At 45.1% G+C, this 144,179-nt stretch overlaps 5 protein-coding genes and 1 pseudogene across 6 annotated transcripts; 1 reads left to right on the forward strand and 5 right to left on the reverse strand.

Moving 5' to 3' along the window:
* Positions 1-2,843: 2,843 nt before the first annotated feature.
* LOC142771878 (ectopic P granules protein 5 homolog) lies at positions 2,844-10,537 on the reverse strand. Its single transcript, XM_075873826.1, has one exon. It carries the CDS (start codon positions 10,331-10,333, stop codon positions 3,044-3,046), a length of 7,290 nt encoding a protein of 2,429 aa, XP_075729941.1. The 5' UTR covers positions 10,334-10,537; the 3' UTR covers positions 2,844-3,043.
* A 5,216-nt stretch (positions 10,538-15,753) lies between these two features.
* Positions 15,754-44,120, reverse strand: Mtpbeta (mitochondrial trifunctional protein beta subunit). Its single transcript, XM_075873830.1, has 14 exons — positions 43,969-44,120; positions 37,322-37,378; positions 34,907-35,030; positions 33,747-33,778; positions 33,572-33,639; positions 33,036-33,123; positions 31,480-31,667; positions 30,703-30,883; positions 29,269-29,393; positions 28,023-28,150; positions 26,343-26,430; positions 21,764-21,838; positions 18,758-18,922; positions 15,754-15,903 (listed from the first exon to the last, which is right to left on the reverse strand). Exons 1-14 carry the CDS (start codon positions 44,078-44,080, stop codon positions 15,865-15,867), a joined length of 1,470 nt encoding a protein of 489 aa, XP_075729945.1. The 5' UTR covers positions 44,081-44,120; the 3' UTR covers positions 15,754-15,864.
* Positions 44,121-44,226: 106 nt separating this feature from the next.
* Positions 44,227-68,955, forward strand: Mtpalpha (monolysocardiolipin acyltransferase Mtpalpha). Its single transcript, XM_075873829.1, has 17 exons — positions 44,227-44,379; positions 44,775-44,816; positions 44,915-44,985; positions 45,053-45,186; positions 51,870-52,008; positions 54,007-54,126; positions 54,275-54,377; positions 54,846-54,968; positions 55,065-55,183; positions 58,254-58,420; positions 59,190-59,360; positions 60,351-60,573; positions 61,451-61,660; positions 63,796-63,991; positions 66,112-66,223; positions 66,314-66,404; positions 68,486-68,955. The coding sequence occupies exons 1-17, from the start codon at positions 44,322-44,324 to the stop codon at positions 68,699-68,701; spliced, it is 2,295 nt and encodes a 764-aa protein (XP_075729944.1). The 5' UTR covers positions 44,227-44,321; the 3' UTR covers positions 68,702-68,955.
* Positions 63,897-102,471, reverse strand: LOC119164775 (putative ATP-dependent RNA helicase DHX34). 2 transcript variants are annotated; one of them, XM_075873827.1, is made up of 18 exons: positions 102,004-102,471; positions 99,732-99,823; positions 97,795-98,564; positions 96,059-96,340; positions 92,609-92,813; positions 90,300-90,514; positions 86,628-86,822; positions 85,621-85,809; positions 84,089-84,316; positions 82,318-82,464; positions 81,354-81,499; positions 80,482-80,592; positions 78,465-78,586; positions 76,637-76,795; positions 74,879-74,987; positions 72,856-72,998; positions 70,099-70,260; positions 63,897-64,034 (listed from the first exon to the last, which is right to left on the reverse strand). In XM_075873827.1, the coding sequence occupies exons 1-18, from the start codon at positions 102,390-102,392 to the stop codon at positions 64,027-64,029; spliced, it is 3,672 nt and encodes a 1,223-aa protein (XP_075729942.1). In that variant the 5' UTR covers positions 102,393-102,471; the 3' UTR covers positions 63,897-64,026. The 2 variants fall into 2 exon arrangements, with proteins under 2 accessions (XP_075729942.1, XP_075729943.1); XM_075873828.1 differs by lacking the exon at positions 96,059-96,340.
* A 2,867-nt stretch (positions 102,472-105,338) lies between these two features.
* On the reverse strand, positions 105,339-105,508 carry LOC119165937 (U2 spliceosomal RNA; annotated as a pseudogene).
* A 30,644-nt stretch (positions 105,509-136,152) lies between these two features.
* Positions 136,153-140,255, reverse strand: LOC119164773 (sodium-dependent nutrient amino acid transporter 1-like). The gene is made up of 4 exons (XM_075874494.1): positions 140,249-140,255; positions 138,582-138,682; positions 137,408-137,566; positions 136,153-136,284 (listed from the first exon to the last, which is right to left on the reverse strand). The coding sequence occupies exons 1-4, from the start codon at positions 140,253-140,255 to the stop codon at positions 136,153-136,155; spliced, it is 399 nt and encodes a 132-aa protein (XP_075730609.1).
* Between the last annotated feature and the right edge of the window lie 3,924 nt (positions 140,256-144,179).

A 144,179-nucleotide genomic window follows, 5' to 3' on the forward strand; every position in this document is an offset into this window, starting at 1 on the left:
TTTAATTGATTGGGATTGGCGTAGATTCCAGCAGACACCATCACAATCTATAATGTCGTGGCGTATGGTGTGGAAGCTTGGTTTCCCACATTTCCTTGCTTACCGAGAGTCTCCTTGCGGCAAGCTTGGCTATTTGGGTATTGCGAAAGCGATGCAATTTACTAATAAGAAAGAAATCCGATTTCTTATTAATGTCTGTTCAAGACGAACTGCGGTGTGCAGTTCTTTTTGAAGGGACATTGAACGACAAGCACATACGGAGTGGGGCGGAGGTGCAGCAGTGCATAAGCAGCATTTACTTAAATTGTTACGCCACGTGTTACCGAGCACATAGCCAACGATGGCCCAGTTGGCCCGCATCTATCATTTCCGATATGCTATGCGAGGCATACTGCGGGCTTCGCACAATACGCATGACGGAATGTTGTGAACTCTGCACATTCTATCTTCAGGCACATATTTTGTCCATTTATTTTATACAATAGCATCCATGATTAACTTTACATCAACAGATGTCTTTTCCTTCATTTCGGCCCAGCAAATAAGTTTCAAAGACACTAACCAGAGAGTAGCCCACACAAGTTGTGCCTTACTCCACAAAAAAAAATCTTCAAATTTAATGACTTGCCATTTCTTGTGGTTCTTTCAGTGAGAAGCCTGCAAAACAAGCACGAGTTCAATAGGAGACAAAGTTTAAAAAAATTTTATTGTTCAAAAGCTACAGATCATTTGTAAGCGCACATAAGATTACAGACTATTTGATCAGCGAGCAATGTCTGGAGCAGCACAGAGATCACACATAAAATGCACACTGAATAATGCATATTGCATCCTTGAAATGTTTTTAATGCAACAAAGGAAAGCTCTTGGTTAAGGTGACCGGTTTGCAACAAATAACACCAACCTTAAGGCGTGCCTCGAAATTCTGGTGGCTTAATAAATCAACTGATCATAGATTAATGCTCTCTTTATGAGCAGGAGGAAGTGGTAAGTTCTAAAGTACGCTATAAGTTAATGTTCATTACAGCTCTGAATTTGACAAGACCTTTACTGGGAGAAGAAATGTACGTAGTGAAGATCTATAGCACGACAACACCTTAGAACGAGTCAGACCCACATCCAGGCACTATTCGCTTGAGAGATTCACGTAATAAAACAGACTAGATCTGTGTACACAAAGTGTACTAAGCTCTTTTGTTTGGACATCAAGCAGCCTTGTCTTGTACTTTTTTTTTTTTTGTGTGTGCATAGACATACTCTTCGATCACGTTTCCCTCCTGGATAGTTTTCAACAGTCCGGACGGAATCAGTGCTGACAATACAATACAATGGCAGAGTTGCACTAACTTTTGCGTGTCAAACACAAATGGTAAAATACCGTGGAAAACATAGTAATACATTTCTTTCTCGATTGCATATGGTATACTTGTACATATGCGGCACGAATGTAAAACTTGAGAATACTTAAAATGAAAGTATTGCAACATTGCTATAATTGAGGCAACAAGCACAAATGTGACTATAGCTAGAGTATCCTAGACAAAATGAACAAACACACACGTGTCTCGTGACACACAATGATAGATTTAAAAGGCTCACTCTTAGAAAAATAAAAGTGTGACATATGCTCAAACATACGTTGAGGTGGCATACTCAGCCGTAAAACAAAGTTGTAAATAAAACTTGTGGACAACCCAATCATTCAGTTTGAAATGAACAGAGACGGTGTAGCCAACATTAGCCACCACCAGTCGACGCAAGTCAGCTATGCTGAATCAGTGAAGTCAGTGATATTGGTTAGAAATCAGCACATTTAATCGTGCTATGTTGAATAAAAAGGATGGAATAGACCCATAAAGAGACTAAAAAAAAAGTTGTGGGGTGTGTCAGAACAGCTAACACTAGTAGTGTATAGCAAAAGAAGTGTATGCCAGAGGAACAATGTTGTGAACTTTGGTGCATATAGGAGTACGTTACCTCCCTTTAAAAAAACGTATATGAGCACCGAAAAAAAAAAAACCCATTCAAAGTTACAATATTTTACACACTACGGTATAAAAATATAATGAAAAAGATGTCTTTGCATGCGGCACAACAATGCACAATTACAAAAAAATTGGTTGATGCCAAAGATGCAATGCTTGAGGGTAAGTTATCCCTTCACAGCCAATTAGGCATTTATTATGATGGGTTTTCTTATGGTCCTTAGAAAAGGGCGACACTAGATTCAATCCTGTTTATGTGCTGTGCACTTTGCACAAAGTGGACTGTGCTACGGTCAACATAATATGCAATGCTTACCCTAATGCGAGACAGGCCTCCTAAGTATTATATAAGTAATTTATATTTGTTTGGGTTTTATATGCTACCCACATATTATATCGTACAGCCCTTATTACATCACTTTTAATTTTTTTGCATTGAATGCAAGCTGATAAGAACAGAGCACTCAATAACCTTTGGCACCATACCATTAAAAAAAAGTCAACAAATAAGAAAATACAAGTTCCTGTGCCAGCGCAGTTTCAGAAATCTAGACCTTTTCTTATAAACAAAGATGTATACAAAGAAAACCTTTAATAAGCTGATGAAATGAACAATTATAAACAGAAAAGGTTACATGAATGTAATTGTGTAGCATATGTCAATAAAAAGTTAATATGTGGGGCTTCAGTTCAGTCGCACGAACTCGTCTGTATGAGAAAAAAATTGGAAGGTGGTTATTCTAGTACACGTGTAACTCTTCTTCTCATTGCTCATTCTCCAAAATGTTATGCATTATCACGTCATTAAAAAAACAGATGGTGCACTACTTTGTTTCACCACATATACATTGCATCTGCATCGAACCACTGACAAGAGCACACTAAGAAACAAAACCAAGCGCTGTACCTGAGCCAGCGCAACAAACTTGACACACAGAATCACCTATCAAAAATGGGTAAAACACTGGCTGCCACTAGAAAGTGATCTGTACTAGAGATGCTGTACAGTGACACACTGCGTGGACTGCTGTACTAGCACCGCACAACACGTCAACTCGTCAAACGCCCCCGGACATCACTGCCCGCTGCCAGAAAACAAGGATACGCAACACCACCCTTTCACGGTACAACGAGTCGACAAGTTTGTTCATCAGATGCAGGCTGTCCCTAATGGTGCCCCGACTAGCATCTTGCACAATGTCCAGCGCTTCTTTTACTTCTCGCGAAAGCTGAGAATAAGCCTTCGAAGCCTGCAGGCTGCGAAGTCGAGAGAGCGTCTGATTGGCCAGGGCCGAACTATTGTCGAGCCGTGTAGCCACAAAGGCAGCCAGTGCCTTACAGCAGAGTCGAAATCCTGCGGATACCACAGATCGGCGCCCCACACCGAGCGCTCCCAAAAGGCCTCTTTTGTCACGGTCCTCGCCGAGGGTGCTGAGTGCGGAACAGAATTTCGTTAGCAGGCCGCGGACCGCTTCTGGACGACCACCAAATTCGAGCTGGCGCGTGGTCAAGACTAGCAGTTTGAACCAGAGCAACAGCAGCTTTGGTTCGGAAGCTTCACTCGTGCAAGTTGCACATCCTCGAGACACCCAATTGGCCAGCTGGTCCAACAGACTCCACTCGTCGTCATGAGAGCGGCATTGAGGCAAGCAGTGCAGCACATAGATAAGTTGAGTGAGATGTGCTGCTTGACAGGCACATTGCTCCAGAAAGTTGGCCAGGGTCAGTTCAGGAACTTGGAAAGCAGTAACAGCATGGGCCCAGCCACCATCATCCACAAGGGTCCCTTCAAGAAATGCAGTGAGGCAGGCCTCGGTAATGTGCACAAGTTGCTGCACCGAAGCAACATTAATGCACGCTGCAGTCAGCACAGAGAGCAAGATCGGCCGTCCTGCACGAGCCTCTAGCCAGGGTAGCAAGTCTTCGACCAACGCCTGTGCCTGCAGGCTGCCCTCCTGACAGCTGTCCAGGAGCGAGAGGGCACGCCCCAAGAGAGCCACAGAACCCTGCACATTCTCACAGCTGTTGAGCAGGTGCGGAAGCAGCGAAACAAGATTTTTGGTGTCGGCAACATCGAGAGCCGAGCTGTAGAGTCCAACAAGCATGCTCACGTATGTGTGCTGCTTGTGGGAGTCGTTCTCAGAGCCTGGGCGATGCATGCATGACAACACAGCCACGAACTCCAGCACCGTATTCTCGATTCCGGAGCTCACTTGCAGGAGTTGATGCACGTTGCAACTGGTGGCAAACACCTTCTGCAGGCGCCACACAACATCCACTGGCACTACTTCCCAATTGTGTTCACGAAGGGGACCGAGGGAAGTTGCTATGAATGTGGACATGCTTGGGTGCCACGCAAGGCCGAGGACCAGTTCGGCAAAGGAGGAATAATACTCCACATGCGATTCAGGGTCAAGGTGCCGCACTTCGCGAAGACATGCTTGCCATGGCACTTGCACAAACACTTTCACCAGGAAAGCTTGATGGGCAGTGTACTTTACATCCAACAACTTACAGGCAAGCCTTACATCCTCCACAGAAGGTAAGAACTGCGACCATGGCAGCTTCTGAAATGCAGCCTGCACAGCATCTGTAATGTACTGTGGCGGGTTAGTCCAGACGTACTTGACAAAATAGTGCTGCCACACTAAAGTCATGATCCTGATGCTAGCCACGTTGCGACACTGACTGTGAAAGAATGCTAGCCCATCAATAAGTGATTGTGCCATTTGACGTGCTTTGCTAGTGTCTTTTGGCAGCCATGGCACATGGGTATGTGAGTCTTCTGCAAGTTCCAGCCAGGGCCCATACAGCTGCAGCACACACTTTACAGCTTCCTGCTGGTTATCTTTTGTTGAGTTCACTGTTTTCCATATGTAGGCATGCACGATAATGCCAAAGAAATTGCTCAGCACAGAAAGATATGGCACCACAGTGCTATAGAGGCAATCTTTCACCAAAGATAGATCAGATGTTCGGAGCATGGAAAAGTGAGCTGTAGCAACAGATAGAGTCTCTGCTAATTCATCAAGCGACAAGCTGCATAGATGCTTCCCATATGCGTCTTTAGTCTTAGCTGCACTGCCAGAAGAACTGTAGCCAAGTGCCTCAATGAGAATGTTCCAAGTGACAACGGGGATTGAGCAGGACGATGTGCCCCCCAGAAGCATGGTAACCACAGGCGCATACTGCTGAGGAAAGCTGAACTGCAACAAGCTGCCCAAGTGGGAACAGAGGAGCTCGACCAATGGCAGCATAGCTGGTTCTGGATTACATCCACACTTTCTTAGCATCACTTCCAAGGAGACCAGCAACTGGCCTCGTACAGCCCGACTTGGCGCACGGCTTTTCAACCAATGGGAAAGGGCAAACTTGGATAGCAATGCAAAGACAGGGCTGTGGAGGCCTGGGACAAGGTAGGAACTTAACAAGTGGTACATGTGAACATACTGTTCATCATCAGCTGCTGCAGGAGTGAAGAATGGGGACACATGGCTTATGGAACCTGGTTCCCTGAGCATTGCTTGGAGTACTGGCAGGCACTGACTGGCTTTGTTGGACACAAATTCCTGGCCCAACATGTCCAGGCATAGAGTCACGAACTGTCGTGTAGGAGAGTAGCTGGTAATCTCTTTATGAGCTGCCTGAACAATGTCAAAAAATATGTTGCTCCCAAGCACTTCAAGCGCTGCCTTGTCAGTGGGCAAAGCTTGGCGGTGCCTTTGCACCAGCTGGGTGAGGCATGCTTCCAGCTGAACAATGGCGCAGCAGCTAGCATATGGTGGCACTGTCACGGTCGCAAGCCACTCAGTACGGTTTTGCTTTATTTTTAAAAGGATTGCAGGATCCTGACTGGCCTCATGAAACGCGAGGTTTAGGTATAACGCACCACTGCAGTCGGAACCGCATGAGCGTACCAGGGTTACATGTGCCATAACGTTCTTGTAAAGGTTGGGGAGCAATTCAGTTTGGTGTGCTTTGTCTAACTGCACCAACCTGTCCAGTTGACCATTCACACAGACTGCCTCGTCCCGAAGTGCCCTCAGTTGTGAAGCAACTAACTCACGCACTTCTGATGCGACAATCGGCACAGGCGGGATCACAGGTGTCAGTCTTGGCACACGAGGTGCTGGAATGGGATTCTCGTAGGTCCTCAATGGAAATATCTCTGCCTTTTTTGCAGCTGCCACACCATTTTGCCATTTTCCCAGGCTGGGCACCGCAGGTGAAAATGAGGCCAGCTCGAGGACTTGCAGCCGACTTTTCCATGCCTCCATGGACACAAGCTCATGCCAGAGCTGACTGTTGCCTTGGAGAGTGGCACACAATAATTCAGGACAGTACTGCGACGGTAATGAAGCAAGGCTGTCGTGAGCTCCCAAGACTTGCTTGTCCTCTAGCCACAAACCAAAAGCACCATACACTCTCATGAGTCTCTCACAGAGAATTTTTGGCAAAGTGCCCTTCTCTTCACCTGAAGAGCACTTAGAGAAATGATCCACTAAGTCCGTCACTCGTTGTTTCACCTTCTTCAGCAAAGATGAAAACTCGCCACACTTAAGCAAAGATAGACCTGCACTGCTGCCATCAGAGCATTTTTGCAGATAGAGAAAGAAAAACTGCTGCCATATCAGAGGAAGAGCTGGATGTTCTGCATCAGTGATGACAGCTTGATGAGCCCAACGGTAGAGTGAAAGAACTTCCAAGGGCGCCTGCATTGCCTTTTTGACTGTGCCAGTGCACTCGTGTGACGTTACAGTACGAAGCACAGCCTCCCACATGGCCATCACACTGGGCAGTGCGGCTTCTGCAAGCAAGCCGACAAGAGCGAACCATGAGAATGATGGCGCAGAGTCAAAAGGCACAACTGTGGGCCAGGTCTTCATGGAAAGCTGTGCAGTTGCCTGTTCAGCAACATTGTTCAGCAATGCCGCAAGCCGCTCCACGACACTTTCAAGACAGTCCGCCTCGAAATAAGCGAGCTGTGCCAGCACGTCAAGAAGATACATCACACCACTCTGGCCTTTGGATTTGGAGGACACCTTGTGCATAGGGATATTTGGTAAGTGCAAAAGCAATGATGCCCAAACCCTGACAGGTAATGAAGGGAAGCCCCAAACCTTTGCTTGCTTGACATGGTGGGCCATTGTGCCGGCAAGCAGCTCAAGCACACAACGCTCGTGTCCTGCCAGTCTCCAAGCTGCAGCCATGCTAGTACTGTCAACAAAAACAAGGGTTTGGAGATCTGCCAAAAACTGTTGGTTAGTCAGCAGCATCTCCTGCCGCATGTAGAATAGCGGAAGAACATGACTCAGGCACTTTATAGCAGCGGCATACTGCTTTTTAAGTACTAGTGTAGAGATGCACTTGAGACCAGTGGCGAACACTTGTTCCCTGCAGTGACCCACTCTTGAAATGGAAAGAGACAAAAAAATACCGCAAGGCAACAATTCGTCAGTGGCATGTGCAACTGGCTGGAGCCATTTATACTCTTGGAGATCTGGTGCCATGTTCATGGGCAGACTTTCATCCACAACAAGGCTGAGCTGAGCATGGTGGTTTCTGTCAAAAGCGTGAAGCTTCAGTTTAAACAGAATATTCCAGACCCAGTTGCCAAAGTCCGCAGGTGTTGAGGACTTGCAAGTACCAGAAGCAATGAAAGGCAGATAGCGTGCTTGTTTGTGAACACTGTCAGCGCAGAACTTCTTGTAAGACTCGAGCAGCAGCACTCCAACAAACTGGTGTAGGCTGCATTCTAGGTACAGCTGGGCCTTTTCATTTTTGCCGTAGTTCAGAGCATCAATCAACATCCTTGCAAGCAGACTCTGAGGTGAGTCTAGAGGATAGCAGAGGAGGAAATGGGCAATGATATCAAGATCTTCTTTGTCAGGATGCCACAGCTCCAGTGGCATTGCGTCCATCAGGTAGCACGACATTGCACCTAGTGTCAGCATGTGGTTTTCGATTGCATCCAACAGCACTGACACAACAAATGGCTGCTTCATTGCGAGGGAGGAAAGCAAGTCTCGGCCGTCCTTGGCAAGTAAGCTTCTTAGGTTCATATTAAGGTATGTGATGTCGAAGATTTCAATAGCAACAATGTAGGCAAGGGCAGGGCTGTCGGCCATGTCCACAAGTGCAGTCATCAAGAAGAATATTTCTGAATGCGGAACATGACTCAGCCTTTCACTGAAAGAAAGCCTTTGATTCCTGCGAAGTAGCTTATTGAAAATTTCAAGAGGAGACAGACAAATCTCGTCTGGATCCTTCTCACCGCTCTTATGCAGGAGCAACAGCACCTGCCAAGTCGCAGCTGCAGAAATTGATGCGTACGGGAGGCCCACAATGAACTGCCATGCCCCTGTTCCCGGAGAGTGAAAGATGCTATTGACAGCTCGTAGAAATAGCTGATCGTACTCAACTTGCAGATGTGCGAGGTTAGCGGGGTCAATCTTGTCGCGCATTGGCTGGAAACCTTTCCACAGGTCAGCCACACTGTGCATGGTAAGAGAAATCAGGTGAGCAATTTTCTTGGACAAATGCTTATATCGTGGACCAGTGTAGGTGTGCAGGCCAGTGTGGAGGATAGAGATCACCTGCGATGCCACTGCTATCGTCTCCAGAGCATGTTGCTCGGACGTCCAAGTTGCGGCATGCAAAAGATTTAGGATGTCGATAAACGGTACTTGGTTCAGCAAGGCAACAACATCACTTTCCCTGTAGCTAAAAGCCGAGGCCAGCTCATTGTTCGGCAGGGATTGAAAGTACTCTTTAAAATCTTTTACTGGGGACAGTATAGTGGCCAATACTGTCAGGGCGTAGTCAAGCATCTGGTTGCAGTCAGTGTTTTCAGGTGACAGCAGGGGATTGGGCACTTGGACCAGGTTTACGGCCCACTTATGAATTCCCGGTGGACAACAAAGCAGATGGTTTAACAAGAAGAAGTGGTCGGTGAGAGAGGCTGCACGCAGCAGTAAGTTGGACAACATTTGTAGCCAAGACTTCACTTCATCTACAAAGTCTTTGTCTTTCAAACCCTTTGTAAGAAACAGAAACAGAACACTGATGCATGACTTAAGCTCAGAGACATCACGGTTTGGTTCTGGGTGCATTTTGAAAGTGATTGGCGCACTGTTCTCCAGGTCTCCAAGCGAAGCACCATCAACCACCAGCTGAATGTGGTAATCTATTTGGACCCTGATGGTGCTGACATTGTGCAAGCAAACAACATGTTTCTCCCTGAGTAAAGAATGCATCTGCTGAGAACACGAGGCTAGACGCAATGCAACAGCACCGTTGTACTGAGCTTGATTGAAGTAGTGTGTTCCACTAACCTGTTGGTCGTCCCTGCAAGTCCCGCATCCTGTCACAGAGTCTGACACCATATCCCACACAGCTGATTCGCAATGGGCCATCTCTTCTCGAAATTCATCCAACAGACTTGTGGTCTCGCTCAAGAGCTCCCGTGATCGCAAGTAATTTGCCAGCAGTACATACAGGCTGTGATGATTTAGGTTCTTTTCTTGGTTCAGAGCGACGAAGTCGGCTACCATGCCTTTTCTCCCGTTCAACCAGACACCTCCATACTGCCGAAGTACCTGATCTTCCGAGCGCGGCCTAGCTGTCGTGCGGGGGTCAAAAATGCCCGAAATCTCGGGATAGTACCTACCGACATCGCGGCTCCAACCGAGCACATCGTAGCCACACGCCATCGGCGCCACTACAGCTACTTGGCAATTTGAAACTTCAGTTTGAGTTGTGGTGCGGTCGTAAGTCATAGGAAAGCCGCAATGATCATCGCAAGTGTCCACAGGAAATGTCGGTGGGGCAGAAGGTGTTTCATTGCAAGTGTCCCCAGGAAATGTCGGTGGGGCAGAAGGTGGTTCATCGCAAGTGTCCACAGGAAATGTCGGTGGGGCAGAAGGTGGTTCATCGCAAGTGTCCACAGGAAATGTCGGTGGGGCAGAAGGTGGTTCATCGCAAGTGTCCAGAGAAAATGTTAGTGCGTTAGAATGCGGATCATCGCGGGAGTCCTGAGGAAACGTTGGTGGAGCAGACGGCGCATAAACGGAAGCGGTCAGAGGAAACGTCGGAGCCGAAGGTGTTCCCGCTGTATCAATTGTTCCTGCTTTACTGCTGTAGCCGGACCCAACGCTTGACGTACCCAAGGGTGCGGACGGAATTTCCAGAGGAACGGCCCGGCCCATTTCTGTCAGCTCGCTGTCTTTCGTTTCGGTAGAAGTGTCACTGCAGCGAACTTCGGTGGTGGGAGCATCAACGGGTGTGCTCGGTTGCGGTGCGCGGACAACCGCAGAAGTTGCCCCTGTAGAGTGCTGCGCGACTTCCATCTCTTCCCGCCGGCTGTCATCAAACGTCCTCTCACCTCGATTAGTAGTCTGAGAACGCTTCGGCTGCAAAGCGGTGCGCTGTCGAATACGCAACTCAAGAAGCGAGGGAAGACGGCGACTAGTTATCGTAGTCACTACCTTCGTTTGTTGCTGGGTCTTGTTTCCGGTCACGAGATTTGGCCGCGGAAGTCTTTTTATGGGAACTCACCGCTACTACCGCCGCTTCCATGTTTGCATGTTAAAACGCCACAGAACACTTAACGCGCCAACGCCCTCCCTTGTATCGTCTAAAAAAGCGTTGCCTACCGGTAGTGCAATCAAAAGTTCGAACGTTTCCGGTTGGACACACAAAAGGGTTGCGATGTTGTGAAAGCCGGTTATCCAGCGCGCGTATCGCACAGAGAATGTTTACGGGCTCGCTTTCAGATCATCGTGCCTGCTGACCTTATTCATATCTCCCACAGATGCTCCACCAACGCTACTGAAGGTGCTCGAAGTTGCACGCCGGCAAAAACAGCTGACAGGTACAACGCCATGGCAACGGGTAGCTTTGTGACTTCGGCTTCACCTGATGATGATGATCTCTGTGGTCTTCTCCTTTATACCGGGGGGGGCACCTTTTAGTGTCCTGACCGGAACGAGAAAAAAAAAGGAAAAAAAAATCACACCAGGTCCATGAACATCACAATTGTTCACTGTCTCCTAGACCACCACTGTAGAAGCCTTGCTTTGGTTATTGCTGTCGCTGCCAGGGGATGCACGTTGGTATCGCGGCTGTCGCCTCCCGGTGCGCCGCAGTCTTTCACAAAACCGAGTGCCTCCGGTAGCCATCTGTCTGACGGGGACACAGGCATTCGCAGTGAAGCCTCTTTGCACGAACGCGCGCCAGTTCAAACATGCGCCTCAAATCAGTTGGCTGTTGAAAGTTGATCTGTGGGGCAGTCGTGTAGCTCGTCCGGTAGTTTTAGCCAACGCCTGTTTTAGCCCACAATATTGCGGGCAAGACCAGCGACAAACCGATGAATTATGCTTACACCGTTGTTGCGCCGTGAGGTTTTTCTTAATAAGGCTTTATTATTTTTGTCATCGCAATCTTATGATCCAGCCCTTTGAATTACGGTGCACGCACACGCAATACATACAATACATACGTCGCCCGATATTTCTTGCGTGAAATCGTTGAGGAAGGGAATGAAGTCGTAAAACAAAAAAAATGGGCCATTTGTTCTTGTTTTTAATTACTGCTCATTCTTCTGATACCACATTCCCATTTATCAAACCTAAACAACGGATCACATTCGGGCCCACTTTTTGATCACGATCGAGCCTCAATATGAATCGGTTTTCCCAACCGCGACTGTGCACATTTCCTAATCTTTCGTACACTAGCGCATCGCGGCCACGGTCGGTCACGAGCGTGATCGAAACGGCGCACAACATGCGTAAATTAACGCCGCTCGCCCTCACACACGAACGGACGGTGCAAGTGCGTCTGCGTGATTGCGATGTTCAGCATTCGATAGACATTATTCGGCGTAGGAAGAGTTAATTGCGCGGATCCTTTATCCCGAACGCAGCCCCCCCTTTTACCTCAGCTATTATCTTCCTTTTTATCAATCTCAATTCCTTTGTTCCGAAGGAGCACATGCCCGCACGAACTGCCCCTGTGATAGGCTGTTCCTCTGTGTTCTAATGTGTTTGTGTACGCATAACAAATAACAGTGACGCGATGTAGTCTTTAAAGTTGCTGCATGCAAGATTCAGTGGGTCCCATTAGGACGCCATCACGTTTAATGACATCACACCGAAAGTTGTTGAGCCAGCACATTTTTGCGTCTTTTAGCACAACTTACTAATGCAACTTAACCAGCCCGGTTATAGTGTCCCTTCGAAATTTGTGGATTGAGCGAAATTTTTAAAATATGAGCTCCAGTTTATAGTGTCCCTTGAAAATTTATGGATTAAGCAAAATTTTTAAATTATGAGCTCCAGTTTATCCAAGAGCCACGTTATAAAGCTTTCACAACGACACTTCCCTAAACTTTAAAGCTTTTGATCTTGTTCTGCTGTAGTTCTACAATTAGATTCCTAACCACTGTGCCGACCCCTGCGCCGACAGTAGTCCTGCATTTTTATTGCACTTACACCCTTTTGTCTTGGCACCAGTGCACACATCAAAGCCTTCAAGGCTATCAAGACATCAAAGCCTTCAAGGCATCAAAGACATCAAGGCTAGTTTCCGAGCTTTTTTACAGTGAAAGCTGTTGTGAGATCACAACAAGGGCTGTGTGCGCCGTAGTTGTCCACCGCTGCCACTGCTGCCGGTGTCTGTAACGACTATCACACAAAATAATAAAAAAACTTCGCGAATAAAAACATCACAGACACAACGGGATTCGAACCCAGGTCCCCTGCGTGCCAGCCAAGTACTTTCATCGCGGAGCCACGCCGGTGCTTGAAACTTCATTGCAAACTTGCCTTTGGCAGGCCTCATGTCATTAAAGCTTTCGCTGTAATCACATTAGAACAAGCAATAAGGCATTTCAATATAGCAAAGGAACAACCAGGCGTTACACAATGCAAATTGCATAATGAATGGGTCGTCCAATGCTCGAACCCATCACAAAATCTTGTTCTTGTTCACCTATTTAACTGTGGGGCATGCCAACTTCAGGCATATTCTTTGTCGTCGTCAGCCACTGCATAAAAAAAATATTGCACAAAGTTTTTTGCAAGTATGTAGCAGGTACCATATGCTTCTTTAAAGGATGGCATAGTGAATTCTTCCCTGCTACACAAAATTTACGATGATTTATGACGTAGTGAGTATACTGCAAGTGTGCCTGTAGCATAACCCAAAGAGTGTTCAGGGGGCAGACTGCTCTTTGGGACCAATGGGTGACTAAAAAAAATCATTCTTTAAAATTGACATATTTGGTATCTGCAAGTATTTTGCTATCTCTCTGCAAATTTTTACACACCAGGAAGTGCTAATTTTTTTGTAATGTCATTCTAACTGTGCAGATTCTTGGTGCTGTTAACATGCAGAGCCTGCAAAAAAAAAAAGGGGGAACCAACTTCGAGGCCTCTTTATAATTTGCCGGCACCTGCGTTAGAAGCTCTGCTACGAATTTATGAGCAATTTTGTGGGGATTGCAAAACATGCACACCATGACTGTTGCTTTTTGAAGAAGCTGTGTGTTTTCAGTTTTTTTCATTTTTCTCAAAAAAGTAAATTTACAACTGTTCAATTTTGAGGCCTCAATACCTCTGCAGCTAGGGCAGGTACAACAATAATTCTTTTTGTAGTGGAAACCTGTATGTGTGTAGGGTGCAAGTATGGGAGGAGAACAAGCCTTTTTAATTTATTACTCATCAAACTTCTAACACAATTCCAACTGCTTTTGAAAATGCATAGTTAATTTTGCTATAAAATAAGAAAGGCTTAAAAACAAAAAACTCTTGCATTATTTTAATCTATAGTCATTAGTCTATATTAGGATATTTTATATATCACTTTTAATTAAGCACTTAAACAATAGGGAATGAACTTATTTTATCTCAAATAATAAGATGAGTTACAGAAAAACTAGTTAAACATTTGAGATCAGCAGAAAAAACTGCATAATTCTGTGCAGTTTGATCAAGATCACTTAAGAAATAAACAAAAAATATCTAAGAGCAGTCTGCCTCCTTAACCAAGGCTCTGAAGGGTCGCTCTTCTAGCTTTTGCTGCGACTATGCTGCACATTCCGCGCAGGCCTGGCTTTTTTTTCCTCTCCTGTGAAGGTTTCATATCAAAAACCTATATAACTTAGCCGCTGTGTTTCAGACAGTCTTGAAATGTGGAGCTTGTAGATGAAGATCTGGGGTATCCGGAAGCTTTGAATCATGTGTTGTGTTCATAATCAATGTTAATGAGAACAAGACTCATCAGCTATGCCCCACTTGTAACAGCTGCTGCAAATGCCACGCAATAAAATTCTCCTAGAGCAATTGAGTAAGAAAACTACTTCCAGATGGGGTACGCGACTCCTTGAATGAAGTGACAAGTGTGAAATCAATATGTGTTAAACCGAGTCAATGGAGAGGGAAGCAAGTGACATGGGAGTTACGCGAGCACACCTGGTACATATTATTACTAGTACACTTGAGCAACCACGACTAATTTTTTCATTAATATGAAATAATCATAAATATACTTGTACCTCTCAAGGTGGCCACCTAAATATAATTGTTGTCGGGTTGTTCGTCGTCATTGGTATTTTCAAAATGTCCCACTCGTGGCACGTAAGCTGTCGTTTGTTTACCTTAACTTCTCTATAAGTAGAGCACTGTTGTTCATAATAACGACGTTTTAGACATTCTCAAAACCTGGATATTTCACTCCGACGTCAACTGTTACTTGTCCTCAGTGTCTGATTGATATGTGGGGTTTAACGTCCCAAAACCATTGCCCTCAGTGTCCCTTCAGGTATACCAACTTGATAGAAAGAACACTAAGGCAGACCTTCTACGCTTCAGCAGCTTATCCAAACTAAAGAAGGGCTAGAAAAGGAAACAGTGCAGAGGTTAGACAGAACACATCTAGGCACTGACTCGTATGAATGCTCATTTTCTCATTTTCTATAGTCTACACTCATTTCTATACTCACTTTCTATAGTCCACAACAATTTACAACCGCTTTTCCTCTAAACACATGTACATTAACGGTTAACATTGAAAGCTAATCAACAAGTGTATCAAATCATTCGTGAATAATTGTAGCGAGACAAAGACAAGAAAGGCAACGACCCAGGCTCTTGAGTCGTTGGTCTTCTTGTTCTTGTCAATGTCGCATTTCAATTATTCGAGAGTGAATCAGTACCAACCAGCTTGCTTTTCTGTGTTGCTTCAAGTCTCTAGAGAATGCAAGTGAGAGGAACACCCTTCAACATAACGTGAAGAAGCCGTGGCTGTCGAGCGTTGCTTCAAAAAAGCATTAGACAGCCGGGTGATCTTCAAGAACTTGTAATAAGCAAGCTTCAGCGGCATTTATGTATGCATGTATTCACCAGCAGCCAACGGTACTTAACAACACTTCCATCAGGCAACACTGACACGTAGTTGACGGTTGGAGGGAAACCCACCAGGCCGGGATAGGGCATGGAACAATTAAAACGAACACAAACAACAAACGTCCACAAGAAACCTTGACGTTTCAGCTCCTGCACAAAAGCCTCGTTCACGCTCCCATGCAGGGGTGGAACGTCGTGTTCAACGTAAACATTCGTGGTCAGTGTCCCTTTTGATTCGCCAGCAATGACATATTTGCGACGGTGTGTAGGAGTTTGACCAGATAAAGGTTTTTCAATCAAATGGCAAAATTATACATTTCCCTAATAAAGTACCACCGGAAACCCACAACTAACACAGAAAACACAGAATTATATACAAGTTTATTCACATTAAAAAAAAGAAAAATGTGCAGACTATTCAGCCACAGCTAGAAAAGTTTCTTAGGAACGTCTCTTTTCCCAGGGCTATTGTCTCATTTGTTCGGATACCTCTCAACAATCATGGCATGACCCTGCAGGAGGAAAGAAATGGACGACATATTAGCACAGCCAATGACAATGTGAGGTTGAAATTTGTAATTTTGACAACATTTTAGTTATGAGAGAGGATTCATGCACTGCACCCACGCATCTTATTAAACTCTCATTACAGCTGACTGATCGGAATATGATGTTGCATCAATTTAGTTTGGTTGCAGACATTCTAAACCTCCATGTGTAAGCTAGAACATTTTAAAGGGACACTAACGAGACAAAGTGACGTGGTTTAGATTGACAAACTACACTCTGACACCTCTAACAATATGTTTATCTATCATAAGTTCATTATTAGTGAAAAAAATCAAGGTTAAAGTTTAATTCCTAAATTTTGTGCCGACATCTCTGCACGTGACGTCAAAAATTTGAAAATCTTTTTTTTTTTCCATTTTTGCGACACTGGTTCGATAAAATTTTCTGAAACTTCGCATGCTAGGTCCATGGCACTCACAAATGACAATGTAAATTTTCATTGATTAGAAACTGCGTAGGACCTGGTAGACAACTTTAAAATCTACAACATCCCGGTGTTCGATGCAAGAATCTCAAGGTGGCGCCTCCTCCCGTACTTGCTTTTCACGCATTTTCTTTTTGCGTGTTTTTTCGCCTAGCAAGCGTCATGTTGCGGTATGAGTGGCGTTTTCGGGATGGTGGAATTGTACTTCACTAATATGTGATAAATCGTTTTGCTCTTTAGTGTCCCTTTAATGGGGACAGCACGATGGCAGCGGTGCCCAATTTATTAGCTGGGTCTAAGAAACATGATTATAGAACAATGGATATCGAAGGTAAGTATCACTCCAAACGGCATTTGCACAGACAATGTATTCATACAGGCAGACTAAGTCATAAGCACTAATTTTCTAATGTGCAGCAATATACGGCATTCAAATGCATGAATATGAAAACAAACATGCAGAGAACACAAAACGTTCGTTAGTCACAGTAAAAAAAAAACCTGGAAGATCACTTGCAATAAAAGTCAATTAAGTACCCAAAATTTTCACAATTGATCTTTTCAGTTAAAACTGCAGTAGCTGAATTGCAATTATGAATGATAACTGTCACAATGAGTTACTCAAACTACAAACACTTATGGTGAATACCTGTGTTGGGGTGAATGCATTTCTTTATATTCTACTGATGACTTCTTGATGTAGTGATGCTTCCAGAAAGAGAAAATTGACAACCGCCTGTTAGTAGCACAAGCAAATCCTTACGGGTTTCCCCCCCCCCCAAAAAAAGTTTCCTAGATGGAAAAAAAATTCACCCCTGTCCAGGGAACAAAACCGACATTAACCCGTTTCCCTGCCTCGACCTTTCTGCCACCTTGCAGGATTCTGTAGGACTGATTTGCAGTAGCGATGCTTTGTGAATTCCCTGATGGTTTTCTGTATTTTTTCTTTCTTTCCCTGCGTGGCTTTTCAGCCTCTCGATGTTAGCACTCTATGCAGCTTATACAATATTTGCCCAGTGATATTGAAGTCTGCAATCAAGTATAAATAAAATGCAAACATGCAATAATGAAACAGGACATATTGCGCAAGCAATGAATCCGGGACAATATCTCATATCGCTAATTATGTGTGGTTGCTATAGATAGTTTAGGCTTTACAAGAAGTGTGCAAGCTGAAATCGAGCCAAGGTTATGCACACCAGAAAAAATAAGTGAAAGAATTTGTTTTAGTTGACACCAACTTTGTAAATTTCAATTGCAAATGTCAGGTGTCGGCAAACCTTCTGAGGCAGGGGGTCAAGTTTGCATGAAGCCGACACAGCGGAGACCGCACGGCAAATCGAAAGTGGGGGGCAGGAGGAGGGGGGGGACTTTGCAGGCAAGTAGAAAAAATTTTGCAAATGAATATTGTGCAAAATTAAAATGCCACAAGGTTGCAATTGACACATGTAGGTTGCAAGCGAAAACCTTATTTGAGGTCAAAACTACCACATCTGCCTTCAGATAAGAAGCGACCTGGGGGGGGGGGGGGGGGGGGGCATTTTCATTTTGTGCCAGGGCGCACATAAAATTGCTCTGGTTGCCGACACCTGAAGTACGTCAATTGTAGTATGGAAACATTTACATGAAATGTTGACACTGTACCTGCCGTGTCCGTTGGCATGTATGCCCTATTGCAAGTCGCTCTTGATAGCATGGGCAGCTTAGACAAAAAAGGAAGCTGAAGAATCAAGAAATGAGGATTGCTATATCTAAGCACACCATCTGACTATGGGCTCATTGGAGTGTTTTCGGTGTTACCTCATGAAAACCATCCTAGCGAGTTCTCAGGTGCAATGCTGGCACACACAATATTGACCGTACATGCGTACTCTAGTTTACATAACACAGTTCTGGAAGTTGTCTTTGGCGTAGGGGACTTCCCGTCAAGCTTTGTAAAAAGCTGCTGCTAATTTAAGCCCACGTATCCGGAAACCCACAGCAGACAATTTTCATGTGCGCTTCACTGTCGCTTCCAGCGTATTGAACACTCGGCCACGAAGGTGAACCTTCTGGCTTGGCTATGAATACAACTACACCACACACGCTCTGCAAGCCAACCTGCGTTAGCAGTGGCTTGAAGACAGAGAATGCACTAGGCTTGGCTACTTCAACTACGTATACTGAGATTCAGAAAGACCGCAATTCAGACTGCAGGATCAACGTGGTGGTTAATCCACTAGGCACAGCCCAGAAAACTTGAAAAGCAGTTGTTTGATGCATTAGGTATGAATTTTCTGATGCGATTTGGTGAGAGTGGCACAGCCCTTCTGTCACTGCAACTTAATTCGCACCAATTTAAAAGCCCGACGGTTGCAAAAGAGCGAGCTTACGTGTCCTCCGGCTGCACAGGCTGCTGTCAGACCCCACTGCTTGTTCTCGTGGATCAGGCGGTTTGCCACAGTGGTGACCAGGCGGATCCCGGTGGCTCCAAATGGATGGCCCAATGACAGTGACCCTCCCCAGAGGTTCAGTTTCTCAATCGGTGGGCAGCCAACCTGTTTTCCAAATTTGTTTTGTCAATAAAATAAATCTTCATGATCAAGTCAAATGTGGACTAGCCACGAAGTGAAAATGCAAAAATTTAATGCAAGCAACTTCGTTCCCAGTGCCCACAGTTCCGATCACAGCACAATAATTTTGGTTAAAATTGGGACTGTTTTTTTAAAAAATATTCTTTCTCGAAAATGAGCTTTTTTTTTTTTGAAAAACTCGCTTATTTAAATGTTATTTTCTTCTATCACGCTGTGTCTAGAGGACCAATCTTTTGCAGGAATGTTGAAAAGATATTTCTCTACATTTGGCAAATTTTTAAAAGTTTTTACGAGAAATAAAAATTTGCCAAGGCGCATCAAATATATACCGAGCTTTTTTTATTTTGACAGAGTTTGGCTCAGTATTTTTTGGTTCTGCAGACAGGTCAAGGAAAGCATGAATATAATTCATTGTGACGCGTATTAAAGCAACAAGAAAAAAAAAAGTCAGCACAATGTTTACAGTGCGCAATTAAGCCGCCTGCGAAATCGGGAAATGTGGCAAGTAACAGTGAGGCGCGTGCACTGCTACCTTCAAAGATTTCATTGGCGTGCTGGGATCACTTTTTGGAAATAAAATTTTCGGTTTTGTGCACCTTAAATATACATTCCCACATAACATATAAAAGAACCAGACAAAACAAAAATATGGTCAGCACACACATGCTAGATTTCTTGAGGAATCGCCCAATATTAGAGGCAGGCCAGTGAAAATGATTGCATATTGCTGACAGCCACCTTGTGTGCAACAGACTTTTAGTTTGTAATTAACTTGCTAATTAGGATTATTTAACCAAGCTGCTGGATATTGACTTCAGGCAAGAAATGGTATTTTCAAAGTTTGAGAGTCTCTTCAGAAACCTGCAATGCATTATTTGCGATAAGGAATGTCTCACGAGCACGATTTTTTCCAGGATGCAAAAAAGACCAGAAAAAAAAAAAGTGACTAGTGCATTTCTGTGTCACGATTGTGCTGCTTTCAGCTGTGGTTTGAGTGAACGAAATCGGCTGCAGCCGCAACTCTCCGGCTCCGCTGCAGCGGTAAGCTGATAAGCCAGTGGTAGTTTCTGGGCCCGCGCTCGCTGCAGCTTGCAACATCATGCATGCCAACTGGCTCCTGCGGCATCTTGTGGAAGCCACTGTAACTTGTGGGGGCACTAACACCCCCTGTAAAGTCGTTTGCGCTTCGTGGTACACGTGCTCCGTACACAGGCCGACCTTAGGGTTCAAACTATCGAGCAGTAGATGGCGTTGTGCTCGCGAGCGTTTGATTTATTGATATGTGGGGTTTAATGTCCCAAAACCACCATATGATTATGAGAGACGCCGTACTGGAGGGCTCCGGAAATTTCGACCACTTGGGGTTCTTTAACGTGCACCGAAATCTGAACACACAGGCCTACAACATTCCCACCTCTATCGGAAATGCAGCTGCCGCAGCCAGGATTCAATCCCGCGGCTCGCGAGTGTTTATTACCACCATCAACATCATGGTTAGTGCGGTGGCGCTGGCAGTGACGCATGGCGGCACATGAGAGATGAGTGGTCCTCTTTTGCACGTGGCGGCTGGAGCGAGCGGTCGTTGGCGATGCCGCCTTGTGTGTGTTCTTATGTTATATTGTTGAGTGATGTGGAATATTGTGTAAGGTTGTTTTAGCATGTTGACCAAAATTGATGTGTATTAATTCAGCTGACGATATTTGATCTAAAAGCAGTTAAATGAATGTGTTGTTTTAGTTCGGTCTGGCTGTGTCATCTGCGTCCGTTTGTTCAGTCTAAGAGTGTGACGCTCTCCCCTTCGAGACCCCACAAACTGTTCTGCTCACGATGCTCAAATCAGCCAATGACCTTGGGCTCTTAATATACTAAGTTGGGTATATATGGCATCATTTGTAAAAAGATGAAGGGGCGATCAAGGTAACTTTCAAAATTAATCCCAAGCCGCGTGCTGCACTATAATGTGGGGCTCACATGTTACCAATTAGCATGACTGCCTCAGACGCACTGCAGCTCTGTGGGCAAGGCTGGCATTTTTGGTTAGGTTGTAATCGAGCGCAGTATAATCCCAGTATGGCACAATCGCTCAAGCTAACATGTTGGCAGGATTTTTGTCGCTACCAATTTGGCCCCCACATGAAGCGTCGACCCTGACAAAAGCCTTAGAGTGGAAATTAAGTCAATCTGACACTAACTGAAGACTGTGGAAACAACTGTACACGCGTCACTTAGCCCTAAATTGTCATCTTTCAATTCATGAGCACTGCACACCAATGCACCCACGGCACACGCATTGCCAGAGCCTTTTGCCTCTATCGGAATGAGGGAGTTAGTGACAACGAATAAAACCCAGAGCTACGTACAAACTTGAAGTATCATGACCACTCATGCGCGGTGCTCAGTCATTGGGGCGTGTTGAGTCAAATTGAGTTCGAGCTCTTTCTAGCTGGTAGATTTAAACTGCACCACTAAAAAGCAACTTCCCCTGCATAATTACCAAGCGCGCTCTACGCGCTCCAACCCTGAGATGGTGCACGAGATCTCACGCCTGCTATGGCTTCAGGAAGATTGACGGGTCCTCGACTATCTCCTCTAATGAAGTGCATTCTTCTTCCCCCCTCGTTCCTACCATGGAAGCAGCACAACAATTGGCTAGTTACGCTTTTGTGCCCCCAAAAGCATCCCACAGAAATCGTCGTTGCGCTAAGCTCCAAAGGCGTCACACGCGAGCTTATTCAAGCATGTTCCTTTGGAGTTCGGAGCACATCTACTTAGCGCACTCACGGTGTTGTGTTCGGATATACTCACCTTTCCAGCCCGTCCCATGTATGTCTTGCCAAAGTAGTCAGAGTCCATGGCCTTCATGTTTGCAAGGATTTGGCCCTGCAATGTATGGCGAAGTGTCAATTAATGTTCGGTCGCAAAACAAAAAGTTACATTAATGGGACCCTAAAGGCAAATAAGGTTTCATGTCAGTGTATAAGGTCAATGCTTGAGAACTAGGGTTGTGCGAATATTAGAACGAATAATGCAATATTCGAATTCACATTATTGAAAATTTCGAGTCATTCAAGACGAACGAATAGGTGCATATTATTTCGTGTGCAACACACTCTGAAACTGGTTTCAGTGCAGTGATGCAGTACTAAGCCGTGAAAGCTCTCATTAAGATATATATATTAGTTCACAAGTAACTCTGTAAAAGTGGTTTAACAGCAGTGAAGTGGTGCTGAGCCATGAAAACTCGTATTTTGAAGAAAAGAGAGGGACTCCGCACTGCCATGAAGCCCCACTTCACAGTTAAATCAAGTTAAATCCCCACAACCATTCACTTTTTTTCAGTTCAAAAGCTTGTTATACTGACTTATACGATCTAGGTATAGCAAATTTTACAACGTAACACATTTTACAAACTATCCCTTGCACTGCACCGAAAGTAAAGTCCTCCTACTATTCAAAGTTGTTTCCACTCCTGTTGATGTAAAAACAAAACAAAACAAAAAACATTTGCACAGGCCTTGTTTCAATTTTTAAAAAATAATGTGCATATATCCCCTTTTATTTAAAATATGCGATAAATATACTATTCAAATTCGATTTAATTGTCAAAAATATTTGCAAGCAAGTTGGATCCCGACGAATGCTTATTTTTCTTCATAGTGTGTGCGAGTGCAGGTGTATATATACACACATACTAATCAAACCATTAAATTGGAAAGTATTACACTAAATCAGTATTCAATTCAAATTTGCCTTGAACCTCAAATTTGCTTTTCACTCCTCCCTGCTAAAATTTTAATTATTTACAGAATGAACAAGAACTAACAGACAAGAAAGACAAAGAACGTATAGGGAATGCTGTTAGTAATAATTATGATGTGAATGTAAAGAAAGTGAGGTGGTTGAAAAGTTACATTGCCACTGGCAGAGACCGAACCTGTGACCTCTGAAAGTCGCAGGTTCGGTTCACGCCAGTGGCACGTCATCTTTTCGTCAACTTTATTATCTTCCCATGTACATCATAATCACTAGTAATAACATCTTCTATACATTCCCCGGTTTTCTTGTCTATTAGTTCTCGTTAATATGGTGTTTAAAAAGTGCTTTAGAATGAGACTTAAAAAGTGCTTTACCAATGTGGGACATGATTTGGGTCATCGAAGGCCCATTCCGACGATGTAGCAGACCCATAGTACTAAAAAACACAAGTACTCGAAACTGCCTGTCATAAAAAAGAACGTCTCAGTGCATTTCAAGACGGAATAAAATGCGACTTGCACAATTCGGTTTCATTCATATAAAAAAACACTTCTTAGTGTTACCCAGACTGCAGCCAGGCTGAACTGGCTATGCACCCAAACACCAGATTTTGGGTGAATGCTGCTAACAAGCTCGTTCTCTGAAATGGGTGGTTTGAAGTGTGCTAAAGGTGTGTGGACTACTAAAGCACAATTTCCTTTTAAACTAAGCATTTATTTGGCACGAAACAAGCACCACAAGGTACCTGGAATACCATTTCAACATTCTATGTTAACTTAAGATTTGCCTTTAGTAGGCTTGTGCAAATAGTGAATTTTAGGTTTGAAGCAAATTTGAAGTGCGTAGTGATTTTGGTAAAAGCATTTCGAATCAAATTGGAATAGTACACATATTGCTGCATTGTCCATAACAATATTGCATATTATGAAGAAAAATGAGCATATTCGCCATGACCTAACTGACGTGCACGATATTTTTTAGAAGTTGAAATGAGGCCTGTGCAAATGTCAATTTTTTTTTTTTTGCATCAAAGGAAGTGGAAACAACTTTGAATTGTAGCTGGATTTGACTTTCGGTAAAATGCAAGTAGTAGCCTGTAAATATTTTATGCTTCAAAATTTGCTATACTTAGAGCTTATAAGTTGGCATAACAATATTTAAGAAGAAAATCATTGTAAAGATACCTTCACTTAACCTTGAAGTGGGGTTTCGCGGCAGTGCAGGTTTCCTTTGAATGTGTTCTCACGGTTTAACACCAATTTACTGCAGCGAAACCTCTTTTACAGGAGGTTACATGCAAGCTAACACACACCTGGATAGATGCTTTCATGGCTTAGCATCCCTCTACTCCAGTGATGCCACATTAACGGGGCGTTACTTGCGGACATTATGCACTTGCAGTAAGAGCTTGTTAATTCAAATTTTGCTGGGATGCCCAATGAGTTCGAATTAAACCAAATTCGGACTAATGCAGTTAATTGAAGAAATACCAAGAATTGAGACCGGGTTGTTTGAAAATCAGGCAAAATATTTATTTGCAAAAATAATCTGAGATTACTGTTTGCTTCCTTTTTTTGAAAGTGATTGTCATAGCTTTGTTTTCTAATGCGTGAACGTGGCGGAAAGCATCCTTTTCATCTTCCTCGAACCTGAAGAAGAGGCGTGCGACGCATAGCCTCCATTACCACTGAAGCTGTTGGCCGCGTCGGCGCTTCGTCCTCATCGTCCTCACCCACGTCGATGACGAGCGCTTCTTTACCAGTCACCTGTGCGAAGATATCGTCGTCGGTGATAGTGCCGCAGACCACTGCACTGCGATCTGCATCGACGTTGTCGCGAAAGTTTATGTCTCCCAGAGCATTCCGCAGTCCGACAGAAATGTCGTTGGCCTCGTGCTCGTCGAGCTTGCCAGCTGTGCCCTCAATAGCCACACAAAAGCCACTGTGGCGGAAGCAACTGTTGCCGTGGCCCGATCCCAGGCCCGCACTAACATATGCAAGGCCGAAAGCAGCTTCACATCGTAGCCTTTTGCACCGGCGCTTTTACACCAAACGCTTTAACATGTGGCGCCTGTAAAAGCATTTCAAGTTCTCAATGACCCCTTGGTCCATTGGTAGCAAGGCTGCCGCTGTGTTTGGCGGCAGAAACGAGAGCTTGATCGCCTTCAAGTCCACATCAACCACGTGCGCTGAGCAGTTGTCGACTACCAAGAGCACGCTTCTGTAGCTAATTCAAATATGGTGTCGAGTTTTATCAGCCACTGTTTGAATTTGAATATTTCCTGCGTCATTCATGCCTTGCTGTTGGCTGTATACTCTGCCGGTAGTGTGCGGGTGTTCTTGAAGCAATGAGGCCTCAAGGTTTTTCTTATGATCAGCAGCGGTAGTTTTTCGATCCCAGTCATGTTTGCTGCAACCAAGGCAGTAACGCACTCTTTGCTTCTCTTCCCGCAAGCACAGGTGTCGCCTCTGTAGGTCGACGTTTTACTCGGCAGCAGCTTATAAAAAATTGCTGTTTCATCGGCCTTAAATATATCGTGCGGCGAATACTCTTGAAGGAGTTCTTGCAAAGCACTGCTTTGCCTTCGCCAGACACGGTGCAGAACACAATCCCGTGCCTCTGTCGGAAACAATGAGGTCAGCCCTTTGAAGCTTTAAAATCATCAATATTCAGGCAAAGCGCGAAGTTTGCTGCTTTCGCCATAACGATAGGACAGCTCACTGGGATGTTTCGGCTCCTAGTTTCCTTGATCCACGTGAGAACTGCACGCTCCAATGCCGGGTGCTTCGCCGAGTGAAGCCTCTTGCGACTGCCAGTGAACGCATCAATTGCCTGGGCCTCCTCAATCGCTCTCTTATTCTTTGTATATATTGAAAGAGTGCTGTTTGGGATTCCATGCTTCCTTGCGATTTCAAACTTGCTTGTTTTGCCACTGTTCACTTCACGAAGGATTTCTACCTCGTCCTTGAGCGTTTTGGTGCTCTGTCCTCTTCCGCGAGAAGTCATAGTAAGTGCGGTGTGCTAGGTCCAGCAGTCAAAGGCAACACCATCACAAAACCCACGGCACTGAAGAACTTCGTAGCTTTGACGCACAAGACGCCTAGCGACTGAATGTGCGGCACACAAAGGACATGGAGAGACGTCCAGCACGAACCACCCCACGATGTGAAGAGCGTGCGCAGTCTGTCGCAGTCGCGCAATAACGCCACGTGTCCAGGCGCTGGATTGGATTGGATTAAATTGCACCTGCGCTTGCGTCATCCATCGTAGAGCCATAAAAGCTTGCGGCAGAAGCATAAAATACCACCACGCAGTGGCGCGCAGTTTGAATTATCAATAAAGGAGCCGATGCGTGTGTGAACTAACGAGTTGGTTAACTCATAGACGCCTATACATTGTGGCCGGACCATGACCATCAGTTCGAATTAACCCGAAAGTTCGAATTAACAAGCTTTCACTGTATTCCCTTGTTTCGAATAATTCAAAATGTTCAATAATTTAAATCCAATTAAAAGCAATTAAGAATGTTGCCTAAGTCATTTGAACATTTGAAGAATTCAAATATTTGCACAAGTCTATTCTTTAGAGTCCTTTCAAGCAAGCACGTATAAATCTTGGCGCCACTCACAGCAAAGGCCTCGTGGTACTCGAAAACATCGATGTCCGACACTTGAAGCCCCTGCTTGGCTAGCACGGCTGGTGTTGCGTATGCTGGACTGAAACGAAAATAAAATAAAAAAGAGTCAATGAACAATCCTTGCGGCCACGTTTCATTCTGACATTTTATTCTTTTTCACTAATGCGGCTTCCTTTCCTTTAGTTGTATAGGAATGTCCATATTTCCTGACAAACTTGAGCTTCTTCTTCTTCTTGTACATTTTCGCATTTCCAAATATACGCTTGTCTGCAAGAGCTGCTTGATTAGTCAAGGCACTCTGACAAGCCTTGTTGATTAATTAATAGAAAGACCTACGGTATGTGGCAAGAGTTTACATTCACAACTTGGCCCGGTGCCTAGGACAACAGAAAATCTAACAGAGACCTTGTGCATCAAATATTACAGTTGTCATGATAACCATGTACAGTATTTACTCGCATAATTTGCGCACTTCTTTCGTGATCTTAGACCTCTAAAAAAAGAGGTGTGCAAATTATGCGGAGATTTTGTGAACCCATTCGAAACAATGTGCAATAGCCCTAACGCAAAGAGAAACGTTGCGTAATTGTTTAACAGAATGGCACGCACTACTTTAACCAGTCAGATCCGGTAATGTGCAGTTTAGCCAATCACTGATAGAGAGGTCCGATTGGGAATCATCGTCGCAGCCGCTGTCACACCTTGTTTAGTTTCATCAAGCACGTTTCCTTGAAGCTATTCTCAACGATTCTGGGAGACACCACGCGTTCATATGCAGGCAACAATGAAACATGGCAATGTGAAATGACAATGAAAGATTACATTTCTTCATCAGAAATGGCTGATTACCGACAAGCCCCGAGTAGAGACAACATCAATTATTGGAAAACAGTGCATACGAATACCCACGCGACAGGCGCACCTTTGGGGGGGGGGGCCCATTCTTGTACACTCGCAGGCGTTGGGGCCTTTCACAATTATCCTCAAAATTGGCGTTATAATGCTCAACTCGAAAAAACATTTACACATCTTCACGAAGTTAATCGTGACGAGTGGGTAAAGCACTGCGGATCATTCTTACCATAAAATAACCTGTGACATTGGCCACTCGAGCATGTAAATGAGTGACAATCCTTGTGTACAGTATACACGTGTTTTTGCGATTGAGCCGTCGCTTCCAGCGCCCTCAGCTCCAGGGTAGAAGCTTGTCAGCATTTCAGTTTTGTCACAGGCTTCCCCGAGCTCTAGCCTCTAGGATAGCTTGCTGTCTGCGTAAATGCCACCAAATGCTGCGCTCTTGCCTCCAGAGTAGCAGCTTGTAGTCGGCATTGCCACTTTGCCTTTTGCGGGAGAGAGCACTTTCACAATCGTTTTTATCTGCGGTGAAATCAGAATATGTGGTCTGGAACACGCTTATTCTTTCTCGTAATGAGCGTCATGGCGTATGGTGGGTGCCTTGCATGTGCTGTGCCAAACAACAGACAACGCACAACGGACACAACTAGACCCCAACGTGCTTCGCCTCTAAAAGCTTGCAAGTTGCACCCTTACAATGTTCTAGGCGCCTGCAGGCCGGGAAAGCTCATAGTTTCCGCGATGCAACACTGATAAGCGGCATTGTCACTTAGTGTGTCACGTTGCCTGCTCACGCAATCAGGAGGAGGTGCTCACCCGAGGAGCAATTGGTCTTTGGGATCTTGAGCTACGTAGACGAAACTGCGGAGGTAGGCCTTGGGCTTGAAACCCATGGCTAGTGCCTTCTCCTCGGACATGATCAATGCCGCGGAAGCACCATCCGTCTGCAAATGCACGAAACACAAGATGTACCTCAACTGCATGAACAAAGGCAGCACTGCACGCTTATAAGCTACAACAAAAAAATGCAGAATCTGCAGCTGGAGCTAAAGACTTCACTCCTGTAAGTTTCTTACATAGTGTGCATGTCCTGTACAAATAAGCATGAATTACAGGAAAGAGTAAACACAGGAAGAATAATCTATAGTGTTTTACATCCCAAAACCACACTTCATGAAAAACCCCGTAGTGGAGGACTACCAAAATTTTGCCCGTCCAGTGTTCATTAATATGTGCTGACATCGCACAGTACACGGACCTCCAGCATTTCGCCACCACTGAAATGCGATCCCCACAGCCGAGATTGAACCCGTGCCCTTCGAATCAGCAGCCGAGCACAGTAGCCACTGATCCACCGTGACGGACCTAGACACCGAAACGCACAGGTCAGAGTGGCTGCTGGGAATTACAACCAACACATAGAGGGTCAAGTCAGCTTCACTGGGAGAAGAAAAAAGAAACCCACACTCTCAAGAACGATTCGCGGAAAGTTTTTAAAAAATGGTCCCCCACCTATTGCCTGGAAGGTAGCTTTCTTCCATGCCTCTTTAGCACTGCCGTAGAGCCACCTTTGCAAACTGCAAATGGTGCTTCTTTGGCTTTAGCTCCAACTTATTTCATTTGTTGTGAGAGTTATACATAGGAAAAAAAAGTAAGCAAGCAAAACTATGCATATTCCTCAGAACTTTGAACTGCTAAAATTTCGCAAACAGAAAAAAAAAAAGGCCTATCAGTACTGCCGTGCATTCTCAGTGCATTATTTTTCTCATGTTCTTCATAGCGTCTATCCGACATCACGAGTTTACTTCTACATGACTTTTTATTACAAAATTAAATTATGTCCCGAATGTTAAGTCTCGAGTGCCCTGCCTATCATGACAAGCATGTAATTATCAAAAGAATCAGAAGCTCTATACCTTTTAAGCGATTTCTCAAAACCATTGTTACATCGTGAGCACTACTTGTAAAACATAGAATAAAGACGTTTGATTACAGAAATCAGTAGCCACGACACGAGACAAAAATATTCACGCTAGGAGGCTATAGGACTTCTCCTGCCCACCAGAAACGAGGAGTTTGCAGCCGTGACGGTCCCATGGGGCTTGATAAAGGCGGGCTTCAACTTGGCCATCTGGTCCAACGTTGACACCCTGATCCCGTTGTCTGCAGCTATGGGTGCGGGTTCCCCTGGAAAGAAAGCATGGCAGTGTTGGGAACTGTTGACGACAACATAACTTCACATATGCACTGTCACATGTGACTTGTGTTGGACCTGGCCAACGAAAAGTATGTGGCCTAGTGTTTAGATGTTGGGAAGGGCTCTTGCTCCTTTTGCTGCTTTGTAACAAGAGCACACCGACGTGCTTCAGGAAGCACTTCTCAGTTCTGAAATTCGGCTGACAGCTGTCATGTTGCGAAGTGTGAAATGGTGGGAGTTTCAGAAACTGATAAGAGCATGCACCTTTTAAAGCAAGACGATGTTGGCATGTTTGAAAGATCTTCACAGATTCACATCCGCATTGGATAGTGAGCAGGCCAGTTTATTTATTATGTTTTAAAAGTACCGTGAAGCCACAAGAAAAATTATGGCAACACATTGTGAAGAACTTGACAATTGCTGTACTTAAAGTGTCAAATAAAATAAATATTTTGACAGAACCAACTTGAGCTGTTGTCTAAATGTGTCATTTGAGTGAGATTGAATAGAGACTGCGCTCACACTGTATTAGTGGACAGCCTTCCTCATTCAACGCTTGCCACCATTTAGCCAACACAAGGCAACCCTAGTCAACAACTGCCTATGGTCGGCCAGTATAAATCACCACAACCGGTATTGCCCAGTGCCAGTCAACAATCATAGCATGGAAACAATTACTACCGTCAATCAGGACACGACAACTCAATGCTCACAAATCGAAGTTGGGATATGCTAAAACAGGCTTTTGCATATAAGAAAATTTACCGCTAATGCAAAAGGAACAATGAGGATGAAAACATGACACAGCTGGTAGTGCTTGTGTTACTGTCTGCGTTTTTTCCCACCTGCCCTGTCAGTCGTTATGGTAAACACAACCAAATGAATCCAGCAAAAATTAGGCCACAGAAAGCATAGGAGCATTATTTCTTTAACTGTAGTGATTATTTAATAATTAATATATAACTTAAATATAATTAAAGTGAACAAAGAAACACCCTTCCTTTAAGAGGGATTCGAACCCACAACCTTAAGATTACAAGTTCCGTGCTCTATCAGTTGAGCTTTGACGAAAAGCACATCCCCGTAAACTTTGTAGGGCATTGTTTCTATAGGCGTAGTCCCTGGAAGTGTTAGCCAGTGCCACTCTTAACCAAGGCGGTGGGATTAAAAACCTTTTTTTTTTTGCTAGAGGGCAGTCTGGCAGAAAAACGTGATAAAGACATACACATGCACAAACATTTCAGGACATGAAACAGCTACGAATAGCATCAAGGCTCCTTTAGATGTGAGCCAGTTTACCTGGCACCGACACGGGCATGATGTCGGACAGCAGTCCCTGCTTGGCGGCCTTGTCGGCAAAGGTGTGGGACCGCAGGGCATACTCGTCCTGCTCCCGGCGGCTCACGCCAAACGCGGCGGCCAGCCGGTCGCCCGAGTGACCCATCACCTCCTTGGTGGTGAATTCCGAAACTGAAGGGAGCTGCCCGTGGTGCAATACATAAAGCACAAACACTGCATTTACAAATTGTCCATGGTTGCTCTCCAAATAAACTTGTAGATGTTGCTCCCAGTAAACTGAGAACAGCGCTATAGCAGCATGCAGCGAGTATGCGAGGCTAGCACAAAGAAATTTTACTTCGTTTGTATTTATAATGAATGGAGAAAAATGCGTGCACTTATGCATTTAATCTTCATCAACATGTAGCTGTCGTGGTGGAGAATTGAACTGGCACCATCCTGCATATCAACATGCCTTATCTATAAGTTACTGTGTAGCCAACAATAGCCAAGCACACTGGTATCATGCGGGTGAATGCTGAGCCACACAGAAATGGTTTGTTTCCCACTGCACGCATTACACTTCCCCTTTCCTAAGGCGCTATCATGCAGTCGTGCCTTTTCCTATGCTGATTTATTTTATGCTCTTCATGCTTGCCGATTGGTAAGAATGATGGTCCGCCTATTATGCTGACACAATGGGCAAGTGCGGAGAGCACAAAATGCATCAGTCGTGGAGGAGGCATCACTGCACATCCTTATTGCTCATACGTATGTTAAAGGTTTCCCCAACCTCACCTCTGGCATCAGCATGCTAGGCCGGAACTTGGCCAGTAGTGCCAGCTTCTGCAGGGGAGTCTTAGCCTTGTTGGCCGACAGGAGAAGCTTGCGCAGCTTTCGACTCAGTCGGATGGGAACGTCTGAGAGAAACTCCACCCCTCCCGCCATGCCCACGTCGATGGCGCCAGATGAAATAAGCCCCATCACTGCACGGGACAAGTGAAACAGCAATGGCTGTTGTTAGCATGCGTCAATCACCACAGAGCACCTCTGTCGAGCTGCACATGAAAATACGACTTTACACATTGTTGGTTTTCCAACCAACGTTTTTTCCATGCTTGAGTGACAATACACTCAAACCTCGATAAAATGAATCCAGATATAACGAAATATTGGTTAAAACAAAGTAAATGAAAAATAGTCTTGCAAAAATATAGTATTGGCAATAAGCCTTTATAATGAATTTTCAGATATAAAGACCTTATTTTTGTGTAAGATGTAACTAATTAGGGCAATTGTGTAGTCAATGCAACTGTAAGACGCAACTGTATAGCCAACTGATTAGGGAAGTTTTCACAAGTGAAGTTTGATAAGAACAGTATGTTGAACTTGTTCAAAATACATTTCCCCGCGAATGTTGAGTACACTACATACGATGTATTCCACGACATCATATCCCCTTTTATTCACAACCATTTCGTGACGTTCACTGCAAGACCAAGAGGTAGCCAATGTTGAGTTAGCTGAAAAGCCTACAGCAGCTGTTTCAGTGCAATGGTTGCACACGAGAAAAGTCAAAGCGAAAAAATTCAAATTGACTTAGGTATGAAATTTTTCAAACAAATGCATGTTTGCACACATACAAGATGTAGGAGCAGGATACTACCACCAGAACCTGTCCTTATGGTTCTGCAGTCCTGGATAGCTCCGTCGATGCGTTGAAAGCATCGTTCACAACTTTGCTGTTGCACACGCAGCTTATGAGGGTGGCCGCAGCATCTGCAAATGGCACCCTAAACAAGGCTGCTTGTTCCCCGACTTCCCTAATAAAGGAAGCCGGTAAACCATGTGCGTACTTAGTCAATACACATGTGGTGAGGTTTCAAACTACATGCACATCGTTAACAATTTAAACGATTAATAACCATTTTCAAATATAAACAATAATAATTGTTCAAACTTTTACGTCTCCAAACCAAGATATCATGTCAAAAATAAGCTATAAGCAGTTTCAGAATAAGACCGATTCAGGGCTACTTTGAAATGGCCAAATACAGTAGACTCAATAAACGAAAGTTCGCTAAACGGAAGTGCTGTTTAAATGGAACAACTGCTTGATATTTTTGGTCTTGTATTTGTATTCGGCACCCCTTTTCACCTTTTGATAATTGAACTCCTGTTAAATTTAATATCTTTTTCTGGTCCCTTAAGGTTCTATTTCATGAGCCTGCTGACAGCATTTCCAGCAGATATTAACGGGAGTCCCATGACAAGGATGGTCACATCTTCGGAAACACACACAACACAGCCCGATCGCCAGAGCATACACATGTTGATTGATTGTTCTACCTCACCTGAAGTGATTGCCTGGTTCGAAGAGATGCACGCCATGGTGACCGTGTGGCACGGAGTGTGGTCCGAAAACCCGGCACACAGCGCAGCCTGGAAAAAGCGAATTTTTTCACGACTCACTCATTAAGTGCATTGAAATATTGAAGCCACCACTCTGATCCCACTTAACCAATTAAGAGCTAATTAATAACTGACATTTTCCAAACTAATTAAAATAATGTAAGCATCAAGTCCATTGAAATATTAAATGGTTCCACTGCCATGATCCCACCTATTTATTTAGAGCTTTAATAATAGCTGACATTTTCTAAACTAATTGAAATAATGTAAGCAACAACATGTGCAGATTAAGTTTGCATAACTATATGTGCAAGTGTCAAGAGTGGAAGTGAAATTGCACAGCAAATTGATATACACAGACTTGATGTACGCCCATTCAGTGCCCAATTTAAAGGAGTAATCAAAGCAATAAGTTGAAGTAACGAAAAACAATAAATAAGGGGTCTTAACCAACAAACAAGAAACAAAGAAAACTTGCCTCCCTGGCAACATTGCACGTTGTTGGCTCGGCGATAACGCTTCCAGAAACAATGTACTCAATCGATTCTGCACACAAAACAAAACCAAAATGCAAGGACTGAAAACAACTGCTTTTGACAGAGAACAAAAAAGTGACAAAAAAGTCCGCAAAAAAGGAGTTTCAGCTAGCCCACCTTTGGGAATGCCAGTCTTCCTTAGTAGATTCCTGCAACCAAATGACACAAAATCAACCAAACCCCGAGCGTATAACAAACAAAATGCAACCAACCAACAAAATGCCATATTGCGAAACCAGATTGTATTAAACATGAAAATAACTGCTGTTATGTTCGCTGTAGCATAAAAAGCAGGAAAATCTGCAGACTACACCTCCTCGAAATTCTAAGCAATAATGCATTGGCAGGACTCTAATAGGCTGTAGTGTAGAATCGCAGTTGTTTTGCCAAACTGCTCAACACTTCTGCAGCTCAAGTGTACAGAAGATCTGTACACTTGAGCTGCAGAATCTAGCAACCACTTGCAGACATTGTATACCTGAAGGTGAAACACTTTTAAATGAAATAATCTTCTCTTTACATACAGCATAAAAAATTGGCTTCATACATGCAGATGCAACAAATTTATGAAATTAATCACTTAAAACAAAAGCCTTAGTGCCTGTTTCAAGGTTTTCACAGAGTGCTTGTAAACATGGTGCTCTTAGTTTTAGTACTCTTGATTCTCGACGAGTTTCATCTTAAAATTTGTCAGCCTAACTAAATACATATCTGTGACAATCATGTTTTGACGTAGCTTTGCAATCAACATTGAAATTAGACCAGCGACTGTTTAAGTGAAGGAACTACACCGTGAAGCTCAATTTCTTCAATCTTCAGCTTCTGTTATCTTAACGGTGAATAGATTCAATATAACACACCGACACATGCAAGGAAACTAAGCTTTGGACCATCGGTTTGGCATTTGCAACGTGTTAGCCGTGGACACACATTTGATCTTTACACTTGCTAGTACTGGAATCGTGAAAATCACATATCCCAGAAGAGCCCATTTCTTGCTCTTCAGTCACTGCTGAAAGATTTCCTTCAAACTCAACCAAATGATGCTCAGTAATGACAAGGCTTTACTAATTTTCTACTTATCTTCTTCATGTTTCCCTGTACTGCTGTTTGCAGGAATGCATAGCGCAGTTAACAAGTGGTTGGTGAGAAGCAAACTCTCGCGCTACACAAAAGCCAATGAACATTCTCGCCACCACAAATGTTTTGAGCCTTGGCGCCTCCATTAAAATGACGAAACAAGTTAAACCATCTTTGTGAAGAGGAGAATCACTCACAGGAAAGCAGCTCTCTGAAGATCATGAGGCATCAGGTTATTGTACTTCGTTCCGGAGACAAGGAATGGTGTTCGCACGCCTTCCACGAGGACAATGTTTCTTTGGCCTGAGCTTGATTTTGTTGCTATAAATGTAGAAATGCATAAGAATAAAAAAACGCCAGGCCTGCACGGAAGGCGCAACACAGTCACAGCGAAAGCTAGAAAAGCGGCCTTTCAGATACTTTTAGAAACACTTATTGGGTAGCCACTGCAAGGACACTTGCTTGATACCCATTAGCGCATTAATAATAAATTTTTTTGGGTAGTAGGCCGGCATTCTCTATGCTATTTTTCGTCAAGCGTGGTATCCGCTAAACACTTGCAAGGAATTTCGTGCCAATTGTTCATGCAGTGGCTGACGACAATGACGAACTATGGCTGAAATGGGTATGCACCACAGTTAACAGGGGAACAAGAACAAGCTTATGTAATGGGTTGGAGCATTGGATGGCCCACTCGCTACACTATTCACATTGTTCGATGACTGGTCGTTCTTTCGCTGTTTTAAAATGCGTTATAAGTCATATTAATGCGTTTACTTTTCCAACATCAAGCCTGCCTAAGGTAAGTTTGCCAACAAGTCACAAGCACCGGCGTAGCTCAGAGGTAGAATACTGGGCTGGCATCCAGCGGACCCGGGTTCGAGCGCCACTGTGTCATTGGTGCCAGTTTTTTTTTTTTTTAATTTCGCGCGATATGGTTATGGACACTGGCAGTGGCGGTGGACAACTGCGCATGACCCAAGTTGTGATCTTATAACAGCTTTCGATGTAAAAAGAAAAAAGCCAGGCTACCAGAAAAATGAATAGGCCAAGCACAGCCTTGCCAAAAAAAAACTACGAGTAGGATTGCCGAATTCAAGAACTAAGCCACAGTTAAAAAAATAAATCGAGCACCCTTATACTTCATTAAATCAAGTTTCAACTGTATAACCAACAAGAAAAAAAAAAAGGAATGACATGAAAGTTACCTATGTTAAAGTAGCTAGACATTCCAGTTGCTTTTCCAAACTCATAAGTTTTCACAAAGAGAGGCAATACTTATTACTAGTGTGGAAAAAATAACGTAAAAAAACAAGAAAAGAGAGAAAAAAAAAGAAGCAAAAATATGAGACATGTTTCTTTTTTTTTAGCAAAGTAGGTTTGTGTTCATAAGACACAATGGAATAAACATTCATACTAAAATATGCAAATACGCTGCCCTGCTCACATTTATATTGATATGTATAGTACTCGTGGGTCAAAGTGCAACATCGAAACTGCTATGAGCACTTGCTTATGTTAACAGCCTCATGTCATGGCAAATCTGGTCTCTAAAGATACTGTTGGCTCTGATTTACGCGTTCCGTAAATTACGCTGAAATGACATGAACTGAAGATGCTGAAAATGAAAACATGTACAGTGCTCAGAGATTGAAACGGGACAACTTAGGGCTAAGTAATGCAAATGTTCAAGTTTTCATCACCTTCAGTTCAGGTCGTGTTGGCATAAGTCAGACTTTAACGCGTAAATCAGAGCTAAAACTATCTCTAGCTACTAGATTCACCGCAACATAACATGGTTATTTCAAGCGTCACACTAACTGAAAAATTTTACGTTCTTCTTGAATCCTCAGTTACTACTACACATTACTTTGTCTGAAATATTTTGGGTCTCAATCCGTGAGCACCGAACAGAGCAGATATCAGTCAGTATAATAAAATACAATAATACACATTAGAAAAAATTGGCCTTGTATCTGCATGTTACACTGCAAATGTCATCGAAAGACGATAGTCTTGCATCTGGAGAGAGTGAACAAAACGTTTATTTGATGTTCTGCGCAAGAAAATTGGTGAATGGTATTCCGGAGGCACAGCATATGAGTGTTTTGATGCGTTAAGCGGAGGCGAACGAGCGCTATTAAGCACGTCACACATGAGACGTACGCTATCTGGTAGTTATCTTAAGGTGTACAACGCAAGACGACGGGTAGGTGCCACCACTGTGTCATTTTAGCAAAGTGTTTGCACGGCCGTGGCGTTGGAGACAATTGCTTTTTTGGGCTAGCGTTGCATTGTCAGCGCAGTGTGATAAACGCTACGGTCCTTAGAATTAATTATGTATGCATTTTCTAGTATAAAGAGATACATACAGAATATTGCCGTGTTGTTATTGTGCTTCAGATATAAGCAATAATTGCTTTTTAATCGACAATCATACAAGTATGAACCCCGAAACTTGAGCAATATTGGCGGACGGGGTTGGATTTTGGCCGTTCTGGGTATCATTTCGGCGGACAAACAGACAAGTCCACCGACAGACAGACCAAAATTTTTGCGTCGAAGGTCCCCAAGAAAGACTATCGTCTTTAATAACACATTACATCACTTACTAGTGGCTGTTGCATAGTGGCTGTTCGAGATGGCTCCGGACAAGGCAGCTTGGCTACCTGAATAAATAAAAAAGTTCACGGCGAAGATGCTGAAATTTACAGCAATGCAGGTAAGGCCAGTAATCAACATTACTATTGCATTCTTTCATCAAATATTAACATGATTCTTCAACACACAGCACTCCTTTTTGTTATGTTCAAGCATGTCTCGATGGTAGTGCGATGGCACAGTGGTTACGATGCTTGCCTGCTGACCTGAAGGTTGACACTTCGATGGCAGCCACGGTGGTCTAGACACCCGAGTACTTGGATTGATAGAGGCCCATGTGCTCAGATTTAGGAACAGGTTAAAAAAAGAACACCACATGGTAGAAGTTTCCGGAGCCCTCCACTATGGCACGTCTCATAATCGAATCGCGTTTCGGACACATCATTGATGTGTCCTGCCCCATCTTTCCTACTTTCTCATTCAGTACTTGTCCCTATAGACACAGAATTCACGTCACTTCAGGTTGGCCAAAGTACAATCAGGCACTCTCATTTCGCACCAAGTTTTGCGCGCTTCTTACTAACAGCTTTGCAGTTTATATTTTTTGTACATTATTTACTTATTGACTTCTTTAAAAAAACAAATGGGCTCTGTGTAATAAGAGCGTTAAAAAAAATGGGGGGGGGGGGGGGGGTGAACCCACTTACACAAACTTTATCACAAGAAAGCATTGTTTATAAATATGCAATAGATGTACTGAAATTTTGACATGTGAGACAATGAGTATACTAGCAGGACTAAATGCAAGTTATGAGGCATCAAAGAGTCACACATATCATTCAAGACATGTTAGTTATACAATGCAGAACCAACTGTATGCAAGCATAACGATACTAGAAAAATCACTGTATTCAACGACAGCTACCAAAAGTAGATATATAGGCTTGAAGTAAAAATAAAAAAAAAAAGATTTTGCAAATATTGAAAAACAAAGCAAAAAAAAAAAGGGCCGTGGCTAGTGGTCTGTCTCATCCAAAGCTTTAAGGTAACGTTAAGTGAAAAATGAATTAGAAACAATATTTTTCTATTTGAAGAAATTTATACTGGTTATGTAAATAAGTACAAAAAAGCCACTTTTTATACTTTAAAAATGAACCCCCCTTTCCAGCCAGGTTAGAAGTGGTTCAAGCTACAGCGGCATTCCATGTACAGACACGTCACCTAGACAAAAAACGTGTCCTCAGTTGCAGCTGCCTTGTCCAGCGTGCGATACTACACACACAAGTTGACAGGCAAGCACGAGTATATCACAACTCCAAATCCAGACCAGGGTCAGATAGCTGTCAAAGGTGCAGCAGCTACTAGGCATTGTCGAGTCTACAGCTAGCACTGAAGAAAAAAGCCCATGCTGCCTGATCTCATGGTGCTCCTATAGCATCACATGACACTACATCAACCCCACGATTATGGGAATGTTAAACCCCAATTATTTATTATACTAGGATCAAAGAGACACTAAAGTGAAACAAAGACCCAGTTAAGATTAATAAATTGTACTTTTAGAACTCTAATGTTATTAGGTTAACTGTTGTACATTTAATAATAGAGGAGCAAAAAGTCAGAGTTCTATGTTTTAATTTTCGTACTGAAACTGCTCCACGTGATGTACCAGTTATTCGAAAGTCGCAGGTTTCAATCCTGCTCATGGCAAGTTATCTTTTTGTCCACTTTTCCTTTTTCACATTTACATTACAATTACTTCTAATGTGAAGAAGTTTATTGGTCATTGAGGATGTTATCATTGTCAGTGCTGAGGCTGTAACGTCCACTATACTTCTCTTGGCGTCATTTGCCCTTAGTTCTCAATAATGTTGTGTCTAACAAAGAAAAAAACCTTCATACTCTTTTTTCCTTCATTTATAGTGAGGGTCTTGTTCTGGCAAACTTGATGCCTTCACATTAGACTACATGTATGTGTGGGATTATTGGTCAGCTGCCAGCTCGAAACAAGATTACGAGCTACGTGACCCCAACAGACAAAAAGTGTTCCACACTCGCCGCAATGGCAAAAAGCGGCGCTGACTGACGCTCCCATGTTTAAATGTACATATATGCCCTACTAGGTAGAGGAGGGATGACAGTCACCATGATGCCGTACTAGCGCATCGAACGTGTTATGCGAACGTCGCAGGTTCACACAATTCCTGTACAACACAGCACAACTCCTGTATTTATGAATGCCCTTGTCATTCATAGTTCTGGGGCATCAGAAGATTTTTACTAAAAAAAGGCAATCCATAACCCAACCCTGTAGTATTACCAAGAGAGCTTCAATAGGTTAAAGGGACACAAAAGGCAAATGTTAAGTCGATGCTCATTGCTGAAATAGTGGTTCGGAAACCCGGTAGTGCTACTTTTGTGCCAAGGAAGTGCTTATTTTGAAATAAAATCACGTTTCAGTGGTCCCCATCGCGTTAGTGCCCTTGTTATGCCCGCCTGAAAATGGCCGTCTCACGGCCATTTTCCCGCCTGAAAAGTGTTATCCCCGCCTGAACATTGCCGTGCACAACGTTGCCCGGCTTTACTGCATGCGCGCCGACACTAGTAGCAGCAGAACGATAGTAGCAGGTGCCACATCAGCAACAACGGGCATTGAGCCGTTTCATGCCATAACCTGCGAGATGGCAGGAATGCTTGGTTCAACTGGGCCCCACTAAAAGTGGCACAATCTGTCCAGTTTAACCAGGCGAAAATAGAACTGTTGAACCAGTTGCGCCATTCCCCATAGTAATGTACAGCGGTTCTTTTTAGGGGCGAAGCTCCTTAGGGCGTGGGCTGTGCGTCCCCTGTAGCCTGTATGTAGCCACCTCTGGTTTAGTTCTTGCAGTGTTCACTAGATGGCGGTACCGTCCCCTGTATGTAACCACCTCTAGTTTAGTTCTTGCAGTGTTCACTAGATGGCGGTACCGTCTCCTGTATGTAGCCACCTCTCGTTTAGTTCTTGTAGTGTTTACTAGATGGTGGTACTTGTAGCTGATGATGAAAAGATGCAAGATGTTATAAACTAGAAAGCGGTACTTGTAGTTGATGAAAGACGCGAGATCTTATAAAATAGGAATGATGTCACATATGGCGCGTGTCATTGGTTGAAGGCAATCGTTCGATTTACTGCGGCGACGTACGCTAGGGGGAGCGATGTAATAAAATCGAGTGGGCAAAATGTACAGAGGATTCATGGTTTACCAGGTTTACCTCCGGAGCTTTGCCCACTCATCATAATTCACTTCGTGGATATGGCAGAATTTTTTTTTCAGGAACAACCAAGCAGCATTTTATTACGTCTCTTGATGCACAGAAGGTTCTTTATTTAGTGCAGCTAGTTCGATTACTAGTTATTCATTTTAGGTGGCAAGTCTGACGCCATTGGCATCATTTTGCAAATTTCCTACTCGTGGCGCATGTGTTCTTGTCTATTTACTTTAATTTATCGGTAAGTAGGGCACTGCTGTTGATAATATTGTCGTTTTAGACGTTGTCACTCTGACATAATTTGTTATTTGACTTTAGTGTCCCTTCATATTGCTTGTTTCTAATTAATTTAGACACAGCAACACACACTAGGTGTTTCAATGAAGAGTGTGTTGCAAACGTCGCAAAGTGATCAACAAGCACAATATCAGGGACAGCACAGTGTCAGGCTGTGTATCAGTTGCGACCACTTGAGATTCTCTAAGATGCACTTAAATTTATGTACATGATTGTTTTTTGATGTCAGACACCATAGCGATGCGGACGCGACTGTCGGGAACCAAACGTGTCAACTCATCATTACGACTACTAAAACACGGTAGCAAGAGGAAGTGGGGCCAGTTTAAGTGGATGTTGCGACACAGCATGCACAGGATAGGCCAACATCGAGGATGCACAGGTGTCTGAACAGTTGGCAAAACAAGGTCAGTTCATGAACCCGTTATGAAATAGAGGTACATTCAACAGTATGCCCTTCACTTTTCTTTCTTATTGAAACCCCACGTTATACTCTTCGATATTGAATGTAACAATCCACAACAGGCTGACAAGAGTACCTGTTCGACTTGAATGCTGCAGCAGAATTCTCTACCGAAATGAACGACACTAAAGTGAATTGACTGAATGCACTGAACACAATCATTTTAAAATTTTTATTTCAAAGCAAGGCATTTTGCAGGAACTAAACCTAAGTGTCTATGATTCAATTTCAGGTAAGCATTAAAAACAAATAGTTATGCAGAACAAGACATTAGGACCTATATCGTACCTCGGTTGTGTTCTATTGTACTGTATTTCTATATACTACAGTCCTGCATAGAAAACCTCCTCCCAGCTTTTGCTTTTACATGAAAATACCAACGTAAATGATTCACCACAAAAAAAAATCAAGAGCCATTCCACTCTGTGACAGTGGATGACGAGTGATGCTGTTTAGCGCATGACCCAAAGGTCACACAAATTTCAGCATAAGTATGAACTCGTTTATCGTCTGTATTGGCATTGGGCGGCAAGTTTAACACCGAATTCCTGAAAAGCCGCAAGTTTTTCATGGCGATTTTTCATGGTGGCTTTATATCTTGTCTAGCAGGGGGATGTTCTATACTACTGCCACCAAAGTTGGTGAAACTTTCCCAGAATTTAAGAGGGCTGGGCATGCTAACACGGACCCAGAAAAGACACAAGAAATCCAACCTGAACCAATGAGTACTTTACGAAAAAGAAGTCACGATGCCGACTAACTGAAGAGGCACAGTGTTTAAAAAGAAAGAAGGCAAAAAAAAAATTAAGTGCGCCTGCATATGTATTTGAAGAACATATATACAATGGCATGTACAGGTGTCTTTGTGAAAGATAAGTGTCAACTTCTTTATTATATTCGTGTTTGCATGAATGCGTATCAAATAGCTTAGTTCTCCGTTATTTTAACTTCTCAGAAAAGATTCTCTTGTTACATTCGTATCGCATTACGGAGACAATGCATTCCATGCTTCAGATACATTCTCTTCTTACCCACAAGTGTGAGCGGACACTTGCCTATGAATCATGTGGACCCTGGCTTGAATATAGTCCCGCGAAGAAATTTCGGTTTGTTAATTTGATTCGGAGATCTTTCTGTTGGCGGATGCCGAAAAATCGCCACCAAAGAGTCGCAGTAAAAAGTGTACAGAGAACGTTCGCTGGTGGCTTTCGACATGGACATCGCCAGTTCAGCAAACGATATCAGTATCTAGGGTTTTGTTTTATGTACCCAAGCCACGATATGATAATGGGGGACGCTGTACTGGAGCGCTCCGGGAGTTTCGACCACCTGGTGTCCTTTAATGTGTGCCCACATCGCACAGTGTACACGAGCCTCTACCATGCGACCGCCGTAGCCAGGATCGAAACCTCGACCTTCGGAGGATCGAAACCTCGACCTTCGGTTCAGTACCAAAAATCTCAATTTTAATGCAAACAAATGCAGACATCAAACACACACAGCACTGTTTGATGCCCGGGAGTACATGTCGTGTGTGCTGAAATTAAGTTTTTAGAAATGATCTACCAACTAGCCCAAAAACAAGTTCTTTTACAATACATTTCGGGTCAGCAGCTGAGCACATCTAGCACCGTGGGGGATTATCAAACGATGAAACAAAACGAGCTCCAGAACGTGTAACTTCAATGGCGGCTTTGGAAGGTTAAAGTGCGAGTGAACTGATAGGGGTTGTAGTATGTGCGCGTGCGGCCTATCTGAACCTGATGATGACACTCAATCGAACCAGTCAATACGCAAGCAATGATTAGCGCATATCCGCGTTCAGATAGAACAAACGGGAGATAAAGTTGTCCTTTAGCGCGGATCAGAAATGATGGCTCGCAAGTTTGTTTGGAGAGGATAAAGAAAACGAGTGCCCACGAATCGACTTTTAAGATACGAACAGTCACTGCGGGAGACAAATTTGCTTGGGACCTGCTGACCTTCGATAAGATTTTAAAATCTCGCAAAAACTTCCGTCTTGAAATCTCCTACTGAGTAGACACCAGTTAATGATTTCTAATGTGTGTTTCGTTAAGTGAAATTCGTTCGATGCAACGTAACACTACTTTGTGAAAAAGATAGAAACATAAAAAGAGAGTATTTTTATGCGAACGAAAGAGTACTGCACACTTAAGAAAACAGGGAGCCGTCAGATTTATTTTTTTCATTTAATTTCATAAGCGGGACATTGCTGTTTTTAAGTAAGGAGAGGACGTTTTAAGTGAAGCGAAACAAGATGAACTTCTAACACACAATCGCATCCTATGCGAGTGCGACCGCAATATATTTCACGGAGTTGTGTACAACCACGATCTACGAAAACGATACTCAAGGACGACAGGAAAAATTCAAGTCGCGGCAATAATGCGTCATCTAATTATCGGTAACCGGTTCAGGCAGGGGCGATATTGGGGGGAAAACGAGAAATACGAAAACCAGGAAAACGTCGTTTTTCCTTCGTTTCGAAGGCGAAGACGGGACACATGTGAAAAGAAATCTGAAACTGAATAAACAAGGCGTGACAGTGAAGGACAGCCCTAGGCTCGAAAAGTACGAATTATAGCCTGGCTGTAAATCAAAGGGTAACAGCCAAGTAGTTGTACTCACAGAATTTGGCTCGTTTGAGCGTCGAAGACACACCGATACGAGCCGACACAAACGCCATGTTTGCTGTGGACGAGACCCCAGAAAACGCGACATGGGCAACGCCCCAAAACATCTTTTTTCTATCTTATCCTTGTGGCAAGAACACCGTTATCATGCAATAATAACTTTCCGTCAACAATTGTAGGGTTAACACAGCATGTTTATTAAACGTTAACACAATAAAACAGTTACAGAGACTTTTTAAGTAAAGGCAACGCGTCATGTAAATAAGCAACGCATCTGGTTTTACCATCACCCAGCCGGCTGGCAATCGTTTAGCAGTCAACGAGGAGGCGAAGTACAGAAACATAAGTATGGCTTGTAGGGCGTTGGGACTTTTACGGAATTATCCTCATCTGGTTTCCTCGATTCGTAAGTGACTTATGAAACCTGACAACGCGTCGATTCGCTTTTCCGTAGCATTCAGAAGTGGAATTCGGTGCACCGTTGTTTGATATTATCGGGGTCACTCCAAATAACCCCTATCTTCATGGCTTGCCGGCGTGAACGGTCTTGGGATTGTCGCCCGTGCTTCCAGATCGCATCGCTGTATCATCGCCGATATCATTAGTACTATGAAACACGAGTAGCTGCGCGCAACCAAGCTAGCGGTAACGATTGCACATTACTTGGCTGAATGTCACATTACTTTCAAGTTGTTCCTTGTATCTATTCATTACCTTGGGACGGGCGCATGCCAGAGATCGCCCGGATGTGCAAAGACTCCGCGCATATGTTTCACTGAAACCAAACGTTTCCTATTTCAGGAGGAAGCTCAGTGCGGACCTTTTCGCTTTCAAGCATGCGTCGTAAGTTGAATCTTCAGTTTCCTGCCTACCTGTGCACTGCAGCCCCGCCTTTCTTCAAAAAATAACGCCCGAACTTTCCTGAATTCTTTTTCTTCCAGAATTGAAGCACCTAAAGTACGATGTCAAGGAAGGCGTCGCCGTTATTCGATTCGACTCGCCCAACTCGAGGGTTTGTCGATTTTTATCAGCTGTTGATGTTCGGTGCGTTGGTGACACCACTTTGTTTACTCGCGCAGGTGAATTCGCTGAACGCTGAAGTCATGGAAGATGTGAAGTTCATCCTAGACGACTTCACGAACAACGGTTCGGTATCTAGTGGTGTACTTATCTCCTCCAAGCCTGGCTGCTTCATCGCCGGCGCTGATATCTTGTAAGGCCGACGTCTTCTTTAATAAAAGCTTAAAATTTTTGATAACTGTAGTGAAGTGTCGGGGATGATCTATATAGGAACGTCAGTTAGATTTGTATGTGATGAACGATGGAGATTCTGTAGAGCAGTGCAAACGAATAGGATGCATTTGCCAAAGGTGCTGGGCAAAAGGCCTTCAAATTCAGTATACCTGTCAAAGTTATGTTAAATTGCATTTTACAAGCCAATATATCTAAAAGTGTTGTAGATGCTGCGGTAAATAACTGTCACACACTTCGGGTGAGGCCCCGCCGATCTAACATCGACGTGCGGCAGACTCGCAGGCTTCCACTTTACGCTTCGGCCTGCGACGCCTGAAAGGCCTCGAAGTGGCACATTTCAAATTTATTTGCGGGTTGGTCGACCCGTGCGGGGTTGCACGTGTGGTGATGTGTGGGCCTGACCGACGCACTCATAGAGCAGACACAGAGTTTGATTACACATAAACAAGCATTTAATTGGAACACTGGCAAAGGCAGGAGTTAAGAAAAATAACAGAGAGGAGTAACACTGATACGCAAAGGAAAGAACAGCTATATAACAAAATATGCTAAAAAAAACACTACAAAAGATACAGACTAAAGACAAATATGCGGAACATTAATAAAATAACAACAAGATGGAAATCAAAGGAGAGAGACACTAGAAATTAATTACAGAATTATCATGGTGGCGCTTTAGAATTTAAACGTGCGACGCAGCGCACACTACAAATATTTAAAAAAAAAGGCTGGTTAAAACAAGTTTACGGTTTAACAAAAAAGTCACAATAAAAAGTTCCATACGGACCAAACCAGCCCTTGGTGCACGTAGGGGAGTTGACGGGTGCCGCTGAAGGTCTCGCCGGCTTGGTAGACGACGAGGGTGCCCGGAATTGCAGCCGTCTCAATACGTTGCGCGGGTCACTCCGTGCTCGCCGCCTACGCGAGACTCGCGACACCGACGACCGCACTTGTTGCTGGCTGTACGTCAACTGCTCTTCCGATGCAGTTCAAACCGCCTCAGGGGCGTACACGTGCTCCCGTCTCATCTGGGAGTAATATTCTTTGTTTAGATCGCCGGTGCCCCTTCCGGTACCGGTGCAGGGAAGACGAGCCGGTGCCACGTTGGGTCGTTAGTCGCCGGATGTCGTCCCCCAACACAAAAGCGCCCTTCCTTGGTAGGTGGGGCCCGCGGATGCTCCGAAAATTGGAGTCGTTTGTGACATAGCCCCCCTCTTAAGAATATTACTGCGTAATATTCAGGAAAATCGCAAACGCACAATGTTCGGAAGCTTTCAGTGTTCCGGTCGTCCACCAACGCGTTTGTTTTTTTTCGCGCACCATTTCGCTGACGTGGACGACACCGCAGAGAACACCCGACACACCACACTTTCACGGTCACTATACGATGAAAGTCAGAACTCGCGCACAACGTCATGTCACCACACATGAAAAGACAATGACAAAAATACTGCACATTTCAGGAGTAAGACAGGTAAGCATTCCTTGATGCCACATATAAAAAAAAACTACACGCTTTAAGCGGCATTGAAAAGTCACTTATTGACACGCAGCTTTCAGAAAAGATGAATGAGTAATAAATCGCCATGATCATTTGTGCACAGTTCTTGGACATGCTCCACACTAAAGCGCTTCCTTTCAAAATAATAATAGAAAGAAAAGTCTTGAATAACATAGCGCCATGTTTGTGCACTCATGCGTACCGTGATTAACTTGAATTGTACGACCAAGCAGTACCGTAAAAAAAAAACCCAACTAATGAAATAACAATATCCCTAAAACAAGGCTTCCCTGACTGAACGGGTAATAGGTTGAAGCAACAGAACATCGTCTATAAACACACAGACGACAAAAGCAAACAAAAAGATTAACTAAGCTATTAGTCCCCCATTCATGGAATGCTCCAAAATCGAAAAACATAAATGAACATTGTTTCAACCAACAAGTCATTTGCCTTTGAGGTCACCTTTGAGTTCCTATGTACGTAACCTTTATCCGTGCTCGAGGTGGTCGCACTCTTGGGGGAGCCGTTCGAAACAACCCGGGCAGACAAAAGAGCGTATGGCCGCTACACGGACGCCTGTTTCCCGTTAGTCTGCACCCCGGAGGCATGCCTATATCGACGCCTCGTTCTACGAAAACGGGTCCCCGAGCCACGTCGTGTCGCTCGGCCGAAAGGCGCTGCTTCGCCATGCACCCCGCGCCTCGAGCAGGGCAGTGGAGCGAAGGAGGTCGGCTTTTCCGAGCTCCACGAACAAATGCCTGCCTCACCCCTCTATCTGTCGGACGGTTTGAAGCATAGTGACCCACTCGACTGGTGAATGCCACAAAACGCAAACGATGCTTTCGTTGCGTTGATTGCCGTTTGGCAATCCGCGATTTTCCCGGTTGCTTTGCAGCCTTCGTTTTCCTTCGGCTTGTGCGGAGTCTTTTTCTTTTTGCACGTTGCCCAGTGCTCACTTTCGAGAAGTCCGCTTGCAACATTTGCAGAGCGGAACTTGTCTCGCCTGTCTCATCGGCTGTAAAGTCTATACAGTCGGGATTTTCCGTTAATTTGTGGACACCCTGACTTGCGGGAAACTTGACCGACGGCTGAACAATGCAAGCGCCTTCCTCAGGGCTGCGCCGCTCGCACCTGGGAGAACTGCTTGCCCCAACATTGCCCAGCTCGCAGTGTGCGTCAGCACACGACTCTGTCCCGCTGTCTGTACAGGGGTCCTCACCTGCCGGACCGGAAGTACTGCGAACATCACAGTTAGCTGCTATGGCGACGCACATACAGGGTGGCTGTGCCAAGTCCATTACAGATGGCATTTCTGTAATACCAAGACTCTCCAGGCACAGCGCCTCGTCGCCATCACTGCGGCCTTCAGTGGCCTTTGTGGCCACAACAGGACTTTCAGCAGCTAACTCAGTAGGTTCACTCGCGAACCTGATGTCCGCCTCAACAGTACACAATTTCTGCCCGGCTCTCAGCGGTTTGGCACCTACGGGATCTTTGCCCTTTTCGTGCCTTGCATCCCAGGCCTCAAACATGCGCCGTCTACCTTCCATTTTCTCGCGCAGTAGCTGAACATGATCCTGGTAAGACTGCTTGTTCGGGACATGGTCGGTCACGCTACTGGGCGTTCTAGCGGCTAAGCTAAGACCCGACTGCGCCGCACACAGTCCCAAGCGCTCTTTTTCCTTTTGAATTCTAAGCCTTGAATTTTCTCGTTCCTGTTCCATCAAAAATTCCAGATGTTGCCTGTACCTAATGCGTTCGGCATCGCGCTCCTCTTTAAGTCTATTTCGTTCTTTTTCGACGAAATTATATAACTCCTTGCCTACAAAGCCAAAGGCTTTGCCCTGTTCAATTAGCTTCTCAAACTCCGTGTCGTCCATTGCTATACACAGTTGTCAACCAACAAAGCAATAACAGACCGGCTACACACTGAACGCTCAGAGTTACGTCAGTCTCCCAGACATCACCACGTGGTCGGCCAGTCCTGTCGCGCGGACGCCAGATAATGTCACACACTTCGGGTGAGGCCCCGCCGATCTAACATCGACGTGCGGCAGACTCGCAGGCTTCCACTTTACGCTTCGGCCTGCGACGCCTGAAAGGCCTCGAAGTGGCACATTTCAAATTTATTTGCGGGTTGGTCGACCCGTGCGGGGTTGCACGTGTGGTGATGTGTGGGCCTGACCGACGCACTCATAGAGCAGACACAGAGTTTGATTACACATAAACAAGCATTTAATTGGAACACTGGCAAAGGCAGGAGTTAAGAAAAATAACAGAGAGGAGTAACACTGATACGCAAAGGAAAGAACAGCTATATAACAAAATATGCTAAAAAAACACTACAAAAGATACAGACTAAAGACAAATATGCGGAACATTAATAAAATAACAACAAGATGGAAATCAAAGGAGAGAGACACTAGAAATTAATTACAGAATTATCATGGTGGCGCTTTAGAATTTAAACGTGCGACGCAGCGCACACTACAAATATTTAAAAAAAAAGGCTGGTTAAAACAAGTTTACGGTTTAACAAAAAAGTCACAATAAAAAGTTCCATACGGACCAAACCAGCCCTTGGTGCACGTAGGGGAGTTGACGGGTGCCGCTGAAGGTCTCGCCGGCTTGGTAGACGACGAGGGTGCCCGGAATTGCAGCCGTCTCAATACGTTGCGCGGGTCACTCCGTGCTCGCCGCCTACGCGAGACTCGCGACACCGACGACCGCACTTGTTGCTGGCTGTACGTCAACTGCTCTTCCGATGCAGTTCAAACCGCCTCAGGGGCGTACACGTGCTCCCGTCTCATCTGGGAGTAATATTCCTTGTTTAGATCGCCGGTGCCCCTTCCGGTACCGGTGCAGGGAAGACGAGCCGGCGCCACGTTGGGTCGTTAGTCGCCGGATGTCGTCCCCCAACACAAAAGCGCCCTTCCTTGGTAGGTGGGGCCCGCGGATGCTCCGAAAATTGGAGTCGTTTGTGACAATAACTAACTTGTTCGCAGATTTTCAAAAGTGGCATCTCGAGTGAAACTTATCTAGCACCCAATTCCCCTTGTGTGTATAAGGTTAACAATTTATTCAAGATAGCAAGTCATGCATATTTTCAAGCCCAATTTGCATATGTTCTAGAACACATGTGAACTGCACCACATTTAGCTTGCATGAAATGGCAGCTGGTCATGTGCATTATTGCAGCAAGATTTTTATGCTAAGCTGCATCACATTGCTAAGTGACTGTCAGCCATTTTTTCTGTTCCGAAAATACAAACATTACTTGTGTGCCGACGACAAGGTCTCCGTCAAGTACGTGTGGTGCCACCTGTTGCAGTGGCCGAGCAATACTACATGAGGGTGCCACGAGGAGTGGCACAGTGAAGCCCCTAAAACTTCACAAAGTAGCGACACTCTCCTCCTTTGCACTCTCTTTTCAAACGTGGCACCACTTGTTTTTGCTCCTGCATAGCAGACGCCCTTTCGTGACGAGAGCGCTTGCTCGGCAGGCAGCGCGCTAAAAGCATTCACTGTAGCTGTTTAACTCGACCTAAAATTTTCTTAACAAGTGTAACGTTGGCTTGGACAGCTCTGTTTAGTGCCATGTGCAACGCATACGTGTAATCACGCCTTGATTGAGTCACTCGGCGTCGCAGTGACCGGTTGTTAACTTTGTGCACACCACCTTTTAGTATGTATGTTTTTAAACCTAAAAAATGCGATTGTTAGTGAGAACGGCCGTTTTCCTAGGTCCATTGTTTACGCGTCTACGAATAAGTTTCACACTGTAAATAACATCACTGAAACGTTAGCGCCTAAAGGGACAGTGCGACTGCCTTTCCCTACACAGCGCATGGGTTTGAAATAACAAAAAATACTTTTGGTTATCATGAGTGCATCTAGTGAAACAAGTTATGCTATGGCGAATGATCAGATGTAGTTGATTGTAGCGGTGAGTTTTGCATTGTTTCAAAACACTGCATCGCAAAACGTCATCAACGGCAAAGCTATTTACATTTGAACCCTTACAAGTTCACACTAGTACATATGTGCAGTGGTGAGACGTTCTCGCAATGTATAGCAAACACTTTATTCAGTCCTGCCTGCAAAGATCACCCCAGCTTTGACATGCATGGCTGTATAGCGAAAGACTATGTATAAAGCCGAGAAAATAGATGTAAAATGAACTGGTGAGTTTTATCATTATTTTTTAATAGGATCCCATTTGCTATACCAGTGCTGCATTGCTTTCTTCTCATTTCTTTCGCTTCTTCCATCCAGGTGTGAACCAAATTTTAAATTGCAGTATTTTTTTTATTAAATCTTGCTTGTCAGTGCAGCTCATCCCATTGCATGCACAGCTGTTTCTCAGCACTCTTCTCGTTATAACTGTCAATTTGTGCTCGAGAGGCCAGAAATAGAGGAGGTTTCATTGCAGGTGCTAAAAAGCACAAGCTTACCTGTTGTGTGTGTCGCTCGCTAGAGTCGTGCGCGCCTGGAGTTTCAGTATGTCAGAAAAGGTTTTTGCATAACAGAAGCTAATGCAAGATACGACAGGACGCAAATACTTTGATGGGAGGCTAAAGAGAAAAACAATTTTTCTCGTATTAGTAAATTACTCCTTTTACAATACCAAAGACTTCTACTTTTCCGGTAAAAGATGCTTGGTAAGCGAGAACATGCACAAAATAAAAAGTGCAGGTGGCAGTTCCTGCAGCAGTTACTGTGATGTCATGATGTCAAAGTTCCTGCAGCAGTCGTTGAGACATCAAAGTTTGATCAGCAGTCGCTGTGATGTTATAGATTTTGGCAGCATTTACTAGGGCTTACGTAGTTCCAAATTGGTAAAAAGTTAGTACATAGTTTCGTTGAGTCAGTGTGACCAAAATACGAAAACACTTTCACATTCATAACATCACCATCGAAGATTTCGGCAATAAACTTAAATGTGAAACATTTGATGGTGACTTTCTCATTTGTCAATAAACTTATGGTGATGAAATTAATGGAACTAAGGTTCTAAGTGAGTAACCTATCCACCTAAGCTAATTTATTGTCTCACTTTACTGCTCCTTTAAGTAAGCATGCATTCGTTCATAAGCAAGGTGGACAGCTAAGTAAGTAGTGCTAATCCTGCCCAACAGGATGCTGGACAAATGCAAGACTGCAGCAGAAGGTGCTCGTCTCTCTCGTGAGGCCCAGGAATTGGTCCAGAGGCTAGAGGACAGCCCCAAGCCCATCGTGGCAGCTATCATGGGTTCATGCCTTGGAGGCGGCCTGGAGGTGAATCAGTTGGATCTTGTCTGTGATAGCCCAGTAATGAACAGCATAAAAGGGAACACTGAGGTTGCCTTCAAAAGGCTATTCTGCCTAAACTTGGTTGCGAAGCGCTCAAGTGTTCGTACAATAAATGTCCCAATGGAAATGTACACCTTGCAATTCAGTACGCCAGGTTCCCATTCGTGCTTCATGACTGATTGTTGCTGATGCAGGAGCTCTGGCCTTAAATTGGCCATTGTGGCTAAATGCAGTTTCCAAGCGCTGATTTATTTATTTATTACCTTCAGGGCTTACAAGAAGCGTTACAGAGGGGAGGGGCTACACCAATAGTGGATTATAAGGCACTTAAAAAACGGGGAACTCAAGGAAATAAACCAGCAGAAAAAAGGCATGAGCCAAGGCACGCATGTTACGGTACAATAATAAGTATAAGGTGAATGTGATCAAAAACTGAAAAACGCACTGCTAACAACAATACCAAGTATAAGGTGAAAACAACTGGAAACCACACTGCTAAGAAGCAATATGAATAAACAATAAAAATATAAAGTGAACATAGGCAAGAACTCAAAAGTAGATCGCAGTGGAAAAATTCAGAGTTGACTTTAGCACATGCACTTTCATATCACCAGCATAAAGGAAAAAAAAATAAGCAGGTAAGGTGTAGGGGTGTAGGTTCTAGGTAAGGTTTGTAAGTGCTCCAAGAAAAAGATGAGTGTCTGTGATAGTCACCATTGAGGCAGGCAGGTGATTCCAATCAGAGCACGTCTTCGGAAGAAATGAGTTACTGTATGTTGTGGTATGCTGAAATGGAATGCAAACTTTATGATGGTGGTCAACACGAGCAGAAGTATAGAAAGGGGATGCGATGAAACGGGATCGAAGCAGATGATTGTGATAATATATCTTATGAAAGAGGCATAGTCGAGAAAGCTTTCTGCGAGAGGCAAGAGAGGGAATGTTAAGTGTGGCCTTCATGTTAGTAATGCTTGCTGTGTGGCGGTAGTCGGAAAGAATGAAGCGAACTGAGCGGTTTTGAACTCTTTCTAAACTATATGACCGTAACCCTAAGTGTCCAGTCGAAAGGTACATTTTACAAATAAAAATGTCTGACTTTTATCTGCATATCACAAATGATCTTTACTGAAATACAAACTTGGTGTTCCCTTTCATATTGTTCATGAGTGTACCTGCTGTGATGGCTTAGCGGCTAAAGTGCTTTGCTGCTAAGCACTAAGGCCCGGGTTGAGTTCTCAGTCATGGTGGCCGCATTTTTCTTTCGGCAAAAAGCCAGAACAGCCATGTGTGTAGATTTGGGTGTATTTTTAAGAACCCCCAGATAGTGAGATCTAATATAAACTTCTCCCTCCTTACAGCATATGTCATGATCTGATACTTGTTGTAGCATGTAAAAGCCCAGAACTTGATTTTAGCTGCTACTATATCTGGTTGCACTAAGCATGAGAGTGTTCCTGCTAGATTGGACATTTCTTCGTAGTGAAGCCCATTGCAGCTCTTCATAGGAGCAATATATCTTGATTGTAGGTTAGTAAGAAAAACTGGCTGTAGGTTGTAGAGTAAAGAAAAAGTTTGTTGCAATTGGTTTGAACTTGTGGCTGTAGCCCAAGGCCCAGATGCATTGAAGCTATGACGGCACAGATTTATACATACATATCCCCCCCATCCCAAAATATTTTAAAATACCTGTTTCTATAAAAAAAACAAACAAGACTAGTATTATAGACAAGTTCACAACTTCTTTCAGTGGAATGTCTATTTTTGAGTTGGGACTGAAAGACTGTAAATATGTAGTTACGTGTGCGTCTGCCATGTTTGTGTCGGCTTTTGCTGTGAGGCTGCTGATGGATTCTGTATGTGAAATCTTATAGAGGCATTTTATGTAGTTTTTTTATAGATGCGCAGCATTTGTGCAGTATGACTGCATTGTTTTTTCTAGCGTGTCTTAAATAGTTCTCTCTCGACTTACACAAAACATTTCAGGTTGCGATGGCCTGCCAGTACCGGATAGCAGTCAAGGACCGCAAAACGGTCCTCGGTCTTCCCGAGGTCATGCTCGGAATTTTGCCCGGCGCTGGTGGCACTCAGCGTCTCCCAAAACTTGTAAGTCCACCAGATGTCGCTGTTAAAAGGGGTGAAGTTACACAGGACTTTATTCTGTGCAAAGTTGTTGTTGGCGCACCGTTAAGATTCCCTGGCGTCTTTTGTTGCAACCATTTTGAGATTACTTCATGCTCGACTGCTTTCATAGGTCCAGCTTCCAACGGCATTGGATATGATGCTTACTGGCCGAAACGTACGCGCAGATCGGGCCAAGAAGATTGGGCTCGTCGATCAAACAGTGGAGCCCTTGGGTAATGACATTTTCATACTGTTCGACTGGTGGTCGATTCTGAATGGCCCCTTCATCAATACGATAGATTCAATATAACTTCATTTATGCAATTGGGCTGCTGCTTGGTGCTCTTTTGTATTATTGCAAAGTCCTATTGAGTTAATGATGATGAGTCCCGAGGCCATAAGCACATAAATACCAGTGAGATCTGTTGTCAAAAGTAATAAATAAAGATAACTGATTTCAGATGTGAGACTTGGCTTCTAGCTTTTAAAATTATGCCATTTAGCGAAAATACTAGCTTTTTACGAGCTGGTGAAAATAAATCTTACCAAATTCAAGAGGTTGCCCAAGTGATTCTTGGAACCGCATGCCAGACATCACTCGATTTTTTCACTAACTGGAGACATCAAATGCTTTCCTGGCCATCAATTTTTCAGTGGCACACAAGTTTCTAAACATAAAAATTTTATCACATCTTTTTCAGGTCCTGGAATAAAACCGATAGAGGAACGAATGATCGAATACCTCGAAGAAGTTGCGATTCAAGCGGCCCGAGGCCTCGCTGATGGGTCACTGAAGCCAAACCGAACACGTCCCTTGACGGAACGTAAGTTTATTGATGCTATGTTGCACTTTTAATGTTTTTTTGTAAGAGTTCTGTCACATCTGACACTACCTCTTGTTTGTGATGCTAATTTAACAGGTTTAATGAACAAAGCCCTCCAGTATGAACTGGTACGGAACATGGTGTTTGACAAGGCAAAGAATCAAGTGATGAAGATGACACAGGGACTGTACCCAGCGCCCCTAAAAATTCTTGAGGTACTTTTCGTCTTATTATTTTCTACCCTGCAACTTGTACAGCTGTAGTGCGGACATTCAAGACCACACAAATTTTCATGCTTACATGGCTTGTGCGTATACGGTAAAACCTCATTAATACGTTTAAAACATTTCTTTGCACACTTCACGCTTTGAATCTCAACTCTGGTTTAGTTTTCTTAAAGTCGTGTGTGTTAACATCTTTAACCCCCAATGCAGAGATGTTACTTGACTCATTCTTGACTCAAGACAGTCTTGCCGGTCACCATAAATCGTTCTCAAACTTGCGGACGACTTGAAGGCGACTTGGCTCGGTCGAAGTCAGGACAAGTTTCAAGTCAGCTGCGGGGCTAGCTTGAAAGCGACTTCACACGTTATTCCAACATGGCCACCTCTCGAATGGACGTCGCGCGGAGGGTAGCCGCTTTTGAGTTTGCTTACCTCACCATAAGCGTAGCATTTTCTGAGGCGCACTGCCTGCCAAAGATTCCTGGACCAGCTTTACGTGACCGAGTAAATCCGATGGAGTTGTACGACGAGGAAGAATTCCATGCTCGATACAGATTCACGAAGAAGCCATGCGGCAGCTGCTGGGTATGTTGCCACTCCGTGAAAGTGGGGACAACCGAAGACACTCTGTGCCTCCAGTGTTACAGCTACTGATTGGATTGGATAAACTTTTATTTTTTTTATTGGATAAACATTTATTTTACAGCTACTGATGGCTCTCGGGTTTTACGGCGCTGGCACATTCCAAACAGTCACCGGAAATCTCGTCTGCATTCCGTAGTCGACAGTTTGCTGTGCAGTAGGAAAAGTTACGCTACTCGTCGCAAAGCACCTGTACGCAATGCTGGTGCGCTTTCCGCAGCCGGCAGCACTTTCTATAGTTATGTGGGACTTTTATGAAGTGGCTGAGTTCCCTGGTGTTACAGGTTGTGTAGACTACATACACGTGCGTATTAATTGCTTCGGTAGTGACGACGCTGAAGTGTTTCGTAACTGCGAAGGCTATTTCTGTTTTTTTTTTCTAAAACACGACGACATTTTCCGTCTCTTTCGGTACAAAATTGACTCGGCGCTGTGTCTGTGTGCCTCGTCTATCCTTTCGTCCCGTCTAGGGCGCTGTCTCTCGCTCAGAAAGGCATCGTTTGCAGCACAACGCTACGTAAAATTCCCCACACATAAAGAAGAGGTGCCCCTATCAGGGGTTTTTTGATCCCCTTCTCCATCATGCAACGAGACATTGCTGCACCCCGCGAGACAAAATTCTGCTGAGGGCAATGCCCTGACCCCCACTTTTTCTCTTGTTTACCAAGCTCAACAAAAGGATACGAATCACATTTGTTCTCAGAACTTGTTTTTTTTTTTTTTTCATATATAACTGCGTTCAGCTCACTACAAGCATGTCCACAGGCGAACAGAAAGGCAAATACCATGAAAATCGCGTTACCTTGTGAGCCAGGTCAGCACAAATACACGCCATAGCATTCGATTGGAAAAAAAAAAAAACAACAAAAGAACCCAACGCGATGCTTGTTTCGCCTCCAAACAAGCAACCGTGGAGAAACGCGCTGCGTTTGGATGGCCACTAAAACCAGCGGGCAATGGAAGCTTTACAGAAGCAACATTGCGCATCGCTGTGGCGGCAGGCACCACGTGCCGCTCGTTAGCCGTAAAATGGCAAAAATATGCTTGTGGCCCTTCGTTTTTGTAGTTATTTTAAAACGTATGGTCTTTTTTTGCTGTAACACATGCCCTACGCGAACAACTTCATTATTACCCTCGTTAGCAGGCGAGCAGCGTGTTTCTGCTTTGAAGCTCGTTCTTGACTTGACCAAGCAAGACAGCCTGAGCAGCTATGAAACGCGAAGGCTGACTTGGGTGTTTTGAAGTCCGCTGCTTGCTTCACGCCGACTTGCTCAAGTCAAGTCGAAGTCGCGAGCCAAGTAACATCTCTGCATTCGGGGGTAAGTCCTCTTCATGCCTTTAGGTCCCGGCTGTTTATGTTAGAATTTTGTGGCAGCGCCTAAGATGAGTGTGATGTTTTGCTGCATGACACCTACCATATTGTGCCATTCTTTACAGGAAACGAGCAAAGCTGTCTGTTACGACTCAATGGCACTTGCCAAGCTGACTAACCTGTGCTTGGCAACCTACATGTCTGCTATGTAATCTTTCTATAGGGAACAGACGCCAGCATACCATCCGCCTTTCACCTCTCCCAAACTGTTCTGTTGTCCACTTGGTGTTGCTGGCCCCCTCGGTGTTGCTGCCCCCCTTCACCTCTTTTTTTTTAACAGTTGTGTGCACTAAATTGCATGCGCTCTTTTCATGCAGTGCCTTATTAGGCCCCTACACCAGTTCTGTTTTGTTGGCTTGAAGAAAGAACATAGGTAGTCTTCTTCATTGAAAAAGAGAGACAGGAATAGTGATACAAGCAGTGACAAAATATTGGAACTGAACTTATGTCTGTTAAGTAGCATTACTGAGATGAAAGCCTGTTAGCCTTAAGCTGTCCGAATGTTAATTTGAAGGGCCTGCTATCGTCAAACTTGAACATAAGGAGTGAGTGCATGATACTTGCAGTTCTGGAGTTGTGAGGCTGCTGGGTCATGGTGAGCTCCACAGGTTGGCCCGCAGCAGCTGCTGACACTTTCTTTGCCGGCTTTTGTGGAGGGTTGCTGCAGACTGGCGTACTGTACAGTCCTGAATTGAGTAGTCGGTGCTTGGCAGTTACGGCCTTCGTGATGGCCTCAAACTTGTTAACCGAGTTTGCTGTGACTATAGTTGTGTGCTATATTCGGTAGTTCAGAATGGAGGAGAAGCTCGATCAGGACGAATGAAGCACGCCAGCTTTGCGAATTAGGAAATATTCCTGATCTTGTTTTCGGCTACATTGTCGTGCGAGCTAGTGTGGGCAAAATCGGCGGCCGTCTGGCACACAAAACCAGTCTCGAGTGCGTGCACGTAGATGCAGGCTTTTTAGTATCCCCATTTGAGATGGAAACGTTGCCGCCTACTAAAGTGGTATCCAACTGTAGATGGAATTGCATCTTCTGTTGCACAGGTTGTCAAGACTGGCGTCGTGAAGGGCCCCAAGTTTGGCTACGAAGCTGAGCATTCGGGCTTTGGCGAACTCTGTGTCACTCCGCAGAGCAAAGGGCTTATGGGGCTGTACTTCGGCCAGGTGACCTGCAAGAAAAACCGCTTTGGACAGCCACAGAACGAAGTGAAGTGAGTGCACTGTTGCTGCTCCACCACTCTTTGAGCTAACCCAGCTTCAAAGCTTCTGTTTGTCAAAAGATGTGTGCTTGTGAGCGTGGTGTACATCCACACTTAATTTTCATGTGTCAGCCCTCTTCTTTCTGTGCTGTATAAGTTGTTTAGGACTCTCCAAAGTCTTGTCTATGAATTTAACACTGTTCTGATCTTTTCAGCTTTTGTGTGGTGTTTCTCCATACACGAATTAGCATACCATAAAAATACAAGTGTACTAGTGCTGTATTAGATCTCTTAACAGACTGGGACTGGTTTTCCATGATGGTTAGACATTGAATAATCATTCTTTTAATTGCTGCATTAACTGTGACTGTGCAAAGCTGACACAGAAATGAATTGGTGCCTTCATGTGTTTGAGGCAAGGTGAATGTGACCTTTTTTCTACTTTTCCTTATTCCTTCATGTAGGAAAGTTTACGAGCCAAAATCGCAAGTATTGTTTACAATTTCCTATGTTCTCCGTTTGGGTAGTCTTTCATTCACAGTTGTTTGCCCCCTGAAGATACAGTAAACTCTTATATATCGAACCTACATATAACAAAGTATTGTCTGTATCAAAGAGTTGTCAAATCTCCTTGAATATACTTTGATACATAAAATATTTAATGAATCACATTACTTATAAGGTTTTGTGATCTTCAAGATTTGATATATCCGTGCTTGATTGTGGTCGACAAAAAGATGTCTCTTGAAGATGCTTGACTCTGCGTTGCCTCATTGTGCAGGAGGGTGGGCATCCTTGGAGCTGGCCTCATGGGTGCCGGAATCGCGCAAGTCTCGGTGGACAAAGGCTGGAGCGTGGTGCTCAAGGACACCGCCGAGAAGGGGCTGACCCGAGGCGAGCAGCAAGTTCGCAAGGGCCTGGACGAAGGCGTCAAGAAGAAGCGCTTTTCCGCGTAAGCCTTTGGCGTGTGGCCGGATCTTGACTCTGTGACCTAGATAAAGAGGAAAGACCTCACCAACATTAAGTTCATGTTGTTGCTGTCAAAGCCTAGCCAACTATGCACTGCGTCGCAAAACTTGATTTTGCCCACCAGTCAACACCGAGAACCAGTGGAAGCATGTATTTTTGTCATCTGCTAGAGATTTCCCCTGCATAACATCAAATCTACAGAAGCTTCAAGGAAATATCACCTGCGCTCAGTGGGAGAGTGATTTACACCCTTCTAACAGCGAGCTCTAGTTCTACTTATTTCATAATACTGACGACATATAAGAATGGGTGACAATTGAGCTAGTTGGCAATTCGTTGTACAGGAGGTAAGGTGCGCAGATACAGGCGCATGAAACGAGACAAGGGCAACACAAACTTTGGCATTGTCGGTTTCTTTTTTGCTGCGTCTGCATGTCTTACTATCTTCCACAATGAGCCGTAACCTTCGCTGCGATGCATGGTGCTCAAGTCTTCATTTAAGGTACCGAGTTGAAGTGACTGGACATTTTACACGTTTTGTGTAAACCATCAGCAGCGTTAGCATAGTTCATTTAGTAGAGTGCTATTTCCACAAAAAATAGGGAGTGCTGCACATTTGCAGAGCCCCGCCGTGGTGGTCTAGTGGCTAAGGTACTCGGCTGCTGACCCACAGGTCGCGGGTTTGAATCCCGGCTGCGGCTGCTGCATTTCCAATGGAGGCAGAAATGTTGTAGGCCCGTGTGCTCAGATTTGGGTGCACGTTAAAGAACCCCAGGTGGTAAAAATTTCCGGAGTCCTCCACTACGGCGTCTCTCATAATCTTATGGTGGTTTTGGGACGTTAAACCCCACATATCAATCAATCAAATCAATCATGCACATTTTCAGAATTCTTGCTGAGAATAGTATACTTGTGTACGTTTAGTCTGTCGCCTAGATATTAAGCCATTCTCCTTTTTCCCTGCGCTTTTTAGCTACGAGCGGGATCTGTACATGTCGGCGCTCGAGCCCACGCTCAAGTACGACCACTTCAAGTCGACAGACATTGTCATCGAAGCTGTGTTCGAAGATCTCAGCGTCAAGCATGCCGTGCTGAAGGAGGTGGAGCAAGTCATTCCAGCGCACTGCGTCTTTGCGTCCAACACCTCCGCACTGCCCATCTCCAAGATTGCACAGGCTAGCAAGAGGCCCGAAAAGGCAAGAAGTTCTGCTTGAGCCTTGATGGCATTGTCTGCCTGTGTACCATTACTTCTTGTGTCCCACCTTTTGTTGGGTGGACTAGTGAAAAGAAAGGCGTATCAACAAGACTCCTGTAAAGTGGAAATTGAAGGGACCACCAGGAAAATGTGTTCCGTTTAACAGGAGTTCAGTGTACTGAGAGCAGAATCAAAGTTGTGCAGAATCAAAGTACGAAACTGAGCATAATAGAGGCACTTGCTCCATTTATGCAGCAGTTTCGTGTGAGAGATTTACGTTTAGTGAAGAGTCTGCTTTCTGCAGGAGAGCTTGAGTTTGGCCTAGTTTTTGCTTACTGTTCGACATCTTGACTGCACAAAAATGACGTGGACAAAGGAAGGTACGACGACGCACTGCTTGTGCCGTTGTACCTCCTTCTGTCCTCGTCCTTTCTTGTGCGGTCAGGATGTCAAACTAATCTGCTTACTGCATTTACTCACTTAGAGCCTCCACAAGAAATGCAGAAAGTTTGGATCTCAAGTTGGAGTGTGGGCTATGTACCAATTTGGGTGTTCAAGATGGCTTCCCGGCAATGCACGGAAGGTGGCAGTCACAGCTCCCGCTAAGACTAACGGGAAGTTGAGCACTGGTGAGCGACACTGGTGGCTGAAACCGAGCCAAAATGAAGTTATTGCAAATGTTTGTGGGCTAATTTCTGTCTAGGTGCTAAATTATTGCGAGTTTTCAATGTGTGGAAGGTATATGGGAATTTCTCTTTCCTCAGAGGTTGTAGTTGGTGGTGCAAATTATATGAAGGGGTACATTACGTGCGATCAATCTTGTTGCTCCCATCTTGCTGCACTGTTCTGCTCACCAGTTCACTCTGGATAACGTGTAGGTGGTGGGCATGCACTACTTCTCGCCCGTTGACAAGATGCAGCTGCTGGAAGTCATCACTCACGAGAAGACGTCGCAAGACACTGCTGCCACTGCCGTCGCCGTGGGGCTAAAACAGGGCAAAGTGGTCATCACGGTGAAGGATGCGCCTGGCTTTTACACCACGCGCATCTTGGCGGCAATGTTGGCCGAAGCCATCAGGCTTCTGCAGGTGAGGACACTGCGCTAACTATTTGCCGCATTTACTGGTACAAGATCCGCGACAGTATCGGGAACAGAATGCAGACAAGTGCAGGGATTATTGAACTCGCTTTACAAAGCAAAGCACTTGTTACATCCCTTTGTAAATCTCGTGCAAAATTATAGTACTCTGCTATGCCAATATCCAACTAGCACTCACCACCATATTCAGCAAGCTCAACGCTGCACTGCACTAGACTTCCGAAGATGGACCTCTTTTAGTTTGTATGAGGTCGTTTGTGTTGCAGGAAATGTTGATGCCGAGAAAGTTGCTCCGTTTTTACCGAGTACTGTACCAAAAAAGCGCAAGCAATGAAGGAGTAGCGAGCAGAGTAGTTTTTTAAAAATAGAGATTGCTCATGTGGAAGGAATATGCATTCTATATTCACGGTCACATGGCTTCGCAATGCAATGAAAAGAACTAATAGGATGAACTAATTGCTATGCAGTGAAGCACAATACCTCAAGTATTTTGCTACGGGTAAACAGGATTGTCATGTGCATTCAAGAATGTGAAGGGCCTCCCTATTTATAACACAAGTATTCCACAAGAACGCATGCATGAAAAGTGAGCAAATCTTTTGTGCCCTTGACGTGACAGAGCAATAAGGCTATAAATTTTATCACCTTGGATAACTTCAACAGACTGTTCAAGGTGTGCAGAGCAGAAGTAAGCTTCAGATAGGCATATTTTCTTACCTTAAGCTAACCTACATATAAAATTATATTGCAGTACGCTTTTGGAGTTGGATATGTCCCAGTTCAACTGCGTTTGTTTCCTCAGCAGCCCGAGATATTCTGGTAGCAAAAATGTCTAATGAATTGAACTGCCTTGCTATTGACAGACTGCGCTTCCCCGCTAACAGCACTGCCCAACAATGTTGTGGCACACCTTAAAGCGCGGCAGGGAGGCGTCACTTGCTACAAAATCGTTGTGCCCCACGATGGATACAAAGTTCCTTGCTTTCTGCTGCAAAAGTGCCCCCCTCAATGAAGTGCCGCTTGCTCTCACTTCCGAAACCCACTAGAAGACCACTTTATCTACTGCTTCAAAGGCAGGGGCTCGCAGCTTCTTTCTGTCACATTTGATGCCAGCAGCGACAGCATCTTTATCGCTAAAAATCGCCGACAACATGCTTAAAGCATTGCTGACATCTTCGGCTACATTTTTTTTTTCTTGATGCCAAACTCGACAACTTTTAACACAGCGGACTTTTGTTTGATTGTCACCACTGTTGTAGTCCATCTCCTGTGTAACGGCAGGAACTGATAGAGGAGGTGTTATTCTTTGTACACACGCAGCGAACAACAAGCAACAAAGCCACAGTCTACGTCTCTGCGCGCAGCGAACGGGAAGAAGAGCAGAAGCCCGGGCGGGTCAACGAGTTCTACTGGAAAGGGGAAGCTGGGTGTGAATTGCCTCGTGGGTGGGTAGACTTGTTTCCGAGGAAAGGGGAGACGCGTACCTTGTGCGTGTTGACAGGCAGCTCCTGCGGAGCACTAGGCGCGAGTTTTTTACATTGCCACATCCGTGTACGACGCAAACCGCCGCGCGCTGTGAGATATTGAATTGACATATACAGTACCGAAATTATCATTAAACGCTTGTTGTGGGAAAAAAATAGTTCGTTATATTCATTGCAACAAAATTTTAGCTTTGATAAAACGATAGGCGGGCATCTATGGTAATTTCAAGCGAAACTATGATTACTTCGTTATATCTATTAGTTTGTTGCATTTTGATGCATTCTTACGAGGTTCTACTGTAACACATCAACTGTTCACGGATTGTGCAGGACTGACACGAGATCTTTTGAGCACCCATTCGAGCAGAGCACTTTGTATTTCTCCGAGGTTCGATTGAGTTTTCATTTTCTTTTTGGTATCAGCTTGTGGTATGAATACGATGAATGTTGGATATAAACTCAGTGTATTGTAATTTATAGTTCTGTGCGACGTAATTACATGAAGACTACACAGCTTTGCCACTGCTGCCATGATGACAAAGATGACATTGATGTGGTGTAAACGTGTTGGTAGTCTCCCAGGACGTCTTCGTTTGGACACTGATGGTTTTTCATTCTTTTTTGCATGGGACTTGCGCAGGAGGGAGTCACGGTCAAGGAGCTGGACTCTGTGACCAAGAAGTTTGGCTTCCCCGTGGGTGCGGCCACCTTAGTCGACGAAGTGGGCATCGATGTGGCCGAGCACATTGCCGAGTTTCTGGGCAAGGAGTTTGGCAGCCGTTTCCAGGGCGGCAACCCGCAAATTCTCAAGGACATGGTCGCGGCAGGATTTCTGGGTGAGTCATTCTTTGGTAGAGTGCACGGTGATTTTTCATCCGTCTGGGAACAAAAAAAAGACGAACGGATCGAGGGTGTAAACTGCTTGCGGGCAAGTATACATTCGGTTACAACATAAGAAAACTACCGTATTTACTCGCATAATCGGCGCACTCGCATAATCGGCGCACTCCTAGTTTGCTCGCGGAAAATTCGATTTTTTTTTTAATTCCGCGCATAATAGGCGCACCCCTAACTTGGTCGTGATCAGAAACGATTCAACCACCCAGCGGTACAGTTGGAACGCGGTCCCCGTACCCTTAAGAAAAAAAGAAGACAAATCGACGAGCAAATAAAAAAAATTCAAAGTGCAACGACCTAACCAACGTGTTTGTCGAAATAAAACTTGAAAAAAAAAAAGGCGTCCATGAGCGAAAAAAAAAAAAAACGGCTGTTCCATCAATTACTGATACCCCCCAAATCGCCGCGCTTTTTGGAGGTCACGTGTACAACGCCGGGGGCTCGATCGCCATCACCACCATCAGAGAAAAACAAAGAAACGCCATTTTGCAAGCGGTGTGCGTATGTTGTGGTCGTGTATTGAACTTTGGTTCCACCATGGCGAAGTACGCGAGCTACACGGCTGGGTTTAAACTGAAGGCAGTGCAGTACGCGCTGGAGCACGGCAACCGGGGAGGCGATCTCCGACGAAGTCGTCAGGAAAAGCTTCAAGAAGACGGGTATCCCGAACGCACTGGATGCGAGTGAGGATGACATGTTGTGGGGTGCAGATGATTCGGACACCGAAAACAAATCCCCGCTCGGCGAGGATGAATGTGTGATCTCCGACTCTGACTCCGAATAGGGAAAAGGAGGAACAGCTACGACTTTTGTGTAAATTTTACGTGTGTGTGTGCAGTTGACGGCTCTCGCTTGTTCATTAAAAGGTACGTAGGTATGTTTGTTTTATGCTGAATTAATTGGTAAACGATAAAGTCGCCTTTTACTTGACAAGTGTGCAGATTTAAAGCGCGAGAGCCGAGTTGAAAAAATTTTCGAAAATTTTACCCCGCGTAATTGGCGCACCCCTAACTTCGAGCCGGATTTTCTGAAAAAAAGTGCGCCTATTATGTGAGTAAATACGGTATGTCAGCTTTGCCTATAGTCATCGCTGTTCATCTCGCAGAGAACTTGAAACGAATGCTCCATTTAACAGAGCTTGCTCATTCTTGTGAAGTCGAGCACTTCGAGTGTTTTTACCATGCAGACCCATGTTTCTGTCGCTATTTCCAGACTAGAACACTCGAAACATCCTAGTAAATTTCATCTGATATTCTTGCATAACAATTAACTGATAATATATGCATAAAATTTACATCAGCCGAGAAAAAAGTACTTACGGTTTGAGTGGAAATTGGCTTGCACAACTGCCTTTTTAAGGGTGAAGGGGCAGGTGTTTCTTGGTTCTGCGGGCAGAGCTGCCATTTTTTCTTAGTTTGTAACCAAGTGTAGTAAATGCAAATGGGGCATTTTCAAAGAGCCATAGAAAATGAACATTTGTTGAAAGCTGTGCTGAAGGCAGGCATACTAAAACGTAGTTTTCTGCAAACACTGACTTATGCTCTTCCAGCTTGAGAATGCTAAGCAGCTTGACACGAATTTGCCCACACTTCATTTTTATGGCTTCAAGTGGCTTCGGGACATGAGTATTAGTAATTTTTCACAAAATATTGCATTATAAATAGGCCCATTTGCATCGGCTATGTTTGTGTACAAGTCTGTGTTTAGAAAACTTAGTGATTACGAATTTCCAAGCATATTTACATCACTAGGACATTTGAAGCTTCTAAATGAAATGCAAAAAAAAAATTATGTAGACAAATGCATGCATACTACCATTATAATCATGGCAGTGGAACAGTTGCTTCTCTCTCATCAAATTTCATGGGAAACGTTATTCACAGCCGATTCCGCCAACACTAACGCTGGTACCAGTGCAATGTGATTTATGGTGCTTCATGTGAAAAAGGGATCCATGTGATTTCCTGAGACCTCTGTGAAAATCTGAAAAAGTGAACTAAGGATTTTTCGCACTGTCATTTAGATTGTAGGGTACCAACCGGTTTCTGACATCTTGCAGGGCGCAAGTCTGGCAAGGGCTGCTACATCTACAAGCCTGGCGTCAAGGACCGACCCATCAACGCGGAGGCGGAAAGCATGCTCAAGAAGTACGCCCTGCCAAAGAAGCTTGAGTAAGAACCCACGTGCACACATTGTTTTTCCGTTTTGCAAGCTCCTTGAGCTACAATCGCTTCACGAATTGTTCTACCCTTTCGTTGCAGTAACACGGTAGAAGAGCTCCAGTTTCGGCTGGCAAGTCGATTTATCAACGAAGCCGTTCTCTGCCTACAGGAGGGTGTTCTAGCCAACCCAGTGAGTTATAGGTTTCTTCATCGGCCGTGGTAAAAGCGTAAAGTCGTGGTGCAGTTACTCCACCATTTGGTCGAGATTTCAAACAATGTGCACACCTGCCTTAAACCGGCGAGTCTAAAATACATTCCGGTACAGCATGGTGCTAGATTAGTTTGGTGATCACTATGGTTAAATGACACAGAAAAAGACAACAAAGTCGCATGTTCCAAATGCACTTGGCACGTCCGATTGTGATGATCATTGAGAACTTTCAGCGAAAAATTGAGTGCAACTCTCGTGGATGAGGTCAGCACGTCCACATATTTGTTATGCTGACTACAGAACTAATTTGTCTGCTGCAAGATGTGCAAATTTCAATTACCAAAAACAATGAGCAAGTCCATGCATCTAGCTCCTTTTCATGTACAAAGTATGTTACAAAACTATATTATACTTCAGTACAACAATAAAATGAAAAATGATACAAATCATACGGAAAAGGGAACTTTTTAGTTCTTCGTCCAGTACCGAGTCTTCACTGTAGTTTTATTGTGTATTTAACGTGCCAATTCCACTGCATGTTGGAATAGATACTTTAGGAATGTTTTTCAAATATAATTCTGGAGGGCTTCGCCATGCAAAGATCTGGTGTGCAACATGTAATGTGCTTGAGCTTCCAGCTTATGCTGTAGGCACCTTGGCTTTCGTTAGGTAAAGCCTTCGATATTTCTACAGTAGTCTTACGGTAGAAGGTAGCAGGTGCGATTGCCAGCCTTGACTGATGGCACAACTAATCTATATACACTCAAACCTCGATGTAATGGACCCGGGATGTTAAGAAATATTAGTTGTAACGTTGTAAATGAAGAAATGGTCTTGCGTGTTAGGGATACACCTCTACAAAGAATTTTCGGATATAAAATACTTATTTTCATGTAACATGCAACTTTTTTTACAAGGTTTGAGTGTAACTCATTCCTGAAGCTACCGTATTTACTCGATTCTACCGCGCCCTCGATTGTAACGCGCACCCGATTTCCACCGCGAAAAAAAAAAAATAAACGTAAGACATCGATTGCAACGCGCACCCATTTTTTTTTCGCAGGCCCGCTCGATCACACCACTCGAAAAAACGATTCCTTTCGGGATTGTCTTCCATCTAAATATGAGGTACGGGCGAAGCTTGTGCCCATCTGACGTGTAACAGAGCATTGCCGTCACTGTAGTTTTACCGTGGACCGATGTCAGCACGCGAACTTGCTTTGCCCCCTTCTTCTCGACAGCTGTGGTGCCAGGCATGTCGAAGTAAAGAGGCGTCTGATCGGGATTCCAGATTTGCCCAAGCAGGTAGCCGTTGTTGCGCCGCAAGTTTAGGACGAACCTCTGAAAACTGTAAAGCTTTTCATCGTACTTCTCCGCAAAAGTTTTCGCATATGCATGTTTCCCTTCGAAGGGAAGAGCCTTTCCTCTTCATATAGTTAATTAGCCAGCACCTGCTCGCTTTAAACTGGCTCCGCATTAGACTTTTTTCTAAGACTAATTGCATAGCCCGCACTTGGAGCAGTTCTGTCGTCACGGGCCACTGTGCCGCTCGCTCCTCAAGCACATACTCGCGGAGCAGCTCTTTAATTTGCGGAAACCGACCCTGCTGTGGCTCACTGAAGCCTTTGCGTGAAGCTTTGCTGTCGACAATCTTCTGCTTTTGTTTCCGCCGCTCCCGCACGCACGTTTCGGGAACGACCGCGATGCGGCCCGACTTCCGTCTGTTTCTGCACACGCGATGACTTTTCTTTTAAAAGCGGCATCGTGGTGCACTTGAGTTTTTGGAGTCGTCGATGCTAATGCACTACTAGATGACGAACTCCTCAGCACACGTACGAAGTGCCGCACATGGTAAACACATAGGCAGAAATAGCCGACGCACCATGCCGACGCACGTAGGGGGCGGCCATTTTGGATTTGCGATGGCAATAGATTGACCGTAATTTTTTGTTCGTACTCGATTCTAACGCGCATTCGATTTATTAACTCGCTTAACCGGAAAAAAGGTGCGCGTTAGATTCGAGTAATTACGGTAATTTGTACTCCTGTCTGCGACGCAGGTTGAGGGAGACATTGGCGCCGTGTTCGGTCTCGGCTTCCCGCCGTTCCTGGGTGGTCCATTCCACTTCATCGACACGTACGGCGCGGACAGGCTCTGCCAGTGGATGGACAAGTTCACGCAAACGTTCGGACCTGAGTTCCAGCCCTGCCAACTTCTAAGGGACCATGCAAATGACACTGCCAAGAAGTTCCACGCCAGGAACAAGCGAAAATAGATAAAATGCCTTCCTTAATCACCACCGTCAGACGGTCACCGCCGCTATGTTACTAGCTTTCGATTGTGTACTAAGTGATTTGCGTAGAGGACTGCCACGTGGGATGTAAATATCGATTCTAGGGAAAGGAGAAGCATGCCTTTCTTCTAGAGTGTATTTTTTCTTGGAATTGCTGTTTCTTCTGTCATGTTGTGTCCTTTTATACGGGGCGCCCAGCCAATAAAAACACACACACACATCAACTGTTAACCAAAGCTTTGATCCCTGTTGTTTTACCACTGGGCTTTTAGATGGCAAGTGATGCAGTGATTGCTTAACGCCAGAGCTTGGGGATGACGACAAGCAAGTGACAACGTACTTCACTTACCTACACTAATAACTGAGCAAATGGCTGGTGATGACAAGAAAGCACTGGCACGACTTTTACTTCATTGAAAAAGAAACATTTTTCGTTTATTTGGCGTGCAGTGTTAACACTTCACACGCACCAGAGCCAGGAAACGGGTAAGAAATATAGGAGTGATTTTAAAGCTTTCATCACCCAGCATCTGCGATCCAGCCCCACTTCAACGAACATTATCATGCCCCGCCACGGTGGTCAAGTGGCTAAGGTACTTGCCTGCTGACCCGCAGGTCGCGGGTTTGAATCCCGGCTGTGGCGGCTGCATTTCCGATGGAAGCGGAAATGTTGTAGGCCCGTGTGCTCAGATTTGGGTGCACGTTAAAGAACCCCAGGTGGTCGAAATTTCCGGAGCCCTTCACTACGGCGTCTCTCGTAATCATATGGTGGTTTTGGGACGTTAAACCCTTCATATCAATGAACATTATCATGACAAGTCAGCACAGCTTGTAAGTATGTGGCTGGAATTTTCGTTGAAGCCACTGGACGGAAATTCAGTCATTGTCCCTGTGAAACTTGCAGCAGACGACAGAGCTGGTGTCTTCATGCGACTTGAACCTATGTCAAACCGTGCAGACTGGTCATTACGAAACCACCCTATTGACAGTAAAATTGAAAGCAGTTATCAGAATAAAAAGAAGTTCGGCGCGTTCTGGGGCGCAATGAAGTTCTTGCCACTACTGTTTTCATTAAGAGCAACAGTACGAAAATTTGTGTCCGTAAACAGCATTTATTGCTTCTCAGAAAGTGCTACTCTACTTCAGCATGTCCTTATAAATCGCTGAACCAGACGAGTACGTACAAGTCGGAGAAAGAAGTATGGAAGTAGAATCGTCTCATTGCTCTGGCTTCTCGCTGCATCAAGCCACTCATGTACAAAAAAAAACAAACAAGCTTTTGCTCTTGATTGATTGATATGTGGGGTTTAACGTCCCAAAAAAGCTTTTGCTCTTTTAATGTTTTTTTTTAAGAGATGACTTCTTGAGTTGCACCATACCTTGTGACGTAGACTGGTGGGTCTTTTTGTGCTGGAATATCTCCGGGAGTGTCAGTCGTAGCTCCCTGTTGCATTCCTTGCAGAAGTAGGCCTTTTTCAAAGGGTTGTTCTTCTCTTCATCTGGTGCCACCTCGTCTTCTGTAGGGGGGCAGGTTCCAGCATCTGGGAAGGCATAGTATTGTTGCGTTTCGATGTCAATAACTGCTTTTAATCTCTTTAAAGAACACGCAAGATCTGGCAGGTGTATTCTAAAAAGGTAACCTTGAATTGCATGTGGCATATTTGGGTCGGATTAAAGCTTATGGTAAAGAGAAATGCCAAATTGGTCTATACTGATATGGTGTTATAACAAGCTTCAAGCATCTTTCTTAGCGTGAGTACGTATAATTTATCATGCTTGAGCTATTTTTACCACAGCTAACGATTTCACATATCAGCATTTTCTTCCTTGCTCATTTATGATAGCCAATACAATTATATAAGCGAAGCCACCCACACGCCTTGTTGCGATTTTGGATGGACTCCACGAAAAAGAGGCCACTTTGCTATGCCGGTTGTGGCTGAGAGTGGCTTTCACGAAGTCATTCTGTTTCTGCATAGCAATGGCTTTTCACGACGACAGTAGTAGCGGGGAGACACTGCAACTCGTGTTACATGGATGTCCTCGCTAAAATCTGTACAGACGATTGCCCGTAGCAAGCTTAGCCCACAGACTGATGTTCGTGCAACCAACCTGGAATGTTGTCCTAAAAGCTGAGCACGGATGCTTTTACAATGGTTGCCGGGCCACTGTGGCATCAGTGGTAACCACCTTGCCGACGACGCTGCCCGATGTGCCCACGATGGAGCATTGACACTGTTAATATCCTCGTCAAGAGTAGACGCAGCTAGAGAACTTCGTCACATCGCACATAATGCCACGCTTGCGCATTGGAATTCTCCACTTGACTCCAATCATCGCCCTAAGAACCTTAAGTCATTACTCCAGAAACAACTGCCATCCAAGATTTCTCGACGTGACGCTACAATGACGCTCGACGTGCCGGCTGTGGGCTGGGGTAGCGTTTACTAAGTCATTCAGCAATCGCATTGGCATGGCAGATTTATCCATGTGTGAAAGCTGCAACTGTATAGAGACTATTGAACATTTCTTGTGCCACTGTGCCCATTTTGATGAAGATCACCGGACTCTCCAGTGTGCCTTGAATAGACTCGATGACCGGCCATTTAATGAAGCAAAGATCTTAGGAGCCTCGTCGCGCAGCACAACAGCACAGAAAGCCACACGAGCACTCCTGAGAAACTCGCATTGTGTGTGTGATGTAACATGTGTCTATCCTTCTCTCTCTTTTTTTTACTCCCCCTCCCCATGTGTTGGGTAGCAAACTGGACGCAAAGTCTAGTTAACCTCCCTACCTTTCCTACATTTCTTCTCTCTCTCTCTCTGAGCACGGATGCAATTTGAAGACAAAAAACTTGCACAAGTGGCTACGCGCTGGCGATGTTACAAACCACACAAGACTTCCTGCGACATTGTGTGTGTGTGTGCTTCCCCCTCACTCTCTATTGCTCTCTTTACCACCTTTAACTATCAATCTCCCCCATGTAGAGTAGAATATGTGTTATAAACTAGTTAGAATACTTGCCAATGCCCTCTCTCCTGTTTCCTTCCCTCCTCGCATAGTGTGCGGCAAGAGTTAAAAGGTAGGCATATGCGAACAGTAGATTTGAGGTTCGAAGCAAATAGTGATTTGGTCAAATAAGTCCCATCCAATTTGAATAGCATATAAAACACATTGTAAGGAAAAAGGAGCATATTTGTCATGAGCCAATCAACTGGCACAGTATTTTTAAATTGAAAGAAAGCATGTGCAAACTAATTATTTTTGGTTCAAAAAGGAAATTATCAGAATTTGACTTTTGGTAGAATGCAAATTATAATGCATAAGATAGGTTACGTTTAAAAATTTACTATACTTGGAGCATATAAGCAGGTATAAGAAGCTTTTTAGACATAAAATTTGATAAATCGATGTGAGGGTAATATGTTCATTTGACACTGACGTGGGGCTTCGCGGCAGTGTAGATTTCCCCTGGTTATCTGCGTTCACGGCACAGCATTCTTCCACAGCAGCAAAGCCACCTTTACAAAGGGTTACATGTGGTTTATATATGTCTATTCATTGATTTTGAATGCTTCGAAATTTCGGGTAATTTAAATTCGTGTCAAAGCGAGTTCAAATATTCGTACATGCCAAATTAGAAGTGCTGTTTTTTACCATCAGCGGTAAGACACCACAAAAAGGCAAAGCTCTTTGAAAAAATGTGAATAGACAAGTTGCAAGGATACACAAGCGAAAAAAAAATTAAAGACAGAAAAAAGGCAGTGGCTTAAAGCACCACAAGCAGCATCAGGATATGTACAGGAAGTGGACAGAGCCAAACATGGAGTGCGCTGGGGACAAAGCTTTTTTTTAGAAACAGCTTCAAGGACAGGCTGTTTTGATGCAGAAGGGCCACTTCAGAAAACCAGTCAGTTTTGGTGTGCCACAACTACACCTAGCCACGCTTTTTCCCCCCTACTGCGCCCGAAACCCAGAGGTGCTCCGGTCATGCCAATGGGGGCGTACTGCTGTCATCATTGAAGCACTGCAGTCGCTTCCAGTAATGAAGGCAGAAGGTTTGTCCAAACTGTTTGGTAACCCGGATGATAATTATTAACTAGCCTTTGTATGACTGAGAGCGAGCTGGCCATACCTTTGGCAACTAGAATGTCCTTGTTGCAAGCGTCCAAGTGAATAACCGCGTCCATGACTGCAAGCGGGAGGTCCGTGTCGCAAAGAGGGCACTTGCACGTTTTGTCAACTAGCGTCTCCTCTGGCATGCTGATTTCTTCCAGGCTGTCACAAGTGATCAAACGGGAATCAAGTGCTGTGGCAATGTTGACCCTTTATAAAATTAAAAATGTGCGAATAACTTACGCACAACTATGTTATGGCTTATAAGTGTGAACTGCAAGGCTTGCCACGGTATCAATACCATAAAATATCTAAATTTAATTTCGGAGGCATTAAAGGTTACACACAGTTACACAGTGCAGAAAGGTGCCCCATACCGTATCCAGTTGAATGTAACACAAGTTTTTTTTTCAAGATTTTTGCTACTCGAAGTCGACCATCGTGTTACAATGAAATACCGAATATCAAGTTCTCTAAAAAGAGCAATTATGCACACAAATAATCTTTTTTGTATTATTTTTCCAGGCGATAATGAAAAGTCGCCCCTTATGTTACAATTGTGTCCACATCACAATAGAGTAAACATAGTGCACTGCTCAGGAACGTTTGACGGGGTAGGTTTGCAAGTGTGTTTTACATCTTTGTGGCATCATGTGTTATCCATCTTTCAGCTCTGTTTTGAACTCGTCTTTCATGTTCTGCTTCTACCCAAAGCAGCTCTTATTCTGCAAGGTAGCACTCCTGAAGTACACAATTGGCTCCACGTGTTTGGTTGTTGCGACGGCGACTGGTGTTACGTGTAATATCAGTGCAACACGCGCGTGCAAGTTATATTACGTTGGTGCAAGAAATACTTGCGGGATCATAATGCAAGTCACCACACGGTAAAAGTTTAATCTCGTGCTACATTTGTAGTGTCCCCAAATTTAACTTGAAATTCGTGTCTCTCATAATCATATGGTGGTTTTGGGACGTTAAACCCCACATATCAATCAATTAACTTGAAATTCTGTGTCATACTGGATAGCACCATGAAAGAAGGAAAAAAAACCTAATATACTGGGGTTTCAGTGCGACTCATTTGTACAGTGCCATGTACTGATTCGTTAAAGGGGCCCTGCAACACTTTCATCGCTGTCGGAAAATGGTGCCAATTGGTGTCATGGCTCCTGAGAACACACTCGCACAACATGCATCCCGCAACTTACAATTGATTTTCAGTCAGCTAGAAATTGTTCCCCCTACCTTATACAAATGATGCCATATACGTGAACTCTAGGTCATCGGTTAATTTGAGTATCGTGGGAGCAGAAAAGTTACCGAGGCCTCCTCGTGTGCTTATGATCGCACCGAAAGCAAGCCGCGCGTTTGAAGAAAAAAAGAAAAGGTGCTCGAGGTCGTGAGGCGAAACTTCTTTCTTCTGTGCCATCCGCTTAGTATTCATTGCACTCGTTGGGAGGACAGAAGAGAGGAAGCAATTACAGCGTGTGAAAAAACCTCCAAGTCCACACGTACTTAATGCAGACGTTTTTTACTTCCGAGGTGGTTGATTCACGAGGCAATCCTTTCATGAAGTCATTCAATGTTTACTCAAAAAAGTGTTGCAGGGCCCCTTCACAGTGAGTGAGTAAAAACTTTATTGAACATGTCCGGCGTCATTGAGCGAGGTGGGGCTACAAGCACCCCGGCCTAGGTGACAGCCTCGAGTCCTTGGACCCGGGCGGCATGAGAAAAAAAATCTGTAACCCAGTGTTACATTTGTAGCGCAGTTTCTAATAATGTAAAGTATTTTCTTTAGCCAGCAACCTAAAAAAATCACTGGTTAAAATTCTTGCTTATACACATCTAAAACACAGTTGCCAAAAAAACATTTAAAAGCAACTTCAGCAGTGTGCGGTAGTTCGACAGCGATCAATTAAATCAAGAAAACATGGTTTATTAAGTTCAACATTCCAAAGCGATTCATGCTATGTGGAACGCTGCAGTGGAGAGCTGTGTATAATTTTGACCATTCCTTCACCAAGAAAAAAAGTGAGTCGTACCATCCAAACGTGAAGTAACTGCTGATGAAGACTCCTCCTTTTCTTGGATTCACTTTGAACCGGTCTTCAGGCAGGCCATCTTGACTGTCCTGTGTAAGTGCACGAAATGCTGCAATAAAGAGGATATGTTTAAGCTACTGCAGTCGGTGATGACTGGCAGATACTAAGTATGCATAAGTAGCGGATAGCCGCCTAAATCTTTTTGCCTAGCGTGAACAGCAGTGACTTTTCCATGTGGAAGCATCGTACGATGGAACAAAGTTACAAAAAATTGTTTTGTGAGAATGTGCTTTGCATGTATGCTCTTGGGCCCACTCTTTTTGGAACTCAATTCAGTGACACAGCGAAGACATACGAAAAAAATTGTCTCTCGCACAAGCCAGTTAAAGGTTTATGCAATTGTATATGCTGCAAACATTAAAACGGCTTATCTAACAGCCGTTTTAAATGATAATAATGCCATTTTATATGATATTGCATTTAAGGCAATTGAAATAAAATTATAGCAATTGATGTCCAAGAAATGTGGTGTGCTAGGAAGAAAGAAGGCAGAATGTGCTGAAGCTAATTTTGGTTATTAATTGACATGCAAGATTCAATGGCACAAGGGCCGGGTCTGAGAAAAAAATGCCAAGAGTACATTAATTTTAGCCACCTGGAATTCTTTGACGTAGGCCCAAATCTAAGCACTACAGATACATTCTTATCATTCCACACCAATTATGATGCTGCATAGATGCTTCGCGAGTTGAACCTGCAGCCTCCCGCTCAGTAACAATGGCACGAAAACCAATATTTCATTTTTCGGTACCTCTAAAGAGTTCTTTATATAAATCAACAAAGCCAAGTGACCAGTTTCAAGAGGCAAGTTGGGACATTCTTAAAAGTGGAAAGTTGGGCCACTTGGCACTTTGAACACGAAATTTTCATGCACAAGTAGAGAAACTAGAAGACGGGCCAGTGAAGACAAGACTGGACTTTAGAAAACTTGGGAGTGCATATGAAGGTACACTGGGCGAAGGAAGACACACTCACCACATATGCTGACACACAACTGTTGTGTGCATTCCTTCTTTCATCCTGTCTATAATTATTTGCACTCAAAGTCTTCTAAATAAATGATGTACAAACAAGTGTGCCTAGCCACCCTGGTACAAGTGCAGACATCTTTCTGTAATTAAAAGATCTAGCATTATAGTTATGTAATCATAAGACCCGCTTGTCTCTGCAAGAGAGGTTAGAGCACGGTTGTAACAAAACATTGGTTATAACAAAGTAAATTAAATATATTATTGGAAAAATATAACTGCGCTAATGACGAGACACGAGAAACAAAGCGGACAGGACGATCGCAGACCACATCCCACATGGCGGTCACACACCTTTTCTTAGGCAAAATCCAAGAAGTCTTGCGTCACGCATCTTCGCGGTGATGAGGCTTACGCTGCGTTGATTTTCCAAGGGAAGGGAACACTTTGTGTCTCACGTCTCATCTTTAGGGCAGTTATATTTTTTCAAAAATGTCTCACCAACTCTACCAACATATGCTTCTCGAAATCAAACATGGTCTCTCAATAAGTAGAGTGCCAGAAATATATCTTTATAACAAATTTTTGGATATTACAAGCTTATTTTCATGTAAGGTACAGCTTTGTCATAACGAGGTTTTAGTGTAGTAATTTCGCAAGACAAAGCACTGCTCGTCGCAGTTTTTTCACAGTGTGTGCAGCTTGTCTGACGATCGCTTGGCTTGCCTACCTTTAGCGCCAGCGTAGAGGTGCTTCACGTCGGCAGGCAGCAGACGCTTCACCGTGTAGGCAATCTCCGTCTTCAACACGGTGTCGTATCTCTTCCTCAACTGTTTCTGCATGTGCCTCACCTGGGGGCTGGGCTCCTTTTTCTCTTCGGATGACGTTTCTGCGAATTAAACTCGACGATTGGCTACTATGTTTCTGAATGAGTGAGCTAAATCTTACGCAATGAACTCTGTGGATAAGCAGGAAAACTAAACAAGAAATTAGTTCTCAAATTAAAAGCGAAAGTGCATAGAGGTTTTGAAACATATACTACAGCTTGCATTTTTGTATTTAGATCTAGCCATCGCAATCCTTAACTGTACCCTCATGAGCAATGTGCAAAAAAATCGCACGCAAAAAAGGACTAAAATGATTCTTGATGCATAATAGCATGTCGTAGTCCATGAGCATCGGCAAGATTTAATCTTGGAGGGGGGGCGGTGCAAATTCGTATTTCATCGCAGTTGGACAATGGAGCGCTGGTGTAGCATAAGTGGGGGATAAGTACTAGTGTGGCTTGAGGGAAGCAAGTGCCCCTTTTGCACCCCCTGCCATGTCATAGTCAACATTCAATTCATATATCATGAGCAATTATTGTTAAAAATTACTTTGCCATCCTTTCTCGTTATTGCTGATAACTGTGCAAGTAATTCAATACAAGTTTCTAAAAAAATCGTGCACTAAATTCAAACAATTCTTATGACATTATTAAAAGAAATCAGATGCTAAATGGGAAGTATTTCACATGTCACACTATAGAATGTGTGATTCGAACTTAGAGATTGCACGTAATCATAGCTTGAATAAATTCCATGTCCCTGCTCATCTTGATTATGACTCAACAGCTGATATGGTACAAACTTTTGGAATATATAGGGAAGTGCGACTATCTGCGTGCTTTAAATATCTTAACAAATATTACAATACCCAAATACTCTTAGACACGAATTTAATACTTCCGAGATTTTGAAGTTTTCAAAACGAAAAAAAAAAAAAAAAAACGGGCATACTTCACCGCATGCAGCCCACCTGAAAAGCTGGTTTCACGGCAGTGCAGAACCACCTTGTTATGAAATTACCTAGTCAAAGGAAATCTACACTGCCGTGAAACCGCATCCGAAGGATAACTGTGCATGTTAACTGCACCGCAACAGTTACTTTCAATCATCGTCAGTGGCATCCACGGGCACCTCAGGGCCAAAACAAGCAATTTATGCACTATTAGGAAACCGTTCAGGGGCCTTCACATTTTGATATACACCTTATATTGTTCCTGTAAAAATTTTCTCCCGAATATGTGTTTCTGCTCAAGAGTGAAGTCGACCTTAAAAAGAAAGGCGCAAGCTCGGTTTTAGTAAACTGGCTTTCTCACGTTGTCTGTTGCTGGAAAGGCAACACATAATCTCAATTGCAGTGTCATTGTGTCACGGCAAACTTTGCAATGTGGTTTGAATGTTCAAAAGAATTACACAGTGCAAGAAAAACGCAGCACACAAGAAAGACACGCAAGGGACAAGTGCTTCTGCACCACAAAGAAAACACAAAAGAACAAAGACTTTTTTTGTTCTTTAAAAGCACGTTACAAGGGCTTAATCTGGCAAATTTTGGAACATAATGTCTTTCACCCCTCATACCTCGCACCGTGTTACTATTCAAACTGCAACTATCCAAACTTGTTTCAATATTATTCGATACCGATTACTATTAGCTTAGAATTTCTTCTGGCCAGGAAAGTGAGACGCGTGTAAGCCTTGCAATACTATGGTGCACCACATTGAAACAGAGCGTACCTTCGAGCATGTGAGCGACCAGTCTCTCGTAAAGGTTTCGTGCAACGAGAACACTCAGCAGGAGTTGCAGAGCCTCGTCTGGGTCGGGAAATGTCACTTCAACAAATTCGTCGAAGACCAATCTGGCAACATGAAGACAAGACATAAGAATAGCGCGCAAGTTGAGACAAATGAACAGCGTCGAAGTTACAACCCTATTGACATATGGATTTGGCAGAGAGGCGCACTTGGTGAAAAAAATGAGCCCACTGTTGATAATCTAAAAAAGGAACCTTCAGGGCGGCCATACTGTAACTCTCACTTATCAGGACAAATTTATGAGCAGTTCAGAAATTCTCAGTTCCTCGTGTTCTCACAGTAAGCAAAGCTCGGTCTTACGAGGACAGTAAGTTGTTTGTTTCACACAAATGCACACTGGCCTCATGTACAAGTTTTCCTTACAACTTTTCACTGATTTAGTCTTGCTAAACAGGTCATAAAGAATCAAGTTAAGCCCCCTTATAAGAGGCATGCTCCGGGCAGCAATTCTTGTCTATTATATGAGACGTCTCCTATAAGCAGGAGACCTCGTATGCATTTTCCTATCCTCGGAATTTTACTGTAGGCATATTGATGTCTCCAATACTCATTTGTCTCTTATATCAGAGTCTCTTATAAAGAAGTTCAACTGTACAATAAACTGCACACACTTATGAATAAAACAAGCGCTTTTAAAGAAAATTGTACTGATATTTTTGATTCGCAAATTTCTTTTGGGCCACAAACCATATTAACCTAATTGTAAGCCGACTCGAATGTAGGCCGACCTCCATAATATTGCAAAAAAAAAAAGACCAAGCACCCGCACATTTCATCAAAACAATTAATTTATTTATTTGATTGATTGATTACATATGCCCACTGAAAATCATCTACACAGTTCTTTTCGTGAACTCAGATTTGGATGCCCAGCCCCAGATGGGTTCGAAGTGTGTTCTCGGCATTCCCAATTCTGATGCGAAGGCGTGGGCTTCTCGTGCAACAATTCAGTCGTAGCCCCCAGAAAAACCAACTGGTGCAAAAAAAAGTGGCCTCTCAGCTGTGTTTTACGGTTAAGCAGAAAAGCTTGCTTTGCGACAATCTGCAGGGATTATTTTTAGAAAATTTTCTGTGACTCATTGCAGAGGGTGTGGCTTATATGCTAGAAAATATGGTATATAGTACAAGCAGAGCCAGAACACAAATGCAGTGTTATAACCATGCCCTAGTGTCCCCGATTTCTCGTTTGCAGTGTTAACTTGGAGTACTAGTTTTGGTATTGACTGAAGTGATGCAAATTGATTTTGAAGTATTGGTTTTGATTGCAAGTCGACAACCACAAATTTAGATGTGAAATTTAGACAAAAATGGGTCGACCTACAAATAATGTAAATACAATAATTTTTTACATGTTACTAATACACCAGACATATATACGTGAAGGCAGCCAAGAAAACGACTCCTGGTTATCTCTTAAATGAGGCACAAAAGTTACAAAAAAAAAGTAACTAGTTTGATAGTTCGATAGCACATGCATCAGTACTGCTTGAAAAGCACTTTCATTTCATGAAATATATCTAAACAGGCCATGATCGACACACCATTGTTGTGCGCTGTGACATTTTCACTATGTATAACATTCAGTAAAAATGTTTGCAATTATCCCTGGTTGTTGCGCGTGTCTCTGCCATATGTATAAATGTTCATCGTTACCTTCCATTAAACATAGTGTAGTAAGACAGTGCTCTGTGTGCATTGCCTTTCCTTGTCCCCATCTTCTTCAGCGCTGTGTTCCCTCCAACAACAACTAAATTGTCTGGACTGGTGCCATGAGTTGGCATGAAAGTAACCCACAATTATTTCTTAAATTAGGTACAAAAATTAGACAAAAACAATTGCATAGTCACATGGCTGGGAGCAAATGCCATTTGTTCAGCAGATTTCAATTATCCTTTCAATATGCCACCTGTGCATCTCCGTCAAGGTAGGCGAGACATACCTCGACATTGTCATACTGGAATCAATGGCAGAGGAGACCAGCAACAACATCTGGACACATTGCACCCTCAGGCAGTTCAGCAAGTAGGGCTTGGTCGTTTCCAGTAGGGACCTGCAAAATTTAAAGGACCGAAATATCAAATATTCAGCATTCAAATTTGCTTAGCAAGTGGAAAAAGAACATCGGAACAGACCAACTGCAATCGAGAGATGATGCCATTAACACTGTGCCCTCCAACTTTACCTCCCGTCATGTCTCACTGCCACTTCAACACCCGTAATCTAATAAATTATAAGTGCGGAGCACTTTAGGAACCTGGGTTGTCGTATGTTGTTGTCGCATGATGTAACGCAAACAAAGCCACACACAGTCAAACCTCATTATTACAAGTTGCATCTTACACGAAAATAAGTTGGCTATATCCGAAAATTCGTTATAAAGGTATATTTCTAACTTTATACCTAATGCAAGACTAATTTTGTTTATTTCGTTATAACCAATATTTCGTTATATCCGTGTTTTTGTATCGAGGTACAAAAAAAGATGATGATATACAAAAAAAGATGAAAAAAGAAAGCAAGCAAGAAATAGAAAAAATAATTTAAAATTGGAAAAAAATAGTAATAAATAGAAATAGAAAAGGAGAAAGAGAAAAAAAAAGAGCGATGGAAAGAGAAAGAAAACCAAAGAGAAGCAAAGAAAGCTGTCCAGCACTGCGCCTCCTTCAGGCTTGGAACTACTGGCGCGAAGCTGCCTTAAATGTTCGCTCTCTCTCTCAGCGATGAAACAAGAGGCGAGAAGCCGACAGGAGAATTGACCTTCACTTTGCTGACCCTCGGCAATGGCTTAGCTCGGGGCACTCGTCGACTCACATGAATGCCACCACCTGGTGCTTCGAGCTGACAGGCAGGCTACTCCTGAAGTTGGGCACCGTCAGGACGTCCATGTCGTCCAGGCGCAGCACTTCCGCGTGCAGTGCGAGGACGCTGTTGGGATGGAGAACCACGAACCCTTTTCCCTGCACACAAGGCGGTCGCCAAACTTGAGGAAACTTGACGATGGTTATTTCGCGTGGTCTAACATCGTAAAAAAGAAGAAGAAAAAACACAAATAAAACAACACAAAAATGAAAGCAGTTGTGGGGTCTCAAATTGGCAAGCGCCACCACTACGCTCTTGGAGTGAACGGACACAGCAGAGGCGTTAGGAACAAACCAAATACACATTTATTTAACTACTTTTCGATCGACGATATCGTCAGCTGAATTATTATAACATCAATCGTGATCACCACGCTAGGACATACTTACACAATAATAAACAACACTCAACAAAATGACAAACAAGGCAATGTCACTAACGCCTGACTCACCACGTGGGCCCACTGCAGACTGCCCACGGTGCTGTCCACGGCAGACCCACTGCTGGAGGCAACCGTCTGCGCTACCGCCCCATGCCGAAAGAGACTCGCTCAACTCTCTCGCCTGCCACGAAGGCTTGCCTTCCGCCAGGGGTCACCGCCGGTGCTACCGTTCTACCAACCATGATGATGATAGTGGTGATCACCGCTCTTGAACACAACGCCACCTATCGCTAGTTGTCACCCCCAAAATACGGCTTCTGTGCGAAACACATGGGCCACGCGGCACAAACAACTTTACAAAAGGTGTCAGCACCCCCACAACGTTTGTGTAAGCAAATACGGCCGCTCCAGGTGGAAGTGCTAATTTCACACAGTCTCTTCGCCTCCACACAGTACAGTAGAAGGCTCTACAACCTACTCGTGCCTGCCACACATTAAGCTGGTTAAAATTAAAGAAAAGAAAGTTCCGCTAACCTTGGTGTGAAAAAGCTGGTCCGAGTCTCGTTTGTACGAATTGTGGTCGTCCGAGATGGCGATCTGAGGGTATACACCAGAGCAGAGGATTAGCTTCATCAGGCTCAGGTCATGGAAGCCAAAACTGCGGCTGCGACGGAGGAACTCCTGAGAGAGCAGAAACGATCGCATTAGCACACTGTCTACAATGAATATTCTCAAGCAAATGCATTCGTCACAGCAAGGAGGTTGTGCAGGCAAAATGTCAGCGTAGGTGAACGCAAGAGAATATGTTTACAAATGAACCGCTTTATAACAGACTCTGATGTAAGAAAGAAGTGGTTATAGGACACACCATTGTGCTCAACATGGAGATAGAGGTTGATCAGAAAATGAGTATGTAGTGACACTTCCATAACACCTCATGGAAAGTGCAAGAGCTGCTCCCTAGTGCATGTCACTTATAAAGAGGCTCAGCTGTAATGAAAAAAAAAAAATCTGCCACCGATTTGACAATACCTAGCTAATAACAATCAAAAGAAAGAGGTTGTGGTGTTTTAAATGCCAAAACCACAATTTCACCACGAGTAGGGTCGAAAATGGAATAAAGTGCCCCATGTAGCAGTGTCAACAAACAATACTGACTTTATAAGCGTGCTAACGTGGTGCTTGTGATGGTGCACTGTACTTGTCTGACATGCAGAACTAACGGTTTTTGGTGTGTTCACTCTGGAGCCATTATTCCTATTTTTTATCCTCCATTGCAACATCCCCACTACAACACTACTATTTTCCCGCTATTGTGTTTAATTGTGTTTATTATTTGCGTGTTTACTTTGTAAACATTACTCACACTTTTTCTCCCTCTGTTACATACCCCAACTACGAAGCCTTAGAGTGATTAATAATAATAATAATAATAATAATAATAATAATAATAATAATAATAATAATAATAATAATAATAATAATAAACAGACTGAATATGACCAGCTGGGGTTCATTAAAAACTGAGTCAAAAATTGGGATTGTAGGTAAAGCATATTGAAGGAAGCTACACGTTCATAGCAAACGAGAAAATAGCCGGTAGGCACAGCCCTGACACTTCATTCGTACATCACATAAAGTACACAGAAATCAAAGTGCACAAGGGTTTCTGCATTTGGCTTCATGCCAATGAGACTGCTTGCATTGAGCTTGAACCAACTAGTGGCACCATGGGAGCTAGTGCAGCAAATAGTGCAGCTATTTGGCACTGTCCTACCAGCATTATACACTATAGCGGGCAAAGGATCGTGAGCCTGTGTAACGAGCTTCGATAACATTAGCTCCTCTGTCCCAGTTTGGACAAATGGGCAGTGCAAGCAAAGGGAAAGTGTACAGTTTTACGTACAACGCATCTCACAGACTTCCTGAAAACTACTAAAATTGGCAAACCTGTCTTGTGCATATTGAGAGCTTAATACATAAAGGAACAAGTCATTTCAACTGAAAGTGTGCTAGTATTAGAAGGGTAAAGATGGAGAGTTAAAACATTCACAAGAGAATGAATACTTGAACTAGGTTTTTGCAAGTGCAAACTGAGATAATTCTCTTTCAAAAAACAAAAACAAAACATACATGACACAGACAAAAACATAAAGCATCAGACATGTAATGACTATACTCACTTCACTTTTCATAAACAGAGTTGTAGCCACATGGCACAATCAATTACAACAAAAAAAAACATGATTGCAAGATTGGCCCAGCGAACCGTAGTTTTCGCAAAAGAAAACATTGCTGCACGCACTTGCACTAAGGTTGGATCCTGCTGTAGCCTGAACTCGACGTCCTTGATGTCCACCTGCTCTTCTTCTTCGTCCTCGTCACCCCAGTGCCCTAGGCGGAGCACCCTTTTTTTCCGCGGTGCCTTTTGCAGCTGTCTCCGCAGATCTCTCAGCTGCTTCATCTCCCCGTGCCGCTGGATCCGGGCAACACTATCCGTGACCTCGACTTCGTTCTCCATCAGGCCCACCTCCTGGGGGTTACGACGGCAATCGCAAAAAAAGCAACCAAAATCAAATTGCAGGGTTTGAAATGTTTACAAAATACATGCGCTTTGAGGAATAATGTGATGGAAAGCTTTGGATTAAGTTTGACCGCCAGGAGTTTAACATGCACCTAAGTACACTCAACCTTCGATACAACGAACCCAGATATAACGAAATATCAGTAGTAACGAAGTAGATGAAAAAAATGTCTTGTAATAGATGCAGTGTTAGGAATAAAGTTTTATAACAAGTTTTTGGATATAAGGAACTTATTTTCATTTAAGATGCAACTTTGTTATAATGTGGTTTGAGTGTATATGTACAACAACATTTCAAACTACGTAGCAGTACATAGCCGCCATGTCCAATTGCACTTGTGGCTTTGCGCTTCACAGCAGAGTGCTGTGAGTGCGGAGCTACCACGGTGCGTTTGAATAGCGGCGAGTAATAAAATCTAATGTTTTGAAAAACGAGCAGAAGCATCACAGTAAGCTCAGAAGAGTAGTAGCTTAATTTAAAAAAAAAAAAGAATTTCACAGTTATTACTAGCCAAAAGTGATGCGAGACTATGGTACAATGAAAAATTTATGATTCTTGGCATGGCTTCAGAGATAACGGGGCACTGAAATGTCTTGGAGGCTGTGTGCCTCAATCTATGTTGTAGCAACACTCAACAGGTGTACATGTCCTCTGCGCAGGTGTTGTTCCTAATAAGAAATCCATACCATTACCAGCTATACAACCTTGCCAAGATTCTTCAGCAGTATACATTACTGTCATTAAAGCAAAAAGTATGCAACCACTGCATATTGCCAGTTCCAGTGTATGAGGATGAAACACAGAGGATAAAAGCTCTGAAAAAAAAAAAAAGCTGCAGACCATGCAATGTGCAATGAAACAGTTAATGATTGGTGTGACAGGAAGAGATCGGAGAAGGGCAGGGTGGGCCTGGGAACAAACAGAGTTTGCACATATCCTAGTTGACATCAAGCAAAATAAATGGATCTTGGAAGGCCATGTAATGCATAGGACTGACAACCAATGGACGGTAAGAGAAAGAAAACGGTTACCATAAGATGAGAACACAGCCGAGGTACGCGGAGCATTAGGTGGAGAGACGAACCTGAGAGATTAACATGGATAAAATGAAATCGGCGTGCACAGGAGAGAGCAAACTGGAGATCAGTGGAACAGCCCTTCAACCTGCAGTGTACCTAACTAGGCTAAAAATGACGATGATGACTACTCACTTCTGAGCGAAACTTCATCACAGTCAGCCTCTGACCCTTACCTGTAGCAGCTGCTTGAACTGGCTTCGCAGCTTCGTCATCTCGTAGAATCGCTGCTCTTCAAGCCCTAGGCGGCGACACCACTTTCGAGTGTCCTCGTTGTAGCTGGACTTGGCAGCGAGCCACTCGTGGTAGGCGTTCAGCAGCGTGAACGGATCGCCATGGTCAGAGTCCACGCTCTTGCGCGCTGCCTATGCACGATAGGAAAATGGCAAACTGTGATCTCACGTAGGCAGGCAGTGTTGGATATTAGTGCAAACCAGTCAAGGCGTGTGCGTACACCACACAAGAAATGGCACCAACTTGAACTATTCTACTCCACCGAAAATAAAGTGGTAAGGTTCTTAAGTGTAGTGGCAAATCTTTCAAGTGAGAAACCCGACTGTGGGGTTAACCAAACACAGCCACACAAGGCTCATTCAGATGCCGACTGTCACATGAACACCATACTGTCATACATCATTCAAATAAAGTCACGCTTGAAGCATTCGTTACAAGCAATGTTTGTTACACAGTTGAACCCCTTTATAAAAGACATGCTCTAGGCAGCAATTCTTGTTTTTCATATGAGATGTCCTTTACAAGCAGGACATTAGGTATGCATTTTCCTATGAATCTATAGTTTACTGTAGGCACATTGGTGTCTATTATACCCATTTTTCTCTTAAATCAGTGTCTCTTACAAAGGGGTTCAACTAATATTTGTTACAAATGCCACTATGGGCACTACGTATGCAGTACATAACTTGCTAACAATACTGCAGTAATCGAGAGTATTGTGCTTCATTACTAACCTCACTGCAACTTTAGAGACTGACATAAGTGCGAGTGTGTTGCCCTCTAAGCATTTTGATAAAAAGAGCACTTGGTGAATACAGAAGGATGTGTACGTAAATGTACAAGCTTCACAAGTTGTCGCTGGCATTATTCGGTAACGCTGTATTACACAAAAGCCACTATGCATACTGGAATATCGAACACAGTACGATGCTCTAGAGACGACACTTACTGAAGCGTCGAGGTCTCGAAACGACCTCTGCGTGAATGGTGACTGGATGCTGAGGGCAGCGGCAAGCGACAATATCGGGTCCACCAGCCGAAAGACGCAGCCCAAAATGAGTACTTTCCCAATCGTGACGTCCACTGGAAGTTGTGACAGAATCCGGCCAGTAGGCGTCAGGTCTTCATCTGTGGTCAGGGCACCCTTTAAAAACCACCAGCCACAGTTACTCACTCAGTTCATAACCCAAACTCAGCTCATAAGCTGAAAGCTGAACAAGGCCAAAGTGTGAAGCAATTTCTGGTGTAGTAGTGTGTTGCCGTTAAATTATGCCATTTTAAACTTTGTTCAAGAGCTACAAACTGCACAGAACTAATAAACAACAGCCGATTCAAGTGCATTTCAATATGCAAGCAACAGCATGAACATACAGTGCTCACAGAATAAAAATTGACAATTTAAGGAGAAGTAACCCTCTCAGAGTCCCTAGGTTGTGTCACAATGGCAAAATAGTAGCTAATACACTCACATCAAGTACAGGAATTCAGAGTGTCGCTGCAGAACAGGTACTCGGCTCTTAGTGAGGAAACCAACCTTAGCTTAGATACAATGAATGATAATCTGACGAGTATCATTACGGAGTGTGCAGTGGAAGTTGGAGGCAGGGTAGTTAGACAGGACACTGGCAAGCTTTCCCAGGAAACGAAGAACCTAATTAAGAAGCGTCAAATCATGAAAGTTTCAAGTACAACAGATAAAATAGAACTGGCAGAGCTTTCGAAGTTGATTAATAAACGTAAGGTATGTGATGTAAGAAGGTATAACGTGGAGAGAATTGAACACGCTCTGAAAAACGGAGGAAGCATCAAAGCAGTGAAGAGGAAACTTGGGATAGGCAAACATCGGATGTATGCACTAAGGGACAAAGAAGGCAAAAGAACTACCAATATGGATAGGATAGTTAAATTAGCGGAGGAGTTTTACAGAGATCTGTACAGTCGCCGAGACAACCACGACCTTAATACTATAAGAACTAGCAGTAACCCAGATGACACCTCACCAGTAATGATAGAAGAAGTCAGAAAAGCTTTGGAGAGCATGCAAAGAGACAAAGCTGCTGGTGAGGATCAGGTAAAATCAGATCTGCTGAAAGATGGAGGACAGATTGTGTTAGAAAAACTAGCCGCCCTGTTTACGAGGTGTCTCTTGACGGGAAGGGTACCAGAGTCTTGGAAAAACGCTAACATCATCTTAATACATAAGAAAGGAGATGACAAGGACTTGAAGAATTACAGGCCGATCAGCTTGCTCTCTGTAGTATACAAGCTATTTACAAAGGTAATTGCTAACAGAGTAAAGAAAACATTAGAATTCAATCAACCAAAGGAACAAGCAGGATTTCGAACAGGCTACTCAACAATTGACCACATTCATACTATCAATCAGGTAACAGAGAAATGCTCAGAGTATAACCAACCACTATACATAGCCTTCATAGATTACGAGAAGGCATTTGATTCAGTAGAAATATCAGCCGTCATGCAGACACTGCGGAATCAGGGCGTAGATAAAGTATATATAAACATTCTAGAAGAAATATACAGGGGATCAACTGCTACCATAGTGCTTCATAAAGATAGCAACAAAATACCAATCAAGAAGGGTGTAAAGCAGGGGGACACAATCTCCCCAATGCTATTTACCGCGTGCTTACAGGAGGTTTTCAGAAGCCTAGAATGGGAACAGTTAGGGATAAGAGTTAATGGAGAATACCTTAGTAACCTGCGCTTCGCCGATGACTTTGCATAGCTGAGTAACTCAGGGGACGAATCGCAACTCATGATTACGGAGTTAGACAAGGAGAGCAGAAAGATGGGTCTCAAAAATAATCTGCAGAAAATGAAAGTAATGTACAACAACCTCGGAAAGGAGCAGCGCTTCGAGATAGGTAATAGTGCACTTGAAGTTGTGAAAGACTATGTCTACTTAGGGCAGGTAATAACCGCAGAGCCGAACCACGAGATTGAAATAACTAGAAGAATAAGAATGGGGTGGAGCACATTCCGCAAGCACTCTCAAATTATGACAGGTAGATTGCCACTATCCCTCAAGAGGAAGGTATATAACAGCTGTATCTTGCCAGTACTTAGCTACGGAGCAGAAAGCTGGAGACTTACAAAGAAGGTTCAGCTTAAATTGAGGACGACGCAGCGAGCAATGGAAAGAAAAACGGTAGGCGTAACCTTGAGAGACAAGAAGAGAGCAGAGTGGATTAGGGGACAAACGGGGGTTAAGGATATCATAGTTGAAATAAAGAAGAGGAAATGGACATGGGCCGGGCATGTAGCGCATAGACAGGATAACCGCTGGTCATTAAGGGTAACTAACTGGATTCCCAGAGAAGGGAAGCGGGTTAGGGGGAGACAGAAGGTTAGGTGGGCAGATGAGATTAAGAAGTTTGCGGGTATAAATTGGCAGCAGCAAGCACAGGACCGGGTTAACTGGCGGAACATGGGAGAGGCCTTTGTCCTGCAGTGGACGTAGTCAGACTGATGATGATGATGATGATGACACTCACATCAAAACCAACATCACCTTTAGAGGCCATATATGTAGTAACATGACATAGTTATCATGAGTGCTTGCACATACCAATAGCTTATTTTAAGTTTTGAAGTCGCGTTTCATTCTGTGACCATGGTAGGTTTCCTTCATTACTTGCAAAAGATAAGCTCTTAAAACGACAAGATAGCGACCACCGCAGTACACCGGAAGAGTTCCCTACGAAAATCGCCACACAAAGCTTCAACAATGTGGTCTTTCAGCTGCTGAGGAAATTCGACTAGTGCATCGGTGTGTCCAGATTTCGCATTTGTCTTCAGACATTGCCGGGTAGTTACTGCACAATGCTTCATCCTTCTCAATTATCAAACAAATCATATTTTTCCCAATGCACGACAGTAATAGGCCTCAGTACAAATGCATTACCATTATGAACTGCTGCACTCAAAACATAATGTTTTGACGAAAATGATCAAATTGTAGTAAAAAACCACTTGAAGCCAGTCACCAACATCCTGCCTCCTAATATACTTGTTCAATAAATATGGGCAGTACAAAAAGGCATTTAACGCATAATAGGTGGACAAAGTGCCACAGGATGTTGTTACTGGTATTGTTGTTGTCAACCAAACCACTTTGCTTGTAATACACTGTTCTGTGAGAGTTAGTATATTTGTGGACAAGTTAAAGCTCTTTGGATTTTACGTGCGTGCTCTTACAAGGGCTCTCTTTGGGTAAACGAAACCACTGTGGAAGGCAATTGCTTTTAAGACTGGAACCATCTCACCAACGGTACAATCTGGACATAATTTATTTATTTATTTATTTATTTACTTAAAGTACTCTCAAGGTACAAAAATAGTATAGAGGAATGTGGTTACAAGAAATTGGAACAGCTGAAAAATTAAAACAAAATATTGATACACATCAATGGAAATTGCTCTAAAAATATCAAAACACAGGTGTACATGCGACCTATTTTACACAAATGTTTTCCCATATTACGATCTCAGCTACACTCGGTTGTGATCAACAGAGGCAGCAAGTAAGTTCCTATCGATTTTATCGCATTCGAGCTTCTTTTTCTCGATGTCCTGGTTATGCCTGTTCTCCACTCGCCTGTTCCTTGAGCGTCTGCACTGCTTCCTCTATGCTCTCTGAGGACGGCGGTTCCAGGAAGGGAAACTTCCGCACGTCCGGCAGCCCGAGCGCCACGAGCTGCAGCAGCAGCGAGTTGAGGGGCACGCGCTGGATCTCTGGCATCGAGTACGCGGCCAGCGACTCGTACTCTGCCTCGGAGTAAAGCCGGAAACACACGCCAGGACCCGTTCTGCCTGCGGTGGCAAGTCGACAAGGATGCAGCACCCATAGTTGAAGGATCGCTAAAGAGATACATTTAGGCGTGCACGAACATTCAAGCACTTCGAGTATGCGTACAAATATTAAAGCATTCGAATATGCTTCAATACGAATTTAGATTTTCTTGAAATTTCAAGGTATTCGAAATGAATTAATAGGCATCTGTAGACCGCATGTAACCTTCGTAAAGGTTGTTTCACTGCACCATGAAAGTGGTACGCCACGAAAACGCTTATAAAAAAAAAAAAATCTGCAGTACTGTGAAGCTTCACTTCAAGGTAAATGAACATATTCCCCTCACGTAGATTAATCATTTGATAAGTTTAAAAACTTGTTATACGGGCTTATATGCTTTGAGTATAGTAGATGTTAGAACTTGACATAATTTACTGGCTATCAATTGTATCCTGCTGAAATTCAAATCCTGCTAATGTTCAAAGTTGCTTCCACTCCATTTTGAACCAAAAAGAAAAACACTGGCAGATGCCTCGTAGCGATTGTAAATAATATTATGCGGGTGAATCGGGTCACGGCAACTATGATCATTTTTAGGGCTCCATACAAACTTTGTGAACCATTTCATTCAAAACCATTTGATCATATACCCATTTGCTTTGACCTATAATTTACTACTTACAAATCCCTAAAAATAATAAATCATGAATTATTCTTTCAGAACCTTAATGTTATTAATATCATTATCAATGGTTATTTATCAGAAGTGCAAATGAAGGTCAAAGTTTTCAGTTTGAATTTCACGCCGAGCTTCGACACGCAAACACGAGTGTGACGTCACCAACTGCAGTCTTTTGCATATTTTGGCCACATTGGGTTGACGAAATTTCCTGAAACTAGCTAAAATATGACTTTGAGTCCCTTAGAATCCGTAAATAATTTTTAGCGACAAATTATTACGTAGGCCCCCACAGATGCCATCAAAACCTATGATGTCATGGCGAGCTGGTACGGGAGCGTCCAAGGCGGCATCACTACCCGTACTTTCTTTTTGAACATTTTCTTGGTTACCAAGTTTATTCTTGTGGTGAGAATTGTGCTTTGGGTATTGCGAAATTGTAATTCAATAATATGGAAAAAAAAAAAAGATTCACTAGTCAGTGTTTCCTTATAGATGTTAGTGTAAGGCTAAGATCGATAAAGGAACACTGAAGGAGCACTTGTTATCAGCAAGTCTGGAACATTCAGGTGTCAAAGGCCTCAGGATCTGGTGTGTCTTGAAAATCCGCATTCACTAACATAACCAGACCTAAAATAGGCTGAGGACTCTCAGCACATCCGTATAAGCAGTGTTTATATACGATAGAATAAAGCAATTTCAAATAAAAGTTGAGGCAGCAGGAAAAGATGAAGACAGAAACAAATAAAGCAAATGCTTGCCTTGTTGTGGTTCTTCTATTGTTGAAGTTTACACCTTAAACTGCCTCAATTCGCATTCAAGTTGCTGCAACTGAAGGCAAGTTTTTGGGAAGAAGGAGATTCTTTTGCTGTATCTACATCATGTTACGAACTAAGACATGCCCCACAACCTTCTGTACAGTGCCGCCGATGTCCCGAATGTTGCAGGAAGTCAGTAAATTTTTGTAGCCTCTGGAATAGCATTGAGTCGAGCCCGTGAGACCTGCTCATGTAGATTGGTGGCACGCTCTTTCCCCGAAATTCCCACCTTTCTGCATTGTCACACATACCTTGACATTGTTTGTAACCTTGTGCTGCCCATAAGAAATCGTTTTGTGAAAATCTCATCTAGCTATACGATTTATATTTATATTATGTGAGCAAGTGACACTGATGCGACGTTCACGTCTCTCTCTTTGAAAAATAGGATTATCAGCATTCATAATGTGCACATACCTTCTAGTTATTCTAATCAAGTGGAGTGCCTCTGACACTTCCACTTCACTGATTCTTGCAAAACATAGCTGATATATTGGCAGTACCAATTGCTGACGCAATGTTGTGAACGCTGCCTCAGCGTTTTAAACACTCCTTACCGTTATGGCAGCAATGCACACTACTATGAGTCACACGGAACCGGCAGAATCCTCCCTCACCTGCACGGCCTTTGCGTTGTTCCGCACTGGCACGGCTGATCCAGAACTCCTTGAGCTTTTGCATGTGACTGGCCGAATCGTAGCTCATCTCCTTCACCTTGCCCGAGTCGACGACAAACCGGACGCCGTCAATGGTCACGGATGTCTCGGCAATGTTGGTGGACAGAATGCACTTCCGCGTCTTTTCCGGTGCGTAGTCAAACACCTGAAGCAGTAGCAAAGTGTTAGCACTTGTTTTTGCAATGAATGAAGGCACTTGTATACATACAAGCATCGCACATGCAAAAATGCATTGTTGCTTAACATTTTTTCTGTTTATGAGCATGAGAGGCATGAACACTGCCTCAGTTTAACAATAGTGGTAAGCATAATAAGAGAAACATAATTTAAGACGTCAACAATTGCAATAGCTCACAACAATGTCATTATAACTAAGATGCATCTGATATAAAAACTGCTTAGTTATATGTGAAATTTGTTATAAACAAATAGCTGTTACCTTGCTACAACACCAAGAAAGATTCAAGACAATTGCAGTTTTATCGAGAATAGTGAATCAAATGCGAAAAGAATGCAACCTGACTATTATCTGTTCTGCCTTTAAAGTATCTATGCTTTACATATGTATGATTGTAAATGCCCATCTAAAGATTCATGTTCGTTTCATTAACCTTCTTTGTTACACTTTGTGGGGGTGCTGACACCCCCCCTGTAAAGTTGTCTGCGCCGCGTGGCGCACGTGTCTCGCCCCAAGGCTTCGTTTCGGTGGTGACCACCGCCGGGCGATAGATGGCGTTGTGTTCGCTTTTTGAGTACCACTGTTGGTAGAGCGGTAGCGCCGGCAGTGGCCCCTGGCGGAAGGCGGGCCTTGGTGGTGGGCGAGCGTTGAGCGTGTCTCTTCTGCGCGTGGCGGCTGCCGCGAACGGTTGTCTGTAGCGCGGGTCCCCGGTGCTCGGCACCGCGGGCTTCGCGCCGGGGTCCCGCGTGTAAGGTCAGGCGTTGGCGACGCCGCCTTGGGTATGTGCTAGTGTGTTGGGTGTGTTAGTGTGTGTTTATCATGTTATTGTGTGTTTAGTGTGTCCCTGCGTTATGTTGTTTGTATGGTTTAGTGTTAATTGAAATTGTTGTATCATTCGGCGGACGATATCGTCGTCTAAATTAGTTAATAAATGTATGTATGTGGTGTGCTTGGTACCGATCGTGTCAACTGTGTCCGTTCACTCCGAGAGCGTGGCGTGGCGGTGCGCGCGTTCGCCTCGCCGAGACCCCACACTGGCTGCCCAACGTGGGGCTCTTGGAGTGTCGGACGACAGTTCTTGCGGTTCGGTACAGGGATTTTGTTAGAGCCGGAGTAGAGTAGGCCTAGGGGGACTTCTTTGCTAGCGTCGGTCGTGCGCTTTGTTGAGAAGCGAGGGGATTGGTTTTGTAACGTGTTTCAATTTGTCGGCAAGTTGACTTTCTATTCATTTTTTTTTTTTGCTCGCAAGTGTTGTTATTTTTTGTTGTTAGTTTTCAAAAACGTTGTTGAATTAGGACGAAAGCCATGCGGTCCGCATCCTGGGGTGAGCAAGGCCTAGAGCACGTGGTTTGTAGGCCAGGCCCGAAGCGAGTGAGTACGGAAGCCTCGTGGGTGGTCCGATTTTCTGTAAATAGCTTCTTCTATCTCTTTGGGCTCAGGGAGCCGGGCGTCGTTGCTGACTTGTATTGCGGCTCGACGCCGGGGCGTCGTGACACCGCCCGGGGCGGTGGACGCCGATCGCTCAATAAGCTGCTGTGTGCGGCGAGCGATAGGGCCACCTTACAGAGTGGACGTCTCCTCGCGGCTGCCTCTTCTGCGCCTAGGCTGGGTGCTGGGTGGATGCCGGTTGTTGCCGAGCGACTCATTAGGCCTAAGGCTCTGCGCAGCCGCCTGTCGCATGTGGCACAACTAGGTGGATCGTAGCGTTGAGGGGTTGCGCTCTGCTTCCCTCACTTTTTTTTTATCTTGCGATGCAAGGGTTAGGAAAAGTGATTTTTGTTTTATTTTGATGGCCGTCTCGGTCGCCACCGATGTATTAGCTAGCAGTACTGATTACCGTACCACGTGGCCGAAAAGCCTGAAGCTCCCTCCCCTGGGCCGCGCTCCTTTGTTTCTTTCGAGTTTTGTTTTTTGTCGATGTATTCAGCGGGAGGGATGTCATCCACGGCCGGCTGTCCTGCACATCGTCAGCGTCGTTGGCCAGGAATGCGGTCGTGAGGTCGGGCGATGGAGATGCCTGGGACCTGCGCAACTGCCTGCAGTTCGGCGCCCTCGCGAGTGCTGGTCGCAACTGGAAGACGTGTCGGCGCTAGCGACAGATCGTCGCGCCGATGGCAACGTTGCTGTTGCGGGGCCGGTACTGAGGTGAAGTCTAGCCGGACAGTGCAGCAGTGTCGACCGGCGGCGGTGTCGTGGTGCAAGGACATTGTGGTCGTGCGATATTATTTTTTTGTTAAAGCTTGTGTAGCTATTTTTTGATTTCGGGGTATGGTTTGATTTAAGGTTGGGGGAATATGGGGGTGCTGACACCCCCCCTGTAAAGTTGTCTGCGCCGCGTGGCGCACGTGTCTCGCCCCAAGGCTTCGTTTCGGTGGTGACCACCGCCGGGCGATAGATGGCGTTGTGTTCGCTTTTTGAGTACCACTGTTGGTAGAGCGGTAGCGCCGGCAGTGGCCCCTGGCGGAAGGCGGGCCTTGGTGGTGGGCGAGCGTTGAGCGTGTCTCTTCTGCGCGTGGCGGCTGCCGCGAACGGTTGTCTGTAGCGCGGGTCCCCGGTGCTCGGCACCGCGGGCTTCGCGCCGGGGTCCCGCGTGTAAGGTCAGGCGTTGGCGACGCCGCCTTGGGTATGTGCTAGTGTGTTGGGTGTGTTAGTGTGTGTTTATCATGTTATTGTGTGTTTAGTGTGTCCCTGCGTTATGTTGTTTGTATGGTTTAGTGTTAATTGAAATTGTATCATTCGGCGGACGATATCGTCGTCTAAATTAGTTAATAAATGTATGTATGTGGTGTGCTTGGTACCGATCGTGTCAACTGTGTCCGTTCACTCCGAGAGCGTGGCGTGGCGGTGCGGCGTTCGCCTCGCCGAGACCCCACAACTTGTAAGAAATGTTCTCCTTGTATTACTGCATATTGTTATTGACCATAACTACTTGTGTTCACTATATCCGAATCTGTTACAGTGATTTTGTTCATCTGCAGTAATAATTGCATCTTTAACTGCATGGTGATCCTCACAACCCAGTTGAATATCAGCTTCAATTCAACTTCCTTATAGCATCTGCATGTGTTCCTTATATTCAGATCTGATTGTATAAGACTTCCAGCTGTGTCCTATTTTAAAATGCAAACGTTACTCACAGTGAATTAAACAAAGGCTGCTGTTCGAGTGTTGAAAAAATGCAGCAACAACGGCATTGATCAACAAAGGCAGACCTTGTCCTGTTCAGCCAGTGAGAGTGTACTGTGCAAGGGGAGGACGATCCAGTGGCCGTTCTGGTTGGCGTATTCTTCGGCCGCCTCCTGCACGGCCGAAATCTCGCTCATGCCGCTCAGGAACACCAGCAAGTCACCACGCTCGTTGCTGGAATACTTGTTGTCGATGAGGCTCAACAGCTTGACGTAAGGCGCCGGATTGAGGCGCCCTGTACGAGAACGCTTCTCCTCCACAGTGACGGGGTGGTATTGCACTTGAATAGGGAACAGGCGGCCAGGAACCTGGATCAAACAAAACTCGCTGTGTCGCTTATGCATTCGCCAAAGCCAACTCCCAGGCGAAAGCCACCTTTTTCTTCTCAATAAATATACTGGTCCTCTTCCCTCCTCCTCAGAAGCTTTCTGCATCTAATGTGGTTTTGCACAGCTTCTAAGATCAATGGCATCACAAGCTTCCAGCACCCCATCTGCTTTGGATGGCCTCCGTGATTGGGCCCATCTTTGACCAAGCGATTATGTCCTGTGATGATATCATGCAATCTCACGTCATGTGACGTCATGATGACATCACAAATTTGGGCAACACGGTGACATCGTTGCATGATGACAATTTATTTGCGCCACTCTTTCCGATTCCAAAAGTACCATCAGTCAATTTTTGCATTTTATGAGACATCTACGAGTTGCCTAACTTGAGTGAGGCCCGAAATTACAGTATCACTGATATAAGTGGACACTTTAGGCCAAAGTGTCCATTTGTCTCTTTAGGCCAAAGTGCCATCGAGCGCTAAATACAGCCGTGGTACTGTACACGAATTCAGAAAAATGCGCACGGGAGCCTGGAATTACATGATGATGCTTTCCCTAACTTGATGCACCGAATTATGGCGTCACTGATGTATACGAATACATTGAAATAAAGTACCTTCAAATAAAAGCAGCAGGAGGCTACAGGTTTGAGCTATGTGTTTGGAGTGACATAAACAGTATGAAAATAAAACTTGTAAAAATAGAAAGAGACAGGATGGAATACCACTTTTTCTTCTATGTTAAAACTCTTCTTCAGTGCTTTTGGGTAAATTAGTAGAAATAGTAGTTCTTTATTATATTACTTGAAACGCAGTTCATACATCAAGTCTGCCAGAGGTGGAATGGAGGTGATAGGAAAAACATAACAGGTACCATACAAACATATTATAAAGTATAGAAGAATACTGAAATACTGCTTCAGATGTCATATAAGTATACTACTTTTCGTACATACAATGCAATATTGTGAAAATTATGCGAGTAGTTCAGTCGCAAGATGTGTAAGTCTGTATGTCTCTTGAATTCTGTCATTGTAAACATAGCCTGTGCAAGAGGCTACAACTGCACATTACAGGAACTGGAGGTTACAGCATGCTAACAGAGACACTAACAAATCCAGAACAACCCATTGACAACTGTACAAACAACACAGTTCATTCAATTTAAAGCACATCTTAGAACTGAAAGAATACAGCCCTTCAACCTTCCTATTATCGATAATTACCAAAAGCGCGCTCTGCAGAGAATCATTCTTTCAAGAGGCTTCATGAAACATTAACATGTTTTTGCCATAATACCACATGCCATATGTGTACTCAGCCATCTCCTGCTTAAGAATAGGAAGCTTACCTATGGTAGCTTGTGAAATTACCTTGATGATGTTAACACTGATGCGCCGACAGAGGCAACAAGAGAGTTCCACTTACCTGTACTACGGGACAGTTGTAGAAATACTGGGAGAAAAGCTGAATGTTGATGGTTGCAGACATCAGGATGATCTTCAAGTCCCTCCTGTGCTGCATGAGGCACTTCACCACTCCCAAGAGGAAGTCACACGTGAGGTGACGTTCATGGATCTCGTCGAGTATGATGACATTGTAATCCTTCAGCATGGGGTCACTGGCAATCTGCCGCAACAACAGTCCCTCCGTCAGGAACAACATCTTTGTGTGTTTGCTGCGATGCTTCTCAAACCGAATTTGGTAACCAATGTGAGTCCTGTACTCATTCAACGTCTCGTAGGCGACACGCTTGCAGAGGGAGATAGCAGCAATCCTGCGTGGTTGTGTGCACGCGATGCCCTCCAGTCCTGCGCCAAGCAGGTACTGGGGTATCTGGGTAGATTTGCCGCAGCCGGTGTCGCCGGCGATCAGCACGACGCTGTTCTCCGACACCACTTTCAGGATGGTGTCCTTGTACTGAGCTATTGGGAGGTTCTTTTGGAACTCGCGCAGCTTCTTGAGCTTCTGGAACTTTTGCCTCTGCAGAAAGTCGAGGTAGAGGTGCAAGACAGTTCGGACTTCAGCCACGTCTTCTTCAGTGAGGGAGTGTGACGCGTCACGGCTGTCGATATGAACGCCGGCGTCAAGCATGAGGACTTTGGGCTCTTCTGCGAATATGCAAAAGTTCACTTTGTGGACGGGGTCGTAAGTTGCAGGCAGGCCCAGTGACGGCTCAGCACACTCTTGTGGGTCAGCTGGAAGAAAATATCCCATTTCAATTGCAAACAATATATGAGGTGTCTGCTGAAATGAAATGAAGCTACACGAAGCACAATCAATGTGGAGTACCAGCTAGAAGATGCTGCGGCTGGGCAGCTTTTAGTTTTTAAAAATGCTGCAGGTTGAAGAGAGCCCTGTAAAGGACTCTCAAAAACCATGTATGTGACGAAAGGCTTACCACTTGTCCTACAAACAGCCGCAGACCTATGTGCAATGGGCTTTGTTTCTCTTATCAAAGGGTGTGCAATGCAAAAGCTTTGATCCCATAGCATGATCACAAGAGATACAGGCGAGTGGCTGAACACTGAAGTAAGACATTCACAAGTATATCAACAAGGTTAAACTACGATTATACTGTGACTTAAAAGCCTTGCGGCAACCAACATATTTACACAGCGCAAGACTATGAGTAGTTACGGCGTGACTACTCGTAGTCTCGCGCTGTGCAAATATGTTGATTCCCAATCACCAACTAGCCCAAGCATCTGTCTTATCAACTTACAGCAACATGATCAATACCTTTGAAACTGTGGTCCTTGGATACCCATCTTCATTTATTAAACTGCAGGCTACCGAGGTGTCTTAAGAATTGTAAAACTGTGGAAGAATTCATGAAGGCCACAATAATGATGCATCATTGGTAGGCATCCACCCTCAGCATTATCTGGTTTTCCGTACCTGTGGAGCAACTATACCACACTGAAAGACATATATTATTCTTTTTAAATATGACATATTCAGTATGACGCATGCTTTACCGTTACAATTAAATGATAACATGTTCTAGGAAGCCTTTCATTAATCCTTAAGAGTGTAAAGGAGTTCAGGCCAGCTGAATACGTGAACTAATTTTCTGGATGAAAACCGTGGCCAATAAAGAACAGAAAAGCCAATTATACATAACCACCATTACTTGTATAACATGCCGTTGTGTTGATGGCTGCAGTAAAAAAAAATTAAATTAGAGTAATATTAACACACAAAAGCACACCGACTTCTTTGTAGGCACAGTGTTTAATCAAGCAGTGAATCTACAAATTACTGCTGTATGAAGCATTACTTAGCTAAGAAATAATCGAGAATTGTAGACATGAAAACTACACAATTTTTCTCCACATAATGTAAAAGTAAGAAGCCCATACCTTTTGAAGTGCCAGCCTCAAGTGCAGTTTTCTGTTTTCGCTCTTCATACTTCTTGAGGAACGTCCAGAAGTTGTCGTATTGCTTAGAATTCCTGCGAGAAACAAACATTGACCGTTACTGCAAAGCAAGAGGGCATGCAATCTGTGTCAAAGGCAATTCATAAGAGGGAACTTTGGCGCTGCAATCGTTCCAACACCTCGGGAACGATTGGCAGCACACAAATTCGCCTAGTCTTCGTGCTTGCGGCTTCGAATGCATTTGTGGCGTTGTTTACTGCGGTGTTCTGGTTTCGTTTCGAATAAAACAATGAACCGTTATGAACTTCACAAACTGGTTCGAATTAGTGGGCCTAAAAGGTTCAGGCGGTGAAGTGCAACTGCTGAACATTTGCCGATCGTAGTTTCATGACAAAGCAGCTTCAAGCCATGTGAAGCCAAGTGGAGCTGAAAGAACAAAGATCAGACAAATTTGTTGACTACTCATCGTTCTCATGCTGGCTGAAATATGTGCATTGCAGCTCCCATAGACACCAGTGCCCCCCACCTAGTAACATAATAAGAGGAGGGGTTAAAAGTCAGCCTGATACACTGACATGATAGGAAGGGGGGGGCACAGCGACCCACTTTGGTGCTTCTGAAGAGGAACCCTGCGATTGTCTATGCTTGTACATATAGTATTGTCTACTATTGAAAGTCGTAGAACATGGATTGTGAACACAGTGTTAGTACAAAGGCACAGGCTAATAAAAAGTTTTTCTAGTAGTCATAGATGTGTGTTGTCTAATGCATCTACTAAGCTATAACAGAGTGGGTGTACTGTTTGGTCATGGGCCTGACATTTTCTCTAAATGCAAATTAGTGAGAAGCCAACGAAGAGAGCACTTACATTTGTTGTATAAATTGGTACTGCCACGAGAAGGGGTTTGGTAATAAAACGTGCAAAAATAAATGAAATCTGCTTGTATTGAGGCTTAGATATATTGGCTTCATGGCCAGATGCATTTGCCAATTCCTGCAAATCCATCGGACAACCTGCCAGCAAAGCTAGGTTGTCTGCAAGCACCACTCGAGGGGCTCCATTCTGATAAGATCACTTTGAATGAAGATGTTGTTTGCATGATGTAGACTCTCAGAAGTCCAATGACTGAAATTGACTACTTGTCCAGCTTTCTCAACTGGCCAGTCAGCACACACTAAAAGCGACATTGTAGTGGCATCTATTACACACAACATGGCTTGGGTCTCTGTTGTAAACTACGTGGGTTTCTGTTGCAAACTACACCTTTTACAGATCTATGAAGCGCGAAACGTTTTCCCAAGTTGCTTCCTTAGCATGAGCAACAATTAACAGACAGAATATATCCTTGCATTAGCACTTGACCAATTTTTCACAGTTCCTTAGCTTTGGCAACCTTCCCACATGATTTGCACTAAACTGCCCCTATATATTTCTCTTATCTGCTCCACAAAACTCTTCAAGCTTTGTTTTTTGAGAATATCTACTAGTTATTCACAGTCAAAGTTGTCACTTCCTTAAATATCTAAAAATGCTAACCTAAGGCCTTAATTTGGGCTGTAGAAATATAAATGTGCGCTGGTTCGTACTATATATCATAATCCAAGCATCTGCCTGACCTTAACCCAATAGTAACCTCAATATACAATCTTTCTTGAAGCACATCAACAATTTTCGAAATATTACTGACGTTACCGCATACAGTTCATACGAGCTTGTGTTGTCTTTATCACTTTTGTATTTTATAGGCAATATTTATGCAGATTTCGCGATAATGTAATTGGAGCTTTCGCCGTTTCTATTGCTTTAGCAATGACGCGTTAGATGTGACTTGCTGGACCTTCCCAAGCAGTGACAGTATTATGGGCGCGCTTTTTGAGGCGTATCGGTGAACACAGACTGTTTCGCACATTTGGGGAAAACTAGGGACACGATGCAATACGCGCTCCGCGTACTCCCGCAAATGTGAAAACAGCCTGTATACAATTGTCAGGCTGAGAGCGCGCGTTGACAAAATTGTTACGATTATAAGAGACGCCCTAGTGAAGGGCTCCGGAAACTTGGACAACCTGTTGTGCTGTGGCTATCTTCATTAAGTACACGGACCTCCAACATTCTGCCTCCGTTCAAATGAGGCCGCAGCAGCTGGGTTCCGGTGCCGCGACCTTTGGGTCAGCGCAGTCGATCCCCGTACCAACTACACCACCGTGGCGGTCGGTGCGTTGATACATAACACGTAAAAGAACATCGGCCTACCTGTTGATGGGACTGTTGTCGCCAAAAAATATTCGAGAAAGTTCATGTCGAAACAGGGACAGATTCTCCCGTTCCCCAGTTTGACTCTTTTTCCGTGCTGTCGGTTGGACGCGGACAGAGTCATTTGGTGAGCGTTCTCGTTGAGCACGATTTCTAATCGCACTGCGGCGGTCATCTGGGTAGTCGCCACTGTCGCGTCTGGTTGAACTGTGCCGTCGGCCGAGCTCTTTGTGGCCACCGTCGCGATCTCTGTGACCGTCACTGCCAAACCTCGACGACGAGCTGCATCGTCGTCCGTGTTTGCTGCGATCGCTGTCGCCCCGGTCTTCGCTGTGCTTTCGTTTGCGACTGGACTTGTGATAGTGCCTCCTATCGTGATCTCTACCCATTGTGGTTGGTATTAACGTTTTTCGCAACGAAAACCCGGAGAACGAAACTGCAGCGCGAGACGGCCATGTGATTATGTTTACGTTGCGTCTGAATGACGATGTTGATGCAGCTTTTGTTTCTAGGCTAATTAACATTTTTAGAAGCTATATCATGGCTGCTAGATAGCTATATTAACCAATATACTGGCTATTTGAAAGCGCTTAATAAATATTACCGGAAAAGAGAGCGCTTCACGTAGCTTTTACAAATTCGACATGACGCTTCATTTTAAATGGCGCTCAATTTAAGAGTGCTATAAATGCCCAGTTTCAAAGATATACCTTTATAAAAGGCTACACATATTCAGTATTAGCCTGCTGTTCAAGCTTGCGGAGCGAAGTTATTGAGTACGAACGTTGATATTAACACGCGGTTACACAAGTCAGTGGCTTTGTGTAACGTTTCGATTGGACCAGCCATAACGACAATAACACGCCACCCACAAAGCTGGAAAAGCGACTCTCACACGTACCGGCTTTTTAACGTGCGTCTTGGCGAAAATGCTCCCACGTGTTCCGCAAAACCCGAGTATGGAAAGCCACAGAGTTAATATACTGACTCTGTTATATTAACTTAATGTGGAAAGGAGCTCTCAAACACGGTGTAATCACAGAACACCTTCGTGTAATCTCAACGGAACTGTATGACGCAAACCAATTGCAGCCAAGGGCATAGCCAGTAAAGTTTGACAACACACCGGCCCCCCTTATACCGAGTGTGTTCTGTGCTGTCTGTGCCGAGTACGGCGTGGACTCTACGGGTAAAGTGTAGTACTAGAACTGTGCTACGGTGAAGCAGCACTTTAAGGCGAGCGCTTTCCGACTCACCCGAGCGCCGTGGTGTTCGTGGCGTACATCGGCTTCTACGACAACGAAGGCAAGTGTATGCATATGATAACAGTTTCAATTCGTGCAGTGCCGCTGTCCACATAGATAAAAGAACGATACCAAGTGTGTACTCATCGCCGTCTACTTTGAGCCGTCTGCGAGCTCATGCATTGTGATGCACTGCATCTCGTATTCTGCGCTTTAAAAGGCTGTGTCGTCTGCACGCAGCGCGTTTTCTCAGCTGTCAACGAGCGTGGTTCATTCGTGGATGTCTTCTAAGGTGGTTGCCTGAGACAACGGTTTAGCTCTAAAACGTGCCGCAGCGAAGGTGGGGTGTTGTTTTGGATTCAGGTTCGCTCGAAGTAGAATGAAATTTCTCGAGCCCACCACTTCGGCATTACGATAGCGGTTTTAGGAGGCGGATTGGGATCTCAACTAGAGAAAGGCTGATTCGTCACCCACGTTAATTAATTTCTGTTTGTATGATAATTGCTGCTCTACTACTAAACACAATTAGTGTACCTAGAGCTTTCCTTGGTCTAACTGCCCGTTTTTTTCGTTCTATTGTGCGCAGCAGTTGCTTTTGACAGATAGATAGCACTGGTATTGGAGAGCACTGCTCTTAAAGATAATTAGTGCTAATAATAATCAGCACGCTGTGAGACATGAAAGTTACTCGAGAAGATAACAAGAAAAAAAAGCGGAATTCCGTCAATAATGTCGTTTTCTCGTAGTCCTAACCCGTTAAAATTCAAATATGAAATAGCAAACCAGCAACTAGAGACCGTATTGCAATAAAATACTTAGGTGTGACGATATCAAATAATCTCGACTGGTGTGCGCATGTGAACAACGTTATTGCATCATCTAACAAAACATTTGGGTTTTTACGACGTCATTTACAAAGCGATCCACAGAATGGCAAGTTACTAGCTTACAAAACAGTAATATGGCCCAAACTAGAATACACATCAGCCATTTGGGGTCCTCGCCAGATATTCCTCACAAACGCCCTTGAGGCTTTTCAGAATCGTGCCATTCATTTAATTCATTTCGCCTTTTCATACGATATCAGCGTAACATCCTTGAAATCGGAATTCGGTTTACAAATACTTTCTAATCGACGCCACATTGCTAGTTTGTCATTATTTCATGAATTCTACCGCAGCGCGCTAAATCAAGCATCGTATATTTTGCCACCATCACGCATATCCTGTCGCATTGGTCACCCCTTAAACGCTGCCCGCCCTCAAGCTCGCACAGTCACCTTTGCATCTTATTTTTTTTCCTCGAGCAGCCAAGGACTGGAACGACCTTACACAAGAAATCGCGAACTCAAGCCCTACTGCCTTCATTGAAGCGGTCAAACCACATTATACTATATAATAAAGTGTCCAACCTCTTGTATATATTGTAACCCACCCCTTATGTAATACCCCCTGGTGGGGTCTTTAAGGAATAAAAGTGAAAATGAAACGCGTGAAATTCAGCTAAACCTTTATAAAACTTCGGACTCTTATGAATTGTAATTTTAAGTACTAAAATGCAATACAGCAGTAAATGATAAAAAAAAAGAAAGTGCGCAGTGTGGATTTCATGCTTTAATGCAAAGTGAATAAAAATTCTGCTATACTGTTGAACATGCTTAAATTAATAGTAAATTCAAGCTAAAGTGCTGAAAATTTCCTATAATATGTATTCACGAAAGGGAAACTTATTTGGCTGTGAATAACGTATTACAGTATTACGACTGGCAAATCTACATAAATAGCAAATGAAAAATGTGCGGTAGAAGCCGGCTGCTCCATTGAAAAAATAGATAATGTTGAACGACATTCCTAAGGTGGTAGCGTGGTTTATCGCCTTACATAAACGGCCTGTTTGGCGCCAAACAGGCCGATGCTGCGTAATATATAAAGTTAAAAAATGTAAGCACGATGTGCTCGGTGACATGAATATTTCAGCTTAAGCTTTCATACATTACTTGACTGTAGACATACCTTTAATCGTTGTATATACTGCACCTATGCAGTTTGCGCACCTCCCTCATCTTAATACTTCAGTCTGATTTCATATTGATTATTGTGGGCCGAACCAGGCAGCAGTGCAATGCCAGGACGACCGTTGGCACCGGCGAGGCAAGCTCTGTCTTGGCGCCGCGTTACAAAAATATGACTAATGTCATGGGCCCGATAGGACCAGCCAGAGTATAAGCTGGTAAGAACAGATACTGCGTGTTTAAATAGTATGGGTAACTCTTTAGAGTACTGGGTACTCTACCATAGGAGAGCTTGAAGCCGTCCCGCACATTTGTGCCCATCACAGGTGACAGCGGTTCTTAAACACGGCCACATCGGCCGAAAGCGATGCACAGAGCTGTTGCTCGGTTTGACCGTCTCCCATACAACCACAGACGTGGAACTGGTGAATATCAATTTTAGAGACAAAAATCATGTGTTACACATTCACTTAAACAAGTGGAATGGCTGTTGTCGCTTTGATGGGTATAGGCTTAAAACAACTTTTATGCAAGATTTTGTAGAATCGCACGAAATGACTCTTCAAGGCGAAATATATCTGCCGAGCGCGGTCCATAAACGTGATTCGAGCGAGGCGGGCGCGGTGGCGCTGCGTCAGCTGCGAGGCCATCGGCGCAGGCGGCATCCGACGGCGCGCGCGACTGCCAGCCAACGTTTAGCAAACGTTGTTCCAGCCGCCGTGGCTACAGTGTTCGACAATGCTACGTTCTAACGTGGTGTAAAACACAAGAATTGCGTGATTGTCGCTGCGGCCCAAAACATTGGTTCGTGGCATAGAAAACTGCGTGGTTCGTGGTGAGCAGATCGAATTCTTTCGTTCACATCTCATCAACAGCAGGAGTCAGTGTGATTGTATTCTGCATTGTCGTGAATTTATTTTTAATTTATTTAATTGATTTTGCAATACTGTTCACTCTCTTGCGAGGGTCCTTACAAGGAGGGTAACATAACAAAATATTATAGTAAAAAAGAGCATCATTAGCAAATACACAGGTTAGGTCAAGATCAAGCGGTGCACTTTGACGGATAGTCAACGACAGTTTGTTAACATTTTGACAAATAATTCTGTTCAACAACACACACCGGCAATTCATTCCACGTTTCGATTGCGTCAGGAAAAAAAATGAGTATTTGAACCTATCAATACGAGTCCTGTACGCTTGAATGACCCCGTTGTGGCCATTCAAGCGTACCACGACTTTAATACTATAAGAACTAGCAGTAACCCAGATGACACCCCAACAGTAATGATAGAAGAAGTCATAAAAGCTTTGGAGAGCATGCAACCCAGGAATTGTGCAGCATGTGGAAGTGGTTGGCAAGGTACGATGCATTGACCATAGAATGGTGCGGTCTCGAATTTGCCAAGACTTGAAGAAGGAACGACAGAAACTGATACGCAAGAAGCCAATCAATGAGCTAGCACTGAGAGGGAAAGTACAGAAATTCAGAGTGTCGCTTCAGAACAAGTACTCGGCTCTTAGTGAGGAAACCAACCTTAGCATAGATGCAATGAATGATTATCTGACGAGTGTCATTACGGAGTGTGCAGTGAAAGTGGGAGGCAGTGTAGTTAGGACACTGGCAAGCTTTTCCAGGAAACGAAGAATCTCATCAAGAAGCGTCAAATGATTAAAGTCTCAAGTGCAACAGACAAAATAGAACTGGCAGAGCTTTCGAAGCGGATTAATTGGCGTAAGGTATCCGAAGTAAGAAGGTATAACATGGAGAGAATTGAACACGCTCTGAAAAACGGAGGAAGAGTCAAAGCAGTGAAGAGGAAACTTGGGACAGGCAAAAATTGGAAGTATGCACTAAGGGGCAAAGAAAGCAAAATAACTACCAATATGGATATGATAGTTAAAAAAGCGGAGGAGTTTTACAGAGGTCTGTACAGTAGCCGGGACAACCACGACTTTAATACTATAAGAACTAGCAGTAATCCAGATGACACCTCACCAGTAATGATAGAAGAAGTCAGAAAGCTTTGGAGAGCATGCAAACAGGCAAAGCTGCTGGTGAGGATCAGGTAACATCATATCTGCTGAAAGATGGGGGACAAATTGTGTTAGAAAAACTACCTACCCTGTTTACGTGGTGTCTCCTGACGGGAAGGGTACCAGAGTCTTGAAGAACGCTAACATCATCTTAATACATAAGAAAGGAGATGACAAGGACTTGAAGAATTACAGGCCGATTAGCTTGCTCTCTGTAGTATACAAGCTATTTACAAAGGTAATATCTAACAGAGTAAAGAAAATATTAGAATTCAATCAACCAAAGGAACAAGCAGGATTTCGAACAGGCTACTCAACAATCGACCACATTCGTACTATCAATCAGGTAATAGAGAACTGATTAGAATATAACCAACCACTATACATAGCTTTCATAGATTACGAGAAGGCGTTTGATTCAGTAGAAATATCAGCCGTCATGCACTCACTGGGGAATCAGGGTGTCGATGAAGTATATATAAACATCCTGGAAGAAAGCTACAGGGGATCAAGTGCTACCATAGTGCTTCATAGAAAGCAACAGAATACAAATCAAGAAGGGTGTAAGGCAGGGGGACACAATTTCCCCAATGCTATTTACCGCGTGCTTACAGGAGATTTTCAGAAGCCTAGAATGGGAACAGTTAGGGATAATAGTTAATGGAGAGAATCTTAGTAACCTGCACTTCGCCGATGACATTGCATTGCTGAGTAACTTAGGGGACGAATTGCAACTCATGATTACGGAGTTAGACAAGGAGAGCAAAAAGGTGGGTCTTAAAATGAATCTGCAGAAAACGAAAGTAATGTACGGCATTTTGATTCAAGCGCTCCCAAAGAAATCCACACGGATGCTAGCGGTGTCGGACTTGGCGCTGTACTCGCCCAACGAAAGCCTGGTTACCAAGCATATTTGTTGCGTACGTGAGCCGCACTCTTACAAGAAAAGAAGCAAATTATTTGGTAACTGAGAAAGAATGCCTAGCAATCATCTGGGCCACTACCGAATTTCGGCCTTCTCTGAACGGCCGCCCTTTCGATGTTGTTACTGATCACCACGTGCTCTGCTGCTTATCCTCCCTCAAGGAACCCTCCGGACCCCTGGCATGGTGGGCTTCACGGCTCCAAGAGTACAACATTCGTGCATGTCATTTATCGCTCAGGCCAAAAGCAGCCGATGCCGCTGCTCTTTCGCATTCGCCTGTTTCTGTTGATATTGCGAGTGTCTCCATCCAAGACAACTCACTTCCACTATCAGTACCCATCGACACGGCTGCGGAGCAGCGCAAAGATTCGTGGATTGCGTGTCTGATGGATTACCTATCGGAAACACTCGTCCACCCGCCATCTCGAGCACTACACCGACAAGCCTCTCACTTCGCCATCCATGATGGAATACTTTATCGCCGCAACTACCACCCTGACAGCCGCAAATGGCTACTCGTCATACCCAGGCATCTCCGTGCCAGCATATGTGCCGCTTTCAATGCTGATCCGCAGTGTGCACACGCCGGATTGTTTAAAACCTACGCGAGGCTACGTTTTCGGTTTTATTGGCGCGGCATGTACACATGTTTTCAAAAGTACATTCAATCTTGCACAGAGTACCAACGCCGCAAGCACGATCCTAGCCGTTCTACTGCACCAATGCAGCCGTTACCGTGCCCCGTGTGACCATTCGACCGGGTTGGGATAGACCTTTATGGTCCTCTGCCATACACATCAGGTGGGAATCGCTGGATAATTGTAGCGATCGACCATCTCACGAGATATGCAGAAACGGCTGCTCTACGAGCCACGACGGCACGTGACGTCACGTCTTTCCTCCTGCAACGTTTTGTTTTGCGTCATGGTGCTCCACGTGAACTTTTGAGCGACCGAGGCCACGTCTTTCTCGCGGATGTTATTCAAGGACTTCTTGCTGAATGCCACGTGATTCACCGCTGTACTACCGCATATCCGCCACAAACAAACGGCTTGACGGAACGTTTCAACTGCACACTTGGGGACATGCTTTCAATGTATGTCGCCTCCGACCCCACCAACTGGGATCTTATCCTTCCCGACGTAACGTACGCTTACAACACGGCACCTCAAGCGACGACAGGCTTTTCTCCTTTTTTTTACTCTATGATTGAGAGCCATCATCTCTAATCGACACTATTCTACCTTACCGACCCGACTCATCCGAAGGAACACCAGTTTCCGAAGCCGCTCGGTATGCGGAAGAATGTCGACAATTAGCTCGCGCCCTTACAACACAAGAATAAGGGCTACAAAAATTTTGTCACGACAATGAACGGTCCCACTACCAGTTTTCGCCCAACTCTCTTGTTTGGCTGTGGGTGCCTCGCACTGCTGCTCCTGGTACATCTAAAAAGTTCGTCAGCAGGCACCAGGGGCCTTATCGTGTCATAGAGAAAACTTCCGCTGTCGACTACCTCATCGAACCCCTCATGCCTACTCCGGACATGCGTCGCCGAGGACGCAAAATCGTACACGTGGATCGTCTCAAACCGCATCACGAACCACTTGTTCTCACGACACCCAAGAACACCTATTTGGCTCCGTCTTCAGCGAAAGGTAAATATGTAATGATGAATGTAGTGGGTCATGCATAGCTCGGAAAACACATCGGCAGTGCTAAGCACGAGACTCTCGCGCCGGACGTTAACGCTGCTTTCGCTGACTAGGCCTACGCTCCTACCTGGTTTCAAATAACAGTTTTGACTGTCACAGTTCTTTATTATATTACGACTAACATCAAGGTACTTCTTCAAGCAACATCAAGCAAGATATTTACTGTGGTGGACACGGTATTGAAGTTGTTAATTAATGTAAAATTCTTGGCATTACATTTAACTAAAATCTCGTGAAACACTCACATCGACAATTTTGAAAATAAAAAGATCAAGGAGCATAGGACGATTGATTGATATGTGGGATTTAACGTCCCAAACCAAATGAGCAGGATATGCCGCGTTGTCGCATTATTTTACTGCTGCAAGTAAAAATGTAAATTGATTATGCACTATTCGCATCGCTTAATAAATATTGTAGTTTGGTATGGTCAACGGCGACACAATAAAATATTAAGAGAATTTACTTATTGCAAAAGAAAGCTGTTCGCAACGTCGCCAATGTTGATTACGCGTTTTTACACAACATATCATTTCAAGTCGTACGACATAATGAAAATATATCACACGTGCACATTTCGCGTTATGCGTTCATTTTACGCGTCCTCGCCCACTATTAGGCATTTTATCACATCATTTACATTGCTTCAGCAATACGGTAAACCTCGCTCACGTCCCAATTACTCAAGGCTAATATCACGTTTCTGCACTTTTTATTAACCGCAGTCTTTGAAACACAACCTGTCATCGATTATCAGTCGATAAAATGATGTAGGGAGGTCCGCATCAACATCAGTAATAGTAATTTAGGTGGTTTAACGTCCCAAAACCACGATATGAATATGACAGACGCCGTGTAGTGGAGCATTCCGGAAAATTTTGACCACTTGTCCCTAACGTGTCCCTAAATCCATAGGTACACGGATCTCGAGCGTTTACGTCTCAATGGAAAATGCAGCGCCGCAGCGGCCGGGATTCGATCTCGCGACCTGTGGGTCAGAAACCGAGTACCTTAGCCTCTAGACCACCGTGGTGGGTACGTTCACATCAGTACGCCAACTATCTTTATAATCAGCAATCTTGTAATCAATTTTTATAATGAAACTATTTTTATAATCTGCATATCTTCGGAACGATGATGAGTGAGGCGAAGCGTTCGTCCGTCCGGACGTCTGTGCATGTGCCCGTGCGTCCGATCGCGTTCGGGAATGCAGACGGTGCGCGGAAACACCGACGAAACGCGAGCCAAGGGAGACGAGCGCAAACGTCTAAAACGCGCCCGTCGCTCTGCTTCGTCCGTGGCCCACCAACGATCCGTCCCGTACGGCAACTATCCAGGAGACTGAGAGGGGCACTCCACGGAGGGCTTCTTTCAGAGAACACCCGGGCACTCGTTTTCCACGTACCCTGGCACAGCCCGTGCAACAACCAATCGGAGAGTAGCGGTACAACGCCATCTAGAATATCCTAACTCAACTGCATGCAGTTTGTATGTACGTCTATGAGGCAGCGCCGACTATTATACTGTTAGAGAGATACTGCCTTCTTTTCTGACAAGGTTATGACAATTGAGGTTAGACTAAGTTTGACAATTGAGGTTAGACTAATATTTTACTGCGTAATTTTACAGTGTATTTTCAATTCCTTTGAAAACGCTTAATCTTGAGCCTTCATCTAGCTGAGACTACGGCTATATTGTATCGCTCCTATAGGTACTGTCCTATAGGTTCTTAACCTGAAGACAAATGCAGCATCCGGTCCTGATGCCCTTACAAATGCGTTTCTTCGGTGATATTCTTAAGCACTTGCCTCATTCATCGCGTATATTTTTCATGCATATTTAATTATTTATGATCTTGAGATCTACCGGTTGACTGTTTAATGGCTTGTATGGTGTCCGTCCTCAAGGAAGGAGATACTGCACCTATTACAAGCTGTCGTCCAATCTTGCTAGCCAGTTTATGCTGCAAGATTCTGGAACATATTGTTGCCGATTACATAAATAAATTCTTACTGGACAGCAACATTCTTTCTACATTTAAGCGTGGGTTCAGGAAGGGTTTTTTCATGGTCGCGCAATTAATCGTGCAACTGACCCTACTGAAACATTCCGTATGAAAACTTCCGGAAAAAAATCACAGCATATCCACGAAGTGAATGTTGATGATTGGGATAAAGTGCTGGAAAGTTTCATCGCTAAACTGTGAAACCATCCGCGAATATAGGTCATTACATCCTCAAAGACGTCACAAACACTGTATATATTGTCACGGGCTAAGTAGATGCCTCAGGATGACGACGACGAAATGCTGAGGGGAACGTGCTCGGACTAGGGCAGCGTTGTACGCATTTGCTCGCCAATATATTCATCGAGTATACTTTATTCCCCGTAACATCATTGGTGGAAGTGCGGGGTACAACTCGCTATACAGACCCATGAGCTGGATCTTCGCAGCGGACGGCGCATTGCAGCTACCACAATGACTGACTAGGCTACTCAATCTCAACAAGATCCATCAGCCCCTCAACCGATCGTTGTGGTGCAACCTCGTGACCCAGGCCCATTCAACGGCACAAGTGGCATAGACGTCGATGACTGGCTGGTTTTATATGAGCGCGTCAGCAGCAGCAACCATTGGGATACGACGCTTATGTTAACGAACATCATCTTCTACTTGCAAGGCACGGCAAAACTCTGGTACGAGACACATCGAGAAGAGTTAACTAGCTGGGACGTCTGTAAGCAGAAATTGCGCTATCTATGTGGGAAACCCATCGGACGTCAAGTGGCCGCAAAGAAAGAGCTTGCGACTCGTGCCCAGACATCCATAGAGCCGTACATCGCGTACATTCAGGACGTGTTGGGTTTGTTCCGCAAGGTCGACAAGGACATGCTCGACGAGGACAAAGTCGGACACATCATGAAAAGAATCGCCGATGAAGCCTTCAATTTTTTGCTGTGCAAGGACTACTCGACGGTGGAGTCAGTCATCGAAGCATGTCGTCGCTTCGAACAGGCGAAAAGTAGGCGCATAGTTCACCGATTTGACCGCCTTCCCAACACAGCGGCTACGTCCTCTTGCGAAAATTTGCCCACACTACATCAACCACCAACGCCGGAAAACGTCACCAGAATAGTCCGTCGGGAGCTAGACGCTATGGTGCCCGCTTTGTCTAGCGTCAGCGCGCCAGGACGCAAGCTCGATGCTGTTTCAATGATACAGACCGTGGTTCGCGAAGAGATCGTGAATATGGGCATTTCGCCACCTCATCAAAATGCCCCTGCAACTTCCAGCTCGGATCCAGTCGTTGCGGCTGCCACTCCGAACCGCACGTTCGTGCCACGACGAAACCCAGCTGAATGGCGCACTCATGATGATGGGCCCATATGTTTCATGTGCCATCGAATAGGACACATCGCTCGCCATTGCCGCAGCCGTTTGACCTCATCACCTCGACCGAGCTTCCATGATTGGGGACCTCACTACAAATGTGGACCTTATGCCCCGTCCTACCGTGCTGAGACAGTTGCAGAGCATAATCCAGAACGTCGGACCAGCCGCTCGCCCTCACCCGCGCGTCGTCAGTCCCGCTCGCCCCAACCCCGCCGTTCTCGGTCTCCCTACGACCGTCGCTCGGAGAACTAGTCGGTGCAGCGTGTTACGAAGTGCGCCGCCGACGACATTACGAAGGGCACCACGAAATCTCGCTGCTGCTCTCACTGTTACGAAAGATGGCAACGTCAACACGATCCCGAAGGCGCCACTGCTTCGAACTCCGCCAGGAAGGTCACCAGCCAATTGGTAGCGTAGGTTTCTCAGCTCGCGACTGCTTCTGCGCAGAGCTGATAGACGAGCGAACGAGACGACGGTGAGTTAAGCAAGGTTTTTGCACAGCATATGTACCGAGGCGTTACAAATTCGGCACTGGGGCTGACAGTTTAGCAACTCGAAGAGCCGAGCTCTTTTCTCTGACACATAGGTCTACTGCTCGCGACGCGCCGCAGGGCGTTTTTTATATGCACCGGGAGGATTCTTTGAGTAACCGAATGTCCAACCAGAAGCGCCGCTGGCCGTGAGGTCAGAATCCTCCAATGGGGTCACCACTGGGCCGCGTCATTCTCATTGTATTTGGAGCCGCTGCGCTGGACGTGGCTTCACCCAAGGACGAGTGACGTCACCACGCATTGCGTCAGACTCGCCTGACAGGAAGGCGCCGATTGCTTCGACGGGCTCGCTGTGCGTGCGCGACAGAAAGGCACCCCCGCGTGATGACGCCGTTGAGTTGTTCGCGTCAGGCGGGCTCGCGTGCTGGCCTTGACACAGATCGCCTTTTTCAGAGGCATGGACGTTCAGTGTGGTCTCGCAGGCATAACAGTACCCCCCGCCGCCAGACAATGTGCCGGAAAGACGAGCTGCTTCCACGTGGCTCAGATGTCAGGCGCGCTCGTTCGCCAGGTCCCTCCAGGTTCGCCTCCAGGGCCATGGGGAGAATGCAGCTCCAGACTCCGTTCCGGGAACACATCCCATTCTTTAGAACGGATCCCAGCTCCACTGGTTTGTCGCCACAACTTGTCGACCAGCTTCGCTCGTATCTTCTGAAGATCTTTGGTCTTAGCACTTGACGATGGTTCTGCAACTTGTCAAGAATGGTTCGACAACAGACAACCGACGACACAAGCAAGTGCCTGCGGTCACCCGACAGAACACCAGACAAAGTATATTACAACATATACCTAGCTACGTGTCTATCGGAATTTCGTTCCCTGTACATCAAGAGGCACATGTGGGACACAAGACTCTTAAAATGAGAACTTAAATTTTTACACGTACAAGAACGTAACGAATTAGAATAGAACATAAAGTTGGCTCCTTGAGCTCAATCTGGACGAGAGCGTTCAGCTAAGGCCGTGATGAGGACAAAATTTTGCCCCGAATCGCCAGCGAGAAACCGAAAGGTGGAGAAGGTACTAACTAAAACGCACGACTCAATGCGTCTGCATTAGTGTTTAGCTTTCCTTTTTTGTAGCGAACGTCAAAGTTGTGCAGTTGGAGTATCATGCTCTACCTCAGTAACCGGCCACTTTTAGGCGACGATACCTATGCGGTACCAAGAGCGGCTCATACTTGCGACGTTGCACAGGGGAACAACGGTATGGCTTGCTACGGATTGACTCCTCACCAGTTAGCTATATATCATGTTAGATCACCGTCGTGTTTCCGACGAAAACATGTCTCCACACTCGGAAACAATCCCTGTCAGGTCGTCCTTCTGGATTTCACTTAACCTAGGCTTTAGGTTCAACTGCTCCAAGATTACCTCCGATCCCCTTTCGATTACATCACTAGAACTCAAGATTTCTTCTCCCTCTTCCTCTAAAGCATTCAAAAGCAGATTTACGACCGCTTGACGTTGAACGTATGGTTTCATCAAGATAATGTGGTAAATTTCGTTCGGCCGCCTTCCTAATTTCACTTCATAATTGGTATCAGAAAGCTTCTATATTACTTTGGCGGGCCATTCCCAATGAACATCAAGCTTGTTCTTTTTGGACGGCCGCCGTAGCATTACCTGACTACCAACTTCAATGTTGCGCTTTTTCGCCGATTTGTCGTAGTACTCCTTCGACAACTCTTGTGCAGCATTCATGTGGCTTTCCACAAGATCTTTCGTTTTTCCAAGCCTGTGAAGGAGAGAGGTCTAGAACATACGCATCTAAATTAGGGTCCTCATCGAATCCCTCCCAGGACTCGCGTAGCATTCGCAATGGTGTTCTCAAACTCCTGCCATACACAAGCTCTGCAGGGCTAAAACCAGTGCTCTCATGAGGCACTGATCTCATAGCGAACATAGCGGGAGAAATACACGCTTCCCAGTCAGATGTGTGCTCGTAGCAAAGAGCTCTCAGTATCCGTTTCAGAACGGAATGCATACGCTCTACCGGATTAGATTGCGGGTGATGGATCGAGCTGTGCACCACTTTTATTCCACATTTATCCATAAAAGTAGATGTAAGGCAGCTGGTGAAGACACTACCATTTTCGCATTGGATTTCAGAAGGAAATCCGGCGCGTGCAAATATGGATAGCAGTACATCCACGACACGAGGGGAATTGAGCTCCCTAAGTGGTATCACTTCCAGAAATTTTCTGGCTACACAGAGAGCCGTCAGGATGTACCGACAATCTTGCTATGACTCTGGTAGTGGCCCGACGATATCATTTACTAGGCACCGAAAAGGTTCTGTGATGATTGGCACAAGCTTCATGGGTGCCTTCCACTTGTCCGTCGATTTCCCCGCTCTCTGACAAGTGTCGCACGAGCGTACAAAGTCTTCGATATCCTTCCAGCATTTCGGCCAATAAAACTGAAGGGAAACTCTAGCCTTGGTCTTTTTTATTCCGAGATGCCCTGCCCATGCGTTTTCATGCGCCAGTTCCAATAGTTGGCGACGATACTTTTGTGGCACCAAGAGCTCCGCAAACATGCGACCTTGCGCATTTGTGTATTTCCGATACAAAAGGCCTGCTTTCTCAAAAAAAGAAACATTTTTTGCTTTTTTTCCAAGTTTACGCTTTCCATTAGCGCTTTCATCGAGAGGTCCTCACGCTGCTTTCGAATGAGCGTTTCTGGATCAACCCTGGACAGCTTACTCCGACTTTCCGCAACAGGTGAGAGCGTTGCACCCCTATCGCTCTGACTCAATGGCGACATGTCGTCTCCCCCTGCTACGGAAACCGCGCCGGTCGCTTCGGCGATGGGCCGCTCGAGTTACTGCTCACATGAATCACACGGAGAATTTCCTCTTTGAGGTTCCTTTAACCCGCCGCCAAGGTCACTTGATGGTTTACCGCATTGAACAAGATCAAGCTCCCGCGAAAGCTTCCGCACTTGCGATCGCGTGAGGGCCATGTACGCTAAGTTTGGGAAGAACGATTTACCCTGCTCTTTGAGAAGCTGCTCTGAGTTGTTAGAAAAAAGATAAGAAAAGCGATCGCGAAGCGCGGCAGACAGAGCCGTTTCGGTGCGAAGCTTACCGAACGGGCCTTCAATGACAACCGTAGCGATTGGTAAGCAAGCACTCTGCTCCCCGGTGATTTGCCTGATCCACGCGCATTCTCCTGTAATGTCATCCGAAGACACTAATGAAGGATGATCAACGTCCATGGTTGCCGCTGAGTCTCGAAGTGCTCGACACGTTTTCCCATTCATACTAATTTCTTGGAGACACGGCTCTAACAACCGCATGTTCTTTTCCGATTCTTGGATTGTTGCAAAAGCAAACTTTTTCTTACTGTTTATCGCGATGTGCCCTTCGTTTTTGCAGTTGTAGCAAATTAGCGGCTTCCGTGATTCAAGTGCCCGTGTGGTATCAGTGCATTGTTTAGAAACCTCACTCAATTTCTTCGATTCCGTTTGCCCTTCCCCTACAGCGTCCTTCGTAAGAGACGGGTCCTTCTTGAAATTAGGGTGCGGAGCGGGTTTCCGTTGATCAGGCTACTTGAAAAACCATCTGTCCTTTCGTCCTTTTCAACGCGCACTGCCCTGCTAAGCAACTTTCGGCGAGTATAATACTCCTCAGCTAACTCTGCTGCCTTGTTTAGCTGTACTTCACCAAGTTTGTCCTGCAGCCAAAGCTTGACATCCTCCTCGATGCAGTGGTAGAATTGCTCTAATGCAATGCATTCTACCACTTTATCGCGACCGTCATAAACACCTTCGCCCTTGAGCCATTCAATAAATCGGCTTTAAGACGAAACGCGAAATCAACGTGTTACTCATTCCCCTTTTTGGCATACCGGAACCTTTGCCTGAAAGCCTCGGGTGACAACTTATAGCGTCTCAAGAGCACTTCCTTAACCTCGTCATAGCTCTCAAACGCTTCGCTCAACAAGCAAGTTATCGCTTCGAACACTTCGCCGGGAAGCAGGCTAACAGGTTCTGCGCCCAAAAAGACCGCTCCAAAGCATTTCGCTCAAAGACGTGTTCAAACTTGACGAGATACTTCGCCATGTCCTCGCCTACTACGAACGGTGGCAGTTGGTTCCGAATTCTTTAACCGCTGACCTGAACTGTCGGAGAAGCTACTCTGGATGCCTGCGAACACTGTAGGATTACCAATTCTATTAGTTTCAACTCGAGGCGCTCATGTCGCTCGGCCTCCTCACGCTCGCGACGTTCGCGCCTTTCAGCTTCTTCACGTTCGCGAACTTCTCGCCTTTCGGCCTCCTCGCGGCGTGCTTTGATATATGCCCAGGCCTCATCGACTTCCTCAGTCGACACTCCTTCCTCTTTCATGATCTCAAGGATCGCTTGCTTTCGTTTCGCACGGCCCAAAGTAATGCCGAGTTCCTCACAAATTTCGATGAGTTCCTTCACTTTAAGGTTCTCCATCGTTCACACTAGCCTCTTGCTGATTGCCCCTGTTAAGAATCTACTTGCCGTACCCACTATAAGGGTACTAGCAAGATGCACAGGCAATTTTAACGCTGCCGTGTTTACATCCTCCACACTAACTTTGGTTTCAAAGCGCTCTGACTTTGCTTGAAACGATAGAAGCTCCCTCTAATGCTTCACACAGCCCTTCTTTAAACTACTGTAACCTGAGCTAGAGTAGTCTGGTGAACTGAGGGGAAAACATGAGGCACCCACCGCGTCGATGTCGCTGACGTCTGCCGATCCCGCAGCTGCCAACCGCTGTTACGAAGCGTGCCTCCCACGACGTTACGAAGGGCGCCACGAAATCTCGCTGCTGCTCTCACTGTTACGAAAGACGGCGACGCCAACACGGTCCCGAAGGTGCCACTGCTTCGAACTCCGCCAGGAAGGTCACCAGCCGTTTGGTAGCACAAGTTTCTCAGCTCGCGACTGCTTTTGCGCAGAGCTTATAGACGAGCGGATGAGACGACGGTAAGTTAAACAAGGTTTATGTACAGCATATATACAAAGACGTTACAAATTCGGCACTGGGGCTGATAGTTTAACGACTCGAAGAGCCGAGCTCTTTTCTCTGACACATAGGTCTACTCCTCGCGACGTTCCGCAGGGCTTTTTTTATTTGCACTGGGAGGATTCTTTGAGGAACCAAATGTCCAACCACAAGCGCCGCTGGCCGTGAGGTCAGAATCCTCCAATGTTGTCGCCGCTGGGCCGCGTCATTCTCATGGAATCCGGAGCCACTGCGCTGCACGTGGCTGCACCCAAGGACGAGTGACGTCGCCACGCATTGCGTCAGACTCGTCAGAAAAGAAGGCACCAATTGCTTCGATGGGCTCGCTGTGCGTGCGCGACAGAAAGGCACCGCCGCGTGATGACGCCGTTGAGTTGCTCGCGTAAGGCCGGCTCGCGTGGTGGCCTTGACACAGATTGCCTTTTTCAGAGGCTGGATGTTCGGTCTGGACTCGCAGGCATAACAAGCCCCCGGAGGAGACGCTGCATACACGACTCGGACTGCAAATCCTATGATTACTTCCGACCAGCGGTGCAACCTTCTTACAATTCTCGTTGATGGTTTACCTGTAACTGCTCTTATTGATACCGGTGCAAAAATATCTGTGATGAGCTCAGACCTTCGCCGCCGCCTCCAAAAAGTTCCGACGCCTGCGATTGCACCTACCGTTCGTACTGCGGATGGGAGTACTCCTGCTGTGCTTGGAATGTGCACTCCGTAATTAACGATTTCTGAGCATCAAACTTCAGTTTTGTTTTGGTATTGGAAAATTTCCCTCATGATCTCATCCTTGGACTCGACTTTCTGACTTCACATGCTGCGCTCATTGACTGTTTCAAAGGTCTTCTTCGGCTCGAACTACAATCATTCTCAGAGACCGTCTCTACCAGTCCACCTCGTCTACGCTCTGTCGATTTATTCAGACTTCCGCCGCAAGCCACAGTCCAACTCTCGCCATATATCCTCGTTTCATTTCTCAAGTTTTGTTATCGCCCCAAAACACTACACAATTCTCAGCGCAAAACGCGCGTGCAGTTTTTGAGAAGCTTCCGGACTTTGGAATCAATCATTTCGATAAGATCACGCCCACTCTGCGAACTGTACAGATTATTCTGGAATCTACGCCACCGCCAGCGATAACGCTAGAACACTCGATGGCAAGAGTATAAATGCCGCCGCACTTCGCCGCTTGTCAGTTGTTGATCAACGGCCGACGCTCAGTTTGCCGCTATCTGTGTATGTGCCGCTAGTTTCCTCTACGCATAATGGATTTTGTAAGCCCCATAGTGCACAAGAGGGGTGTCTAAACGAAAACTTTATTTATAAAATGATGTAAAAAGGTTCTTTGAGTTTGAAGTTAATAAACTTCTCTTTGTATCAGTGCGAGACTACTACTGTAGTCCGACTTTCCGTTTACTGGGCACAGGTTTGCCCAAATAAACAATTTATTATTCGACTCGCAGTGTGCTCCATTCGTCCCCGTCACGACCCCGTGACATCTGGTGGAAGTGCTAGGTACACGGCTTGACGGGGGTGTCCGATACATGAACGAAGTAGCACGACGAACTACCGAAGATCCTCCGACGACGACGACACCGCGACAGAGCTTTCCGAACACAACGCCAACCAGGCAAACCCCTGATGGCGAAAGCTCACTTACCGAAGGTGGCCTGATGACGCAACACGGAAGCAGCGGAACAAGCCGACGCAGCCGTGACCCGACGCCACGCCCTAACTGTAATGCGAGACGGCGAACTAGCGACCTCGAAGTTCTTATCAACGGCCAGAGTGTGACCGCTCTCGTCGATACTGGAGCCGACTATTCCGTCATCAGTAGGTCGTTCGCCGGGAAGTTAAAGAAAGTTAGGACAGCTTGGGAAAGCTCTGAAATCTGCACAGCTGTAGGTCATCTCGTAACGCGTGCAGGAATCTGCACTGCGAGAGTCACCATTAACGGCCGTATTTATCCTACAGACTTCGTAGTCCTACAGCGTTGCTCGAGAGATGTTATCCTTGGTATGGGCTTCATATGCATCCATAGTGCTGTCATCAACCTAAGAACAAAGTCGATAACGTTATCCACAGAAGAAGCACTACCGCCGTGCACGCCGTCAGGACACCATGCCTTGAATGTGCTGGAAGAACAAGTCACCATTCCGCCTCGCTCCAGCGTCATTATTTCAGTCGGCGCTCCTAAATCACCTGACTTGGAAGGCGTCGTTGAAGGCAGTCAGCATCTGTTGGTCACACGAAATATTTGCGTCGCAAGAGGAGTTGCAGAGCTGCGGGGAGGCAAAGCAACGGTTATGCTCACGAATTTCAGCAATGAATACAAACATGTGAACAAAGGGGCAATGGTTGAATACATCGAAGAAATTGTGGACGCCACCAGTGCTTTCGCCCTCGCCGATTTTTCGGAACCTGCTCAGAGGAACCAAGCCCCTCCCAAAGCTTTCGACGTCAATCCCAGACTTCCGAACCATAAGCAAAAATAGCTCAAGGCCTTGCTCCTGCAATACGAAGATTGCTTTTCATCGTCATCGAAAATTCGGCAGACCCCAGTCACAAAACTTCGCATCATAACCGAAGAAAATGCCAGACCACTCCGTCAGAGTCCGTACAGGGTTTCGACACGAGAACGCGAGGCCATGAAGAAACAAGTTGATGAAATGCTGCGGGATGACATCATCCAGCCGTCCAAGAGTCCATGGGCGTCCCCCGTGGTGTTAGTGAAGAAAAAGGATGGGACCCTGCGTTTCTGCGTCGATTATCGCCGCCTGAACAAAATCACAAGAAAGGACGTGTATCCTATCCCACGAATAGACGACGCACTTGATCGGCTCCATAACGCCAAGTACTTTTCATCAATGGACCTGAGGACTGGCTATTGGCAAATCGAAGTCGACGAAAGAGACCGAGAGAAGACGGCGTTTATAACACCGGACGGCCTCTTCGAGTTTAAGGTGATGACCTTCGGCCTTTGCTCAGCGCCTGCAACTTCTCAACGGGTTATGGATACAGTACTGGCAGGATTGAAGTGGCAGACTTGTCTTGTGTACTTGGACGACGTCGTCGGGTTTTCCTCGAGTTTCAACGAGCATCTTCGGCGCCTTGAAGCTTTACTTCAAGCGGCTGCATTTAAGATGGAGGCGGAAATGTCGTAGGCCCGTGTGCTCAGATTTGGGCGCACGTTAAAGAACCCCAGGTGGTCAAAATTTCCAGAGCCCTCCACTACGGCGTCTCTCATAATCATATGGTGGTTTTGGGACGTTAAACCCCACAAATCAATCAAGCTGTACTTCAACCCATCAAGACGTCCGAACTCACACTGAAGCCAGAAAAGTGCAGATTTACGTACGGAGAGCTCTTGTTTCTGGGGCACGTGATTACCGATTCTAGAGCTCGTCCCGATCCACGGAAAACAGCCGCCATCGCCGACTTCCCGCCGCCCACTGACAAGAAGGCGGTGCGCCGATTTCTGGGCCTGTGCGCCTACTATAGGCGGTTCGTGAAAAACTTCGCCCGCATCACCGATCCACTCACTAATTTTACCAAGGCCGACGTGGAGTTCAAGTGGGAAACGCCGCAGGAACACGCTTTCCAGGAGCTTAAACATCCCCCCCAGACGCCTCCGTTACTTGCTCATTTCGACGAATTCGCCGAGACAGAAATACACACTGACGCAAGCAGCGTAGGTCTTGGTGCCCTTCTTGAGCAGAGGGCTGACGGACTTGAAAGGGTTATGAGTTACGGCAGCAGATCGCTATCCAAAGCAGAAGCCAATTATTCCACAACAGAAAAGGAGTGCCTCGCCATCATCTGGGCTACGTCGAAATTTCGCCTCTACCTCTACGGCAGGGCCTTCAAAGTTGTGAGCGACCACCACGCCTTGTGTTGGCTAGCCACCTTGAAGGACCCTTCAGGTCGCCTCGCACGATGGAGCCTGAGGTTTCAAGAATATGACATTACCGTCGTTTACAAGTCCGGCAAGAAACACTCCGACGCCGACTGTCTCTCTCGTGCGCCTGTCGACCAACCACCGCCCGATGACCCGGATGACGACTGCTTCTTGGGAACGATAACTACCGACAATATCGCTGAACGATAGCGGGCCGACCCGGAACTTAAGGCCCTAATAGAATACCTCGAAGGCAGGACCGCTGAAGTTCCGAAGGTATTCAAGCGCGCACTTGCGTCGTTCTTCCTGAGAAACGGTCTTCTCCAAAAGAAAAACTTTTCACCGCTTCGAGCCAAGTACCTCCTTGTGGTGCCTTCAGCTCTACAACCAGAACTCCTGCAGGCCCTGCACGACGATGCGACAGCAGGGCACCTCGGTGTTTCTCGCATGCTCGTGAGGATATAAGAAAGGTACTATTGGCCACGTCTTACCACCGACGTCACTCGTTATGTGAGGACATGCCGGGACTGTCAATGACGCAAGACACCACCGACAAGGCCGGCGGGACTTCTGCAGCCAATTGAACCACCTCGCCGACCTTTCCAGCAGATTGGTATGGACCTACTGGGGCCGTTCCCGACGTCAGCTTTCGGAAACAAATGGATCGTGGTAGCTACCGACTACCTCACCCGCTACGCCGAGACAAGAGCCCTGCCAAAAGGCAGTGCATTCGAGGTAGCTTAGTTCTTCGTCAAAAATATTGTCCTACGTCACGGCGCCCCGGAGGTCCTTATCACCGACAGAGGAACGGCATTTACTGCTGACCTAACTGAAGCGATCTTGGCATACAGCCTGACAAGCCACCGCCGTACGACAGCGTACCACCCACAGACCAACGGCCTCACCGAGTGCCTTAACAAGACGATCGCCGACATGCTGGCAATGTACGTCGATGTCGAACACAAGACGTGGGACGCCATTCTTCCGTACGTGACCTTAGCATATAACACGGCGGTGCAGGAGACGACGCAGATATCTCCATACAAATTGGTCTACGGAAGGAGCCCGGCAACGACACTCGATGCCATGTTACCCAACCTCACCGACGAAGAAAACCTCGATGTGAGTGAGTACCTTCAACGCGCCGAAGAAGCCCGACAGCTCGCGCGTCTTCGTATCAAGAATCAACAGATGACCGACAGCCGCCGTTACAATCTTCGACGATGCTTCGTGGAATACCAGCTCGGTGAACGTGTTTGGGTGTGGACGCCGATACGCCGACGTGGACTAAGTGAAAAGCTTCTGTGACGGTACTTCGGACCGTACAAGGTGGTTCGACGTCTCAGCCCACTTGATTACGAGGTTGTCCCCGACGGCATCACGAACTCTCAACGATGCCGATCGCGACATAAAGTCGTCCATGACGTGCGCCTCAAGCCGTTTCATGCGCGTTAACAAACTGAAACAGTGTTTTTTTGGGGGTTATTATTGTATCGTAATTTATTCATTGTACTTTCTTGCAGTATTGTTGTACCTTCATCTTCAGTTAAAGCATCGGGACGATGCCTTTTTCAGAGGAGGATAATGCCACGTTCCATTTCTCAAGTTTTGTTATCGCCACAAAACACTACACAATTCTCATCGCAAAACGCGTGTGCAGGTTTCGAGAAGCTTCCGGACTTTAGTAGATCATTTCGATAAGATCACGCCCACTCTGCGAACTGTACAGATTATTCTGGAACCTACGCCACTGTCAGTGATAACGCTAGAACATTCGATGGCAAGAGTATAAATGCCGACGCACTTCGCCGCTTGTCAGTTGATTGATTGATTGATTGATTGAACGTTTATTATCATTTGTCACATGAAGTTTGCAAACACTGATTGGACCCATAGCCTGAGGCTAGTGTAGGGTCCAATAAGAAAAGTAATGGACAGAAGCGGGAAATATCAATTACACATAATACATATGTAGCTATACAGACACTGTAAATATACACATATACAGAGCAGAGAAGTCTTTCTCTTCTTAAACAATCTGGTCACACCAAAGAAAACTGCATGTATGAGTTTTTGATCGACGGCCCATGCTCCGTTCGCCGCTATCAGTGCGAGACTGCTACTGTAGTCCGACTTTCCGTTTACTGGGCACAGGTTCGCCCAAATAAACAATTTATTGTTTGACTCACAGTGTGCTCCATTCGTCCCCGTCACGACCCCGTGACAATATCCTCCAGTACCCGAAGGTTATTCTGTTGCTGCCCCAATTTCTGACGTGGCCATGACATGTAATGTTGAACTCCCCAACATGGTGGTTACCGTTAATGACAACCGAAATTCATTTACCGTCCTCAATTTTGGCTTCTCAGCGCAAGTTATTACTCGCGGCATGTCACTTGCGCATCTGACACCACTGGTCAACCACACAGTTTCCACCCTAACCACCAATTCGCCACCCGATTTTTCATCAACGTCGCTTTCGTTACGTTCCTGTTCCAACCTTTTCAAGCCAATGCTATCTGACGAGCTCACTTCTGAACAAGTCATCTCTGCGCTCTGCCGTGTGCTTGCTTCTTATCAGGACATCTTTGACTTCAGCGACCGTAATTTGGGCCAGACATCCGTGGTGACCCATCGCATCGACACCGGTGACGCTCGACCCATTCACCGACAGCCCTACCGCGTGTCAGCGCCGGAGCGTGCTATTATACAGCGAGAAGTCGATAAAATGCTTCATAAGGGCATAATCGAACCCTCATTTAGTCCCTGGTCCTCACCCGTCGTACTTGTTAAAAACAAGGACACTAGCTGGAGATTCTATGTTGATTACCGCCATCTCAACCATATTACCAAGAAAGATGTTTACCCCTACCATGCATAAATGATGCACTCGATTGCTTACACGGTGTCAAATATTTCTTTTCAATAGACTGCCAGATTGCTGTGGACGACAGAGAGAAGACGGCCTTCGTGACTCCTGATGGACTTTATCAGTTCAAGATGATGCCTTTCGGATTATGCAATGCCCCCGTGACTTTTGAACGCATGATGGACTCTCTATAAAGGCATGAAGTGGACCATCTGCCTCTGCTATCTTGACGACATTATTGTTTTTTCGACTACTTTCGATGACCATCTTACCGTCTGTTCACAGTGCTTGATGTTTTCCGACGTGCCTACTTGAAACTTGACACGTCCAAATGCCGCTTTGGGCAACGCCAAATCTGCATACTTGGCCATCTTGTTGATGCTGCGAGCGTTCAACCAGACCCTGCGAAAGTCCGAGCAGTTCGCGACTTCCCCACACTCCGCTCAGCCAAGGGACGTCCGAAGTTTTCTGGGACTGTGCTCCTATTTCCGACGTTTTGTCGAGAAGTTTGCTGAAGTAGCCCGTTCTCTAAACTGCCTTTTTAAAACGGATGTCGCATTCACTTGGGGCCAACAGCAAGCAAACGCCTTCTCGTCGCTCGTTGAGATTCTAACCAATCACCAGTCCTAGCACACTTCGACCCATCTACCGCCACGGAGCTTCGTACTGACGCCAGTGGCCACAGCGTAGGCGCAGTGCTGGCGCAGGGGCAACAAGAAATGCACCGCGTCATCGCGTACGCAAGCCAACTGTTGTCGCGCTCGGAAATAAATTATTCGATCACAGAACGCGAGTGCTTAGCTCTCATCTGGGCCATTGCGCAATTCCGGCCGTATCTGTATGACCGACCATTCTCAGTTATTACGGACCACCATGCACTTTGCTGGCTCTCCTCACTTAAGTACCCTACGGGAGGCCTTGGTCGTGGCGCTGCGCTTACAAGAGTACACTATTTCCATATCCTCTAAATCCGGACAACTTCACAGGGATGCCGACTGCTTGTCCCGTTACCCAGTTGATTTCCCTGACATGATGGAAGATGGACAAGAGGTCCTCGTTCTTTCAATTACCGACTTCACCGACATAGCTGCTGAACAACACCGCGACCCCTCTTTAGTTGCGTTCTATTATCAATGGTCGGCACTACCCCCACCCTGACCACTCCTTACAACTGTTCGTTCTTCCCAACGACATCTTGCACCGTTACAACGCCCGCCCTGATGGTGCTGAACTTTTACTCGTTGTTCCTGCGCATCTTCGCTCAGTCGTTTTGGCCCAGCTCCATGATGCCCCCTCCACTGGACACCTAGGGATGTCACGCACGTATGACCGCCTTCGCCGCCGATTATTTTGGCCTGGCCTCTACAGTTCTGTGCGACAGTACGTTGCGGCATGAGACCTCTGCCAGCGCCGCACGACACCTGCTCTGGGACCTGATGGTACCCTCCAGCCCATTGAAGTACCAGATGAGCCATTTTTCCGAGTCAGCCTCGATCTTCTAGGACCTTTTCCCGTATCGGCCACCGGTAATAAGTGGATTGCTATCGCTACCGACTATGCAACGCGAAATGCTGTTACACGCGCCCTCCTCACCAGCTGCGCTACTGATGTAGTCGATTTCCTTCTTCATGACATCATTCTGCGTCATGGTGCTTCTCGTCAGTGGATCACCGACCACGGCCGCTGTTTTCTGTATAAAGTAGTCGACGAGCTCCTTCGATCCTGCTCTACCCACCACAAGTTCACCACAGCGTACCACCCACAAACCAACGGCCTCACGGAATGCCTCAACCGTACCCTGATGAATATGTTAGCGATGTACGTCTCCAAGGACCACAAAGATTGGGACATCCACTTATCTTTCGTTACCTTCGCATACAACAGTTCACGTCATGATACAGCTGGATTTTCACCTTTTTACCTACTGTTTGGTTATGACCTGCCTTTGCCCATGGACACCATGCTCCAATCTGACGCCACCTCATCCACTGCTTATGCTCGTGATGCCCTGGCCCGAGGTGACATCGCCCGCCAAGTCGCCCTGGATTGTTTATGTGCCTCGCAGCTTAACCAAAAGAGTGCTTACGATCGCCGGCACCGCGACGTACAGTACTTCCCGGGGTCGCTCGTTTTGCTGTGGTTACCGTGACGTCGTGTTGGTGTCTGCGAAAAACTGATGTCCCGTTACGTTGGCTCCTACCGTGGCATACGCATGGTTACCAGCGTGACCTATGAGATAGCCCCACTCCATACCACGTCAGTACCAGCTTCAGTTCCGACCGATATAGTGCACGTCTCACGGCTTAAACCATACTACTCACGCCTCGAGAATCGATCGCACCGGGACGGTGCTTCTGCCGCCGGCGGGTAATGTCACGGGCTAAGTAGATGCCTGAAGATGACGACGACGAAGTGCTGAGGGGAATGTACTCGGACTGCAGTAGCCTTGTACGCATTTTCTCGCCAATATATTCATCGTGTATACTTTATTCCTCGTAACAATATTTACACAAAAAATGTGATTATTTGTAAGTGGTGGCCATGCGTCGCTTCCGTTCACCCTTCATTATTACGGCTTTATGGTCGGTAGAGTGGTGGATCGGTGATAGGGCAGTTTGCGAAAAATGGAACTAATGGCGGTCACGTACAAATGTGGGATGGACACAGTTGGACAATGTATGGTTCTTTAATGCGCATCTGCATTCAAGAACACGATCATATTGCATTTTATATTGGCTACTTCTCAACATTATTTGATTTATGGTCGGTGAAGTGGTGGATCGGTGATAAGGCATACTGGGATGTTTGCAAGGACAAAGTAGTGGGCAGTTTGCAAAGGTAGAACTATAGGTGGTCACGTACATACAATGTATGGACAGACCCACGCACTTGGGAGCTTCGCCCCTAAAAATATGGACTCCGTACACTTTCGTTAAGAAGTATACGGGGAAAAAATATAGGAATTTTTATGGAAGCACATGGAAGTTGTATGATGTACGCTGTAAACGTTTTAAGGAAAATATAGAAGGATGCAGAAGTCATGTCGTATATACGGAAAGTTTCTTACGGAAAATATGGAAGGATAAGGAAGTATGGAAAGCTTTACGGAGTACACGGAAACTTCCTTGAGGATGTTATCTCTAGCGTACGAACACTTTCTTACGGAAATATGGCAAAATAAAGAGTGGAAGCAGAGTAATAAAACTGGAGGTGTTAATTTCACTAGATTTAAATGGCAGTCTGAGCGACCAATGCCATTCGAACCGTGGTGGTGTTACATAGAGGACGAAATGTATGCTTCGTTCCACAATAGGGTCAGTAGGGGGGTTATTGTGTGGGGTGGAAGAGATGAAGGATGCAAAGGCAGGAGAATGAATTACCCTGAAGCTGAAGCTAGGCAACACCACACTCTCGGCGGAGTGATTTGTGTGGTGGTGCGAAGTGCACACGTACGGCTTTGTCGGCAATGTTGCAGCGTTTCGGTAGTTCGGCGAGTGCATCGTCGGGCGAGTAATAATCGCTGCCTTGATTGAGTCAAGGCAGCGACTATCGGTGTACGAAGTGTAACCGCCAGCACAAACCACGCCAGTGTTTCGATTATGGAAAGCGATGCAACTTTTACAATAGGCTTCATCATTTCGCAGTGTGCTGCCCGACACGTATAGGCAAGGACGAAGTAAGAAAAGTAACCGAGCAAGGTGTCAAGGATACCTTCGAAATCCTTCTAGTAGGTAATGAGAGCAGAAGAGGCAAGGATTGGAAAGTGACGACACATGATGCCAATCAAGAAGTACTCTTTAAGGTTAACACCACCTCCCAGGCTAACCTCCTACCTTTTACTATTTACCGAAAGATGGCAGCAGAATGTCAATTGAAGCCCTCAAACTCAGTACTTCGAGCATACAACAGCAGGGTGCAGAACAAGAATGCCTCGTTTTATTGCATGCGCTGTATTTATACCTTGGTAGATGTACACTGCGCATGTGCGGTTCCGTATCGGTTGTAGGGGAATAACGCATGCCCGATATATCCTTCTGCGAAACGTGGGTGCGAAAAGTTCTATCAGTTTGTGTACGGTCGGAAATTCATAATCAAAACTGATCACAAACCATTAATTTTATTAGCAACAAAGGAAACTTCTGACATGCCCCCGCGCTTGCAGAGATTTTTTCTTAGGCTTATGAAGTACAGCTACTTACAGCTGAGATCATTTTACGTGATGACAGCCAATGGCCCAACACCTGATTATTACAGCAGCCAAGGAATTCCTCAGGGAGGAGTGCTAAGCCCTACCCTTTTCAACCTAACTCTCATTGGTCTAGTCGAGCAGCTACCTAGCACTGTAAAACTTTCTGTCTATGCTGATGACATCTGCATTTCGTCATCAGGTGTGACAAGGCCTCAGCTTCGCGCCCGCTTTCAGAAGGCTGCTACAACGACGTAATGCTATCTTCGTAAACAAGGCCTCGAGGTGTCCTGCGGAAAATGTGCAGTGGTAGCGTTCACGCGGAAACCAATGTCTGCTTACAGTATATCGAATAATGAAGAATACATATCGTTCAGCACAGGTTCTTGGGAGTCATAATAGATGGAAACCTGTCGCGGACTCCACACAAGAAGCGGCTGATCGCAACATGCCACATGTTCAAATTCCTTGCAGGAAAGAATTGGGGAGTGCCCATACCATCCATGCTACAACTGTACAGAGTGCTGTTTATCGGATTCTTACGGTACAGCTTACCTGCAATATCTAACACCGGCAAGACCAACCGTCGCGCAATTCAGAGCATTCAAGCCCAAGCACTTAAGATATGCCTTGGAGTACCCCGCAGCGCTTCAACGGCTGAAACCATTGCCATCGCTCAACGTCACTCGATAAATACGCATATTATTACCGAGCCAATGCGCATGCACCTCAGGCATTATGCCAGGACCCCTTCTCACCACCTGGCGAGCCTAGCTTCTGAAAGGCCCCGCACGACATACGGGACTATTATCTACAAGCATCGTTCATCGTTTGCTGAAACATACGCACCTGCATCAAAGCCACTGCTTCCTCCTTGGAGTTTGAGCCGGCCGCGAGTTCACCTAATGATTCCAGGAATGAGGAGAAAATCGGACTTACCGACACATGCCCTGAAAGAACTGAGTCTACTCCTACTGGAAGAAAACTACAGTAACCACGTGCACATTTACACGGATGGCTCTACTACGCTGTCTAGTTCACGTGGAGCAGTGCTTATACCATCACAAGGGGTAACTCGGTGTTTTAAGACTTCGCATGTGACAACTTCAACGACGGCAGAACTCGAGGCTCTGCGCAATGCACTGGAACACATCAATTCAGTAAAAAGACCAGGTAAATGGGCTGTGTTTTCTGACTCAAAACCAGCGTTACAGTGCCTGATATAAGTTCTCCGACGCGGATGCTATGACCAGTTGACCTACCAAACCGTGAAACTTCACCACCTTTTAATACAAAATGGCCATTGCATCGTCTTTCAGTGGTTACCTGGGCATAGTGGTATAGGCGGCAATGATTCTGCAGATCATGCTGCTCACACGTCACATAAAGAAGCGAACAGCGTTCCGATACCGCTTTCCAGAGTTGATGCGGCGAGGCAGATTCGTCAACTGTCCCGCAGTCTCACACTGACTGAGTGGAACACACCAAGCATACGACGTACACGACTGCACGAGCTCGACCCTTCACTACAACTCCGGCCTCCCCCCGGCCTACATCAACGTGCAGCTTCGCTTCTCTATCGCCTTTGGCGGGGGGTTGCTTTCACGAAAGCTTATACCACGTTAATCGGAATTACTGACAGTGCGGCGTGCGATGTTTGCGGCACCGATGAAAATATCGAACACCTGCTGTGTCATTGTCCTCGATTTGCCTCAGATAGACAAGTACTTGCCAACGCAATGCGGCGACTGAATGATCGGCCTCTTTCTGTGCAGGTGCTATTACAGCAACGTACACATGCCTCGACAGCCCACAAGGCAGTGAAAGCCCTGCTGTGTTTCCTGAGAAAGACAGGCTTGTGTGAACGCCTATGACATGCGGTAGAGTTCTACACGCTGCAGTGAAATTACTGTCAGTCTCTCCCCCACCCCCTTTTTTCCCTCTATTCCCTCTTTCTCGTCTTTTTTGTCCCCTTCCTTAATCCCCCAGTGAAGGGTAGCCAACCGGATGTCTTTCTGGTTAACCTCCCTGCCTTCTCCCTTTTTGTTGCTTCCTCCTTTGCAGTTCGTCCCAGGAAAGGATCTTGTACTAGCAGATAGGCTGTCACGAGCATCCCCATCAATTGGAAATGACAACACTGGGGCAACGGAGGACGTCAACGTTCATGCCGTACAACTCATGGGCGCAATGGTCACCGAAAATACGCGCCGCAAACTAGCCAACGCATCTGCCCAGGACGACTACTTAAATGCGGTCATCGGCAAGGTAACCGCTGGTGAAGAAGTACAAGGTGAATTAAAGCCATTTTCCGCGGAAGTGACAGCCGTGAATGGAGTTTTGTTGAAGGGCAGCAAAGTCGTGGTACCTAGAAGCATGCGGCGCGAAATCCTGGACGTTCACGCGTCCATCTCGGATTGCGCAAGTGCAAAGTAAGAACCAGAAGTCTGATTTTTTGCCAAGACTTAACAGTAACACAACTGAGCTTATTCAGAGCTGTCCCACTTGCAAGAAATACGCCTACAAGCAACCACAAGAGCCTCTGCTGTTGCGCGAAACTCCAGCATGCCCAAGGTATAGGGTTGGTACAGACATATTTCAGTATGCCGGGCGATCATATGTCGTTGTGTTTGATGCTCTTTCAGATTTCTCAGAAATCGAGCAACTATGTAACACAAAGGCAAGGACCAAAGTAGAGGCTCTCAGTGCTATCTTTTCCCGCCAAGGAGTTCCGGTTGATGTATGCACGGGCAACGACCCACAATTCGCCAGTTACGAGTTCGCGCTCTTCGCGAAACAGTACGACTTCGTACACGTCACATCAAGCCCGGGCTACCCCCAATCCAATGGACTGGCCGAGAAAGGCGTCCAAGTAGTCAAGCGTATCCTGAAAAAATGCGCCGACTCAAGGAGGGACTTCTGGTTAGGTTTGTTGGCCTAACGATCATCACCTTTAGAAGATGGACGATCACCAGCTGAGCTACTGCAAGGCAAGCGCCTCAGAAGTAACATTCCTGATTTTAACGAAGTCGCCAAAACGGAAGTGAGAAAGCACCCCGCAACTGAAGGAAGGACGACCGATTCCACCTTTGACGCAAGGCACTGTAGTTCGAATACGGGACAATGCTTGGTCGCGTATGGCAGGATTGTCAACACAGCTGGCCGGAGGTCTTACATCGTGCAAACAGGACCTCACAACGCGCTCAGACGCGACCGACATCACCTACTTCGCACAAGTGAGGACTATAGTCCTGAGTCAAGTGACGAAGAATGTAACGCGCCTTCTACGCCATCTTGTCCAGCTGCGACTGCCTCCAGAAGACCTACAGAGTTGCTAGCCTCCAGTGATGAAGCAGCCTCCAGTGGCTCTACAGATTTGGCACAGCAAGCCTGCATGCTACCTCGTCATGAGCAGTCTCCACTCATCCAGGCTGAAGTCCCAACTGCGCCAACTGCAGCAGCGCATGCGTGCGCATCGAATTCAGCTCCGAGAAGGTCAACACGCTCCATCAAGCCACCTGAGTGCCTTGCGTACGATGCAAACTTTCAGCAGCTAGTATAAACTCTTTTGTAAAACTTTTGTACCGGCAGAAGGATGTATCGGGCACGTGTTATTCCCCTACAACCGATACGGCACCGTACATGCGCAGTGTACATCTACCAAGGTATAAATACGGCGCATGCAATAACACGAGGCATTCTTGTTCTGCACCCTGCTGTTGCCTCCGTCATTTATCACCACGATACAAATAGGTCAATTGACATGCATATCTTACATCTATGTACATACATCAAACTTGCGTTTCCTAGCTGCTAAATCGCGCGAACCTGCGTGCAACAGGACATCGAAAAACGTGTAAAAACAGGGTACGTGTTGGCGAAATGCAAAGAATTGTTAAAACAAGAAACGTGTTCGTCATCAGAAAACCAACGTCGCTTTTGTGACAAGATAAACAATTTTGCGGTGATTTTCGCAAGGCAGCATTGCGGGTGCATCGAACTTTAATATCAAATCTCAAGAGGACTTTGGTTTAGAACACTTTGAATACATGATCCAATGTACTGAAACCTAAGTCCAATAAATTACCGTTATGAGGGTGATGGGCTTTGTTACTCATTAGTACATAAAAACAACAGTCTATCGGATGTGTGTAGGTTTCCGATTCCCTGCTTATCTTCAGCGATGAGAAGGTTCGTCGAACAGTGAGGTCTCTAATGATTGAGGTAAAATATCACTCATAGGCTAAATATGGTGTCGATTCACATGGGTAGAAACAGATAGAAATACACTGAAAACTAATATGGCTAGTTGAGCACAGAGTCAGTATAATAACCACTTCAAGCGCTGGCTTTGGCTCTGGCTTCAGCCGTAAAACGCACAGACTAGTACAGAACGGGCAAGAGAGTACTCCTGCGGCGTTGGAGCAGCACTGTATGAGCCCTTGCCACTCCGTGCTCCGAGCAGCGCAGACTAAATATCGCGATAAGTACAAGTGACATGGATGAAGCAATTAAAATACGTGAAATACAAATGATTCGTCATGATGAGGTGCACCGTGCATAATTAAGTATAACGTACAAACAATGAGCTCGCACAGAAGGGAAATGTGACTGACTGACGGTGGGCACTCGATTGAACATCACGCGGCGATGAAAGGTGATTAAGTGGTACCAGTAACGGCATCGATTGGAAATCTTACATTGATTCCACTGCCCAAGTGCAGAACTATGTCTCAAGCGTGCAGGTGCGCCATGGTGTCATCAGGAATAACATTTGTTGCCTCCTAACCGGAAGTCACTTGCATTCGGCCCAATAAACGTCGTAGCTTACATGCAGGATCAAGTGACAGAAAGGGAACCGCACTGAAGCGGTTGCGCAAGAGTTTTACGACAAGTTTTAAACAAGCAGCTTTTACGTGGATGGTTTACAGAAACGTTTCACGGAGTCGTGTTTCACGTTGAAAATTTATGGTAAACGTTCACCGTAAAACGTTAACGTGGCGCAATATTTTTTTTTAAGAATGCGAGTGCGTGAAGTCAGAGCAGTGAAACGTTCACACCATTTACACATTTTGTTTGCCTCCGGAGCCCCGCCGCGGTGGTCTAGTGGCTAAGGTACTCGGCTGCTGACTCGCAGGGCGCGGGTTCGAATCCCGGCTGCGGCGGCTGCATTTCCGATGGAGGCGGAAATGTTGTAGGCCCGTGTGCTCAGATTTGGGTGCACGTTAAAGAACCCCAGGTGGTCTAAATTTCCGGAGCCCTCCACTACGGCGTCTCTCATAATCATATAGTGGTTTTGGGACGTTAAACCCCACATATCAATCAATCAATCAATGTTTGCCTCCGGAGCCGCACATGATGGGCTTCGAGAGTGGGACCCCGACAAAAGACTGGCACGCTACTTGGCGTTGAAAGCAACGTGAAGCGAGGTGAATTTACCGTGAAGTCAGGTACACTACAGGGACGGAATCGCCGCGCCTCTTCCTCTCTTTTCTGCTTAACGTGTAATACTTCACGGAGGTGCTCTACTCTGCAGACAAGTGCACACTATGTCGTTCTGTAGACTATGTACAGAAAGCCCGCGACAGACACATACGAAAGTGCCACATGTTCGTCAGAGTTATGTTACACAAGCACCGTCTCTCACGTCACCTTCAATGAATGTGTGAGTTTTTGTGAATGATATCTGTGCAACATCCGATGTGAGCAACATTGTGACACTGGTGATCATTCCATGTCTTTCAGATTACCGTTTTCTTCGCTCTTATAAATTACACCTTCGTTTCGGAGCAGTTTTGTCACACAGTGGCAATCTTTATTAGTAATGCGCATTAATACTGCGACCGCCATTTTTCCTAATGCATGCTTTGTGAGCATGTGCTAATACTTTGACTCAGTGCTCACTACCTTTGCGCCAGGAACGCTACTGCATGACCATAGCCTCTCGTATTGTTCGAACGTGCTGAGGTAATGAAACCAAATGCGATCTCTTGGATTCATTATTCTAATAAATCTAGTACGTGTGTGATATCACTTGAGCGCTGCGTACTCGGTGCTTTTTAGTGCCAGGAACGCTATACAGACCGCACGAATCACGAAAATGGCGTTTCTGGTAATAACCTTACCGCTGTCGTGAATGTGATAATCTCCATCATTACACAAGAATGCCGAAGATTATCGCTGTGTGGCAAAACTGTACCCTGTCGGGAGCCAGCTTACAAATGTACGTCGAGTGTTTGAGCCTATATGGTTATCGCCGCAGCCAGTGCCGCATTAGCTGGAGCGTGCCAGTGGCATATGAAGGACGTCTTTGGTTCATCAGCAGCGGTAGGTGTCGCTGCCCTGGAAGCCGAGGTTCGTCACGCCACCGTTATGGGCGTGGTAGAGCTGCATCTCGACGGGGTCTCCGGGGCCCCACTTACGCTCTGGCTGGAATGCCTTTCTGGAATTCTGTGAAAAGAGAAGAGATAAGCAATAGATAAGAAATATTTCAGCCTTTGTATAACGAACACAAACACAACGAATTCTTGGATATATCGAAGCAATTGCCGACTACTACTCGCAAATACTAACACACTACGACAACCGTTGTTAAACAGAAATTGGATATAACTAAGGTATTTTTTTGCATTGCGTACGACGAGATTCCACTGTACAGCGTATAAGAATAAATTTAGCAGCAAGCATTCTTTCACGCAACTTCGATCAGCATCTATCACCGCCACCGTAATGGTAGGAGAGTGTTTCGCAGCATGACGTTCAGCACATATATACATTGTTATCTCAATTTCCCGGGAGGCATCTCTCGGGCACAGCTTATGATACCGCATCGGCAGCGTGATACCATGTGCTGGAGATGTGCTTCGATTTCAGTGGGGCGTTCATAAACCACGATTGTATTTTGGAGACTAGTTTGCGCGTTAAGTTTATTCTCCCCTTTGCTTTCCTTATCTGTACGATTTTCACTTCTCCATGATCACACGAATTGTTCATAATATTAGCTGGTCGATCGGCTAGTGTGAGCGTTTTCTTTTCTTTTTGATACAATGCCTGGTGTGTCACCAGCTCCAGTGGACCGCATTTAATTAAGCAGCTTTATTTGAAATGGCTACATTGATTTTCAGAAACGGTATAGACATATGCGACGCACTTCTAACGTATGTAAGCGGAATCCACCTTTTTTTTCTTCGCTAGTTTGTCTGCGTACAGTTCATTTAGGCCACTGTGTCAGTTTCAAGCCAACGAGTCCTGCCAGTAAGGTCGAGGTCATGGGTTCTATAACAAACCAGGTGGCCGCATTGCGATAAAGGGTATATGCGTGAACGCGCTTGCCCTATATAGATGCGCGAGAAGGAACTGAAAGTGGTAAAAAATTAACCCAGAATGCGCCACGGCGGAGCACCTCATCACTACGTTGAAAAAAAAAAAACCTAGGGAATTTGTTGTTGTTTTCCATTTTTGCACGCATGACAAAATTCAGTTACTCGTTCCGTATTTCAGTTTTGTCTTTCTTCTGTTAAAGTGTATTCTCACCGGAAATGGGCAACAAAGCGCGCATACCGCATAAACGCACCTTCCAGTTCTTGAGCAGCACGATTGTGCCCCAGATGGGGATCTGTGCCATGGACAGCATGGCCAGGAGCCAGCCGATGCCGTCGGCCCACGTCGGGTAGGACACGATGTCGTCGTACATGATTGGCTTGTGCTTGACTAGACCGTAGATGAACAGAAACTGCGAGGGAAAAGAAACGCGGAAAACGAATTGAAGAAAGTACTTCGAAGACAGCGAAACCCTAAAAAGCACTGCGCAGATGAGAATGCGCATGAAATATGTGGTCTCAGCAATAACGGTCAGCTTTTAAGGGGTTCTGGCATTTAAGACATCTTTCTTCATTTTTAATTTTCTTCCATAGATGGAGGCTCCAGAAGCTGAGTAAAACTGAAAAAAAGTGCTGACATGACAAAAACCGTCTTAAATTCTAATTTGCGCTAGATACGTTTATTCATCGAGCTTCGCCTTTTCTTCTGAGAGAATACCACGCAGTGACGTCACGAGCGCGGTGGTCACGACACAGAAGGTTGTCATGTGGCAGCAGGGTATTGCTCTATAAAACTACACTAGGACATTACAATGTTGTGTCGTGGAGGTTCTATTGATTGTTTATTGCGCTGCTATTGCATGAATCTATTCTCTGTCACGATGGCACAACAGTGTTACCTCACCTAGAAACAATACCGGCGTTGGTTGTATGTTGGGTTGCTTTGAGGTTTAGGGAAATTTTCTACTGGTTCTGAAAAACCGGCCTCGTATCTGCTGCAGAAAATGACCAATGAAAAATGTGTCACTGCTACTTCAAGGCTGCTATGTTGTAGTAGGAATACTTGCTACGAATGTCGAACATTTACGCTGTAGATAATACGGCCCGGATATGTACGGTGTGAACCTATAAAGTGCGGATTTTAAGACTTCAGATTTTCGCACTTCGAATGTAGCGTGTATTAGCGCCGTACTTAAAACAAAGGGACACGACACAGACGTAGAGTACTGCGCTAATACACGCTACGTTCATGGATGACTTACTCGCCCGTTCAGCAACCCTTCCGCACTTCGAATGTTTGTGCTGTGGATTTTTGGGCTGCGAATACTTTTTTGCCAGGACTATTTACACTGCAAATCTCGCAGAATAGCAGCGAGATTGCGCCAGCTTTCAGTGAAGAAAGGGAGATACGTGTCACAGTTCACTCACCCCAAGGACGCAGGGCGAGAAGACGAGCCAGCCTGCCTTCCAGTACCAGCCGATGTCATGCCCCAGCATGAGCTTCAGATCGGCGCAAAAGCGGTTCACACCTGCGGTACAAAAAAGATCCGTGGGTCAAGGTTGAGAGGGAAATAAATTTGTCGACGCACAAGGGAAAGTGTCGCATGGCATACTTGAAACATATGAAGCTGACGTATTTAATAACACACGGGGAAGTATCAAGAGGGAACTTACGCGGAACAGACCGCAGAAATTACGAGATGAAGAGAAGTGAAAGCAAGCAAACAAAAAAAAAAACAACCTTCGACTGGCAGTACCTGAATATACTTCAGGATTACACGCGTGTGGTCAACTACCCTGGAATGTGGCGCGAATATCGTATATAATTATGTTTGTGTCCAGTTGTTCGAGTTTTGAGGTGTCTAACTCACTTTGGCAATATTTTGAAGGGGCTGAATACATGGGCGTAAAAAACCTTTCGAAAGGTTTTTATTTAGTGCAGCTATAGATAGATTACGAATGATTCATTTTAGGCGGTCCCTCTGATGTTATCGGGATCATTTTGAGAATGTTTCACTGCGGCGCTTGTATTCTTGTCCATTTACCTTAAATTCTCCGTATGTAGGGCACTGTTGCTGATACCATTGTCATTTTATATGTCGTGCAGCGGGCTTTCACTTTGACGTAAATTGTTATTTGACTTTATTGTCCCTCTAAGGAAGTTATACGGAGCGTACGACAACCTCCTTACGGAAATATGGCAAAATAGAGAGTGCAGGCGGAGTAATAAGACTGGAGGTGTTAATGTCACTAGATTCTAATGGCAGTCCGAGCGACCAATGCCACCGATCCGTGGTGGTGCTACGCCGTGGCCGGAAAAAGTGTACTTATTTCCACATTAAAGACAGTATGAGGGTTATTGTTTGGGGTCGAAGGGATGAAGGATGTAAGGGCAGGGGAATGAATACCCTGAAGCTGTCGCCAGGCAACAGCACACTCTCGGTTGAGCGATTTGTGCGGTGGTGGGAAGTACATATGGCTTTGACGGTAAGTGTTGTAGCGTTGCGGTAGTTCAGTGAGTGCATCGTCGGGGTCGGACAGCTCTTCCTATTGGGCCCCGTTATTAAGCTCTCTCTCTCGAAGGACAGGAAGAAGATGGCGTTCAATGAGAATGAGCGTCACGATACCCTCCACAGGGTTATACTTTGACGCTTCGTAGAGCTTTTCCACGAACCTACGTGCCGTATACATGACATAACCATGCAGACCTTCCCTCCACCTACACGAAATGCTCTCGTGGTCCTTTCATGCTATGCGGAGGATGGCCGTTGCGTTTCCTTAATTGAGCCGCGACTATCGGCTGTCATCGCAAGCTTTCTCTCGCGTAGAACAAACAACGCGAGAGGCGCCGTTATCACCCTTTAGACGTTATGTGGGTCCTCATGATGACGGCATATAGAGAAGCCTGGCGTATCTATATAATTTCTATTGCAACAAAACATGGCACAAGACAAACACTTCGGATTTGTGTGATGTGTCTAAACATGGATCTCCAGGACGCCCCGTGAAACCACCTAAAGGAATGTATTTATTCTTTGTTGCCTTCTATGGATGACTTGCTGCGCATGCCTCATTTCTGAGCGACACCTTGTCACCTGCCATCTCTAGATGCACACAACCCAAGAAAAAAAAACAAACGCACAAGTAGTTTATTTAGGAACACTATTTATTTGCCATTAAAATTCATTCAGTAAGACAATCAAACACCAAAATAAATAGGTCAATAGACATGCATATCTTACATCTATGTACATACATCAAACTTTTGTTTCCTAGCTGTTAAATCGCGAGAACCTGCATGCGACAGGACATCGGAAAACGTGTAAAAACAGCGTACGTGTTGTAGGCGAAACGCCGAGAATCCTTTAAACAACAAACGCGTTCGTTACCAGAGAACCAACGTCGCTTTTGCCTTAACATTAACGATTGTGCGGCGATTTTCACAAGGCATCATTATGGGTGCACTGAATTTCAATGCCAAATTTTAAGAGAACTTCGGCTATGACACTTCGAATACATGATCCAATGTACTGAAACCAAAGTCAAATAAGGTGCCGCTATGAGGGTGATGTGCTTTGTCACTCATTAGTACATAAACATAGCAGTCCATTGGATGTGTGTAGGTTTACGATTCCTTGCTTATCTTTGGCGATGACAAGGTTCGTCGAACAGTGAGGTCTCTAATGATTGAGGTAATATATCACTCAAAGGCTAAAAATGATCTCGATTCACGTGGGTAAAAACATATAGAAATACACCGTAAACTAATATGGCCAGTGGAGCACAGAGTCGGTATAATAACCACTTCAAGCGCTGGCTTTGGCTTTGGCTACAGCCGCAAAACGCACAGACTAGTTCAGAACGGGCAAGAGAGTACTCCTGCGGCTTGGAGCAGCACTGTACGAGCCCTTGCCACTCCGTGCTCCAAGCAGCTCAGACGAAATATCGCGATAAGTACAAGTGACATCGATGAAGCAATTGAAATACTTGAATTGCAAATGATTCGTCATGATGAGGCACATCGTGAATAATTAGGTGTAACTTACAAACAATATGCTCGCACAGAAGGCAAACGTGACTGACTGACGGTGGGCACTTGATTGAACATCATGCGGCGATGAAAAGTGAATAAGTGGTACAAGTAACGGGATCGATTGGAAAGCTTACATTATTCCAATGCCCAAGTGCAGAGCTATGTCTCCAGCGTGCAGGTGCACTATGGTGCCCTCAAGAATAACATTTGTTGCCTCCTAACCGAAAGTCAGTGCGCCTTCGGCCCAATAAACGTCGTAGCTGACATGCAGGATCAAGTGACAGAAAGGGAACCGCACTGAAGTAGTAGCGCAAGAGTTTTACGGCAAGTTTCAAAGAAGCAGCTTTTACGTGGACGGTTTACGGAAACGTTTCACGGAATCGTGTTTCACGTTGAAAATTTATGGAAAACGTTCACCGTAAAACGTACAACATGGCGCAATATTTTCTTTTTAAGAATGCGAGTGCGTGAAGTGAGAGCAGTGAAACGTTCACAGCTTTTACACATGTTGTTTGCGTCGGGAGTCGCGCATGATGGGCTTTGAGAGTGCGACCCCGACAAAAGGCTCGCATGCAACTGGGCTGTTGAAAGCAACTCGAAACGACGTGCATTTACCGTGAATTTAGGTACACTACAGAGACGGAATCGCCGCACCTCTTCCTCTCTTTTCTGCTTAACAGTGGAAAACCTCACGGAGGAGCTCTACACTGCAGACAAGTGCACACTATGTCGTTCGGTAGACTATGTACAGAAAGCCCACGACAGACACATACGAACGTGCCACATGTTCGTCAGAGTTTTGTTACACAAGCACAGTCTCTCACGTCACCTTCAATGAATGTGTGAGTTTTTGTGAATGATATCTGTGCAACATCCGATGTGAGCTACATTTTGACAGTGGTGATTATTACATGTCTTTCCGATTACCGTTTCCTTCGGTCTTATAAATGACACCTTCGTTTGGGAGCAATTTCGTCACACAGTGGCAATCGTCATTAGTGATGCGCATTAATACTGCGACTGTTATTTTTCCTAATGAATGCTTTGTGGGCACGTGCTAATACATTAATGATCCGCACTCAGTGCTCATTACCTTTGCGCCAGGAGCGCTACTGCATGACCATAGTCTCTCGTATTGTTCGAACGTGCTGACGTAATGGAATCAAATACGATCTCTTGGATTCAATATTCAAATAAATCTGGTGCGTGTGTAAGATCACTTGAGCGCTGCGTACCCGGTGCTTTTTAGTGCCAGGAACGCTATACAGAACGCACGAATCACGAAATTGGCGTTTCTGGTAATAACCTTACCGCACTCGTGAATGTGATAATATTCATCATCACACAAGAATGCCGATGTTTATCGCGGTGTGGCAAAGCTGTACCCTTTCGGGAGCCCAGCTTACGAATGGACGTCGCGTGTTTGAGCCTATATGGTTATCGCCGGAGCCAGTGCCGCATTATTGGGAGCGTGCCAGTGGCATATGATGGACGTCTTTGGTTGATCAGTAGGGGTAGGTGTCGCTGCCATGGAAGCCGAGGTTCGTGACACCACCGTTATGGGCGTGGTAGAGCTGCATCTCAACGGGGTCTCCGGGGCCCCACTTTCGCTCTAGCTGGAATGTTTTTCTGGGATTCTGTGAAAAGAGAAGAGATAAGTAATAGAAAAGAAATATTTCAGCCTTGGTATAACGAACACAAACACTACGAATTCTTGGATATATCGAAGCGATTGCCGACTACTATTCGCAAATACTTTCATGCCATGACCACCGCTGTAAAAGAGAAATTAGATATAACTAAGGTATTTTTTTTTTGCGTTGCGTACGACGAGATTCCTCTGTTGAGCGTGTAAGAAATAAATTTAGCAGCTAGTATTAATCCACGCAACTTCGATCAGCATCTATCACCGTCGCCGTAAAGGAGAGTTTTTCGCAGCCTGACGCTCAGCACATACGTTGTTATCTCAATTTCCCGGGAGGCATCGCCTTGGGCATAGCTAATGATACCGCATCAGCAGCGTGACACCATGTGCTTGGATTTCAGTGGGGCGTTCATAAACCACGATTGGTAGTTTGGAGACTAATATGCGCATTACGTTTATTTCCCCATTTGCTTTCCTTATCTATACGCTTTTCACTTCTCCGTGATCATTCAGGTCCACACGAATTGTCCATAGTATTAGCTGGTCGATCGGCTAGTGTGAGCGTTTTCTTTTCTTTTTGATACAACGCCTTGTGTCACCAGCTCCGGTAGACCGCATTTAATTAGGCAGCTGTGCTTGAAATGCCTCCATTGATTTCCAGAAACGGTAGACATATACGACGCACTTCTAACGTATGTGAGCGGAATACACTTTTTTTTCGGCAGTTTGTCTGCATATAGTTTATTTAGGCCACCGTGTCACTTTCAAGCCAACGAGCAAAGACTGTTTCGCACATGTGGGGAAAACTAGGGACACAATGCAATACGCGCTCTGCGTAGTCCCGTAAGTGTGAAAACAGCCTGTATACAATTGTCAGGCTGAAAGCACGCATTGATACAATTGTTACAATTATAAGAGACGCCCTAGTGAAGGGCTTCGGAAACTTGGACAACCTGTTGTGCTGTGGCTGTCTATATTAAGTACGCGGGCCTTCAACACTCCGCCTCCATTCAAATGAGGCCGCAGCAGCTGGGTTTCGGTGCGGCAACCTTTGGGTCAGCGCAGTCGATCCCCTGTTACGCTTCATTTTACGCGAACCCCTTTGGGCCCAAATGCAAGACCACGGACAGCGTGCGAACGCTCCCGGGCCTGTAAACGTATCGGGGGTAGAGGCGCAGAAGTGTATGCCCAGACGCCGAGGAACCTGAGACGCTGCTGCCGCGAAGGTCGTCATGTGCTGTGCGCGAGAACGCGGTGAGCTCGTGGCTCATTCGCACCTGGCTCTTGAGTGTGTGAACGCCGGTGGTGTGATCCGTGGCGCGATCAGTCGCGTGATCGGTGGCGTGAC

Source organism: Rhipicephalus microplus, chromosome 9 (assembly GCF_043290135.1).
Source record: "Rhipicephalus microplus isolate Deutch F79 chromosome 9, USDA_Rmic, whole genome shotgun sequence".
NCBI lineage: Eukaryota > Metazoa > Arthropoda > Arachnida > Ixodida > Ixodidae > Rhipicephalus > Rhipicephalus microplus.

Coding starts and splice junctions, on each gene's coding strand:
- LOC119164775 (XM_075873827.1), bottom strand. CDS start 102,392: ATGGGTAGAGATCACGATAGGAGGCACTATCACAAGTCCAGTCGCAAA. Junction 98,565..99,731: donor TGAGGCTGGCACTTCAAAAG/GTATGGGCTTCT, acceptor ATTTTCTTCCAG/CTGACCCACAAGAGTGTGCT. Junction 80,593..81,353: donor CACCAGGTGGTGGCATTCAT/GTGAGTCGACGA, acceptor TAAATTTTGCAG/GTCCCTACTGGAAACGACCA.
- Mtpbeta (XM_075873830.1), bottom strand. CDS start 44,080: ATGTTTTGGGGCGTTGCCCATGTCGCGTTTTCTGGGGTCTCGTCCACA. Junction 37,379..43,968: donor GCTCAAACGAGCCAAATTCT/GTGAGTACAACT, acceptor TTATTTATTCAG/GTAGCCAAGCTGCCTTGTCC. Junction 28,151..29,268: donor CTGCAAACTCCTCGTTTCTG/GTGGGCAGGAGA, acceptor GTGCATTTGCAG/ACGGATGGTGCTTCCGCGGC.
- Mtpalpha (XM_075873829.1), top strand. CDS start 44,322: ATGGCTTGTAGGGCGTTGGGACTTTTACGGAATTATCCTCATCTGGTT. Junction 44,380..44,774: donor TCATCTGGTTTCCTCGATTC/GTAAGTGACTTA, acceptor TTCCTATTTCAG/GAGGAAGCTCAGTGCGGACC. Junction 54,127..54,274: donor CTCAGCGTCTCCCAAAACTT/GTAAGTCCACCA, acceptor CTGCTTTCATAG/GTCCAGCTTCCAACGGCATT.
- LOC142771878 (XM_075873826.1), bottom strand. CDS start 10,333: ATGGAAGTCGCGCAGCACTCTACAGGGGCAACTTCTGCGGTTGTCCGC.
- LOC119164773 (XM_075874494.1), bottom strand. Junction 137,567..138,581: donor TCTCGCCCTGCGTCCTTGGG/GTGAGTGAACTG, acceptor TTTCCCTCGCAG/TTTCTGTTCATCTACGGTCT. Junction 136,285..137,407: donor TGCTGCTCAAGAACTGGAAG/GTGCGTTTATGC, acceptor CTCTTTTCACAG/AATTCCAGAAAGGCATTCCA.